This window comes from Podarcis melisellensis (genome assembly GCF_964234715.1).
Source record: "Podarcis melisellensis genome assembly, chromosome: 9".
NCBI lineage: Eukaryota > Metazoa > Chordata > Lepidosauria > Squamata > Lacertidae > Podarcis > Podarcis melisellensis.
This window is the reverse complement of record NC_138541.1, coordinates 71,378,597-71,509,658: the sequence shown is the minus strand read 5'-3', so window position 1 is coordinate 71,509,658 and position 131,062 is coordinate 71,378,597. Positions and strand designations below refer to the sequence as shown.

At 44.6% G+C, this 131,062-nt stretch overlaps 3 protein-coding genes across 7 annotated transcripts; 2 read left to right on the top strand and 1 right to left on the bottom strand.

Moving 5' to 3' along the window:
- Positions 1-9,903: 9,903 nt before the first annotated feature.
- Positions 9,904-37,453, top strand: LAP3 (leucine aminopeptidase 3). Of its 3 annotated transcripts, none has more exons than XM_081925666.1 (13): positions 9,904-10,064; positions 17,309-17,424; positions 17,600-17,654; positions 22,017-22,122; positions 23,531-23,690; positions 24,819-24,983; positions 27,862-28,020; positions 28,946-29,070; positions 31,250-31,338; positions 32,815-32,917; positions 34,172-34,251; positions 35,374-35,483; positions 36,911-37,453. In XM_081925666.1, the coding sequence occupies exons 1-13, from the start codon at positions 9,951-9,953 to the stop codon at positions 37,110-37,112; spliced, it is 1,584 nt and encodes a 527-aa protein (XP_081781792.1). In that variant the 5' UTR covers positions 9,904-9,950; the 3' UTR covers positions 37,113-37,453. The 3 variants fall into 3 exon arrangements, with proteins under 3 accessions (XP_081781792.1, XP_081781793.1, XP_081781794.1); XM_081925667.1 differs by lacking the exon at positions 9,904-10,064 and adding an exon at positions 10,123-10,218; XM_081925668.1 differs by lacking the exon at positions 9,904-10,064 and adding an exon at positions 12,894-13,007.
- A 2,023-nt stretch (positions 37,454-39,476) lies between these two features.
- On the top strand, positions 39,477-47,317 carry MED28 (mediator complex subunit 28). Its single transcript, XM_081925802.1, has 4 exons — positions 39,477-39,688; positions 43,010-43,076; positions 44,021-44,133; positions 45,630-47,317. Exons 1-4 carry the CDS (start codon positions 39,506-39,508, stop codon positions 45,825-45,827), a joined length of 561 nt encoding a protein of 186 aa, XP_081781928.1. The 5' UTR covers positions 39,477-39,505; the 3' UTR covers positions 45,828-47,317.
- Positions 47,318-47,718: 401 nt separating this feature from the next.
- On the bottom strand, positions 47,719-116,770 carry FAM184B (family with sequence similarity 184 member B). 3 transcript variants are annotated; one of them, XM_081925560.1, is made up of 18 exons: positions 116,033-116,770; positions 86,110-86,856; positions 80,222-80,357; positions 79,778-79,914; positions 78,549-78,749; positions 70,904-71,014; positions 69,606-69,707; positions 64,867-64,979; positions 64,611-64,743; positions 62,799-63,011; positions 61,469-61,622; positions 59,661-59,761; positions 57,467-57,651; positions 54,614-54,760; positions 54,355-54,472; positions 52,573-52,680; positions 50,475-50,677; positions 47,719-48,769 (listed from the first exon to the last, which is right to left on the bottom strand). In XM_081925560.1, the coding sequence occupies exons 1-18, from the start codon at positions 116,171-116,173 to the stop codon at positions 48,679-48,681; spliced, it is 3,141 nt and encodes a 1,046-aa protein (XP_081781686.1). In that variant the 5' UTR covers positions 116,174-116,770; the 3' UTR covers positions 47,719-48,678. The 3 variants fall into 3 exon arrangements, with proteins under 3 accessions (XP_081781686.1, XP_081781685.1, XP_081781687.1); XM_081925559.1 differs by having other exon boundaries at positions 50,475-50,680; positions 116,033-116,768; XM_081925561.1 differs by lacking the exons at positions 69,606-69,707; positions 70,904-71,014 and having other exon boundaries at positions 50,475-50,680.
- Positions 116,771-131,062: the final 14,292 nt, after the last annotated feature.

Sequence of the window (131,062 nt, the reverse complement as noted above, 5' to 3'; positions counted from 1 at the left end):
TGTTTTTGCCATTTATTTTGCGTTTTTGAGGCTTTTTCGGTTAACTTGTTTTTGTGACTGTGTGGAACCCAGTTCAGCTACTGATGGATTGTGTGACTGCGGAAATGGATAAAAGCCCCCCATCCAAACTATGACTATCATCAGTGCAGGTAAGTGAAAAAAATAATTTTAATTTTTTTCATCTACAACACTGTCTTACTATTTTATAGTACATTGACTATTGCTCTCATTTTATTGATCACTAGTCTTGTTAGATAATAAAATTCATGTTAAATTGCTGTTTTAGGATTGTTTTTAAAAGCCTGGAACGGATTAATCCGTTTTGCATTACTTTCTATGGGAAAGAGCTCCTTGGTTTTGGAATGCTTTGGTTTTGGAACAGACTTCCGGAACAGATGAAGTTTGAGAACCAAGGTAGCACTGTGATCCCACTCCAGTGGCAGCAACACTGGAGGGAAAACTAGGCTAGATGTGGTGCAGCAATAAAACTGCTACCACCTTTGCAAAGCTAAGCAGGGTCCGACATGCTTTCAAATTGGATGGGGAGACCATGTGTTGAGATTCTTGAATTGCAGGAAGTCCTACAGGGTCCATTCCGGCTGTACAATTCTGTGATTCTGTTGTTCAGTGGTTCTACGTGGGATCTCCCTGACAATTAGGTTCACAGTCTGCAGGTTCTCCTAGATCCAGCTTGGTCTCTGGAGGCCAAAATAGCCTATGGAACCCGGAGGGCTAAGGCTGGTGCAGCTGTGGCCCCACAGGCAGTATGGGCACAGTTATCTGTGCCCTGGTAGCATCCAGGATTGGTTATGGCAATACCTTTGAAGACACCTTGGATACTCCAGTCAAAATACATCCGCTGGCTTACTCTGGGAATAGGTGTACGTTTCTGTTGGGGATAATTCAGACTGAAATTCCCAGGTGTCAAAAAAAGTTATTTACGCTGCCACTACTGTGGCCCATGTTTTGTTAGCCCAAAAATGGAAAATGGGCGAGGTCCCAACCAAAGACTGGCAACTTGAGTTGACTGAATATACACAACTTGCAGACTTAACATATAGAATAAGAGAACAAGGAGAACATATGTTTAAAGAAGGGTGGAAAACGTTTATTGCACATATGGGAAATAACTGTGTACAGCTGAAAATGCTGGCAGCATTAAGATAAATGCAACAGTGTAAGTAAGTTTTGATGGATGCAATAATGGAATACTGAATGGTATAGTTTTGGTAAAATATGCAGGAATCTATGATATGTAAATATGCTTGCTTTTAATGCCCTGCATAGTTTTGGACCTAGGTACCTCAAATAATATATGTTTCCATACAAATGTGTCCATATATTGTGGTAATAAACAAGCCCAGCCCTATCATTAGGCAGAGTGAGACAACCACCTCAGTCCATAAATGCTGGGAAACACTGGAGACAGCTTAGTCCCCTGGCTGGTACCCCTTTCATTGGTCCTGAGGACTGCCTTGCATTTGCATATCTAGCCTGTTTCCTTGGGTATTGAAATAAGATTCAGCTGCCAACCCAATCAGTTTCCATACATGGAATTGGAAGTGGTGCCGTTCAGGGCCGTCCCAAGACATTTTGGCACCTGAGGTGAACTGCAAGATGGTGCCGGCCCTGCCAGGGAAGAAGGGAGGAGTGAGAATCTACACTGGGAACAAGAAGGGAATAAAGATCTACATTGGGAAGGAGGAGAGGAGGGCAACCAGCTGATTGCAAAACCACCTACAGAATTAACACATATGTGAATACCTTAAAAGAAGTACAGTGGGGGGGAGTATTTGATCCCCTGCTAAATTTGCCTGTTTGCCCTCTGATGAAGAAATGACCAGTCCATAATTTTAATGGTAAGTTGATTGTAGCTGTGAGAAACAGAATAACAACAGGAAAACCCCCAGAAACCCAGAAGACAAAAGTCAGAGGTTGATGTGCATTATAATGAGTGAAATAAGTATTTGATTTCCCTATCAACCAGCCAGATGTCAGGCTACCTAGTATCTTCACTGTATGTAATGAGCTGAGAGTAGAAGGACCTTCTGTAAGGGAGAGGTCTTACTGTTTTTATATTGTGTTTATCTTTTTTTGTACACCACCCTGGGACATAGCTGTCAACTTACAGATTTGAAAATAAGGGACCAGCAGCCTCAAAAATAAGGGATCAGCAGCCAAAATAAGGGATTTTCCGGGCACAGATATGTTCAACTTCTGAGCCCCTCCAAGCCAAAGGCAGAAAGCCCAGCCAGCAGCCAAACGAAGCCTGAAGCCTCAAGGGAAACCACCATCACCTCTCCGCTGGGAAGCGCTGAGCAAAGGCGAGTCCCCAAGCAACGCAGCCGATTTGATCAGCACAAGGAATGCAAGCTCCACCCCCCAGTTGTTCTTAGACTTCTTACTGGGTGAGCAATGCAGCCAAGCAACACAGTTGGAGCCTCCCTCCTCCCTGGCCGGCAGGGAGGGAGGGAGAGGAGCTGCTTCCTTTGAAACCTGGGAAATTTAAGGGACATCATCAATGCGGGACACAGCGCTGGGATAAGGGACTGTCCCGCCAAATAAGGGATGCTTGACAGCTATGCCCTGGGAACAATTTGACAGAAGGGGAGCATGAGAAAGAGAAGGAAAGAAAGTTTAGGCATCTTTAGAAAGCTAAGATAGTCAAGGCATCTAATGAACTGGGGACGCCACACCCCAAAATGGAGGGGGGTGGAGCTGTCAGTGTAGGGTCCAAAATTGTGTATCCCCAACCCAATCCCTCCACAGGGGTGACACACTCAGATTTGATCCTTGCTCCTGAAACATTTGATTGCAATGAATATGAATTCTAATATTTTCCGATACTTATTGCTGCAATCCTATACACACTTAGCTGCAATCCTAACCCCACCGAGGACTGCATTCAATGGGACTGAATTCTGAGTAGACATGGTTAGGATTGCACTGTTAGTGGATTAATAAAACACTAAACAAGGCCCATTATCATTTTAATTAGTACCTGAAACTAGAACCTAAAAAGTTCACCTGACTTTAGTTGCTGCTTTTCAGGTCACTGAAGATGGGTCCCATTGTCACTGCAGAAGCAATTGATCTATTACTCCACATCTCTGGTGCTTGGTTAAATTACCCTGACCTGTCATAAACAGAGCTTAACTGTTTAACATTAAACATGCAGTCAGAGCACAAGAGCATTATCATTCTCATGGTGAATAGCAAGTACTGTACACTCTTCAAAATCTAACGCTTTTATATCATCTGAACAGATGGAACATCTTCCAAGGAAGGAATTTCCCATTAATCTTGAATGGAAAATCGTCATAGCCTTTCTGGGTCCTGCCACATTTACACAACCCAAAACTCAATGTTGTTTTCTTTTCCATGTCAGTATTTCCGCACCTGGTGAAGAAGTTGAACACAGCTCTCCACGTGGCAATTATCCTTTTCCTCTGTGTGGCGTTTTCTTTTGCTCTGGTCAGTTTGGCATTCTGCATATTCAACATAGTTAAAGTTCCCTATCGGGCTATTAAAGGCCCAGCTGGAATCGCCTTGTGGAACATCCTTGCAGGTAAAATGTCTGATGGTACCCACCTTTTCCTTTTGCTAGATTAAGGGTTTGCTTTCCATTATCTCTGCATGTCATTAAATGCTCTTAGGGAAATTTCCATTGGCGTCTTTGGGTATGTGTTGTCTGGACAAGAGGAGACTGAGAGGAGATAGGATAGCCATCTGCAAACATCTAAAGGGCTGTTACGGGGAAGATGGAGAAAGCTTGTTTTCTCCCATTCCAGAGGGTAAGACCTTTCAAGTTACAAAAAAGAAGATTCAGACTAAACATCAGAAATAACTTTATGTTGGCAAGAGCTGTTTGACAGTGGACCAGACTCCCTCGGAAGGTACTAGACCATGGGTAGGCCAACTAAGGCCTGGGGGACGGATCCGGCCCAATCGCCTTCTAAATCCAGCCTGTGGACGGTCTGGGAATCAGCGTGTTTTTTCATGAGTAGAATGTGTCCTTTTATTTAAAATACATCTCTGGGTTATTTATGGGGCCTGCCTGGTGTTTTTACATGAGTAGAATGTGTGCTTTTATTTAAAATGCATCTCTGGGTTATTTGTGGGGCATAGGAATTCGTTCATTTTTATTTTATTTTCAAAATATAGTCCGGCCCCCCACAAGGTCTGAGGGACAGTGGACCGGCCCCCTGCTGAAAAAGTTTGCTGACCCCTGTGCTAGAGTCTCCTTCCTTGGAGGATTTTAAGCATGGAGCAAAGTGACTCTACAATTCTCTGTTTCTAAAATATTTTGCGTTTCAGTGTATTAATGCCTATGTGTTTTGAATTGTCTTGCAGGTGGCTTTGCAGTGCTGGGTGTGACTAGCTTCATGGCTGCCGTCAAACTCCACAATCTGACAGAAAGGATTGCCAATTTCCAGGAAAACGTCTTCCAGTTTGTCATCCTGGAAGAACAGTATGAGCACTCTTTTTGGCTTTGCGTGGCAAGCGCCATCATTCACGGTGTGAACTTGCTGCTAGTTGCCATCAGCACAATTCATTTCCCTAAGCGGAAGACAAAGACAGAAGAAGCAAATGTTGCAGCCGAAGACATCATGTACTGAATACCTAACTGGTGGGCCCACCGCTTGGCTGGCCCCAAGCTTAAGACTTGCATTATCTGTTTATCTGCACTATGTGAAAGAAGGGTATAACACCACAGTGTGGAGGAAGTGCAGCGAGAGCCACAAGTTGGTTGGTTCATGCAAATGCTGAGACCAAAATGCCTCTGGAGGGTCCACCAAGCCAAGAAGAAGACCATTCCCACATTCCATTAAACTCCTGGGAAGCTTGAGTCTTTCCCACGCTGGGTCAAAATTCCCCAGGAGGCCAGCACAAAACAAGAATACCCCTTTCCATTCTCTCACTTGGACCTTGCCCATAGAACTCCAAAACCCTACAGCCTACCTGAGGAGGACGTTTGCCTTGGGTACAGTGCTGTGCAATGGGTAATTTATGCCTGGACTCACTTAAAGGTAATTTAAAAGCACATACCACCTCAGAATGTGGGTGTGACATTTTTCTGAATGCTCCCAGCCTAAAAATCCTTATGTGCAAAGTTAACATGGCAGGAGAAGGGCTGTGCAGAGATCTTTCTCCCTTGACCACCTGGCTTCCTACATAATTTTTGATGTGGGGAAGCACTTAGGGTGAATGGGGTGCTGCCCCACCAACCCTAGTTGGCCCTCAGTGTACTACCAACTGCCTGTCTTCCTTCCTTCTGACCAGTCCAGGGGGTGGGACGCATGTGGCATTTAAAAAATAATAATAAAAGGGGGCGGGGTTCCAGGCAAAATAACTTTGGCAATCCCACCTGCTGTTGACGATATGCAATTTTGGCTTTTGGCACAATCACCGGAATGCAAATTGTGGGCTTACTGGGAGCATATTCTCATGTGATACCATCCTGTGGTTTGTGCCAGAAGCTTCTTCTGAAGATTCAGACGGAGATTTGAGCAGACTCTCGCTGATGGTGGTTGTTTCTCTGCAGGCTGTTTTGCTATCCTATACTGTACAAAAATCATTACAGGCCCGGCACACAGATACTAGTCACATCGTACTGTATGACATGTGGGGAGGGCAATTGCGATTTGTCTGAGAGTTTTCCCACCCCCTTTTTCTGCTGCCCAGAAGTGAATGGAGTCAAGAAAAAGCGCCGTAATTGATGTGTGTGACACATTTCACAAGTCCCAGGCTCTGATAGTACAAGGGGTTTTTTTGCTCCGTAGAAGTGAATGGAGCAAAAGCCTCAATTCACTTGAATGAAGCCAGGTTTTAAAAAGACTGCAATGGAGGGGAAATGTACATACAGTATGACAAAGCACACCAGATATATTGTTCCAAAGGCGAGCAGGGGTGAATTGTGTGTTTCCAGTTATCTTGGTCCTCCTGGGTTTCTACAGCTCCAAGCAGTGGATTTTTGGTTGGTATGGTATGGTATGAGAAAACATATTACCAGAATACTTGCACATTACCAGAATATTCAGCCAACAAAGCTTTGGCCATGGTGATTTTAAGGTGGGTGTGGTCTGTTGGTGTTACTTGATCTCTCAGCAGAACCAGCAATTAACATAAAATTCATTGTAAAATCTGTTTCAGAGAGGATTATTTCAAAATGGACTAGTAATGGCATGGTTTTTTAAAGATTGTTTGCAATTCTAAATATGCAGCACAAATTGGAAGGAAAAGACCTTTACTGCTTTTTTAAAAAATGGAAACACTGTATTTGGGCATCTGAGTAACTTAACTTCCACTGTTAAAAATTAGTATGTAAATATAGTGGATACAACATTTCTATAAAGACTATGAGACTGTTTTTAATTACCGGTAACTGCAAAAATAGGGCTGCTCAACAATTTCCCAAAGAAAAGCATAACTTTTCTGTCCGGATTTTCACTTTTTGAAATATGGCAACTATGCAAAAATGGAAAATGCTTCCAGGATTCAAGAGGAAAAACTTTCAACACGTCTGAAAATAATTTGGAAAGCCTTTGTCCATTCTGAGAACAAAAGTATTAACTGAAGAGAAAAAGCTTTAGAAGCAAAATTTGTTACCAAAAGGGGGATTAGCATACCCATTATTCCAAGAAGTTGGAATTTCCAGGGTAGTCTTTTTCAGTAGCGGATTCCTTGTGATGTGAGAGAGCACTTCCAGTATTATTGTATTAGCTGTTTATTTACAAAAAATACATACACTACTTAGTAGAAGAAAACAGACTTGTACAACAGACAGCACAACTGCTAATCCTTATGTTCCTAATGAATACTTGCACCCCAATGCAGTTTAAATTATCTATTCCAAATTGAAATTACCTTTTGATTGTCTCTCTGTCCTTTCTTCTCCCCCTGCCCCACAGCGTGACATTCTCAGGCCTGTAGATTCCAGACCATTAAGAACCACCCAAAGCTCCTGTTGGCTCTACAAGCAGAACCATCATGCTTGATAAAGGTGACCACTGACCATTAGGTCCAGTCACGGACGACTCTGGGGTTGCAGCGCTCATCTCGTTTTATTGGCCGAGGGAGCCGGCGTACGGTTTCTGGGTCATGTAGCCAGCATGACTAAGCCGCTTTTGGCGAACCAGAACAGTGTGCGGAAACACCGTTTACCTTCCCGCTGGAGCGGTACCTATTTATCTACTTGCACTTTGATGTGCTTTTGAACTGCTAGGTTGGCAGGAGCAGGGGCCGAACAACGGGAGCTCACCCCGTCGAGGGGATTCGAACCGCCGACCTTCTGATCGGCAAGCCCTAGGCTCTGTGGTTTAACCCACAGCTCCCCCCCATGTCCCTATGTCATGCTTGATATTCTTCCTTATTGACCTACCGTAACTCATAACAACATAAAGAGATGATGGCCATTTTGAGAACTATAGTATACCATTGTGGCAGAGACAGATCTGTGTACCAGGGAAGTCCCCAGGTGACAATTTGCTTTTGCCGAAGACTCACTGGGTAAGTGTTTGAAAATCCCCCCACGGCCCCACCCCTGAACCTGCAATGTGAGAATAATGATACGGACATACCTTATGGAATGTTATGGCAGAATGCCTTGAGGAGAGTGACATATATTACTGGCAGAGCTAGTTCCTACACCATTCCAGTGTGATGGGTGATGCTCCTGCTGGAACTACAGAACTGTCTCTACCTAGCAGTTCTCTAAATATTGCAAGACAGCAGTATGGGAAGTTGCCTTGGAGGCCTGACTCTGAACCCATAGTAGTATTGTGGTATTCGTGTCAGTGGCAAAACCTTCAGAAAGCAGCTTCAGTAATGGATACCTTCAATTAAATGTGCGCCATCAAGGAAGTGGAATATTTGTGACCACACTACAAATTCGCCTGCGTTTGAACAAGCAGAAAATGGTGGGTTTGCAGTACGGTGTGTAATAAACAAAAATCTGCCCTTATTCCCTTATGGGGAAGACAAGAGCCCTTATAGAGTCCTTTGTAGGTTCTCCATCGGTCGGAGAAAATAACAGAGGCCAACCAGAGAATATTGAGAAGCAAAGCAGCTAGTAAGCCTGATTTTTATTGAAACTATTGCAACAGGGTGCTCCCCTCACACGTAGGAAAGGAGGAGGACCCCAAACAAAGGTGTACCCGCCCTTATATAGCCTTTTTAAATTGCCTGCCCTGGAGTCCAAGACTACCCCCAGAAACATCATACTTATATCACAGAAAGGACAGTCTACAACAGAAATCTGAGTGCGTTGTTTATCTCCTGTCTGGCAGGTTACCTGCTAATGCTTACTTGATTGGATACCCTGGGGAGCCTGGCCAGTCTTTTGTAATGACAAATACTTAGTTCCTGAGCCAGGTCACAGGCTCACCCTGTTCATACACAGACATACCCTTAAGACAGGATTTGTGAAGGAAAAGACAATTGGGAGGCTTTTCCATTTTCCTTTGGCCTTGCAGAGAAATATTTGAGGTCAATTTGGGAGGGACAAAAGGGTTTCAGGACTTTTTCTGTGGGGTTTCAGACATGTAGTTTATATATGCAGTTATAAACATTTATCATACACACACACACATGCCCTTAATTTTTTTATTTCAGGTGCCACACCATTTATAGTGTGGCTGATCAGGTGTGCAATGGGCAGGAAAGGTTTGGGATTTTGGGATACCATCCTTGTGCAGATTTTGACAAATATTCACATGTCCATTTAAACTACTTGATCATTAATCACTTGGTTACTCAACACTTGATAGTTCCTAGCTGATTGTGTGAACTGCCTTTAAGTGACACCCAAACAAGATGTTTACAGGGATGACAAGGCTGCCATGTCTACCAGCCAATGTCACTCTGAAAATGTCCTCATCACCGAGTTAAAGACTCTCAGGATGTGAAACACCTTTCCCTACCACCCTGCCATTTGGAAACCTCTGCCACTGCCACTTAAAGTTGATGGGAGCTATGCAGAAATGGTGAAACTTACCAGAAGAATAAGAAATCAAGATAACAAACTTTTTTTTTAAATTATAAAAGAATGGAAATGGTTTATTGAATATTTACAGATAAATTGTAAACAGATAAAAACATTGGCAGGATTATTGTAATGACCAGCAGTTTCATAAGATTATTTAAAGATGATGAATACAGTGGTACCTCAGGTTACATATGCTTCAGGTTACATACACTTCAGGTTACAGACTCTGCTAACCCAGAAATATTGCCTTGGGTTAAGAACTTTGATTCAGGATGAGAACAGAAATCGTGCAGGGGCGGCACAGCAGCAGCAGGAGGCCCCATTAGCTAAAGTGGTGCTTCAGGTTAAGATTTAAGAACAGTTTCAGGTTAAGAACAGACCTCTAGAACGAATTAAGTTCTTAACCCGAGGTACCACTGTAAATGAATAATGAAATGAAAAGATGAATAAATGAGCAAATTATTTTGGATATGCAGAAGATATTAAAAATAAATTTAAGGAACCACAGAAAGAGGGGGAAGGAAGTCAGTGTCAAGATTATTGTAAAACTAGTGAGATGTATAAACCTGAAAAGGATTTTTAAAAAATTAAAAGGGGGAAAAAAGGTTGATGGGAGCTAGATCAACCAACGCGCCACGAATTGGACTGGCTACTAATTGGTGCATGTTTTTTTTTATTTCCCCTCTTTACGCGGAGGGAAAGTTGCCTCTTTTTATTTTTATCATCATCACGATTTATTAAATGCGTATACCGCCCTCCAGACCAAGATCTCCGGGCGGTTCACAGCGATACAGTACATAGGAATACAGAGACAAAGCGGCGCATCGGTGAAAGAGCCAGCGGCGCGCCCGGCCCAGGGGAGGCGCGCGCGGAGGAATGCGCAGCCCGCGGAGCCGCTCTCCTCGAGGCGGGCCTTCCTCCTCGCTGCGGCCCCGTGATCGCTGCTGGACGGCGGGGGGTGACCATGCTGCTGGCGCCGCTGCTGGCGAGCGGGCGGCTCCTCCTGGTCCGCGGCAAGGAGCTCCGCGTCCCGGCGGCCACCTTGTCCTCGGGCGCCCGGCGCGCCAGGAAACAGCAGGTAGCGAGCCTCGGGCGCCCCGGGGAGATGCGGGGGGAGCTGGTGGGTGCCGGGGAAGGAGGGGAAAGCGGGCATGCCGGGAGCAGCAAGGGAGGGACTAAGCGAAGGGCGGAGAAGCATGGCGGAGCAGCGGCCGGCTGGCGACAGGAGAAAGGTCTTGGCGCGCAACGCGGGGGTAGCGTGCGTCTTTGCGCGCGTCTTTGCGCGCTTGGGGTGGGGAAGGTCGGCTGGGGCGCGGGGTTGCTGGCGCAGCAAATGCTGGGCTTGCCCCGGTGGGGCGCCTTTGGCCTGCCAGGCATGAGAAGGAAGCGGCTTTATGGGCCAGAAACTGCGCTTCCGTGGAATCCTAGCATGGTATAGTTGGAGGCTCATGTAGTCCAGCCCCTTGCGCTGCAAGAATTTTGCATGCCAGAAATAACCCCTGCCTCCTATTAGTTGAATTAAATAGCTGCTCCTTCTCACGGGAAAAAAGATACTCTGCACATGGCCAAAGACACTAGGGAAGAGGCAGTGCCTGTCCTTGGCTTGTCTTTGCATCCTAACCAGGAACCGTGGTTTGTAAGAAATTCCAGTAGTCTGTTAAGCAAGGCAGCTTCAGAGTTCACAGGTTGCAACTGGTAGGTTTTGAAATGGACTACTAGAGCAGGGCTGGGGGACCTGTCACCTGCCAGGTGTTAGACTAAGGATACCAGATTTTTTTCCAAAGAATCTGGGGACAATTTAAAAAAAAAGGGGGGGAATATTAAAAAAAGAAGAAGTAATATCTTCCCTTTTGTGGTCTCCTCTGTCACATGGCCTCCCTCTGGGTGCCATCCTGCTCTCTTGGAGCGCTAGCCGCCATGGAGTAGGCATGGGTCGGGCCTGGGCTCGGCCACGTGTCCTTGCCCTCCCGGTGTTCTCCTACCTCTCCTCAGTGGTGGCGATGTGGCAAGGTTGGGGCTCCCCTTTTTTTTCTCCTTCCTCTTTCTCTCTCTTTCTTCTCCTCCTCCCTGCATCGGCTCTGGGGTTTTTACTGGCCTTGGAGCACCACTGGGCAGTCAACCGGGTGGCCGGGTGCTTTCTCTCCTGGCTCGATTTGGGTCGCGGTGGGGGGGGGGGTCAGCGGTTCCCTCAGCTGACGCGCCAGGCGTTCCCGGTTCCCCTGTGGCAGTGGCAGTCTCAGCAGCCCAGAGCCAGCCTGGTAGCGCAGTTGGCTCTGGCTGGCTTTAGGAGCTGCTCGCTGCCGTGGCGCCCGCCATTTTGCCTCACCGAAAGTCCCCATATGATGTGTCTTGTGCCGTTGAACCAATCACGCAACATTCATCCCCTACTAATAAATATACAACACTTAAAATAAAAATCCGGGGACATTAAATGAAATCCGGGGACGGATTTTTGTCCCGGGACAGATTTGTAAATCCGGGGACTGTCCCCGGGAAACAGGGACGATGTGTTGGACGGCACCTCCCATCACATGAGACACGGTGGAAGTCGTACTGCAGAAACATCGATAACGGCCACAGACAGGTTCCCCACAGTTTATTTTGAAATTTAAATCATAATTCCAGGTTCACACATAAAGACAACTTGGGAATCGGGGCAAGTAACATTGAACCCCAGACCTGACTGCGTGGGAGGAGGTTAGGGTGAACTGTGCAAGTCTGCTGTCTCCATTTTGTTTCTGTGGGTAGTGCTAACCTTGGTTTTAGCATTTTGTGTGACTGTGGCAACCCAAACAGAGGGTTGTATCCATTGCATATGTGGAACAATTTCTGTGAGCCCAGCTGAACTCCCCTTTATGCCCTAAGTACCTCTGAAATGAATGGGGAAATAAGGCTCTCAATGGCTCCATGTCACAGTGGATATATATTACTTCCATTGTACTTCTAAATGTCAGTTACTGAGGATCATGCATGCTATTCTGCTCATTCCCACTTTGTGGGCTTCACATAGGCTGGTGTGATCCAGCTGGGCACTTGCGTTTTTATGTAATAAAGGCCATTCAGTAGCTACAGAGGGGCTTTTGTGTCTTAGGTCTCTGTAACATGAGCAGTATCCTGTGGATCTACTGTGTCCTTGTCAGGAGCCAGAAACCTCTTGGAAATAATCCTGCTTGCTTTGTTCCATTTGGTTTGGGCCAACCTAAATTGAGATGAGGGACGCGGATGGCACTGTGGGTTAAACCACAGAGCCTAGGACTTGCCAATCAGAAGGTTGGCAGTTCGAATCCCAACCTAGCAGTTCAAAAGCATGTCAAAGTGCAAGTAGATAAATAGGTACCGCTCCAGCGGGAAGGTAAACGGCGTTTCCATGCTCTGCTCTGGTTCGCCAGAAGCGGCTTAGTCATGCTGGCCACATGACCCGGAAGCTGTACACTGGCTTCCTCGGCCAATAAAGCGAGATGAGCGCCACAACCCCAGAGTCGGCCACAACTGGACCTAATGGTCAGGGGTCCCTTTACCTTTACCTTAAATTGAGATGAGCAACAAGGTACAATCATACCTCGGGTTGAAGTAGCTTTGGGATAAGTATTTTCGGGTTGCGCGCTGCGGCGAACCGGAAGTAACGGAGTGCGTTACTTCCAGGGTTCACCGCATGCGCAGATGGTCAAAATGACGGCACGCGCAGGTGCGGGTTGCGTTCGCTTCTGGATGCGAATGGGGCTCCGGAACGGATCCTGTTCACATCCAGAAGTACCACTGTATATCAGAAACACAACACAAGGCTTTCACCTGCCTGTTTTTGGAAAGGAGCCCAATCTTCCCACAGACTTCCACCTCTTGGCCACACCCAGTCTTAAAGAGCTCCGTTTATAGTTAATGAAGTGGGCAGGACCTGTTAGGAGACGTTGCAGAGGCAGGGCTAAGATTCCCTCTTCTATAAAGGCTGCAGACTCTGCCGAGTGCGTAGCTTCAAATACAGCTGGCAGCGGATCAGCACGGCAGTGCCATGGGTGTAAATAAGGTGCGTGGTAAGGGGGGAATTGTGGAAAGTGTTCAGTTAGCTGGTTGATGGCATGTTTGCAGAGGGCTGGAGAGTGTGCAAACCATGTGCATTATGTCCGCGCTATGAATAGGAGTTTAATAATAATAATAATAATAATAATAATAATAATAATAATAATAATAATAATAATAATAATAATAATTTATTATTTGTACCCCGCCCATCTGGCTGGGTTTCCTCAGGCACTCTGGGCGGCTTCCAACAAAGATTAAAAATGTGCCTGCTTGTTTTAGATATTTTCCTGAAGCATTGCTCTTGTCAGAAAGCTGGCATTTTATGAGCTGGCTTAGGCAGAGATGCACTTTTATGGACATGGCCATCTAAAATTGTGTTTTTTAAGGTACCCAAAAGGCAGCTAAGGTTGAAATTGATCTAGTAATAAAAAGTGCTTAGTTGGAACACGGTCGTGCCTTTTTATTTTTATTTAGCTTGAAAAACATTGACTGAGAGAGTCTGGATACAGAATGAAGTGAAGGATGTGGAATGAGTGCTGGGTACACAGCGAAACAAGGATAAATTAAACCTTTTGTTCTGCAATTGCTTTCATTGTTTGTGGGCGCCTTGAGTTGGTCAAACTGGATATTACATTTCACCTGTTATAATTGCTCTCTATGTTTTACATACATTATAAAATGAAATAATAAAAAATGACAAAAAAGAATATTGGATATTACAGGGCAGTCTCTCTTCCCTTTCCCAGTATAATGATTTTTTTATTTAATTTTTTAAGCAAAAGCAATCTGGGCAGGGGGCAAGTTTGAGATGGAGAGTCTGCTTGCTTAAGCTATTTGTCTCTGTAAAATATTCAGTCCAAGGATGTGAAAAGCAGCTCAGGGAGTATGATTTTGGGGTTGTTCCTCTCCAGGCTGCTTTTCATATCTCCCCCATCCCAGACAGGGAAGAAAAGCAAGTTGAATTCAGATTTTGAGCTGAAAAAATATCGAGAAGGAAAAGCTCTTCCAGCTACTTGTCCTCTCTTCAGGTCTGTATCCTGCCTAGGCCATTTTGATTTCAGGATACAAAACCGAGAGGGAGGAAAGAATAATGAAAGGACCCCTTGTAACATCTAGTTTGGACTTAGGAATGCTGCTGAGGCAAGCTGAACAGCTGAAGGGAGAAACCGGGTCAGATCAGATGATATTTTCCCCTGTGAAGGGGGCAGGGTGGGCAAGATCATGTCTACTTTCCCAATGAGTGTGCCTGTCCTGCCAGGATGTCTGTGTCTAATGTTCAGTGTGCATCTTCCTGAACAGCGCAAAGAGTGTGGTACTTCAATTAGTTTGGATGTGTAGGTCAGTTCAGATGTGCAGATATACAGTGGTACCTCGGTTTACATACGCTTCAGGTTACAGACGCTCCAGGTTACAGACTCCGCTTACCCAGAAATAGTGCTTCAGGTTAAGAACTTTGCTTCTTCAGGATAAGAACAGAAATCATGCGGCGGCGGCGCAACGGCAGTGGGAGGCCCCATTAGCTAAAGTGCTGCTTCAGGTTAAGAACAGTTTCAGGTTAAGAACAGACCTCCGGAACGAATTAAGTACTTAACCCGAGGTACCACTGTATATGCCTTACAATTTCTCATCCTAAAGACTTCATATTGCTTTACACGTTATATGCAGACTACTTGACTACTTGCAGATTAGCATGTTCATTCCAGAATAAGCTTCGCACAAAGGTAGTTTTTCAGTGGTTCATTCATTGAAGTCGAGGTGTGTGCACAGACTGGTTTTCCAAAGCCCTTTAAGGCAAAGTGCAGCATTTAAAAGTTGACAAGTGGCTTTTCCTTGCTCAATAAATAACCAAGCGGACTTTGGTATCATTCTTCTCATCATCTTCCTTGGTTTTCCTAACTGGTTCTTCCACTCATTATTCCCCCCACCCCCTATACTTATCCATGAATTGCTAACTAGTTTAAACTTGTGCAGTTGCAAGCTGTGATATAGATCGCCCATCCAGTATTTGCCATGACACAGAATATTGCTACATAAGGAACAGTCTTTAGACCCAAAATGGGAACTTGCTATAGAAACTACACCAGCCTTTGGTAATAAATTAGTCAAATGGACCAATTAAAATCTGTCTCCCTGATGTTACAATATCCCATTTTACATTTCCGTTGAGTTTCGTTTTGCCTGCAGGTCTTGAGTTCAACAGGAGGCAGAATGTTTTATGTCCCAACTTGCGCAATGCTCTTACCTGATTTTCTCATGCTTGGCTCAATCTCTATTTTTTTTTTAAAAAAATATTTTTATTGGTTTTTGACATACAAAATTTATAAAACATACCACACAATTTATCACAAATACATTCTTATTGGACTTCCATCAGCACCTCTGACAATCCTCCGTCTTCTTACGCATTTCCTAACTTAATATTGCCGTCTCCACTTCTTACGCATTTCCTAACTTAATATTGCCTTTACATTTTTTACATTCTTAACATACCACGTCTCTTCCATTTTTGCAATATTTCTAATATTATTCCTCACAGAACTTCTTGCAAACCTACAAACGTCGTCTGGCCATCACAAATACTTTTCAAATAATCCTTAAATTTACTCCAGTCCTCGGTAAACTTCTGGTTCCGCCGGTTTCGGATCCTTCCCGTTAGTTTGTCAAGTTCCGCATAGTCCATTATTTTCATCCTCCATTCTTCCATCGTCGGTAATTCTTGCTTCCATTTTTGGGCCAATAGTATTCTTGTTGCTGTTACTGCATATAGAAAAACCTTACATTACTTTCTATTTATATCGTTTCCAACAATACCCAAGAGAAATGCTTCTGGTTTCTTTATAAATGTATATTTCAACATTTTTTTCAACTCATTATATATCATCTCCCAGAAGCATTTCACCTTTTTACATTCCCACCACATGTGATAAAATGTTCCCTCTTTTCCTTACATTTCCAACATTTATTACTGACTTTATACATTTTTGCTAACTTCACTGGTGTAATATACCATCTATACATCATTTTCATCACATTTTCTTTTAGTGCATTACATGCAGTAAATTTTAAGCCTTCCTTCCATAATTTTATCCAATCACTCAACTGTATATTATACCCAAAAATCTTTGGCCCAATGAATCATAAGCCGCCTTAATTCAGCCACATAACTACGACTTTTTCCTAATCATAGCCTTCTGCTATCTGTGCTCAAATCCAGATCACACCTCGAAAGGGACAACTTCAAAGAGTTTGCCGTCAGCAAACCCCACTTGCCAAGGAACAATCAGAAGTGTGGTTGAAGCCTTTGCAGGTGCATTACTCCCTGCCCCACACCTGGCTGTACATATGGCAGCAGGATGGAGTAGGTGGGCATGGTTAGGGGAAAACTGGCTCTTGGTCTTGCACGATGGAAGTTGCCCCCCACTGTTTTGCAGTCTAGCCCAGCCTTTCTCAACCTTGGGTCTCTAGAGGTCATTGTACTACAACTCCCATCATTCCTATCTACCATGGCCAATGGTCAGGGATGATGGGAGTTGTAGTTCAGGAACATCCAGGACCCGAAGGTTGAGAAAGGCTGGTCTTAGACTGTTTTCTGAATTGCTTTGTTCTGTTTCTGGGATGAGGAGCTTGTGACTCTCCCCTAATCACTGACCACCGCATAGCTGTCAACATTTCCACTTTTTAAAGGGGAATTCCCTTATTCCGAATAGGATTCCTCGCAAGAAAAGGGAAAGGTTGACAGCTGTGGACCATCAGTCAGGCTGGCTAGGTCCGGGGCTGTTGATACAGCATTATAGTCCATAGGGAAGTTTTTAATGTTTGATATTTTATCGCTTTTTTTGTTCTGTTGGGAGCTGCCCAGAGTGAAGGGGAAACCCAGCCAGATGGGCAGGGTATAATTACCGTATTTTTTGCTCTATAAGACGCACCAGACCATAAGATGCACCTAGTTTTTGGAGGAGGAAAACAAGAAAAAAAATATTCTGAATCTCAGAAGCCAGAACAGCAAGAGGGATCGCTGCACAGCGATCCCTCTTACTCTTCTGGCTTCTGGGATAGCTGTGCAGCCTGCATTCACTCCATAAGATCCACACACATTTCCCCTTACTTTTTAGGAGGGAAAAAGTGAGTTTTAGAGAGCAAAAAATACGGTAGTAGTTATTATTATTATTATTATTATTATTATTATTATTATTATTATTATTAAAAGCTCCTCCTTCACCACCCTGCAAACCCCTGGAGGTAATTTGCAGTTGCTTTGTAGGACAGCATCTAAAAAGTAACCCTCTTTTTCTTTTTCTTTTAAAGGGCCTTGTCCTAGGAGTCTTTGTCGGCAAGAAAGAAGAGGGGCCTGTCCAGTTTACCGAAGCAGGAGACGCTTTTGACAAAGTCGTGTCTGGGAAGCTCAGAGAGTTGCTGGCAATGTAGGTACCAAAACAGGTTCCCTTCTGTTTATTTGGCAGTCATGAAATAGCATGAGACCATCCAGGGATAAGCAAGCCTTGTACATAGCTGAGGAGCAGATACCTGCTTATAATGTGGGATAGCTCAGTCGGAAGACCATGAGACTCTTAATCTCGTGTTTGTTTTGTGTTCTAGTTCAGGACCTCCACTGAAGAAAGGAAAAACCCGCATCTTTCATGGTTTGCATCAGGTACGGATTTACTGTTTTCTTAAGTATGTTAACCTAACTTATGCCTCCAAAGCTGTTGTTTTAAAATAGCAATTCATTGAATATTTCAAAGTATTTCATTGCATTCAATGAGACTTATGAGTATCAGGTTGCAGTCAGCACTTTTTTTCAACTCCCCGACACTTTCCTATCTGAAAATTTTCTTTTATATGATCGTTCACGTGGTGTAAAAGTCACTTTTGGAATTCTAGTGGAAGCTAGTGGAAGTTTAGCACTAATTTCCATGTCAATTGCTTCCAGGGAAAAAATCCACTTGAAACCAAGTGAAGGGAAAACTCATATTAAGAAAGGGAAAATAAAAATCCCTTTTACTGATGAGTTTCCATTTACTTTGGTTTTGCTGTGCTCTCCATAAGTATGAAGGGAATGGCAGTGGCTTTGGTTAAACTGCCTTTCTGCTACATGAATAACTTGCAGTGTGCACTATTTTGCTAGTTATATGAGGCAAAAGGTGCAAAAGTAGACACTCGGATGATTGGAGTTCAATACTTGGGTAATACTTGCTTAAGCAAAGTATGGTGAAATAAGGAGTCACAATGGGCAGTTGTCTACAAGCTGATCATGCCGAGAGCATGCTGAAGGCTGCCTAATCAAAATGCACATGTGCTGGGAGCTGGAGTGATGTATGCAATGTGTCCTAAAATGTCGTGTATCCTTAAAATGCTATGATCGGATGCTTTGAATTCTTCCTGTCTTTGAGATGGCTATAACTGCAGTTCCTGTGTGTTGTGGTGTTATTTCCAGCAACACTCTCACCTTTTGTGATCACAAAATAAAGTCTTTCTTGACTTAACCATCTCTCTCTCTCTCTTTGGTGACTGACTTTAACCCAGAGAATTGTGGGAGTTTTGTTGTATTATTTTCCCCTGGTTTTCATGGCTAGTATATTCCATATCTTTCTAACTGACTTAATTGCTTCAAGAATGGTTGGAACTTTCAGATATTTTGATTCTAATACTGCTCACCCAACCAAAGGCTATATTATATGTACGGTTGTCCAACTCGGGAGATTAAGAACATCAGCAGGTCTCCAGTGTTTGCTACTTGTCAATAAATAAGCATGATGGTATCATTGCAGCTTTGCAGTTCCAAATTCACCTTTCTTAATTTGTAATTGCATTTTTCTGTAACGATCTTCTCAGTACATTTGAAACCCAAAGACATTTCTTAAAGATGGGGTTTCATGTCCCACATTCGCATGTCAAAACTAGGGGGCAGTATTGAGGCACACAGTTCTTTCATCCCATTCTCATGGTTGAACAGGGCAACAGAAGCACACCTGCCCAGGTAAGGTGGTGACTTGTCTGAAGACATGTGCTGCTGTGTCATGGGTATGAATGGAAATAAGCATGACATGGCAGTATAGCAGTCAAAAAGCCATAGCTCCACAATTCATCAGGTAAAAGGTAAAGGTAAAGGACTCCTGAGAGTTAAGTCCAGTCGCGAATGACTCTGGGGTTGCAGCGCTCATCTCGCTTTACTGGCCAAGGGAGCTGGTGTTTTGTCCACAGACAGTTTTTCCAGGTCTGTGGCCAGCATGACTAAGCTGCTTCTAGCGAAACCAGAGCAGCACATGGAAATGCTGTTTACCTTCCCACTGGAGCGGTACCTATTTATCTACTTGCACTTTTTGGCAAGCTTTTGAACTGCTAGGTTGGCAGGAGCTGGGACCGAACAACGAGAGCTCACCCTATTCGAACCGCCAACCTTCTGATCGGCAAGCCCAAGGCTCAGTGGTTTAGACCACAGCGCCACCCGCCAATGTTTGATACTTGTCAATAAATAAGCATGATGGTATCATTCCAGATTTGGACTTCCAAATCCATCTTTCTTAATTTGTAAGTGCATTTTTCTGCAGTGATCTTCGCAGTACATTTGGAACCCAAAGACATTTCCTAAAGGGGGTGTTTCATGGCTCACACTTGCATGACAAAATTTGGGGCAGTTTTCAGGCACACGTTTCTTTCCTCCCATTCTCATGGTTGTGGTGTAAAAGGAACATTAGAAATCGAGACGGAAGCACTAGCATTGTGACCAGGGAAACTGACACAATAATCCCTGTGCTAAAAGGCACCCAAAGGTCACCATACCATAGTAACACTGAGAAAGTGAAATCTCACCATTGCCTTTCCAGCAGCTATTGCTTTTTGATTCTTTGGAACCAACGGGATGCAGCCAAACTAGACAGGACTGAGGCAGGTCCATGTGCAGAGTGGGGTTTCCTGCTGAATCCTTATAAGGTGGCACTGAACCTAGGATGGGAAAAAGAGAATTAAAATCCCACCTTCATCCCAAACCATTTCAGGTTCAAACGGATGTGGGCAGTGGAAGAAAATAGTTCCTCCAGGCAGCCCATGCTGTGTTTTAAAATCTCCCCATCCCCACTTCATGGGGAATTAGCAGAACCTACTGGTGTTCATAGGGATGTGGGTGGCGCTGTGGGTTAAACCATAGAGCCTAGGACTTGTTGATCAGGAGGTCGGCGGTTCGAATACTCGCGACGGGGTGAGCTCCCATTGCTCGGTCCCTGTTCCTGCCAACCTAGCAGTTCGAAAGCATGTCAAAGTGCGAGTAGATAAATAGGTACCGCTCTGGCAGGAAGGTAAATGGCGTTTCCGTGCGCTGCTCTGGTTCGCCAGAAGTGGCTTAGTCATGTTGGCCACATGACCCCGGAAGCTGTACACCGACTCCCTCGGCCAATAAAGTGAGATGAGCGCCGCAACCCCAGAGTTGGGCACGACTGGACCTAATGGTCAGGGGTTCCTTTACCTTTACCTTACTGATGTTCATAGCTAGGTGCTCTCTGAGACTACCTCAAAAGTAAGGCTTCAGACATAGTAAAGGGCTCTTGGGTGCATGTGGTGGTTCAGAGATAAGAGCAGTTGAACAGTTATTGCTGAATTGGCAAGATAGGGACAATTAATGCTGAGTGAGCAAAAGAAAACTGGAATACTGAGATAATGAGGGTTTAAAAAAATAATGAAGAGGAACTTGGCCTGAATGTCACTGAAACCAGCGTTTATCTATTTATTCTGAGGTGTTCTACAGCTGCTAATCAGCATTTATGAGTAACATTATTATGATGCAATCTCCTTTAGAGTGAACCTGAGGTGCTTAGAGCAGCATTGGGGAATCTGTGGCCCTCCAGAGGTTGTTGGATTCCAGCTCCTCTCAGCTACAGCTGGCATGAATAATAGTGAGGAATGACGGGAGTTGTAGTTCAGTAACCTCTAGGGGGTCACAGGGTCAATAGTCCTGCACACATTGAAGACTAGATCTTTGGTGTGAACATAGAGCACTGCATAAAAGATTTGGAGCAAGTGTTTTCTTGGCAGCGAATGTGTAACAGACCCGCAGGATCTGCACCGAGTTCTCCTGAAGTCATTTTTAGGAATCCTGTGCTTGGTGCTAATCTTTTATATGTGACCCTTTGTGGTACCTTTCATCGTTGGGCTTACTGTCGTGCTTCTTATACATCAAATTGGGTGGATGTGTGTGTATATAAAAACAGTTTTTATGTCCTTCCCACTATTCCTTTTTGTCATTTTTGAAAGGGAAGAATCTTGCAAAGGGTTTCAGTTACTCATCTGTGCTGAGAGTTGCTTCAAGAGCCCAGTGGCGCAAGTTTAAGTAAATATCTAAAGAAAGGAAGTATGCATGGGTAATTTAAAAGTTTGGAAATCATGGCTGGTGCAAGATCATGTGATGTTTGTGTGTAGGAAAAAGTTTGGATGTGAAGAGTAGATTTGAGGTTGTTTGTGATCATGTGGCATGTTATACTTTGCAGTGTCCTGAATGTCTCTTGTTTCTTACCTCTTGTGATTTCCAGTTAAATGGCCGTGTCAGATTCTTCTTTTATAAAATGTGTATCTCCTTTATTCAAGGTAGTTCGTCATTCAAACAACACCTAAATGATACAGATGAAAAGAAAACTCGAATTTTAAAAAGCAGTTTCTTAAATATGCTGAGTGACATTTTCTTAAAAATTAAACAGGGAGGTGCTTTGTTGTGCTGCCTCAAAGTGACCACCTAAAAGCCAGGCCGGGGCTGATAGAAATTGAAGTCCAACATCTGGAACCCTACAGTTTCCTCCATCTCATCTCCAGGGACGGACTCTTAAGACGTTCAGATCCCTGTGGAGCCTTAAATATAAGCTTCCCATTAATTTCAGTTGAGCTTCTGCAAGGGAACATTAGTGTATTCTTGCACGCTAATAACGAAAAAGCAACACAAACGTATTTCAAAGTATTCTTCATAATTACAGGGTGTCGTTGGTTTTCCTGAAAGGATTAAATAAGTTTCTTTGCTGTTGGATTCCTGCAGGACTTTTCAAGCGTAGTTGTTGTTGGCTTGGGCAAGAAGGCAGTCGGAGTGAATGACCAAGAAAACTGGAATGAAGACAAAGAAAACATACGGGCAGCTGTTGCAGGTCAACTTTTTTTTTTCCTTTTCTTGTGAGTTGTTCTGTAATCTATTAAATGGGACGTGCTGCATTCTGAAGATACCTGCTGGTTTCAGAGCTCGTGCCTCTTACAGTTAGTGACCCAGGCTGCACTCCTGTACCTACTTGTTGTTTAGTCGTTTAGTCGTGTCCCACTCTTCGAGACCCCCTGGACCAGAGCACGCCAGGCACTCCTGTCTTCCTCTGCTGGTAGCTTCGAGAACACTGTCCAACCATCTCGTCCTCTGTCGTCCCCTTCTCCTTATGCCCTCCATCTTTCCCAACATCAGGGTCTTTTCCAGAGAGTCTTCTCTTCTCATGAGGTGGCCAAAGTATTGGAACCTCAGCTTCAGGATCTGTCCTTCCAGTGAGCACTCAGGGCTGATTTCCTTCAGAATGGATAGGTTTGATCTTCTTGCAGTCCATGGGACTCTCAAGAGTCTCCTCCAGCACCAGAATTCAAAAGCATCAATTCTTCGGCGATCAGCCTTCTTTATGGTCCAGCTCTCACTTCCATACATCACTACGGGGAAAACCACAGCTTTAACTATACGGACCTTTGTTGGCAAGGTGGTGTCTCTGCTTTTTACCTACTTACCCAAGGTTAAGTCCAATAGATTTCAGTAGGAATTACTTCTGGTTAGGCCTCTGCTGCAAATCAAAGCGTTCTCAGGCATTGCGTGCAGATGTGGCTTTTTAAAATGCCAAATAAGCATTATTATCACCCAAGGTACTAATAATGGCATGCGCTCAAAATAATGGCTGCAGACTTTGGCCTGTTGTAACTGCTCAGTCATCACTGGGCCACAGGCCAATTGTGGGTGAGGCACTCTCTCACTTTTGCTGAATTGCCTGCAGGTAGAAGTTGCTTGATAAATGTATCCGAAGTGCACTAATGGGCCATATATTAATAAACCAGCTTCTCCTTTGAGTTGCCTTAACTCGTGACATGAACTTTACCGAGTTGATTTGTAATACCGGATAGACAGAGCCTGATTAAATTTTTTAAATCTGCCCGTTCCCTTCCTTTCTCTTTTCCCCCACCCCCCTCCAGTCCTTAATGTTTCAAACGTGTATATTATTTTTCAGGCTTAGAATAAAAAATGTAAGCAATAACAAATCAAAGAGAGAAAGAAAGAAAAATCAGAATTTAACAAAAATAATTGATTATAGAGTGCAAGGGGGGAAAGGTAGAAATGAATATACAGAAGTCGAATTGCTGTGGAGGGAAGTAGAGGGTGGGTGATGGGTTTTATAATTAAGTGTATAATTATGCAAATGTTGTAATTTAGACATTATATTTTATGTGAGGGAATCATTGGGAATTTTGGTTATTATGTATATATGTTAAGTTTCAATAAAGATCTTTGAAAAACAAATAATAATTATTTTTCAGCTGGATGCAGGCAGGTTCAGGACTTGGAGGTCCCTTGTGTGGAAGTCGACCCTTGTGGCGATGCTCAGGCTGCGGCGGAAGGAGCTACCCTAGGACTCTATGAATACGATGAACTGAAGCAAAAAAAGAAGCCTGTGGTGGATGTTCAGCTCTACGGGAGGTGATTGGCTGAGAAATAACATTTGTATGGTGCCGGGATCCTCTTTCCCTTAAAAAGGGCTCATCACATGCTGAAAGAATATGTAAAGGGGGCTTGGGAGGGGAGAGACATGGATTAGCCCCATCTGCTGTTGGTGATGTCCACAACAGCCATGCCCCCTCCCAGTGGCGTAGCATGGGTTGTCAGCACTCGGGGCAAGGCAAGTAATTTGCACCCCCTAACCCGTGGATTTGCGCCCCCTAACCTATGGATTTGTGCCCCCTAACCCTAACCCCCAGATGTTGCGCCCGGTGCGGCCGGCCCCCCCTGCACCCCCCACACTACGCCACTGTCTCCTCCCCCAGTATGTGGGTTCTGTGTGTGTCGACAAAGGGGCAACCGTGCCCAGTCAGGCTGGCCTCTACATAAAGGAGTTGTATGTGCATATATTGGCATACTTATGGGCCTTCATCACATGCCAGCTTAATGCAGGGGGCACTGTGGGGGTTGCTGGTTCACACATTCTTTCATTGCATGGAGGGTGTAATCTGAACCCCCTTTTTTGAGTTCAAAAACAAAATGCCCGGGTCTTATTTGCAAAGACTTCCTTTTTATAGGAAGGTGAGGCATAGAGGGACGCGGGTGGCGCTGTGGGTTAAACCACAGAGCCTAGGACTTGCCGATCAGAAGGTCGGAGGTTCGAATCCCCACTAGGGGGTGAGCTCACGTTGTTCGGTCCCTGCTCCTGCCAACCTAGCAGTTCGAAAGCATGTCAAAGTGCAAGTAGATAAATAGGTACCACTTTGGCAGGAAGGTAAACGGCGTTTCCGTGCGCTGCTCTGGTTCGCCAGAAATGACTTAGTCATGCTGGCCACATGACCCGGCAGCTGTCTGTGGACAAACGCTGGCTCCCTCAGACTATAGAGCGAGATGAGTACTGCAACCCCAGAGTTGTTCGCAACTGGATTTAACTGTCAGGGGTCCTTTACCTTTATCTTTTAAGGCCTAGATAAATGAGATCTGTACGAGAAGTGAGAATCAAGCCTTCCAAATGAAAATGAATTTGCCAGTAGAAAGAGAGTCACTGATTTATGGCATTTCAGTTCTGTGATGATATTTTATTGATTATCCTCCTGTATTCCTGTTTAGCGATGGAGCTGAGGCCTGGCGGAAAGGCCTTATCTATGCCAAGGGACAGAACTTGGCCAGATCCCTCATGGAAGGTCCAGCCAACCACATCACGCCTACCCGATTTGCTGAAATTATTGAAAAGAAACTTAAAAGTGTCAGTAGCAATGCAACTGTCCATGTAAGGTAAGTTCAGTTGAAATAATTTTCTCACAGTGGCATGAGTGAGAACTCTTAGATTTGTGCCTGCTTTCAGTTGTTTGCTGTGATGTACTGATGGGCCAGCGCTGCTTCACAGATCTCTCCTTGGGTTATCTTTGCTGGTAGCATTAGGGAATTGGCGCAGGGGCGCCGACTTATAAAAAATATTGGGGGGCCCATACCGGGGTCCTGCCCCGGGAAGTTTTCTAAATTTTAGATGAAAATTAGTGAGTTTTAAAGTTTTTTAAAAGTATTTTAGAGTCATATGATCAACATTAGAACCCCAAAAACTTGACTCTCTATAACTCCACACTCCGGGAAACTCGACAAGCCTGAAACACTTTTTGGCTTTGAAAAAAGAAACAAAACATAAACACGCACGGTATTTTCGTAAAAAGCTAATTTAATTTACAGTAACAATTATGCTTATAGACTATTACAGAGCAGTGAATATATAGCTCTGAAAAGACTGAAATGATATTTAAATAAATCCTAAACTATCATTAAAAGAATAAAACTTAAAATATTGCTGTCGCACAGTAATAGCACTTTGATTAATAAGTGAAATAGCTAATTTAAGCTTACTTTGAATAAGGCTGAGGGTTCATTAAATAAAAATAATATCTAAAAGTTAATGCTTTAATACAGTTAATAAAGTTAATACAGTATGCCTAATACTGTATGTAAATACTGTAATACTGTATGTAAATAACGGGCTTTAATTGGGTCTTACACCCTAAAAATATTTAAGTATTTGAAAATAACTAATACAGTACTATAGTAATATAGAAATACAGTACTAAACTAGTACTAATATTTCGAAACTGAAAATTTAACATTCTGTATGTATTTAATTCTCTATTTTATAAAGATTTTTAATATCTGACAGTGAGTTTGGAGTAGCCCAATGCAAAAATCCTGAGGATCCATGTGAATCCATGCTTTGTAACCATGTTTTTGCACCACTGTGACCCTAGGCAACAGTGGGTGCGTGATTTTTTTGGTGCAAGATGTAGCTATGGACATGCTATGTGATCTGATGGTGAATTTGGGGTGACCCAATGCAAAGATCCTGAGGATCCATGTGGATCCGTGCTTTGTAACCACGTTTTTGCACCACTGTGACCCTAGGCAATAGTGGGTGCGTGATTTTTTTGGTGCAAGATGTAGCCATGAACATGCTATGTGATCTGATGGTGAATTTGGGGTGACCCAATGCAAAAATCCTGAGGATCCATGTGGATCCGTGCTTTGTAACCATGTTTTTGCACCATTGTGGCCCCAGGCCACAGTGGGTGCGTGATTTTTTTGGTGCAGGTTGTAGCCATGGACATGCTATCTGATGGTGAATTTGGGGTGACCCAGTTTAAAGATCCTGTGAATCCATGCTTTGTAACCACGTTTTTGCACCATTGCAGCCCCAGGCAACAGTGGGTGTGTGATTTTTTTGGTACAGACTGTAGCCATGGACATGTAATGTGATCTGATGGTAAATTTGGGGTGACCCAATGCAAAAATCCTGAGGATCCATGTGGATCCGTGCTTTGTCACCACGTTTTAAATGGGGAGGGAAGGAAAAACACAGAAGGGACAAGAAGCACAAGAGGGGTGTGCGGAGAAGCAGCTGGCTAAGAATGCAGGGGAGGAGTTTAACGGGGTGGGGGGGAGGAAAGGAAGGCAAAAGTCCCCCCCCCCCCAAGCCAGCCCTCTCTCTCTCTCTCCCACCTGCATGTTTTTCGGCTGCCTGCGAGTTAGAGAGGAGGAGGTGGTGGGCTGGAGCCTGCACGCAGTGTGACTAGGAAAGAATTAGAAGCAAGGACTCGATCCTTTCCTTAACCCTCTGCTTGCCAGGAGGGCAGGGGATTCCCTGCTCTTTGTTGAGTTTGAGCAAACGCAGCAACAGAAGCGGGTGGGCAGTAAGACCCTGAGGCAGAATGCAGGAAAGCAGCAGCTTCTGCCTTCCCTCCGACCGCCCGACCGCCCCGATCTTATTTTTGCCTGATTTTTGCCCCTGCGCTCCGGCTCCAGGGACCACACATTCGCTTAATAACACGCACAGACATTATAGAGCGAAATTTACGGTAATAATTTTCTTAAATTATTGGGGGGGCAGAGCCCCCCCAAACGAATTTTTGAGGGGGCTCGGGCCCCCTCAGGCCCCATGGAGTCGGCGCCTATGAATTGGCGTGTATTGGTCCTCCATTGGAAAAGGATAAATTTCCTCACTTCAGCTACAGTAGTCCAAAAAAGTTTGATGCAAACCACTGGGACCTGATAGCTGTTGTCAAGTTATCATTTTAAGCTTAAAAACCACAAATACTGCAGCAATTAAAATCCACCAACCTTCCAACTGCTATGAAGTCTTATGTAAATACATCTTTCTCTGCTTTTTGCTGTCTGGAAAGTCCTGGCTTTCAGTTCAGTTTTAGTGGTTCACCCAATCAAAGCAGAATTTTTGGGACGGTTCTTTACTAAATTGGCTCTAGGTGGTTTGCCAGAAGCTTCAAAAGGGCAACTGCCCATGTTACTTTTCCATCTATGTTTCTTCCCCTGCCTCTTTCCTTTCCTGCCCCAAGCTTGCTTATACAGAGAAGCTGCTTTTTTCATATACAGAACAGAACTGTATCCATCACCAGCTTCATTTAATGAGAAGGCTGTTTCGGTTTAACTTTTGTGGTCAAAAACCGCAGGAAAATCACTTTTAAAATGCCTTATAAACAGAATAGAGCAAAAGGTTAAGCTAGGTCTTTTGCATTGTAATTTTGCCCTATAATTTGGGCAATGCTGCGTTGCAGATAGATTGAGACTCTGCCGTTCAATTTGTGCCCTTTTGCAAACTGGGGGTGCTTTTGCATTGTTCCAGGGAGAAGTCCTGGATAGAAGAAAAAGAGATGGGATCGTTCTTGAGTGTTGCCAAAGGCTCTGATGAACCGCCTGTCTTTTTGGAGCTCCACTATAAGGGAAGTTGTGATGCCAGTGAACCTCCAGTGGTGTTTGTTGGGAAAGGAATTACTTTTGATAGGTAAGTATTGTGCATACCTTGGAAGCAAAATCTGAAAATCCAGATTATCTTTATTCTTTAGTCTATGTTATCTTTAGTCAAGAAGGAAAAGAAGCAAACTGAGAACTGCCTTTTCTCCAAAGTACACATATTTCACTTAGAGCTGTTGATTCATTTGCAGGGTTACTGGGTGATTAACCACCTTTAATGATTAATCAGTTAGGTTATTCAACATTACTTTGACCCAGTATTGGAAAAACTAGCATAGATTTTGGTTTTATTTATTATAATTATATCCCCATTCACACATGTTAATCGCTCAACCTGAAGCGGTGACTTGCATGTGTGAAAACAGAATTTTTTGTATCGCCTGGAAATCAATTCTTTATGTGCTGCCCTGAGAACTTCTGGCTTTTGTTGTATAGTTGAACACAGGCAGTTATCTAGTATCTGCTTCCAGATATTTCCTGCCAAGTTTGTGGACTCCATAGCACAGTGGGTAGCAGTAATCTGTGCCCTCGCATTCCTGAAAGGATCCAGCAGAGGCATCTGCCAATAGAAGGTGGGAGTTGGATTTTATTAATTCCTGCCCTCTTTGTGACCCCCACCAATCTGTTCCAGAGTCTTGGGGGACCCTTGGAACAGGAGAGGTGGTACAAGCAGCTGCAGGAGAAGGGGGGATTTGTGAAAACAGCTTCCCACCCTCCTTCCATTCACAGATGCCTCTGCTGGATTTGTAAATGGAGGGACACAGCTGCACACAACGCAATTCCATGTTTTCCATGGTTGTGCCTTTTTTGAAAGGGGAAAACGGTCATTTTCTAGCGAAGGTATATTTGGGCAAGATATGGGAAGGGAGGTGTTGGTAGTTGCAACCATTTGCGTTCAGAAACCGGAGCCATCCATTCACACCTGGTTGTGGCAATCTGTGACTGCTTCTTTCCAGTGGTGGCATTTCCATTAAGCCGTCTGCCAACATGGATGCCATGAGAGCCGATATGGGAGGAGCAGCCACCATCTGCTCTGCCATTGTGACAGCTGCGGAACTGAAGTTGCCCATTAATTTAATCGGTAAGTGGAATAGGAGGAGCGCCTGAAGAATGCATAAAAGGAGCCGGACACAGAAAGACCCATGGGGGTATTTGTGGGAATGTTTAGGGATGTGGGGGAGGATATATTGTCTAAGATATCCTATCCCAACTTGTCTTTACAAGTTCAACAAAATCAGCAGAATTAACATTCCCCCTTTTTAAAAACACATGCACAGCAGATAGCTTGCTCAGACTTGTTAGGAGTCTCTGTAAATATTTCCTGGTATTTTCGCCGTTTAATCCCTCCTAAAATAAAATGCTACGCAGTCTTCTGTAAAGTATAAAACGTTTACTCACAAGTAATCATCTGTTCACACAAAGGTTCCCAAAAGGCAGACTTGAAAGGTTAGAACATACAGTGGTACCTCGGGTTACATATGCTTCAGGTTACAGACTCCGCTAACCCAGAAATTGTACCTCGGGTTAAGAACTTTCCTTCAGGATGAGAACAGAAATTGTGCTCTGGCGGCACAGCAGCAGCAGGAGGCCCCATTAGCTAAAGTGGTGCTTCAGGTTAAGAACAGTTTGAGGTTAAGAACGTACCTCCGGAACGAATTAAGTACTTAACCCGAGGTACCACTGTAGTTTAAATGGGGCGACTGTCTCCTTATGAGAGAAAGCCCCCCTTTTCTTCTCTTGGCCTGGAGCCAAGGGTGCATCTTAGTAGTGCTGTTGTTAAGATGGCATTGATAGAGACAAGAGGGACAAGATGGCCGCCAGCCTGTGGTTCTGGTTGTAGCATCTTCTTGAGAGGTTGCGCCCATCTCAAGTTACACATAGGAAGTTTCATCTCAGTCCTGGAAAGGAGGAATTTCCAGCTGGAGGACTGAAATAACCTTCATGCCTACTCTAGCCATGTTGTGTTTGACTGCACCCGATTCTTACATCCCACAGTATTTCAGTAACACGCTTTCCAAACATGCCTTATATTGAGACGTGTGGTAGCTCCACCTAGCCCAGATTTTCTGCTCTGACTGGCAGTGTGACCCTCCAAGATCTTGGACAGAGAAGACATTCCCTGATCTGCTGTCTGGAGAGCCTAGGAGTTGAGCGTAGGACCTCACGCACACAAACAAAGCACGCATTGGCTGCTATGGTGCTTCCCTGAACCTTCCTGCAGCCTTGGTTTGCCCCAGGGCTGCTTGCTTGTACTCCAACCTCTCTGCAGTTTGTTGGGGTGCTGAGAGTTGTTCAGTGACCCCTGTTCCCCTCGCAAAGGTAGAGTTTCTAGAGTGGTTTAATGTGGAACTCTTGGAACTGTAGATCTTTGATGGGAATAGGAGACCCCATGCAACTCTCAGCTCCCTTAACAAACTGTGTTTCCCAGGATTCTTTAGGGGAAGAAGCCATGATGGTTTAAAGCGTCTTAAGTGCCTGGTACAGGTTGGGCCTTGGTTTCCAATAACTTGGCACCAAAGGTAAAACACATCTTCTAAATAAAATGTCAGTACAGTCGAACTTCTATTTACCACTGTCTCTTCTGATGGTCGTTCCAAGTCGCGACTGCGGCAAACCCGGAAGTAACCGGCGGGTTTGCCCTCATTCGCACATGCGCAGAAGCGGGCAATTGCCACCCGTGCCAGTGCACAATGGCGCCTCTCCCAACGACCCGTTTCGACCTCCGGAACGTATTATGGTCGCAAATGGAGGTTCCACTGTAGTAGAAAAGGTTTCATCAAAGCTTTGAGGTAAACCTTCAAAACAGAATTAAAGGTAAAGGGACCCCTAACCATTAGGTCCAGTCGTGACCGACTCTGGGGTTGCGGTGCTCATCTCGCTTTATTGGCCGAGGAAGCTGGCGTACAGCTTCCGGGTCATGTGGCCAGCATGACTAAGCCGCTTCTTGCGAACCAGAGCAGCGCACTGAAACACCGTTTACCTTCCCACCGGAGCGGTACCTATTTATCTACTTGCACTTTGACGTGCTTTCGAACTGCTAGGTGGGCAGGAGCAGGGACCGAGCAACGGGAGCTCACCCCGTCGCGGGGATTCAAACCGCCAACCTTCTGATCGGCAAGTCCTAGGCTCTGTGGTTTAACCCACAGTGCCACCCGCGTCCCATCAAAACAGGATTACTAAGCTTTTAATAACAAACACCAAATAATGTCGGAGTGTGATGTCAAATTGCAACAGCAGTTGACTTTTCCCCCCAATCTCAGGCTTGACACCCCTTTGTGAAAACATGCCCAGTGGGAAGGCCAACAAGCCTGGAGATGTCGTGAAGGCCATGAATGGGAAAACAATTCAGGTATGTTTTTAAGATGCTTGTGTAAGCAAAGGAGGTTTGAGCTGCGTTTGGACTGGCAGTATCGCATTAAGCTGAGCCAGACAATTAGTTTTTAATGCTCTCTTGTGCATTAAAAATTCAGCCCTTCCTGCAGCTGGAACTAGAGCACCAAGGAATGGGCTGGTTTCAACCCTTTCTCTCTGATGCGTTGGATTTCGTTTTAAAATTAGCAGTGAGTTTTTAGCGCAAGGGGATGCTGTGGAAGCAGTTGCACCCAATCGCATGCAGTCTAAATTGACTCTGTCCCCATTCGACCACCTTCCAAGGGCCCAGGCTAGGAGTCCTTAGGCAAACTATTATTGCTCAGCCTCCCCTCCTCTCTCCATTCACAGTGTGAGTAGAAAACAATAATGGTGCTGGCCAACTTTATAGGGCTGCTGTCAGATTGCTAAGAAAGTACAGTATGTGTGAGGAGTCTTGAACACTATAAAGGGCTATTGAAATGCTAAGCTATTGGCTGGTTAATTATTTTTTTATGGCATATATTATTTTTAATTAAATCGTCAAAACCAGAGGCCTTCTTATTGGGAATCACAGGATCGGCTATTCCTCCGAAGGCGAAATATATTTTTCTATATGCTACCATTTCCGCGAGGATTTTAATTGCGGGTAATTGGAAAAGTGATAAAACCCCTTCGAGGTCAGAATGGCTACAGGAGCTAGTAGAGTACGCAGAATTAGCCAAGTTAACTGAAAGAATGAAAGAGAAGTCCAAACAAGTATTTATTACAGGCTCTTAAAAACAACTGTGGAAGTCTAAACTCGGTCACTGCTTTTGAATAACCTCTGTAGTTGTACTAAGTAAGAAATAAAGATACAGGAGAAATGATATTTTACTGTAAAATGAATAGATAAAGGTAAAGGGAACCCTGACCATTAGGTCCAGAGTCGTGGCCGACTCTGGGGTTGTGGCGCTCATCTCGCTTTACTGGCCAAGGGAGCCGGCGTATAGCTTCTGGGTCATGTGGCTGCTTCTGCCAAACCAGAGCAGCGCACGGAAACACCGTTTACGTTCCCGCTGGAGCGGTACCTATTTATCTACTTGCACTTTGATGTGCTTTTGAACTGCTAGGTTGGCAGGAGCAGGGACCAAGCAACGGAAGCTCACTCCGTCACAGGGATTCGAACTGCCAACCTTCTGATCGGCAAGTCCTAGGCTCTGTGGTTTAACCCACAGCGCCACCCGCGTCCCTTCAAAATAAATAGATTTATGCAGAAAGTTAGTAGACTATAAATGAAGTATGGAGAAGACGGGAAGTCAATGAATTACAAGAAGATTTATTGTCAATTATATAAATTTATCTTTTTTGGTTAATGGTGTAATTTGTAACAAATGACGTAAATACTCTTTTTTGCATTTTGTTGGTGTGTAAGAACAAATAAAGCAAAAAATAATAATCATTCTCTTATTTTGGGGGGTGTTCCTCATCTTGAAAGGTTGACAACACAGATGCAGAAGGAAGGTTGGTTCTGGCGGATGCTCTTTGCTACGCACACAGTTTTAATCCACGAGCCATTGTAGATGCTGCTACATTAACAGGTACCTATTCTTATTTATTTCTTTGAAGTTTCTGGCTTCCACATTCAACTCCAGATGTGGAATAGCGTTGGGATAGTCCTCAGGCCATGCTAAACTAGTTTAGCGCTACATGTATGGTTTCAGCAAGCATGAAGTGTCCGTCACCCAAGCCTCTTCTGGGGAGGATAAAACTTAAACACAATGCAGAATTCCCCCAAAATAGACCAGAGTTAATTGTATTTCATCCAGCAGAGCTTTTACTGCTGCTGAAGGCAAATGAACATAATGGTCACAAATCCAGTACATTCAGGATTGGCACAGTCCATAAAAAAATCCAATTGCAGCACTTACAATGAAACTTAACAATACTTATAATAAGACTAAACCTTAACACTACAGCACACCAGAACAAAGAGATAGAAAAAGTGAGTGAGTGAAACCCAGGCTCCTTCTGGCCTGATTATTATACAGTAGTACCTCGGGTTGCATATGCTTCAGGTTACAGACGCTTCAGGTTACACACTCCTTTAACCCAGAAATAGTACCTTGGGTTAAGAACTTTGCTTCAGGATGAGAACAGAAATCGAGCTCCAGCAGCGCGGCGGCAGCAGGAGGCCCCATTAGCTAAAGTGGTGCTTCAGGTTAAGAACAGTTTCAGGTTAAGAATGGACCTCCAGAACAAATTAAGTACTTGACCCGAGGTACCACTGTAGTCAGCATGATCTTGACAGAAAGATAACAGAACCAGTTTAAAGCAGCTGTACTCAGCTTCCCAGAAGAAATAACCCAAACAAAAAGCTTCTGCCTGTTTCTTTCACACTTTCTGTAACCCTCTTGAATCAAGTAGAATGAGAAGCACATCAGATCAATACGAAGAAATGCAAACTGACAGTATCAGGCTCACATGCTCTGCTCTTCTCCCATGTAGCCAAGAGGATTTATGCCAAGTTGACTTTCTTCAACAAATCTTGACTTAGCATTACTCGCAGACCAAGAATCCTGGTTTAAAACAAAAGTTACTTAAACAAGCCAAGATTACAACCCATAATTCAGCGTGTTTGCAACTAAGCATTATTTGTTTTGAACTAGACTGTAGATAGGAATGCATTGCATCTTCAGGAACAAACCAAAGTCTGACACAATCCCGTGTGTAAGATTATGCCTTCTGTAGGTCATAGAAATGTGTTTAGAAGCAGAGAGCAGAGAGCAAAAGAGATTGTTGTCACTCCCTATGAAATGATGGGTTAATAACTTGATCTGTGCAATATTGTATAGGTGCCATGGATATCGCACTAGGATCTGCAGCGACTGGGGTTTTCACCAATTCACACCAGCTGTGGAACTATCTGTATGAGGTATGTTTGCAGCACAGATAAACAGATGTGAAGATGGCTACTAACTTAAAGGGCTTTAAAGAAAGGACCAGTGTTAAAACTTGGGTCTGCAGCTGTTGTTGAACTACAACTCCCATCATCTCTAGCCATCAGGACCAGTTGTCAGGGATGATGGTGGTTGTGCTCCAACAACAGCTGAAGGCCCAAGTTTGAGAAGAAACACTGTATTAGACCAATATTATTGGGAACCTGTCAACAACTGTTAACCACAAAAGCTGAAAAAATGGAACCTCCTGTTTGGAAGGTTATAAACCTCTTGTGAACTAGGTGTTGAGAGCAAGCTCCCAGCTTGTTTTAGCCATTCCCAGAGTGTTGTGCTAGATTAATCTTTTCCCCCCATTATGTTTTACTAAGTTTCAACATTCTAAACATGAACAATCAAAACACAATTTTGACTTTTCTGTTATTTTTATTGACTTCCCACCCCGTTTTCCATGGAGTTTTGTTTCTTTCCTTTGGCTACACGCTATCTTCTATCAACTAATTCATAACCACAATGTTATAATCTAATTACTTCTGTTGCTTATAGCTCAAACATGCTCACATCATACTATATTTCTTTAAATAGTAAAAAAAAAAAGGCATCCATTCTTCCACAAGGCACTCAATATTAGATTCTCTTAATTTTGCTGTTAATTTTGCCAGTTCTGCATAGTCTATTATCTTACTTATCCATTCTTCTTTGGTTGGAACTTCTTCCTTCCATTTTGTGCTAGATTAAATCTTTTACCTGATGCACAAGGCCATTCTAAAATGCTATGCAAGAACCTTATAATTGTGAAACATAATTATATAGCACTATAGTATTAATTACAGTTTTTAAGGATGTTTTGACACCATGCTCAGGTCTCTTTGATCCTGTCTCATTCATTGATGTCAGGGAGAAAATGGCAGTTAAAATCATTTTTAAATGTTGCTAAAAGTGTTTCTGTTTTTGCTGATGATTTTAATATTTCATTGTAAACTGCTTAGGTTTCATTACAACCAAGTAAGTGGTTTATGAACTTAAAGTGAAACAATCTTATCTGTTGAAGTTTTTCATGCTACTGACTTCCTTTACTCACAAGGCATTTACATTTGTAGGCTAGCATCTTGACAGGAGACCGTGTTTGGAGGATGCCTCTCTTTGAACATTATACAAAACAGATGACGGACTGTCAGCTTGCAGACATCAACAACCTTGGAAAATACAGGTAAAGCTAAAGGGACCCCTGACCATTAGGTCCAGTCGCGGACGACTCTGGGGTTGCAGCGCTCACCTTGCTTTATTGGCCGAGGGAGGCAGCATACATGTGGCCAGCATGACTAAGCCGCTTCTGGCAAACCAGAGCAGCACACGGAAATGCCGTTTCCCTTCCCGCTGGAGTGGTACCTATTTATCTACTTGCACTTTGAGGTGCTTTCGAACTGCTAGGTTGGCAGGAGCAGGGACCGAGCAACGGGAGCTCACCCCATCACGGGGATTCGAACCACCGACCTTCTGATCGGCAAGCCCTAGGCTCTGTGGTTTAGACCACAGCAACACCCATGTATGAAATATAGTCATCCAGTGTTGTTGCTGCTCCTACATTTAAACCACTCTTGCCAGTGCATACAATTTAGGAAGAAAAAGAGGAAGTGCATAAGGAGATGACTCTCTGGCTGACCTTCTATTCCACAGGTGAGGAACCTGTGGCTCTTTGGATGTTGGACTCCCAAGTTCCAACATCCCCAGCCAAACATGACCACGTGATCAGGAATGATGGGAGTTGTGCTCCAACAACATGTGAAGGGCCACCAGTTCCCCACGCTTGTTTTATTCCTGTTCAGACTGGGGGGAGAGTAATAACTCTCCGACTGGGTCATGGTTCATGTTGGAATGAATTGGTGAGCAGAGGCAATGCAGCTGACCCTTTGGAATTTGCTCAGTACAAGAAGAAATGTCACTACACACCAGAGTTAAGGAAGCTAACTGTGGTTTGATGTCTGAATTGAAAAAGGCTATACAGTTGTATCTTGGTTGCCAAATGCCTTGGAACTCGTACGGTTTGGCTCCTGAACGATCGAAAACCGGGAGTGTTCCGGTTTTCAAACTATTTTTGGAAGCTGAACGTCCGACGAGGCTTCTGATTGGCTGCAGGAGCTTCCTGCAGCCAATCGGAAGCCGTGCTTTGTTTTCCGAACATTTTGGAAGTTGAACGGACTTCTGGAAACGATTCCATTCGACTTCCAAGGTACAACTGTAACTTGCAATCAGCCAAGATTTTTTTTTTAAAAAAAGATGTTTGAGGTGGGTTTGTAAATCATGGCTTGTGTTAACTATGGCCTGGCATCGTGATAAACCATAGTTACAGCTATTAACTCTGCTTCCGGAGGCTACTGTACCATGAAGATGAGAGTGTACTTACAAAGTTGAGTGCTGAGAGGAGAAAATGAAAGCAGGCAAACCAGTTTTCCTTTTGCACTTTTGGAAGCACAAGTTATGCTTTGAATTTGAAACTATTGCTGGTGCAAACCATGGTCTGATGATATGTCTGAATTAAGCCTCCTTGGTGCTTTACAGTTTGGTTTATAATTCTTTACTCCTATAAGTAAACAGATAAAAGTAATCCACTCATATTTTATGTTTCTTTCCCATTAGATCTGGTGGTGCATGTACAGCTGCTGCATTCCTGAAAGAATTTGTGACCGCCCCTCATTGGGCTCACCTAGATATTGCAGGTGTGATGGGAAATAAAGATGAGATTCCCTACCTCCGTAAGGGCATGGCAGGACGGCCCACAAGGACTCTAGTAGAGTTTGTTGCTCGACTGAGTCAAGACAAGCAGGCATTCAGAAAATAGTTAGATGTGCAATTGTAGAACCTCCCAGCCTTACAATCAGTTTGAGTTAATTTCAAAACTGCTGAAGCAGTGTGTGTATTAATTAAAAAGAAAGGAAAAGAAAAATATCCACAACATGGATTTTTCAGCGTATTTCTAAATGCAATGATGAACTGTAAATTTATTTTGTTAAAAAAAACCCTTACTGAGCAAAGGATCTCTTATACTTCCCTTTTTTATGATAACAGACATATGAATATTCTGTTTAGACATTTAATATTGAAGGAGAGATCACTTTGAACTATCATGTTTTGCAACTTCAATGGAAACTAAAATTGTCACAATAAATATCTATTTGAAAACATCTTGTTCTTCATACATTGGGAAGTGGGTTTTGGGGAGGATGTGTTTATAGGTGTTATAGAATACATGGGGGGTGGGGAGGAAAGACCTGTAGCGAGAATTTGTATCGGCATCCCTCCCAAATCAGAACCAATTCCAAAAGGCACTGCCTTTTCCAGTAACAGGTAAAGGTAAAGGGACCCCTGACCATTAGTTCCAGTCGTGGCCGACTCTGGGGTTGCGGTGCTCATCTCACTTTATTGGCCGAGGGAGCCGGCGTACAGCTTCCGGGTCATGTGGCCAGCATGACTAAGCTGCTTCTGGCGAACCAGAACAGCGCACAGAAACGCCGTTTACCTTCCCGCCGGAAGGTATTTATCTCCTTGCACTTTGACGTGCTTTCAAACTGCTAGGTTGGCAGGAGCTGGGACTGAGCAACAGGAGCTCACCCTGCTGCGGGGATTCGAAAAGCCAGCCTTCTGATCGGCAAGTCCTAGGCTCTGTGGTTTAACCCACAGCGCCACCCGCCATCCAAGTAAAATTGGATTCCAGGATTCACAAGACATCTTTAATAGATTTCCGTAAGATACAGAGGGGAAACTGGTAGAGGACATGCTTTGTCTGCAGGTGGTTCCAGAATCCCTGGCACTTCGGCAAAAAACCCCTCTGTTAATGGAGCTAAAAAATGCCTCTCTACCCAAGAATTTGGAGAGTAGCTTGCTAATCTGAACAAACAGTACTTGTCTAGAAGGGCCAAGGATCTGAGCTTGAATAAAACACTTTAATACACTAGTTCAACACTGGCAGAGTGGGCGCTTCTATTTTCTCAACCAAAGATTCTTCTTTCCTCTGATCTCTAAATGGTTTGCATGTATCTACCTCATGAGTAAATCCTGTTGCCAGAAGCACCTGCTTTTCTCTTGCTTGGTAAGGTATTGCAGCAGTCCAAGATAAAACACACCTAGTAGCTACAACTTTTGCCATTGAGCTCACAGTCAAATACTTCCATATCTGCATCGTAACATGAATTGGCAGCCTGGCTCAGATCAGATATTATTTAATCTATGGACAAAGTGATGCACAATGTTGCATAAAGCCCCAAACTGCCAACTAGAAGAGTTTGGAAGAGTTTGGATTTGATATCCCGCCTTCCACTCCCTTTAAGGAGTCTCAAAGCGGCTAACATTCTCCTTTCCCTTCCTGCCCCACAACAAACACTCTGTGAGGTGAGAGGGGCTGAGAGACTTCAAAGAAGCGTGACTGGCCCAAGGTCACCCAGCAGCTGCAGGTGGAGGAGCGGAGACGCGGAGACGCAACTAGCTGCAACTCTCCGAGAAAGTGATTTTGGAACTGTGATGGTGGCTTTCACTGAAAATAAACTAGCTGCAGGGATAGAGACGAAAGCAAACTGCGTACTGGAAACATACTCTTATCATTACTCAGCGCTTTTAAGGAAGCGAACATATGCATGGAATTAAAAATGGACCCATTCATCACTGAAAAAAATATGGATGGGATTTAAAATATGGATACTTGAAAGCTACTTGTAAGCCTGCCTTAGGACCAATTAAAATTATAATTATACTCTGTCATTCCCCCTCGCAGTGACTTATGGATAAAATAAGAACATAGCTAAAACATGGGTAAAGACCACACCAATTGCAAAGAACAATATAAGCATGAATGGAAATAAATATATATGGATTTAACTCTATGTTTGTTTATTTTTTAATGATTAGCTAAACCATGGGTAAAAACCACACCAATCACAAAAAAACAATATAAGTATGAAAATAAATATATATAGATTTAATTCTATTAATGTTTAATTTTTTAAAATGATCTCTGGTTTTTTTATATATGTGTGTATAAAACATTATAGATAATATATACTGTATGACAGTAATATATAAATGATTTATATAGGCGTAAATAATTATGGATACTAAGTAACAGTCCAAATGCCAAGGCTCCAAAGCCCCGCCCCTCCGCTTACGTCACCGGCCCCGAGCGTCACCGCATTCCCCACTCGCGCCTGCGCACTGGCTGCTTCCGGCCTGAGCTCCGTTGCCATGGCGGCCAGCCTGAGCGGAATGTTCGGGAACCAGGGCCCGGTCCCCCCTCCGCCGCCGCCGCCGCCTCCTCCGCCCGTGGCCCCCGGTGTGTCGGGGCCAGCCGGCCTCCTCCCGCCGAACCCCGCGGGCCCGCGGAACCCCAACAGCACCCTCGTGGACGAGCTGGAGGCGTCTTTCGAGGTAGGCCGCGGCGGGAGGTACCATGATTGTAAGGAGAGGAGGGGGGGATGAACGAAAGTGAGCGGGAGAGGGCCGTTGCCGGGTCCCTCCCTCGGACGGGGAGCTCTTTGAACAGGAGTCCTGCCTAACCATAGAGACGAGGACAATGGTAAACAGAGCTTGTCTTTACTTCCGGTTCCTGTTTCAACAATTTCCCCCCCCCCCTTTTAATACGGAAATGTTGTTTAGCCATTTAGTCATATCCGACTCTTCGTGACCCCATGGACCAGAGCACGCCAGGCCCTCCTGTCTTCCACTGCCTTCCGCAATTTGGTCAAACCTATGTTGGTAGCTTCGAGAACACTACCCAACCATCCTGTTCTCTGCTGTCCCCTTCTCCTTGTGCCCTCCATCTTTCCCAACATCAGGGTCTTTTCCAGGGAGTCTTCTCTTCTCATGAGGTGGCCAAAGTATTGGAGCCTCAGCTTCACAATCTGTCCTTCCAGTGAGCACTCAGGGCTGATTTCCTCCAGAATGGATAGGTTTGATCTTCTTGCAGTCTATGGGACTCTCAAGAGTCTCCTCCAGCACCAGAATTCAAAAGCATCAATTCTTCTTTATGGTCCAGTTCTCACTTCCATACATCACTACTGGGAAAACCATAGCTTTAACTATACGGACCTTTGTAGACAAGGTGATGTCTCTGCTTTTTAAGATGCTGTCTAGGTTTGTCATTCCTTTTAAAAATAAATAAATTATTAAGAGTTTAAAGATTACAGAAAAAAAGAAAAAGAATTAAACAATACAATACAGAAACAAAAACACTACATATACATAACAAAACAAAACAAAAACAATTAAAAAACACATCCAATACTTTCAATATCTTCTCTTTCGTTTACTTGTTTCAGCGACCTCCTCGCACCTCCCTTTTTTGTATTCCACTTCAATTAACTGTTTCAGCAAATCCTTTCCATCTTCCTCAGTTTTCTGTCCTATAATTTATCTTAACACATTCTGACCTTATTTTTCCCTTTAATCCATTAACAATCTATTTTTACTTAATTCTTTATAACATTTCTGCTAAAGCCATATAACTTCATCCCAACATCTTTCTAACATTCATTGGTTTGTCATTGCTTTTCTCCCAAGAAGCAAGCGTCTTTTAATTTCGGGGCTGTTGTCACCATCTGCAGGGATCATGGAGCTCAAGAAAGTAAAATCTCTCACTGCCTCCATTTCTTCCCCTTCTATTTGCCAGGAGGTGATGGGACATAGACTTTCAAAAACTGTAGACTTGGACATGTCCTGTGTGCAGAGCAGCTTTCGGGCTCACATTGGAGGATTTCCCCCCCCCCTTGTCGAATCCCAAGAGCCAGAAGGGGATCTTGCCCGTGCAAATCGTAAAAACGCTCTTTCTAGCTCAGGTCTTGCATGCCTTTTCTAATTCAGGCCTCATTAATGACTGACATTATACATTTTAAGGATGTACGTTGTTATTGTTGCACATTTTAGTTTTTGATTATTATTTTTAAATTGGGTTTTATAAACAAGAATAATGGTATACAGATAAGTAGACCAAGTTTTCTCATGTCATTTGTATATCACAAAAATAGCATAATAAGTGTGGGAAAATATCCACAACATATGTTTCATTATTAGTGGTCAGTGTATAAGTTCTTCGTTCATGAATTGGTTTAAACAGTTAGGAAGAAGAAGAAAAAGGGGGAAGTGCTCTGCCAAAGCAAACACGTGATCTCTTCATATTGTGTGTCGCTTGATGGCGGCTCTGCAGTGTTAACTACTTTCTGGTGGGACAGCTGTTCTGGCCTGTTGCTGCCAAAACAACCAGCTATCTTAGCAGCACCTTGAAAGATCAGTATACTTGTGATGGCCTATGCTTTTGGGGAAAAGGGTCCACTTCAGAACAGAATAATGTTTGTTAGTCTTGAAGCAGTGTTTCTTAAAATTGGGTCCCCAGCTATTGTTGGTCTACAACTCCTAGCATCCTGGACCACTGGTCCTGCCACCTAAGGATGATGGGAGTTGTAGTCCAACAACAGCTGGGGACCCTAGTTTGAGAAACACTGCAAGGCACCACAAGACCCTTATATGTAATCACACCCTGTTAACTTTTCAGGTTTGGAGGCGAGGCTGCGGCTCCTTTGGACTCCTAGCCAAAAATCCTCCATGCACGCACATTTGCAAAGCTAAGCGGGGGCTGTTTGGGTTCCATATTGGATTGAGGACCGCTTGTTGAGATTTCCACACTGCAGGGGATTGGACTAGATGACCCTTGGGGTGCCTTTCAGTGTAGTCAAAAATGAGAAAAGGCATCATTGCTTGCAACACAGCCTGGATTTTTGGATGACTTTTAAAGTCCCTGCTTGCCCCTATTCCTATTGACAGAGAGTGACATTGATCTGAGATCTGCTGCTTTGCGCTGGGAAGTTGTCAAACCAGTTTTGGACTGGAAGTGGCCAGAAGGATCATAGTAGTGGAGTGTGTTTCTAGACTCTAGCATTTGTTTCTTCAGTGGAGCAGCCCTCCCTCTGGGGCAGGCACTGCCAAACGTGGCCCTCCAGCTGTTTTGGGACTACAATTCCCATCATCCCTGAGTTGTAGTCCTAAACAGCTGGAGGGCCAAGTTTGGCCATGCCTGCTCTATAGCCTTTAACAAGAAGTGTGCTCTTGCCTATCAGATATTTATTGTATCCAGTCCTGCTTGGTTGCTAAAACCAAAAGTGTTTATATGGTTATACAGTGGTACCTCAGTTTACAAACTTAATCTGGAAGTCCGTTCTTAAACTGAAACCGTTCTTAAACCGAGGCACACTTTCCCTAATGAAGCCTCCCGTCGCCGGTGCCCTTCCACCATTCGGCTTCCGTTCTTAGACCAAGGTAAAGTTCGCAAACTGGGACACTACTTCTGGTTTTGCAGAGTTCGTAAGCCGAATAGTTGTAAACAGGGCTGTTCTTAAACCGAGGTACCACTGTAGTATCTATTAGCCCTGAAGATTCAGTTGGATCTCGCAATACTACATTTCATGGCCCCTTCCCCCCCCCCCCCATTCACCATTCCCTCCTTTCTATATACAAGATACTGGAGGAGTTATGTCATTAAGACAGATATAAATCTCTGTCGGTCGAGGAGAAAGATGTTTCATTTATTGGCATGTGAAATAAAAGCCCACAAGTTTTTCCTAGAAAGCAAAAACGCATTTGATGGTTCAGCATTGCTCATGGGAAACAAGAGGAAGCTGTATACCCGTAACGGCATGTACACTGTGAACGTCCTTCTGTTTCTAGTAATTGCTTATATATATTTCTCTATTTATCTAGGCTTGCTTTGCTTCTCTCGTGAGTCAAGATTATGTCAATGGTACAGACCAGGAAGAAATTAGAACTGGTAAGCCTGTACCTCCATCTTCATTGTAACTTAGATTTTATTTTATTTTGCTGCTTTAGTTTTTATCTCTTGTTGCTTTTTATGATGTTGCTTGGTTAAATGGTTTTTAAATTGTAAACTTTTTTGAGAGTCCTCTGGACTAATCCAACCAATTATTAATTGCTTAAGGTAAAATAAATTAGATTATGCGAAATCAGTAGGGCTGGAAAGTTGTTCACTCAGTGTTTCCCAAACCGTTGGTAGCTAGACCACATCTGGTGCTTCCAATTAGAAGCATATTTTACTTGGGCACATTTTACTGATTATCTTACAGGAGGGCTCCATCAGGGAATCCTGTTGCATATTTATTATTGCCCTTGGGATGATGCTCATACTTACATATTGACATTCTGAGGGACATAGATTGGCAGATGCATCTGATATGCATTGGCTTAAGTTTTCAAGATGTTGTTTAGTCCTCTTTGTGATACAGATGGTGTTACTGTGCACTTAAACTCCATTACTTGAATTCTATAGAGGTAAAACTTCTTATGCATGTGGTAAAATCACACATGTGATTTCTATTCAAAAACTGAAGGATTATTTTTCTCTCATCCGAATTTTTGTTTTAATTACCTTTTTCACATGACTCTTTTGTTCAAATGGTTATATTTTTAGCAGACTATGTATACAACATGCAAAATCAAGGTTCCTATGAATTCTTTATCAGCCCACTGCCTGACTTTGAACATTCTGTTTTTTCCCTTTTAAAAAAAAGATTGTTAAACTCTGAACTACTTTATACAAACCTCATTTTTGCAAGTTTTTAAGAATGCAGTAATTTTAGCCAAAAAAATTCACTTTGCTCGTATCACAGCCTGGTTGGTAACTGGTTTGTAAAGTTATGAATGTTCAATTTTCCTGTGGAATAACTTTAAAATCTTGTTGCTCTCTCTGTGTATTAGGCGTTGACCAGTGTATCCAGAAATTTTTAGATGTCGCACGGCAAACAGAATGCTTTTTCTTACAAAAAAGGCTGCAGCTATGTGTCCAGAAACCAGAGCAAGTAATTAAAGAGGTACGTGCTGGGTTTTCCTCTAGGCTTGAACATGACAGCTTAATCTATACACAGAGGTAGGACAAAGTAAGCAGATATATGTTGACTGAAACTTTGGTCTTTGATTCATTCATTTAGTTCAGTCTTAAATGGATAAAAATAATTTAATAAATACAATGGAGTTAAATCCACATAGGGACGCGGGTGGCGCTGTTAAACCACAGAGCCTAGGACTTGCCGATCAGAAGGTCGGCGGTTCTTATCCCCGCAACGGAATGAGTTCCCATTGTTCAGTCCCTGCTCCTGCCAACCTGGCAGTTCGAAAGCATGTCAAAGTGCAAGTAGATAAATAGGTACCACTGCAGTGGGAAGGTAAACGGCGTTTCCGTGCACTGCTCTGGTTCACCAGAAGCAGCTTAGTCATGCTGGCCACATGACCCGGAAGCTGTACACCAGCTCCCTCGGCCAATAAAGCGAGATGAGCGCCACAACCCCAGAGTCGGCCACGACTGGACCTAATGGTCAGGGGTCCCTTTACCTTTGAATCCACATACAGTTTACTTGGCCAGTAACAGACAGATGAAGGTTTTTTTCCTGTCCAAACAATCTCATAACTGTATGTGTTCAGATTAGTGCAGCACAATCCTGACCATGGTTTCCACAGCAGTAAGTCCTGTTGAATTCAGTGGGCTTACTCTCAGGTATGTGGGGTTAGGAGTGCCGTTTTAGGGAACATTTGCCTTGTGTAGTAGTTTTATAACTGCTGGGGGAAACTAATCAACTGCAAAATTTGCAGAAAACCTTGGTTAGAGCATGTTGAAAATTTGTCGTTGGGCCTCCTTCCTGAGGAGCATAATTTTAACCCTGTGACCACACTAAAGCAATTTATGTTTTAATCAACTTTTAGCAGGCAGGCGCTGCTTTAAAGTTGCAAGGTATGCATTCCAATATAGTTCATCATAGTTCTTGATGGTAACTAAGAAAAGGACAAATGTTCATTTTGTGTGGAGAGTTAAGTGTAATTGCTGAGCAGCTGAGCTGAGCACCAAGAATGCCCATGGTCCCCATTTTGCCTCTGCCATGGTCTCAATGTTGTAAAGATAACTGCAGGAATATGGGCAAAGTACACTAAATACTGGATGTTGGAAAACACTGCCTTGCTCCAAGCACTCGTCCTTTATGTGTCTTGTCATCCTTCCCTTTTTCAGAGCTTTGTCCAAAGGTTGAAAGTCTGTTTCAGAGTCATTAAAAGCACACTTAAATAGTAACTCATACAGAGGAAGAGATTGACACTTATCAAAAGCCCTGTAAGAAATGCATTGTCCAGAGAGGGAAACAGATGTTACCTTTCTATTGAAACTTGCATCGTATGAATATTTAAAAAGAATATAACCTCTTGTGACAACAGAAAGGATAGCTTGCTGTGAGAATTATTTCTTCAGTTGCATAGGAACAGATCTTACATAAAAGAGATTCCTTGTTGCTAGTAATTTCCTGTGTACCTGTCTCTCCTGTAGGATGTTTCAGAGCTGAGAAATGAACTGCAGAGGAAGGAAGCGCTAATTCAGAAGCACTTGGGTAAACTGCGACACTGGCAGCAGGTTCTGGAAGACATCAATGTCCAGCACAAAAAGCCTGCTGAAATGCCTCAAGGATCCTTGGCGTATCTAGAGCAGGCGTCGGCTAACATTCCTGCACCGCTCAAGCAAACGTGAACAACGCAATGGACTTCCTATTGTCTGTGCGGTGCAACTTCATATGGATATTATTTAGAAGCGGAACAAAATGATGATAAAGCCATTTGCCCTTTCAGGGCTCAGAATGGGGGCTTGGTTTAGGTTTTGTACTTTGATTAATCACCTGCCCCAACAAATTACATATGGAGCAGACTCAAAGCAAGCATATCTCTGAGCTGTTAAAATGCTTTCTGCTGAAGAAACGACAAATAGGTGTTTTTGAGCTCTCACGTGGGTAGTTTTGTCGTAGTAATGAATAAGTGTCTTTTTATTTTTAAAACCCCCAAACTTCACAGGTAGTGTGCCATGTGCCCAAAATATAGTGGCTGATCTGTGGAACAAAATATTGGCTGAAATTCAGAGGGTTACTTCAGGCATGCAGTTTGGGGCTAGTGCTTTTGAAATTTGCATTGGTGGTCAGTGGGGAAGGGGAAGGGGCTCTGCTGAAAACGGTAGCTGAGCCTTTGGATGTGCTCAAAATAGCCTTTTGGGTCGCTGCTCTTGGTCCTAGGGTTTTTCTTTCTGCTACTGCCTCTTTTCATGGTATAAGAAATTCAACAAAGGGCTCTACAGCACGTAATCTTATTTTTTATTTTCCTTCTGCCTAAGGGAAGAGAACCAGAGTGGCCACTTTATTATTATTATTTTATTTTACAACCTCAATTGCTTTCTTAATGCCTGCCATCACAGCTTCCTACGTATTTTTCTTTTGTGTCTCAAGCCATGTCTTTTCCTTTTGTCCCTGGAAGCATGTTGCTCTAAATTATCTCTTCAAAACAGCATCAGCGTTGCTGTTCAAGGTTCCTGTTTTATAATGGAAGAACAGAAAATACTCATGACATGTATGTAGCTAGGCACAATTTCTTTAATTCCATGGATCTGACTATAAATCAAAAACTACTTTCTCTAGTTTGAATCAACAAAATGATAATAAACCACACATGGGGGAAAAATAGTGTACTTAGTTTTATTTTGATAGCATCACCAAATGAGTTTTAGGTAATGTTCATTTTTAATTTTGATCACGTAACAGTAAGTTTGTTTTATATATACAAAGCACCCTCGTCTTATTTTATTCAGAAAATTGTTTGGCTTTCTTTCAAGTACACTGTTTTGCTTCAGACATTTCCCAAAGATTCTGGTTCCAAATGGGTTTGGCAATCTGACATAGTATATTGACATTGCTGGCTGAAATTTAAGGTGTTCTTGAATTTGCTTCTTGAAAACTGAACAGTTTGAACACTAACACTTGGCTTTTATGCTGTATGTATTTAAATGCGACAGTCCAAATAATGCAGATGTTCTGAAGTTAGCTTGATTTAATGTTAAGGTAAAGACAATAGAAGAACACTATTTCCTAACCGAGGAAAAACATGTTTTGTAATCTGTCGCTAATGGCCACAGATGCACCATGAAATATTAGCATCCAAAGAACCATAAAGCTGTTGGTGGATAAGCCTTTGGCCTGATCCAACTGGACCCTTCATATATTCTTATGATATAGAGATACAGTCATACCTCGTGTTGCGTCCGCTTCACGTTGCGTATTTTCGTGTTACGTCCTGCAGCAACCCGGAAGTACCAGAACAGGTTACTTCTGGGTTTTGCCGCTCGCATCTGCACAGAAGCGCCAAATCATGCCGTGCACCTCCGCAGACGCAGTGCTTTGAGTTGCAGGCATTTCACGTTGCGGCCGGATCCCGTCCGTAACACGAGGTACCACTGTCCTTGTGTTTCTCAGCTTTCTGGCAAACTGCTTTTGGCACAAAGATGTTTTCAGAAGCAGTTCATTACATGGTATTAGGGTGGGTACAAGACAATCATTTTTAAAAAATAAAAAGCAAGCATATAAAATGAGGAGCAGACCAAGAGTCTGGTGGTTGTTTTAAATAAGTAACCGCCGTAGCCAGTTGACTATATTGTAAAAGGGATAATGCAGAGGTGTAGCAGGGGACGGAACACTTACCGCGGGGCCGGGCCTGCAGTGTGCCTGAGCCACGCATCTCCCCTGGGAATGAAGCAGTGGGCTTGGGCGCCCGCAGGCTCCACACTGCCCGAAACGGCAGTGTGGGGCTTGCGTCTCTCCGCCGCCTCCCAGGCCCCTGAGTGGCTAGCTACACCGCTGGGATAAGGCTTCTGTCTCTGAGGTATGAAGTAGGGTAGCATTAAGTTTCCAGCATCGTGACCCTGGTAGGCTGCGCTGCATCTGTGACATTGTCCTCAATTCCTAATAGAGCAGAAGAACATTCTTTGGAGTTGGATATCCCTGCTATTTCAGACTGGAACGAATATGGAGCTAAAAAACCCCCCATCAGAATAGAAACTAAAGTGTGCCGTCACCAAAAGCACAATTTTCAGTGTCACCGTGCATTTGGTATAAATGCAAATACATATAATTTAACTTCTAGTCCTATGTTGCTTTCTTTGTTTACTGTGCTACCTAAATGTGTTTTAGTGTTTCGGGTTGTAATTCTTTTATAAGCTGCCCTGGGAATCCTATTGAACTGAAGCTGATTAGAAATAAAATATTAAGAGGGGTCTTAAATTAACATAAATAAAATAGTATATACATGAACATTGGTCATCCATGTAAAAAGCACTTATTTATTTATGGTAATGTTTCAACCATATGTTTGTTTGTTTGTTTGTTTGTTTTAAAAAAGCATGTTAATTTCTTGCTGTGTCAAATCAAATTTAATGGTTCTCTCACTAACAAACCTCAGAGTTTATGGTCCTTGTGTTATCTTGCTTATCTTATTCTGCAAAGCACTATATAAATAATTAACATCAACAGTACTATCCGTGTAGGATATTCTATAAATAGTTTCTCTCAGAAAGAGAAGTATTTCGTAAACCACTCCTGATGGCGAGGGTCCGGTTTCTGAGCATCTTTGGGTTCTGATGTTTCATTACTTTGCAGCCTGAAGAGAAGAAAAATACAAATAAAGATATGAGTTGGAAGATACAAGTAATCAGAGGTAGCACTAACTGGTACTCTGTGTAACTGGCATTACTATGTAATATTGCCCGTGAACTGGAAATCACTTGGAAGAGAGAAGTTTGCATTTTGAGTCCTGGCCACAGTCATGAGTGGAAGAAGAAATGGCTGCAGAGGGCAAGATTCTTCCCTCTATTCCGAAACAACTCTCTACACCTAACTGCCAGTTGCCCTGGGACTGCAGAATCAGAACGGAAGTGTATGCCGGGCACATCTCTTGACAAGAGAGCTGTTTTTAAAAATGAACACCGACACAATATTGTTGCAATCTTGTAAGCCAATTTAGGGACCGTACAATCAAAAGGCAAGGCAACTCATCAAAATACATGTATAAACAAGGAATGGAAGATGATATTCCACAAAGCAGTCCAGCTCCACCAGGTTCGCTTTGGCTTGAAGTTCAAGCTACTGTACGTTGAAATATTCCAGAGAGCAAATCCCGTGAAATGAAGAAGGTACACTGAATGTTCAGCTTGTCTTCAAAAATGACGCAAGAAAGACGTGAGGTTTTACTAAAGCAGCTTTAATATAATCTGTTTTCTGTCAGCAACTTCTTACTCACTGACGTCTTTATTTGAATTTTGTATTCTCAAAATATGTAATATATCTGTGCGTACAGCAGGAGCTAAGAAATAAATTCTGCCACATCAAACCACTATCTCCGTCAGAAAAATCTTATACCAGGAATTATCTTGATCTAAAACTCCACCACTAATGGTTCCCAAATATTGCATAGGTTGTAATCTTGCTACCTCCTATTTGTTAAAAGATACTGCTGTTTGCATAGGCCTTAAGTTACACTTAAGAGTTACACTCTTGTCTATATTGACTTCCACTGATTGCAGGAAGTCTACTCTAAGCAGGGCATAATTGCTTGTGCCCATTACTCTATACAGGGCACATAATATAAAACACCCATAAAGGTCAGTCCTAGCACTTCAGAGCTTGCTTGAGTCTCTAGGAAGTTGCTATGGGGAGTTATGGGGAGAAAGACCCAAACTCCCAACGCTCAAGCAAACCTTGTGTGGTTTGGGGACGGTAGCCATTAAACAGGTTCCAAACAAGCCTATTTTGCTGGCAAACATGTCTTTCTACATAAGCTGACAAATTTAGTGACTGTTTCCTTTATTCCTGTTTACTCTCTCAACATCGTTTCTATTCTTCCCCAAAATTCTGGAGCTCCACTTGGTATTCAGCAACAGATTCTAGGCACTACTGAACTCATTTTACAGGAAGTAACATTTTTGATCTTGTCCACACGACTCATTTTAGAGAGCATAGAATCTTAAGAGTTGGAAGGGACCCAAGGGCCATCTAGTCCCCCTGCGATGCAGGAATCTCAGCTAAAGCATCCATGACAGATAGCCACCCAACCTCTGCTTAAATATCTCCAAGGAAGGGGAGTCCACAACCTCCCCAGGGAGCTGGTTCTACTGTTGGAACAGATCAGAATGATGTTTTGTTATTGATGAAGTCTAAGAATACTTTGGTTAAATGAACACTAGTGACTCAGAAGTAAATACCAGTGGGTTCAATAGGGCTTTACTTCCAGGAGGAATGGTACAGGATTGTAGCTTCGTTATACAGGATCACAGCTTTCTCCCCGTAGGTACAGACTGATGACTTACCTTGGGGCTGGCTTGGTCTCCAAGACTTGTACTGATGGATAGCACACTCTGACACAGCCAGGATTCTGATCCAAACTTGTAGATTTTGTAATCTGAGGTGGATTTCTCTTAGGCCTCAAGTCACCACTCAGAAAGCTTTTTGCATAGGAAGCTAAATTCGGAACGCTGACAATGCGGCTGGGAGCTTCATTCATTTTCTTCTTCTGCTTCATGAGGAGAACAGAATTGCGTATCTCATTATTATTAATATTTAATACCATGAATTAATATATTGCCCTATACCCAGAGGTCTCAGGGCAGTTCGCAGAATAAAACAAAAATATAAAACCACAAGCAAAATAAAAACAACAACAACCCAATAACAACCCCCCCCCAAGAAAACCCCCACATTTTAAAAGGGCATAGGATGTCAATCAAGTCAACCAGAGGCCTGGTTAAAAAAGAATGTTTTTGCCTGCACCTAAAGTGTATAATGAAGGCGCCAGGCAAACTTCCCTGGGGAGAGCATTCCACATGCAGGGAGCCACTGCAGAAAAGGCCCTGTTCTCGTGTTGCCACCCTCCAGACCTCTTGAGGAGAAGGCACACAAAGAAGGGCCTCAGAAGATTATCTCAGCGTCTGGGTAGGTTCATATGAAAAGAGGCAGTCCTTGAGGTATTGCGGTCCTAAGCTGTTTAAGGCTTTATAGGGCAAAACCAGCACTTTGAATTGGGCCCAGAAACTAATTGGTAGTGCAGTTGGACCAGGACTGGTGTAATATGCCCAAACCGCCTTGCTCTGGTGAGCAACCTGGCTGCTGAATAGCTAGTATTTCTAAACTGTCTTCAGAAACAGCCCTTGTTTCCTTGTACCTTCTGCTTTCTTGTCATTGAATATTATTAAAATAGGTTGTGCCCTCTCCCCAAACCCACCTTCTCTGCTCAGAATGTAATAACGTTCAAGCACATGCGTTCTTCAGCAATATTTACAACAGCCCAAGAAAGTAGGTCAGTTTTATCATTCCCCATACAGCAGATGTGAGATTAAGGCTGGGAAGCTTGCCAAAGACTACCTCATGAGTTCATGGCTGAGGGAAGATTGGATTTGGGGACTTCCCAGCTGACAGTAATTATTGGTTTCAACAATATGGAGACAGAGGCCTGATATTGTAAAATAATGAGTTGCATGCAACTCATTAATGTCAGTGTCCATTAATGTCAGGTCCATTAATGTCAGTGGCTCTACTCAGAGTAAAACTTCATTTACTAACAACCCACAATGTGTATCATTCTTTATTGCCTGGCATTAGGCATATGTTGTTGTTTAGTCATTTAGTCGTGTCCGACTCTTCGTGACCCCATGGACCAGAGCACACCAGGCACTCCTGTCTTCCACTGCCTCCCGCAGTTTGGTCAAACTTATGCTGGTAGCTTTGAGAACACTGTCCAACCATCTCGTCCTCTGTCGTCCCCTTCTCCTTGTGCCCTCCATCTTTCCCAACATCAGGGTCTTTCCAGGGAGTCTTCTCTTCTCATGAGGTGGCCAAAGTATTGGAATCTCAGCTTCAGGATCTGTCCTTCCAGTGAGCACTCAGGGCTGATTTCCTTAAGAATGGATAGGTTTGATCTTCTTGCAGTCCATGGGACTCTCAAGAGTCTCCTCCAGCACCATAATTCAAAAGCATCAATTCTTCGGCAATCAGCCTTCTTTATGCTCCAGCTCTCACTTCCATACATCACTACTGGGAAAACCATAGCTTTAACTATACGGACCTTTGTTGGCAAGGTGATGTCTCTGCTTTTTAAGATGCTGTCTAGGTTTGTCATTGCTTTCCTCCCAAGAAGCAGGCATCTTTTAATTTCGTGACTGTTTTCACCATTAGGCATATACCATAGCAAAATATGGCTATGAATCCATAACTATTAGTTGCACCCAATCTAATCACTCCATGAAGGAAAGAGATCTGTGCTCAGAAAACAGGCAGCTGGCTGCAGCTCTATGCAATTAATATCCAATGCTACTCGAACTCATTGTCTGTTGATTTCAAGGGAAAGTATCACCCATGGCCTTTAATATTATCTAGGGATTTAATCATTTAATAGACTTTTGTTTGTATTACCTTTGCAATAGGAGTCAAACACGTAGTGGGGTTTGTGTTAAAAGAAAATGACCGGTTGCGACATGGTTCTGTACTGGCCAAAAGTGAATGTTGAAGTTTGCTTCCGTCCTGTCAAGGAAAAAACATGTGCTGGTTATATAGATCATCGGCTTCAATATTATTTTAGAGCACTTAAATCAAAACCCCTGAAGAAGTCTGAACTGAAAAATGCACACAGTCTTAAATGATTAATCGTGTCCTCCCTTAAAGAGGGCATGTGTTGAGGTGAGACCTGGAAACCAAACCCTGTGTTGTGGGTGGGTATGTTTGGATAGCCACAACATTCGGTTGGTAGGTCCCTTGATGCAGGGTTCAATCAGGCCAATGGGATGCAGGCTAAACGGATCAAGGGACCTATATATACCTATGCACATGACCCAGAGCTTCCTCTTTTGGTGCATGCATCGGAACAACCGCCCACCTCTCCCTATATTAAGGGCTGTGCACTTGACCTTGCTATGCCGTCGTGTGTCGTCTATCGTTGGGACAGGGGCATGGCAGGAATTTTCCCCACTTGGCTGATTGGCTGGTGCCATTTGGGTTTCACCTGCCGCGTAGCAAATCGTCACCACTTGTAAGGTTGCGGATAGGCTCTGGTTTAGGTGATAGGGATGGGAGAATGCTCTCGCCATCCCTATGTGAAGGGTATTCTGTTAAAGGAATCCAGGGACTCGATGGTTTGGTCAACCCTTGTGAGGGGGTTGTGCCCGTGCCTGAGTCCAGGGGGACATTTGGGTGGCAGAGATAGCCTGTTCCCGGCTTTCTGCCTATCCAGGTGTTCACCCTAAGCTGACCTATGCTGGAACCCTGGTTCAGCACTTCCTGCAACGGTGTAGGGAGCTAGTTGAACCAGAGCCTATGCAACCGCTCACTTGCTGTAATCAAAGTTGTGGCCTAAATTCTGCCAAAAACCAAACTAAAATTTGAGTCTTGTGTGAATTTATTTAAGGGGGAGGTTTAAAGGTCTGAAAACGCAATCCTGAATGAGAGTGGGGCCTGTTGCACAGGGGTTAACAGAGAAGATCTATTCCTTCTCTCCTTCCCCCACTTTTCCATCATTCCTTTGGGCAAGAGTAACTTCTGGAGTGAAGAAGGAGGCAACTGGGTGGATGGGTATACAGGAAGTGTACACTGTATGAGTGGGATGGTGCAAAATGGGACCAGCTGAGCCCTTTGTCAATTCTTCCTATAGGAGGATGGCTCATGCCTGAAATTAATATAATTAAGTTGGGGGTGGAAGACGGAAATAGTGTTATTCTGAAACTGGAAAAGTTTTAACACCTGTGGGGATTCCTCCCTCTCACTTCTCCTAATAGCTCTAAAAAATTAAGATTGTTGTGTTGTTTGCAAGCAGGGCATTCAAAGTAATGTAAAGTTGTTATGTAAAGGAAGTGAATAAAACATATCCAAAGTGTTAAGTTGTGGGTGAACATATCAGACGACACAGTGATTCTTCAAACAGCTCTTGTATATTCACAGGCCAGAATAGAACTGAACTGAAGGGTTCAGTCAGCCTGCTTATATAGAGCTCCAGTACAATGTAACTGCAAAATTTTTCTAAAACTATCCAATCACTGAACGTCACTTTTGATCCCTTATTTGCATAAATATCTACAGTATCCCCATGCTGGCCCATGGTGAGAAATTCAGTACATAACACAAAGCAATACCTTTCATCACAACCTTTTGGAAAATAGCTGCTTTATAGCATGTACTGTGAGTATTTTCTGGATAAAATCTTACCATTAATTCCTTGATCATCTCTTCTTTTTCATGTAATTTATCCCGCAGGCAGCCTATAAGATGTAGGTCTTCCAGCCTAGGCTCCCTCTTTCGCTCCCTCTCTTCTAATTCTTTAAGTCTGTGTCAATTACAGGATGAAAAGCACTTGAGGAAGATCGCAGAACGCAAACACAAAGTTACATATTATCAAAAATACCATATATTAACATCTTCACTAGTCCAACACATATTGCACACTTATGCACGTAGAGCCACATACTGGTTTTCCAAGGAGACAATCTTCGCATGAAGTAGGCCATGTGAACTACTGAAATCAGACATCATGCTTTGAATCTCCTTGCGGTGTTCTTGTTCCAAGACGTCAATTTCCCTTTTATGTTTGATTTTAAGGTCCTCTTCCAATAACCTTAAATGGGGATATCAAAATGTATAATAAAAATAAATATCGAGGACACAATTGTTCAACTTGCTTTAGTGGCTTGAAAATGAAATATGAAACATTCCATAGATCAATTGAGATTTCATGAAGTATGATTGACATTTCATTTCACAGCTTAACTATGCAATGAAATGTTCAGGCAGCAGCACATTGTGCGTGTGGGGAAAAGGCTCTTCGTTTGGAGAAGGGGAACTGAGCGTTAGCTCAGCAATGCTTCTCTACTGCTGCAGTCACACTGGCTGTGGGTGATCTACACAAAGAAAACTGCCAAGACGGAGTGAATCTTTGAAAACTAGAGTGTTGTGAAGGAAAGTAGAAACACATTTGCTTCCTTCTTCCTGTTCTTCCACATCTCACTTCATATCATGTTTGAATATAGGCTTGGAGTGGCTCATGGGAAGTGATTCATAAAATAAACAATAGGTCTTGTTTCAAATGTATAATAATAATAATAATAATAATAATAATAATAATAATAATAATAATAATATACTTAGACCCCACCGATCTGGCTGGGTTTCCCCAGCCACCCTGGGCAGCTTCCAACAGGAGATTAAAAATACATTAAAACATCAGTCATTAAAAACTTTCCTAAACAGGGCTGCCTTCAGATGTCTTCTAAATGTCAGATAGTTGTTTATTTCTTTTTTCTTTTAAAAATATTTTTATTAACAATTTCAACATACAAACTATCTAAAAATATCAAATTCATTATTATTTTTCCCTTACCCCCCCTTAAACCCTCCCCCCGATACTTCCCTCAGCTCCTCTCTCTGATTTCTCAGCACATATTATTCTCTGTATGTTATAAAATTAGACATATCCTTATATTATCTATCTATCATGCTATTAACCAATAAATTTGTGTATGTTTATTCAAACCCTGCCAAGGAGTCCAGTTCATTTTGTTGTCTTTTTAGGTAATTTGTAAAAAGCTCCCATTCTTCCTGAAAGTCACAGTTGTCCTTGTCCCACAGTTTGTATGTCAATTTAGCCAGTTCTGCATAACTCATCAGTTTTTCTTGCCACTGTTCTTTCATTGGGATTTCCTCATTCTTCCACTGATTGTTGTTTATTTCTTTGACATCTCTCCCTCACCCAGGAAAAGTCTCTGCACCGGGGCTTGTCAATCTCCCTGGTGAATTTTCTTATTGGACAAAATATGGCAAACTGGAGATACTGCTAAGTAGGAAAGAGGAGGCAGGTGCTCACACTTTCTGTTCCCTCTGCACCGCTATCACATCTGAATTGCATCAAGAGTGAATATAAACATTGGCCTCTATTGATCCCATCAACATTTCCAGATGTTTGATACAAAGGGAGATCCAAAAAACCTGTTTGATATACACCAGCAGTGAGTGTCCGGATGGCTGACTGGGAGCAGGTGCCAGGACCACATAACACTAAAAGATCTACATTAGCTCCTAGTACATTTACAAGCAGAATGTGTTGTTGCCAACCTTGAAAGCCCTCAATGGCATCTCTGCCCCCATCGTTCTGCCCGGACACAGAGGTCCATCTCCGAGGGCCTTCTGGTGGTTCCCTCCCTGCGAGAAGCGAGGTTACAGGGAACCAGGCAGAGGGCCTTCTCGGTAGTGGCACCCATGCTGTGGAACGCCCTCCCATCAGATGTCAAGGAGATGATCAGTAGACTGTTGGGTACCTGGTGGGCGGGGCTTGTGTGTTCTGCTCTGGAATAAGCCCATCCCCTTCAGTTAAGAAGGACCAATTGCCATTTCTTTTCTTGCCTCAGACTTGCCTCACGTTGTTGTATTTTGTTTCTCCTATTATGTTATTTCGTTACAGTCTTCTTTGTCATTAAAACTTGGTTTACATTTACATGAGCCACTTATTTTTCTCAAAAAAAAAAAAAAAAAAAACAACTCTGCTGAGGAAAGGTGTGGAATATCTAAACTTGTGTGAGTCAGGGGATAGTCCCAGTTTGCCAGGAGGACTGATTTTGTTAACTTAGTGGAAAAGTAAGAAATCAAGGTAACAATCTTTTTATAAAAGAATGGAAATGGTTTATGGAATATTTACAAATAAATTGTAAACGGATAAGAACATTGGCAGGATTACTGTAATAACCTGCAGTTTTATAAGAGTATATATTTGAAGTAGATGAATAAATGAGCAAATTAAGTTAATTTGGATATGCAGAAAATATTAAAAATAAATTTAAGGAACCGCAGAAAAAGGGGGAAGGAAGGCAATGTTTGAAATGTTTAAATGATTGTAATGTTATTGAAATGTATAAAATTGAAAATCATAAAAAATTGTTAATCATCCCCCCATATCCACAACAGGGCCTTCTCAGTAGTGGCACCTGCCCCATGGAACACCCTCCCATCGGATGTCAAAGAGAGAGACAATTATACAACTTTCTGTAGACATCTGAAGGCAGCCCTGTTTTGGGAAGCATTTAATATTTGCTGTTTTGGGTGGGGTACAAGAAATAAATTACTACTGCTGCTACTACTATTGGTGTGATAGGCCAAAGTCTTACCTCATTCCACACAAAGGACTTTCAGCTAGGCCTAAGGCCAAATAGTCCTACTCCCACTCTTCTAATGTCCTACCTCAACAATGGTGGTTGGGGACTAGATAGTATTCCTGAAATTTAGGGGGTGGATTGGGCCCTAGGGTGAAAATGGCAAAATATTAGTGGCAAACCTTCTTTGTTGGCTCTCCTTTTCTTGAAGCTGTGCAGACGTTTGTTTCTGTCGTTCCACTTCTACAGTCAGAAGATCCATTGTGTCCTTAAGAAGGACATTCTCATTTTTGAGCCCAGAATTTTCATGCTGACATTTTTCCAGTTCATCTTTAAGAGACTTCATCTGATTCTGGCAATTTTCTTCCTAAGAAAAATAGCAAAAAACCTCAGGTTTGCACATTATGGATGTGGACGATACTATTCCATTTAGAAAATGCAGAAAAGGATAAAGATCTGTTTCAGGGGTCTTTTGCTGAGTAACAGAAAATAGCTGCGCATGTCTATTCAACATGCAGCTGTATGAAATTCCACGATGCCAGAGATTGCATCTCTAAATCAGGGGTAGCCATGGTGTCCTCTACATATGCTGTTGGTCTACATCTGCTATCATCCCTGGCCCCTGGTCATACTGATGGGAGTTGTAGCTAAGAAACATACAGTGGGCACGACATTGGCTACCCCTGCTTTAAATTATCAGGTATATTCAATGATTCCACAGCAGTGCAGAAAAGGGTGTGGTAATGGACACAGAAGTCCGCTTCCTGAGAATTTGAGCTTTCATTTAGCAAAAAAAGCAGACGGTTAGCCTTTATGGAAGCGATGGTCAGGCTTGAAAATGTGGCTGCAGGGAATCGCTGGCAAAATCCTTTTAGAGCTGCTACACGAAATTTCTAGTGCTTAGTGATCTCTATGGCTTGTTGACTCTCTCACACAGTGGCAGCACCAGAAAAATATATCTAGGGGAGCACATAAGGGGCAAAGTATACTTCTAGGAGGGACGCGGGTAGTGCTGTGGGTTAAACCACAGAGCCTAGGACTTGCCGATCAGAACATCGGCGGTTTGAATCCCCGCGACGGGGTGAGCTCCCGTTGCTCGGTCCCTGCTCCTGCCAACCCAGCAGTTCGAAAGCACAAAGTGCAAGTAGATAAATAGGTACCGCTCCGACGGGAAGGTAAACGGCGTTTCTGTGTGCTGCTCTGGTTCGCCAGAAGCAGCTTAGTCATGCTGGCCACATGACCCGGAAGCTGTACGTCGGCTCCCTCGGCCAATAAAGCGAGATGAGCACCGAAACCCCAGAGTTGTTCATGACTGGACCTCATGGTCAGGGGTCCCTTTACCTTTTTATACTTCTAGGGGGTGATATGTGTGCCACATGTTAAGATATTTGAGAGAAATCTAGCAGTATATGTTAATGACAGGAGCCCAGCAATGGGGGTGAAAGGGAAGGCAGGCATGTTTGGGGGAGATGTGCTCCCTGCTCTCCATGGTGTTGGCTATGCCTGAATACCCAAACACCCCCAAAAAGCACTATGTAAAATAGCAAAAGAGATCCCACAAATTTGTTTCAATTGCATAATGTATACAGGCTATAATATATCTGGATTACCAGTGGTTTTTATGGATGGTTTTTTATGATTTTATTGTCTCAAACTATGCCAATAAAGGCTGAATGAATAAAGGCTAGAGAATTCTGCTGATTGTTTTAACACAAGTGCATGTGGAAACAATCCCAAAGTACTGTCAACAGCGGCAAGCTTATTCTAATACACAGTAAATATAAAGTACACTGGTGGGCTTTTGAACTGAGAACTCTGTACCAAAAACAAACAAACAGTAGAAGCCATTTAAAATCTTAATCAGGATTTGTTGCAACTGATCAAGAGTAGATTATTTGTGGCATCTGGTCAATAGTAGACAGTGGCGTAGCGTGGGGGGTGCAGGGGGGGCCGGCCGCACCGGGTGCAACATCTGAGGGTTAGGGTTAGGGGGCGCAAATCCACGGGTTAAGGGGCGCAAATCCACGGGTTAAGGGGTGCAAATCCACGGGTTAAGGGGCGCAAATCCACGGGTTAAGGGGCGCAAATCCACGGGTTAGGGGGCGCAAATCCACGGGTTAGGGGGCGCAAATCCACGGGTTAAGGGGCGCAAATCCATGGGTTAGGGGGCGCAAATCCACGGGTTAAGGGGCGCAAATCCACGGGTTAGGGGGCGCAAATCCACGGGTTAAGGGGCGCAAATCCACGGGTTAAGGGGCGCAAATCCACGGGTTAGGGGACGCAAATCCACGGGTTAGGGGGCACAAATTACTTGCCTTGCCCCGGGTGCTGACAACCCACGCTACGCCACTGATAGTAGAGAAATAAGAAGTTTACCTGCTGCCTCTTCACAGTCATCATAGCCTTCAGTTCCTCTTGGAGACCTTCCTTTTCTTTATTCTTTATCTGTTGCTCAGACAGCTCCCTTCTCAGAGATTCTAGAAACAAACGCAAACATGTGAAAAAAAATGCAGGAAAGCTCTTCTGAAACAGGGAGAAGCTTTTAGGTACTAGTATCCTAGTAAGTGCTAAATGGACACCAAAGGAGCAGAGAACAATGTTATGTACACATGTGCATGTGTACATAGAATCATAGAATTGGAGAGTTGGAAGGAATCCCAAGGATCATCTAGTCTAACTCCCTGCAATGCAGCAACACGTGGCGCAGTTTAGTGAACCCAGGCGGATATGTGCATCCAAACACACCTCTGTATCGATGCTGGCTGAGTGAAGCTTGTTTCTGCACATAGATCTCTCTTTCTGCATCAGGACAATTACTGTATTTTTCGCTCCATAAGACGCACCTAGTTTTTAGAGCAAGAAAAATATATATTCTGCGCAGAGCTTTTCTTGCTTTAAACCCTTCCGTCCCTCCTCCCGCTTCACTGAGAAGCCAGCAGAGCAAGGTGCGCAGCTCTCGCTGAAGCCAGCAGAACAAGAGCGATAGCTGCGTAGAGCCTCTTCTGCGGGCTTCCCAGCAAAGCGGGATGAGGGACGGAAGGGTGCCCTTACAAGGGAGTGGTGAGCAGAGCCTGTATGCATCCCAGATGCGAATGCAGGCAGGAGGCTCTGCTCAGCGCTCCCTTTAAAGAGCCGTGCGGAGTGTGTGTGCAGCTCTTGGGGGTTTTCCGCAAGGTGGGAGAAGGGACTGACAGGCTGCCCTTCTCCTTCCTCGGGGAAAAGCCCCCAAGAGCCACACACACGCTCCACGCGGCTCTTGAAAGGGAGCGCTGAGCAGAGCCTCCCGCCTGCATTCGCTCCATAAGATGCACACACATTTCCCCTTACTTTTCAGGAGGGAAAAAGTGCTTCTTATGGAGCCAAAAATACGGTATATTAGGGCTGCACCAATTATTATTATTATTGGGGGGGAGGTAATTCTACTAAACAACAGCTGCCCTTTAGAGGATAAGCCTTTTCTCCAAAGTCACTGGGCTTCCTTGAGGCTACTTGTTTGCTGTACAATTGTCATCCCTCCCTCTCTTGCCAACAGGGAGATAACCCGCCTGCCGCACATCACACTGCAAACCCGCTCCTGAAAACTGGTGGTTGCCACTTGCAAAAGGAGGCAACGCATTTGCATTCTTGTTCACGTGGCCCCGAAAGGTGGCTGAAATGGAGAAGAGGGCTTTTCTGCATGAACAGAAGATTTTGTAACAGGAAAAAACCTCCAATTCCGACGATTTATTGACTTGCCTAGTTGAAGTTATTATTCACAGACAATTGGCATTTAAAACAACAACAGCAGCTTTATCAGAGAATCGTTCTGGGGCCTATTCTCACAAGCACTTGAACATATTGTGTGTAAAACTTGCCCAAGGTGCTACTTGATCCATAGTAAGCAGCCACTTCCAACAAGTTCCACATGGAAACTTTGGCAACTGTTATGTGTTAAGAAGAAGAAGAAGAAGTGGGGAAATGGATGCTTCCTAGCATGGCAGAGAGCCAAACCTTCCACATGGCAATAGGTGGAAGTGGCAGCTTTCCACGGATCAGGTACCATCATGGGCAGGTTTCATTAGTCCATTAATTTCAGTGGGTCTACTCTGAGTAAAACTTAGTTGAATACAACCCAAGGGAAACAATCGAGTGACTAATTGTCAAGTGCCCTAGTCATTACTAAAGTGACTTCTTTAATGTTGTACCTATCAGCAGTGACTGTGGCTTTTGTATCCTCTCGAGTTTGCTCTCCAACTCTTCTCTCGCCTTCTCTTCCAATGCCTCCATTTCCAGGCTGTGTGACTGCTGTTGGATATTGAAGCCGTCGTTATATTTCTGCTTCCAGGACTCCTCTGCTTCCTGCAAACAAGGAAAAATTCAAGCCTTTAAACTCCTGTTGTAAGTGGGAGTGTTGACTGATCATGGAGTTTTAGCGATAGAATGTTTAAATTCGAACTCTGTTGGCTCAATCCTTTTGGTTCTCAAGTTTACCCAAATAACCCAAGTCTGTTCTAGTTTACTCTTCTTTAACGGTTGTGGATTTCTGTTTTCAGATTAATAGTCTTACAGCCCTTGATTTGGAGAGAGTCAGATGGATTTGATTTGACGCCATTGATTCAATCCTGAGTTGCTGAGAGAGGATTTGCTCCACAGACCTCTCAGCCTTTTAACAGTGGTTAAGATCAGACCCAACCATGTCTGCACTAGCCTTCTCTTGCACTGGTTAGTTAGGAGGAGATTGGTCTGGAGAAACCAGGAAAGAACAATAAGGCAGCAATCCTCCATCCATTTACTTAAGAGCAAGCCCCAGTGATTTCCACAGCATTGAGAGTAGACAAGTAAAGGAATACACTGTAAACCATCCAAATCTCTCAGAGCCAAATTCTTTTGTTTGTCACTTGCTTTCATGTCCATCTCTATTCAAGAACACAACTGCCATGCCCAGAAGCTGGGGGAACATTTATCTGCTGTGACTTTGATCCTCAAATGGTTAAGGCTCAGAATAAAGGAAAATACCGTATTTTTCACTCTATAAGACACACTTTTTCCCTCCTAAAAAGTAAGGGGAAATGTGTGTGCGTCTTATGGAGTGAATGCAGGCTGCGCGGCTATCCCAGAAGCCAGAAAAGCGAGAGGGGTCGCTGCGCAGCGCTCCCTTTTGCTGTTCTAGATTCTGGCTTAGCCTCTCTGTCCCTTCCCCCACCTCCTGGAAAAGCCCCCAAGAACCGCACGCCCTTTAAAGAGCCGCGCGGAGTGCGTGTATGGCTCTTGGGGGCTTTTCCCCGAGGAGGGAGAAGGGCAGCCCATCAGTGACAGGCTGCCATTCTCCCTCCTTGGGGAAAAGCCCCCAAGAGCTACACACACGCTCCATGCGGCTCGTGAAAGGGAGCGATGAGCAGAGCCTGGGATGCATACAGGCTCTGCTCAGTGCTCCCTTTAAAGAATATTTTTTTTCTTGCATTTCCCTTCTAAAAACTAGGTGCCTCTTATGGAGCAAAAAATACGGTAAATCAGCACTGCCAGTACAAATCTAACCTCAAGTTCTTGATTTTTGCTTTTCTCCAGGAGATTTATGGCTCTTTGGTGAGACACCTCCAGCTGCACTTTAATATCTTGGCTTTGCTTAATGGTGTCCTGAAGATCTTGCAGAAGCTTTTCTCTTTCCTTGCTGGACAGTAGCTCCTGTTCTTCGAGGGCTTCCCTGAAAGCATTGGCTTGCTGTTCTAAAGCTTCCTTCAGCTGCACAACCTTCAAATATTAGAATCCAGCAAGACACAGTCATTAACCACAGCAGTTACCTCCCATCACAAGCCCATTCAGAGAACAACTTTTTCAAAAGAAAATATCCTTTATTATTCTTTGAAAATGTATTCTCAGGTAAACTAGACTTACTTGCTTCTACCAATCTTAAAAGGTAAAGGAACCCCTGACCATTAGGTCCAGTCGTTGCCGACTCTGGGGTTACGGCACTCATCTTGCTTTATTGGCCGAGGGAGCCGGCGTACAGCTTCCAGGTCATGTGGCCAGCATGACTAAGCCGCTTCTGGTGAACCAGAGCAGCGCAGCCCTTCCGAAACCTCGCAAGATCTCGCTGGAACCCATCCCTCCAAAACATGCCAGCACTCACAAAGTTTGCCATGGACAACCTGGCTCCATAGGCTGAGGAACCCAACAAGAGACCTGTTGTACATGGGCCTGTGTTTAATATCAGCATGTTGTTTTACGGATAAAATTGGGTTTTTGCTTAGGTAATGGGACCCCTGAGCATTAAGTCCAGTTGCAGACGACTCTGGGGTTGTGGCACTCATCTCGCTTTACTGGCCGAGGGAGCCGATGTTTGTCCGCAGACAGCTTCCGGGTCATGTGGCCAGCATGACTAAGCCGCTTCTGGCGAACTAGAGCAGCGCACGGAAATGCCATTTACCTTCTCGCTGGAGTGGTACCTATTTATCTCCTTACACTTTTACGTGCCTTTGAACTGCTAGGTTGGCAGGAGCTGGGACCAAGCAACTGGAGCTCACCCCGTCGTGGGGATTCAAACTGCTAACCTTTTGATTGGCAAGCCCTAGGCTCTGTGGTTTAGACCACAGTGCCACCCGTTACATGACTTACATGACTTTAATTCAACATAACCTTCAGGCCAGTGAAAACTAGCTGCTTGGAAGAAATTATTGTTGGTCACTGGGAGTGCATAGCCTGTTGCCCCAGTTGATGTCTGGGTCAAAAAGCAGTTTTAAGAAATAATGGTTTTTAACTGTCATTCCTATGCTCTCAATGAAGTATTCTGATGAAAGCCAGCTAAGTTTTATTTATAGCATCTAAATTCTCCATTCTTATGCCTATGTGTTTTCAAACTTTCTGAACTCCAATAAAACACATCCCTTTTCCCAACTGTGTTCAGCTCTCCACATAGCAACGAAATTTTCTCTCCATGAGCAAAAGAGATCTCTGCTTGGAGCATCCCCCCGTAGCCAAAATGGAGAGCTGCTTGCCACGTTCTTATGCTCCATGGATCCTGCCTATTCTACAAGGAGCTTGGGGCAATGTATTAGATCTTATTCCATTTTTGTCCTCGCAAAAGCTCTAGATGTAAGTTCAGCTGAAAGCTGATGAGTCATCATTTGCAGCTGATCTCAGATCTGACAAGGGTCTTTCTTTAACTTGTAGAGGCAGACTTCTATGTGCGACACAATTATAGCGCGGCTGAAGGCACAGGGCTTTCGGTCCCATGGCTGAGGTTTACTGTCATTTCTATATGCACTGGGCTGAGTTTTACATATGTAGCTGGCCTGCTGTTCAAAGGAATGCATTTGTCATGAAAGAGCAATACAGAATTCGCCACTGTACTTGAGCTTGCAATTCTGTCTTTTGGTAGTACCATTCCTCTTGCAAAGCTTGTATTTCTTTGGCCTTCTCCTTCTGGAAACTGGCGACGGTATACCTGACTTCTCTTTTTTTTGGTGCACCTCCAGAGTCCAGCCTTGAAGAAAGAGTATTTGTTGCATTAAGAAATGAATACCAGTATCTTCCGACACAATAATTACCAGACTTGAAATCTACAGTCTTTAGGGTGGATTAGGGCTGCCCCCCCAAAAAAAAATACCTTGGCTTTTCTTCATTTTTGGCACCAGAAGGAGCTGCTGGCTGTTCTCTGCCTTTTGCTCTCTCTTTATGCTGTTTGGCGATGTCTTTCTGTTTTACAAATGCGTCCTGCGACTAAACAATAAATGCCAAGATAAAGCTTCAGTTAGGATGTTATCATTCATACTAAGCCTTCTCTCCCAAGTTTTTCAAATAGAGTGAAATAAATTGTTCCCCCTCTCATTACTACACACCCTCCCCCCATTACCATTTCCCCTCTCAGAACGTATGTGGGGAGGGGGAATATTCTCAAAGTACTAGGTTGACGTTTCAAAGGCAGTGTAGCCAGTTAATAATAATAATAATAATAATAATAATAATAATAATTTATTTATATCCTGCCCTCCCCAGCCAAAGCTGGGCTCAGAGCGGCTAACAACAATAAAAGTAGCACAGCATTCTAAAATCAATTCATTTTAAAATCAATTCAAAATCAAATTAATGGCAACCATTGGGCCAGAGTTCTGTGAGGATTACCAAAGGAGGGGGTCAGACTGTGCCTTGGCCAAAGGCCTGGTGGAACAGCTATGTCTTGCTGACACCCCACAGACCAGAATAAAAATGACAGCAACCACCTGACTTGTCAGACATACATGGGCTGACAGAGTCAAATGCAGTTTCCTTAATTTAGTCAGGAACATAGCCAAATATTTAGCTTAAAATTACACTGGAAAGGAGTAGGGGAATCATGAACACAAACTAAACACGTAAGTCATCTGAGCCAACATTAGCCATCCAATTTCAACCGTTTTGTTGAAAACAATTTTCATTTTTGTTGGGCTGGAGAGACTCACGGATACTTTCACTCAGTGCTATTTTTCTAGAAAAAGAGGTGCCAGAACTCACCACGAATGCTTCCCTTGTTCTCTTATAATGGCAATGATGCCCACCTGAGAAGTGTCAGAACTGAGTTCCAGTAAGTTCCAGCTTTGAAAAGCCCTGCTTTTACTATGGTATCCATGCCCAGGATACTAAATCACTTATCACAGGAAACAGAATGGGAAGCCCCAGAGACCTGCTTCTTAAGGCTTTGGGGCATGTACCGTCAAGTTAACCTGTAAGCTCAGGGAAGCTATCCAACCCAACTGAGCAAATTTCAGGCAGCCATCTGTTGACATACCCTTTTCAGACCACGGACCCATCTTTATCGAGTACAGACATCATAGGACCACACTCAATTTTGATGCCCCTAAGTAAGTTGATGTCAGGAGCTGGGCAGAGGAGGAGGAGTGGTGGAGACTGCCTCTCCATTCTGACCCTTTGGGTGGGGGTGGGGAGAAGGAGAGGAAGACAGTATAGTGTTATGTACTGAGTTGAATAGGATTCAGAATGCAGCAGTCTGATTGGTCCTAGAACAATAGGATTCAGAATGCAACAGTCTGATTGGTCCTAGAACAATAAGATTCAGAATGCAGCAGTCTGATTGGTCCTAGAACAATAGGATTCAGAATGCAGCAGTCTGATTGGTCCTAGAACAATAGGATTCAGAATGCAACAGTCTGATTGGTCCACAGTTGCCACCCAATGCAGCTCCAGGTGGAAGTGAATCCGCAACCCGATTAGCCTACAGGAGAATCCAGGAATTAGCCAATCACATGGGGCCCATTGCGTAAATAATGTAAATAAAGCAAATAAAGCAGACATTCTGGGGGAACTTCCATTCCTCCTCACCACTATGAGCTGAATAAAGAGCATGAAATCCACTCTTGACTCTGGGTATATTTCATATAGATTTACAACAGTGGTTTGCGGGTGGTCACAGCTCAGAGGCAGATAAAAGGGAAAGTTGGGAAACAATGGGAGAGGAGGAGCAGGCAGAGCCGGAACTGCAGCTGGCTGACATGTTGTCGCTAGAAAGCACCCCAGACCCACCATCTCCCAGAACCCGGCGAGCCTTAAAAGTAAAGAGCTCAATGACAGAGGGCACTTAGCAGCACCCGTAGAGGAGATGACGATGACAAATGAGGAAGTGGGAGATAAGAGGGGTGGAGATTCACTCAGGACAACGCCACTATCCCAGAGGCTAGGTTCTATAGCCTCTCCCTGTAAAGTTTGAAATAAAAAAGGACAGCGAGAAACTTTTCCTTGTCTTTAAACTTCTCTGGGCAACCATGACATTCTATATTGGTATGCTATCACCATAAAACTTTTATTCACTTGTTCATAAATATTATAATTGCAACAGCAGTGAGATTGTTGCCAGACATCCATAGCAAGCATATTACTATTGGTCTTGGCTAAATTTCCCAGACTAAGCAAGGTTATCCAAGCCACTGTGATTTATTTATTTATTTGAAAACCTATAACCTGCTGTTTCATAAAATACAAGGAGGAGGCTTACAGCAATAAAACCAGTCCGTAAATATCCATAAAATATAATTTAATACACCAATAAAACATGCTCATTTGGACATCTCCAGTAGTCTGAGGGTACTCCTGGATCTATCACTGTTGACTGAGGTGGGCTGGAAGTGCCTCCGACCAACTTTCAGTTGCTAAGACAGTGACTGGAGTTCTGCAAAGTGGAGCTTCTCTTGGGCTTAATCTGGCAGCTGCAGCCAAATGCAGCAACCAGGATCTTGACCAGGGCACCCCACCGACACCAGAGAACACCTCAGCTGTGGGAGCTGCATTGGCTGACAATATGCTACCATGGACAGTTCAGGTTTCTGGGTTCAGCATTTAAAGCCCTAGTCAACTTGGGATCAACTAAAGGTAAAGGGACCCCTGACCATTAGGTCCAGTTGTGGCCGACTCTGGGGTTGTGGCACTCATCTCGCTTCATTGGCTGAGGGAGCCGGTGTACAGCTTCCGGGTCATGTGGCCAGCATGACTAAGCTGCTTCTGACGAACCAGAGCAGCACACGGAAATGCCGTTTACCTTCCCGCCGGAGTGGTACCTATTTATCTACTTGCACTTCGTGCTTTTGAACTGCTAGGTTGGCAGGAGCAGGGACCGAGCAACGGGAGCTCACCCCGTCGCGGGGATTCAAACCGCCAACCTTCTGATCAGCAAGTCCTAGGCTCCGTGGTTTAACCCACAGCACGATCCCTGCCCGGCATTTTTTTCTTCTTCCCCTGTTTGGAGCCACTGTGCAAAAGGCGATATAGAAATAAGCTGCATGTATAAATAAAGCAATGGAACAAATCAATAAAAGGAAAGATGGTATTTCCTTTTCACTGGCAGTCCCAATTCTGATCACGCAAGAGAAAAACAAACAAATCCAGAGAGGCAGGGGGGCTTATTTCCTTTCAAAATTAGCCTAGAAAGCTGCTGATAGTTGTTACCCTCCTCTGTGTGTGTAGGTGTGAAGCACATAAATGTTAATGCACCCCCTGGGTGTCTCTCCTCCTCCTGAGCTCTGATAATGAAGTGAGCGGAAGTTGCACAGAATAACTTTAAAGCAAAATGTTAGGGATTAACAGTTCGCATTTCCCTCGTTTAAAGGGAAAAAGGCTTTCATCTCAGATCATGCAAATAAAACATTTATAGAGAATACTGAGCATCTGAACTCCAGTTGTGCTTTTGTAGGTTAAGAAGGTACCAGGGGAGGAATCAATGATTGAAAATACTCTGAATGCCAACAGAAAGATCAAATTAGCTGGGTACAAATTAACTGAGCAAGCTCAGCTAAGCCTGGAGGCAGGCAGTGTTAGAGAAATAGCTGCTTGTGGTGCATTTACTCATTTCAATTTTGTCTCTGGTAAATTGGCTTTGCAGGTTTTTATATGGTTTCAAAAACTTGCAAAGCCTGTTTGACCAGAGGTCTCTGCTTAAAAAGCAGATACATCACCTTGCCAACAAAGGTCTGTATAGTTAAAGCTATGGTTTTCCCAGTAGTGATGTATGGAAGTGAGAGCTGGACCATAAAGAAGGCTGATCGCCGAAGAATTGATGCTTTTGAATTATGGTGCTGGAGGAGACTCTTGAGAGTCCCATGGACTGCAAGAAGATCAAACCTATCTATTTTTAAGGAAATCAGCCCTGAGTGCTCATTGGAAGGACAGATCCTGAACGATCGACCAGGAGGGAGGGAACATGCCAGTCGGGCATGTGTCTCTGCCAGGGTCCTACTTGAGTGTAGGCTGAACTCCTGACAATAGGTGCAAAGCCTTATTTAGCAGTTTCTTATTGATAAAGCAAAACTCCCAAGTTCCAACCTGGCAATGAAATGGTGCTGATAAATGCAATGGTGGTGATAAGTACGATTCAACCAGACTGAAACTACCTATCTCCCTTTGCTTTCTGAATAGCAAAGCAGTGTTATTTCACTCACACAACAAGAGAAGCCATTAATTACAGCTTCTCCCTCCCTTGCAAAAGGAAACAGAAGCTGACATTTAATTACCCCAAGAGGGTACTCAGGTGACAATAATCCCCTTGTTGGAATCAACAGGAATGCAGGAAAAAACAGGTTGAACTGGCAAACAATAAACTTGTAATTGAAGTTACCATAGACCTTATAGAATTAATGTGTGAGTGACGATTATGCGAGAATCTTTGCCATTGTAAGAGCACTGCAGGATAGTGTATTGCCAAATTCGTGCTGTGTGGAACCTCCATTCTGATTCCTATTAATTACAGAAAGCAATACTGTGGAAATGCTAACAGGCACTAGTATGGAAGCAATTTAGGTTACAATATGAAGTCAGAAAAAGCCGGCTTGGCCCTTTAATGACCAACAAATGTCCACCCCTTACCTCCTGTTGCCGCTCATGAGTTTTTCTGGCATTAGATTTAAGAAATTCTGCATATTTGGGGATGTCTCGGTTTTGCCTGATGAAATTCTCTAGCCTTAAAACCTAAATGAGCAAGATAAAAAAAAAGGCACATAACATGGGGAACATACACTGATGCAACATCTGCTTATCTGATATAATCCTAATTGTTCCAGATGAGGCCCAGTTCACCTCTCATTATGAGCAGGGCAAGCCTTCAAGAGAGGATGCTTTTTATAGTGGAATCCTAACCATATCTACTCAGAAGTAATGCCCACTGATTTTAATGGGGCTTAAGAAGTAAAGGTAAAGGGGCCCCTGACCATTAGGTCCAGTTGTGGCCGACTCTGGGGATGCGGCACTCATCTCGCTTTATTGGCTGAGGGAGCCAACGTACAGCTTCCGGGTCGTGTGGCCAGCATGACTAAGCCACTTCTGGTGAACCAGAGAAGCACGCAGAAACGCCGTTTACCTTCCCGCCGGAGCGGTACCTATTTATCTACTACAGAGCAATGGGAACTCACCTCATCGCGGGGATTCGAACCGCCGACCTTCTGATCGGCAAGTCCTAGGCTCTGTGGTTTAACCCGCAGCGCCACCCACGTCCCTTTTAATGGGGCTTACTGCCAGCTAAATAGGACTGCAGCCTGAAATAATGAACATACACATTAGGTGTGATGCCAAAATTTGGGCTAGTAAAAGCATACCCTCCTGTCCCTTTGTTGCCCAGTCAATAAACCATGGGAGAATCTCCCCTTATCTCCTCCCTATCCTCTCCCTGATGCACGCTCTGTTTATGTCAAGGCTTGGTTGCCACAAGCAAAAAACAATATAAAATTTGATTTTTGCATGGAATTCACGTATGATTGGCTGAGAATTGGTGACAAATGCAGTTCATTTGCCTGGATTGTTCTCCAACCTTCATGGGAGATAAACGGTCAGATTTTTGTACCTCTGATCATTTTAATAGCAAGAAATAAAACCTCCCAGCCATAAAGTTTTAAAATATACTGGGCAGATGATGCCTTGGAGAGAGCAAACCATTATTCTCTGGATCATATACTGCACAGAGTTGCTGGTACTATTACAGAACCTAGTCATTCTATCAATGAGGACCCTATTTAAATGATGATCAGCGTAGTCATGTTTTTCAGGCTATAGTTTCAGGCTATAGTCCTGTGAAGTCCTTCTTGAAGAATAAGTTGAAGCTTATGAATCCCAGGTAGGAAGAAAAACTAAAATGGCTTGCATGATCACAGATGGATTTATGCTTTACACACCTCCAGAGAACAGTCTTCCAGCTTTCCATTTATTGCTTCTTTTTCATTTTGCAGCTGTCTTATCTCATTCTCGTATTTCTTTTTTAATTCCTCTATCTGTATCTGAACCTCCTAAAATTGAAAAATCAAGCGATTGTCATATTTGAGCAATATACAGCAAAACAATGCGTAGAGGCACAGGGAGAAATATTTAACATGTAAAACACACACTCAAAACAGATACACCGAACCCAAAGGAACGAATAACACTTTTCTCATTTCTCAAATCTGGCATGTGGGAGACCATTAAAAGTATCTGAAATATCCCCATCTTCGCAAGAACACTCCGTCTTCTCAAAGGTGTGTGTGCATTAAGGGACTTTGGAGGGGTGGCTATATTTTTAGATTTTTTGTGTGTGGCTGCCACCTACCACTCCAAGAATGCCCCGGGGAATGATGCTATACCATGACTTCTCAATGCTAAGAAATAACCTTGAATAAATTAAATAAAATCAGCTGCTGCTGCGGTAAAAACTGACAGGTTTGGGGGAAGGCTAGGCCAGGTGCAGTTTAGGAGCAGCTGCATTCTTGGGAACAAATTTCTCAACCTAAGGATATTAGTACACTCCCACTTTCACATTCTACAGCATTTCATAGTGTTGCATTTAATAAGATTGCAATCCCTCTTATTAGGGAGCAAACCCCACTGAACTTGCTGGGACTTACATCTGAGTAAACATGCATAAGATTTAGATTTGTCTAGTAAAAGGTAAAGGGACCCCTGACCATTAGGTCCAGTCGTGGCCGACTCTGGGGTTGCGGCGCTCATCTCACTTTATTGGCCGAGGGAGCCGGCATACAGCTTCTGGGTCATGTGGCCAGCATGACTAAGCCGCTTCTGGCGAACCAGAGCAGTGCACAGAAATGCCATTTACCTTCCCGCTGGAGTGTTACCTATTTATCTACTTGCACTTTGACATGCTTTCGAACTGCTAGGTGGGCAGGAACAGGGACCAAGCAACGGGAGCTCACCCCGTCGTGGGGATTTGAACCGCCGAACCTCTGATTGGCAAGTCCTAGGCTCTGTGGTTTAACCCACAGCGCCACCCGCGCCCCTATAGATTTGTCTAGACAAGTCATCAAAAAGAAGAAAATGAGAAATGCACCAGAACTGTTTTCTCTGAATCATTGAGCTCCCATCCGCCCTGAGTAAAACCATTCATACATAGATGAGTATAATTAGGCTTGCCAAGTTGCAACTTCAAATAGAAGCCTGTACTTTTAACAGGTCAGACTGGTATGTTCTGTAGCAGTGCCCATGCCATAGCATTTGATCTGTAGAAAAAGAAAACTCAAGGTTCAAGACTGGCTAAAAACCAGGCCACCTTCTGGTTTGGAAGTCAATTCCTTTATTCTTCTATCTGGGAGAGTTCTTCGCACTTTCCCAGTGTGACACAAAAAACTGCAGTTCTCACTTGCCCAGTATACCTGAAGGAGCGTCTCCAGCCCCATCGTTCAGCCTGGACACTGAGGTCCAGCTCCGAGGGCCTTCTGGCGGTTCCCTCCCCGAGAGAAGTGAAGTTACAGGGCCTTCTCGGTGGTGGCGCCCGCCCCGTGGAACGCCCTCCCATCAGATGTCAAGGAAATAAACAACTATCTGACTTTTAGAGGACATCTGAAGGCAGCCCTGTTTAGGGAAGTTTTTAATGTTTGATAGTTTATTGTGTTTGTAATATTCTGTTGGGAGCCGCCCAGGGTAGCTGGGGAAACTATTATTATTATTAATCATCATCATCACCCAGTCATTCAAGAGTTGATGGGAAGTTCTCCTGCATAAGGTTCCACTGAACTGAGCTGAGCAGAGCTGAGCACGGGGTGTGTGAAGTGCTAGAGAGGCAGGCACACATGCCCCCATGTGACGCTCAATGCTTGTCCTACCCCTCCGATTTTCTGGACATACTGCTAAGATGTGTATAATACCCAAAGCCAACAAGTATCATAAAGGTAAAGGTAAAGGGACCCCTGACCATTAGGTCCAGTCGTGACCGACTCTGGAGTTGCGGCGCTCATCTCGCTTTATTGGCCAAGGGAGCCGGCGTACAGCTTCCGGGTCATGTGGCCAGCATGACTAAACCGCTTCTGGCAAACCAGAGCAGCGCACAGAAACACCGTTTACCTTCCTGCCGGAGTGGTACCTATTTATCTACTTGCACTTTGACGTGCTTTCGAACTGCTAGGTTGGCAGGAGCTGGGACCGAGCAACGGGAGCTCACCCTGTTGCGGGGATTCGAACCGCCAACCTTCTGATCAGCAAGTCCTAGGCTCTGTGGTTTAACCCACAGCACCACCCGCGTCCCAAACAAGTACCATGCTACCACACAAATCAGTTATTTAAACTTCTGAGCCCTGAGCTGAATGCCTAGCTCACAGAGTCCTTTGGGAAGCTGCAAAAGCTGAGAGCTCATTTACAGTGGAAAGGGCTGAATGTTCATCTTGTATGAATTGCTTTAGGATATCCCTATTTAGCATACTAGTGAACTTACTCTTCCTGCTTGAACCAACTTGCTGACGGAATACAATATTTCAGCCTGATCTTGAAAGACTATGAATTGGGGAGGGAAGTGGGGAGTGCCGATGACAAGGGCTTCGTCCCTAGTGGAGACCAATAAATTTCAAAGCAGAGCAGTTTAAGATGATTCAGAGCAACCAAGCAAGGCTCTAAGACGTACTGAGCAGAAGCAATAAAAAGGAGAGCCATAACACCCGCAAAGGGAATAAGTGATGAGAAAATTTAGATTTAATCTGAGGATAGCTGCAGTAAGCAACATTTCAAAGTAAGAAATGGGTTTCTTCCCCTAAAAAAACAAAGGTTCCTATTCAGCTAGAAATAATTTGCTCTTGACATTCCTGGATAAAACACAAAGATTCTTATACATAAAACTACCAGGGCTAGAAAACACACAAAAACAACTAAGGATGTCTCCAATATCAGAAGCCGAGATTAGGGAAACAATCTCATATATGGCAAATGGTAAAGCACCTGGGCTAGACTGCTTTCCAGTGGAATCGTATAAAACATATTATCTAAGTGACAGGAGATCAATATATCAGTTAGATGATGAGATCTTTGGAGAAGGAATCAGCTCAACACTATTTAACCAGGCTTATATTACTGTTATTCCAAAATCTGGCAAGGACCTAATACAATGTGCCAACAATCGCCCAATTTCTTTGATAAACATTGATACAAAAATCTTAACAACGATATTGGCAAATAGACTGCAAAGAGCAAAATCAACTATTATTAAAAATGACCAAACAGGGTTTATATAGACAAGACAAGCTGCAGATAACATCAGACTGGTAGTGGAATTGATACATTTAAACAGGAAAGGTGAAGATTTAGCTATACAGTGGTACCTCTGGTTGCGAACGGGATCCGTTCCGGAGGCCCGTTCGCAACATGAAAAGAGTGCAACCTGAAGTGCTGTATCTGCACTGGTGTGCGGCATGATTTGGCGCTTATGTGCATGCGTGAGTGGCAAAACCTGGAAGTAACCCTTTCCGGTACTTCCAGGTCGCTGCGGGACGTAACCTGAAAGAACGTAACATGAAGCAAACGTAACATGTGGTATGACTGTACCAGGGGTAGGCAAACTAAGGCCCGGGGGCCGGATACAGCCCAATCGCCTTCTCGATCCGGCCTACGGACGGTCCGGGAATCAACGTGTTTTTACATGAGAAGAATGTGTCCTTTTATTTAAAATGCATCTCTGGGTTATTTGTGGAGCCTGCCTGGTGTTTTTACATGAGTAGAATGTGTCCTTTTATTTAAAATGCATCTCTGGGTTATTTGTGGAGCCTACCTGGTGTTTTTACATGTGTAGAATGTGTCCTTTGATTTAAAATGCATCCATCTCTGGGTTATTTGTGGGGCATAGGAATTCGTACTCCCCCCCCCTCCAAAATATAGTCCAGCCCCCCATAAGGTCTGAGGAACGGTGGACCGGCCCACAGCTGAAAAAGGTTGCTGACCCCCAAGTTATACTATCTCTAGATGGAGGGAGCAGGCAGGAGTAGACAGCAAACCAGCCCAGAGATCATTTGCTCCATTGCCTGAAAATCTTAGGCTGCTGAGACACAGCCTACCTGAATTTCCAAGGTCATTTGCCTAATACAGTGGTGCCTCGCAAGATGAAAAGAATCCGTTCTGTGAGTCTTTTCGTCTAGCGGTTTTTTCGTCTTGCGAAGCAAGCCCATTAGTGGCTTAGCGGATTAGCGCTATTAGCGGCTTAGCGGCTAAGCGGCTAAGCGATTTAGCGGCTTAGAAAAAGGGGGGGGGGAGGAAAAAAACCCCGCAGGAGTTCATCTTGCGAAGCAAGCCCATAGGAAATTCGTTTTGCGAAGCACCTCCAAAACGGAAAACTCTTTCGTCTAGCGAGCTTTCCGTCTTGCGAGGCATTTGTCTTGCAGAGTACCACTGTAGTCCCATCAGTTGACAAGATAGCTCAGTTGCGGAATGTGGTATGGATAATGCCAAGGTTGCAGGTTTGATCCCCGTAAGGGACATATTCCTGAATTGCAGGGAGTTGGACTAGATCAGGCATAGGCAAACTCGGCCCTCCAGATGTTTTGGGACTACAATTCCCATCATCCCTGACCACTGGTCCTGTTAGCTAGGGATGATGGGAGTTGTAGTCCCAAAACATCTGGAGGGCTGAGCTTGCCTGTGCCTGGACCCTCAGAGTTCATTCCAACTCTACAATTCTATTATTCTAGTTAGCAGAGGAGACTCTTGAGAGTCCCATGGACTGCAAGAAGATCAAACCGATCCATTCTTAAGGAAATCAGCCCTGAGTGCTCACTGGAAGGACAGGTCGTGAAGCTGAGGCTCCAAGACTTTGGCCACCTCATGAGAAGAGAAGACTCCCTGGAAAAGACCCTGATGTTGGGATAGATGGAGGGCACAAGGAGAAGGGGATGACAGAGAATGAGACGGTTGGACAGTGTCTTCGAAGCTACAAACATGAGTTTGACCAAACTGCGGGAGGCAGTGGAAGACAGGAGTGCCTGGCGTTCTCTGGTCCATGGATTCATGAAGAGTCGGACACGACTAAACAACAACAACAAGTCAGCAAACCCCAAGCGGAAGCCAGAAAGACCCAGCCAAGGGAAAAACCCCCAAAGCCAAATATCAGTACAAGTTTGTAAAAAAACAACAAAAACCCTATGGCGTGTAAGGCGCAGAAAGCCGTTATGGATTCTTGAGACAAATCCACAGCTGGACTTGTGGTAGGGCAGACTTTGATTAATGGCTAGTCCGTGTTCCAATGCACGTGAAAGCAGAATATTGCCCAGACTGACACTTCCCTCTGTGTGATTAATTTCTGTAGCCACCGGGTGCTGGAGAAAGCCCATGGCTTCAGTTAAAGCACGCTGCAAACTCCTACCTAGCATTTCTGCATGAACGTTGTAGTTACCAGGGCAACCAGTTTGGAATAAGTGGGAAGAAAGTCAACCTGGCTGGCTGGGAATGAACTATGGATATAGGCATCAGCTCAATTTGATCACAGTTTGCAGCTGGTTGGCCAGAGATTTCTGCACAGTTGGACAACAATCTTGCAGAGGCATATGTAGAGAGAGACCAGGGCTACAGTACAACTTTCCACTATTACTTATGTATTGTACATGTATTGAACTCACAAAAGAAAAGAAAAATGCCATTCCAACACAGAAAGCTCTACATCAGGTAAGACCAAGATTTCTAAATCCCCTCCGACAAAACCACCACCAGCATCAGTATTACTAGGTAGGAAAAGCTTCTGGATATATAAAGTGGGTTTGCCTGTTGGTGAACCAAGAAGAGGGAGCTGACAAGCCAAATCTCTGTGGGGACCACTAAAACAGCCCATCCAACACTCTGACTAATTTCATTTTCAATAATGATGATGATTTGTTAACCCCAGGCACTCGGGCGGCTTCCAACATATATAAAATATTAACACTTAAAAACCTCCCTATACAATTGCTGCCTTCATATGTCTTCTAAAGGTTGGATAGTTACTTATCTCTCTTTCAAGAACTAGGAGACACTTTTGGTGGGGAATATATTCAATTCTTCATGAGTTTCTACTTCTTCTTATGGCTTGGTCCCCATGGCAGATGACAATAACAGATTTAAAGATTCAGGGAGTGGGCCCCACAGAAAGAAATATGCATAACATTTGTGTACGCCAAAATATAGACATAGGTAAGGTAAAGGGACCCCTGACCATTAGGTCCAGTCGTGGCCGACTCTGGGGTTGCGGCGCTCATCTTGCTTTATTGGCCGAGGGAGCCGGCGTACAGCTTCTGGGTCATGTGGCCAGCATGACTAAGCCGCTTCTGGCCAACCAGAGCAGCACATGGAAACGCCGTTTACCTTCCCACTGGAGCGGTACCTATTTAACTACTTGCACTTTGCGTGCTTTCAAACTGCTAGGTGGGCAGGAGCAGGGACAGAGCAATGGGAGCTCACCCCATCGCGGGGATTCGAACCGCCAACCTTCTGATCGGCAAGTCCTAGACTCTGTGGTTTAACCCACAGCACCACCAAAATATAGACATATATAGATTTAAAACTTAAATGTCACCAGCCAACTCATTTCCCATTCAAATCTCTCCAGACCAATTTTTCAATTACTTTGCATCCCACTTCAGATCATCCCCAATTAGTTTCCCAGCAGATCTTTCTCCCAATCAATTACATGCATTCCCCATCAATTTCCCATTTTAATTACCCCCAATAACCTCCACGTGTCTTAAATTCACTTATTTCCCCAAATAAACAGCATATTCAGTAACCCAGATCATCTTTCAATTCAGGTCCTGTCCCCCCTCCATTTATTACCTATCTGGGACCACTTAGGACACTCAAGCCAGGAAGGGGGCCTGTGAATTAGGGCAAGCCAGGGCTGGCCCAAGACATTTTGCCACCTGAGGCAAACCACAAAATGGTGTCCCCTCTTCTCCATAGAAGAAGTAGTGAGTGAAGATCTACATCAGGAACAAGAGGGGAATAAATATCTACATTGGGATTTTCTGCTCTTGGGGATCCTGCTGCCTGAGGCAGTCGCCTCACCTTGCCCCATGCATGGGCCGGCCCTGTGGCAAGCCTCTCTTGCTGCTTATGCTGAAGAGGAAGGAGCTAAAGAACCCTTTGCCCCATCCAAGGGCAAGTCAGTGCTGCCACTTCCTCGCTTCAAGATAGGATTCTTGTTTTGAAAAACAAGCCAGGAGGATCATACCAGGCTTGAAAAAGCAAGGACCCTAAAACCTCTAGTTTGGAGCACACATTTCCAATCTGCATTGTTTGTTGTGGCAGCGATTACATTAATCACTGCACTGTCATGACGAGAAGCACGGGCGAGCAACAGCAATGCCGGGAATACAAGAATCCTGTCAAGGCTAAGCTAACCTTCCTTCCTTCCTCTTTTGCAAAAGCTTTCATTTCATAGGCAAACATCAGCTCAGCTCCTTTTTTTAGAAAAGAAAAACACAGCAATAAAACCCTCGTTGTGATTTAAAGCTCCCTGTCTAGGAAGAACAATTTAAATGATGTCACCATGACTAAAGAGATTTAAAGGAACAGATGAATCACAGCGCACTATTAATAGAACAATCCCACCTTGTGCAGTTTTTTTCTCTCGGCGTCCATGGAGGCTTGGGCTGATTTGATTTCCAGGCTGTGCTTCTTCACAAGGTCTTCCAGACCTTTCACCAGCTGTGCTTTCAAACGAATCTTCTCCTCGCCTTGCTCGTGTTTGGCTTTGCGGAACTCGTCCCTCTGCTGCGGCTTAACGGCGTCTTTTTCCAAACCTTCCGTTACCTGGAGTGACAAAGCGCAGCCACATCAATTAAAGTGACCACAGAGAAAAGGGTTAACTCAAGGAATAAAGCAAATGCACACATATAAATGCAAGCTATGCAGGTAAACATTTATCAACATAGGGGAGGCTATTGAAGACAGGCAATTAAATAAGAGACACTACAACTAAATCAAGAGGTCTTTCATTCTCTTTTAAAGCATACATTGGGGTGAGATTGGAATACAGTGGTACCTTGGGTTACATACGCTTCAGGTTACGGACTCCGCTAACCCAGAAAAATTACCTCGGGTTAAGAACTTTGCTTCAGGATGAGAACAGAAATTGTGCTCTGGTGGCGCAGCAGCAGCAGGAGGCCCCATTAGCTAAAGTGTATTTTAATATTTTGTTGGAAGCCGCCCAGAGTGGCTGGGAAAACCCAACCAGATGGGCGGGGTATAAATAATAAATTCTTATTCTTATTCTTATTATTCCACAAACAGGGAGCCACTGCAGAAAAGGCCCGTTCTTGTCATGAATTGGGTATGAAAAAGGGTTGTTGGGCCCTTTTGCAGACCAGCTCCAATGAACCATTAGCAATTTACCTGGAAATGGAAGGAACGGCTTCCAGTTAACTTAGTCTGTCTGAAATATACTCAGAGTCGAGAGTTGATTTCATGCTCTTTATTCAGCTCATAGTGGTGAGGAGGAATGGAAGTTCCCCCAGAATGTCTGCTTTATATACATTATTTACACAATGGGCTCCACGTGATTGGTTAATTCTGGGATTCTCCTGTAGGCCAATCAGGTTGCGGATTCGCTTCCACCTGGAGCTGGATTGGGTGGCTTCTGTGGACCAATCAGACTGCTACATTCTGGATCCTATCATTCTAGGACCAATCAGACTGCTGCATTCTGAATCCTATTGTTCTAGGACCAATCAGATTGCTGCATTTTGGATCCTATTCAGCTCAGTACATAACACTATCAAACTGCATCATCATGTAGAACTTCATCTACATAAAGTAGGAGAGATGTGAAGGATATGCACCTGAACGTCTCTACAGTCCTGCTTGCCTTGGCTCTGTTTGGTGGACGCTGCTTGCTGAAGAGGTAAGATCTGATTCTTTAGTTCCTCCGCTTCGCTCCTGGTCTTGCTTTGGGAGTTCTGCACCGTTTCCATTGCTTCTGTAAATGTGAAAAATGCCATGTGATGTGCTGAGATTTTCATGTGCACGATGAAGAGGATGAATGCATTTAAAAGAGTGTTGCATTCACATAGCTCATTACAGGGCTTTTGCTGTGAGACCTGTAAGGTGAGGCCAGTATTACTATTCTCATATTGCAGTTGGGGCAGAAGCAGGGAGGGCAGTAGCATACATAACAAACCTACATACAAAATTCAAAGCTGGGGTCATATTTGAACTGGGAATTTCCAAGTTCACGTTCATAAATGTTCCGCTTCTGCATCTCCCTGCACGGAAGCAAGTCCTACCTGTTTTATGCAGTATTTCATTTTCTTGCAACAGAAGCCTCTCTTTGGCAATAATCAGCTCCTCCTCCAGTGCTTTTGTGAGACTTTTTGCCTCCTTAGTCGTTTGATGAGCCTCCTTGAGCCGAATTTCCAGGTCCTGTAAATGTGCCACACAATTACAAACTTAAGACTGCTGTTTTTGCTTTAAAAATAATAATTTCCATTATCTGGAAGCACCCCAGTTGTCAATGTATTACTTTCCCTCTTGATAATGAACCATTTGCACTTTCTGTTCAGGGCAGCAGCCCACAAGATTTCTCGTCTTGGAATATGGCGGTGGATTTGGTAGGAACTATTACCCTAATCAGGGATGCAGGTGGCGCTGTGGGTTAAACCACAGAGCCTAGGGCTTGCCGATCAGAAGGTCGCGGTTCAAATCCCCGCAATGGGGTGAGCTCCTGTTGTTTGGTCCCTGCTCCTGCCAACCTAGCAGTTCAAAAGCACAAAATGCAAGTAGATAAATAGGTACCATTCCGGCGGGAAGGTAAATGGTGTTTCCGTGCGCTGCTCTGGTTCGCCAGAAGCGGCTTAGTCATGCTGGCCACATGACCCGGAAGCTGTATGCCGGCTCCCTCCGCCAATAAAGTGAGATGAGTGCCACAACCCCAGAGTTGGTCACGACTGGACCTAATGGTCAGGAGTCCCTTTAAAGGTACCCATGACAGGTCCAGTCGCGGACGACTCTGGGGTTGCGCGCTCATCTCACTTTATAGGCCGAGGGAGCCGGCATTTGTCCGCAGACAGCTTCCAGGTCATGTGGCCAGCATGACTAGGCTGCTTCTGGCAAACTAGAGCAGCACACAGAAACACCGTTTATCTTCCCCGCTGGAGTGGTACCTATTTATCTACTTGCACTTTGATTTTTTCAAACTGCTAGACTGGCAGGAGCAGGGACCGAGCAACGGGAGCTCACCCCATCGCACGGATTCGAACCACTGACCTTCTGATCGGCAAGCCCTAGGCTCTGTGGTTTAGACCACAGCGCCACCCGTGTCCCTTCAGGGTTCGCTTTACCTTTGCCTTTATTACTCTAATCAATTGTAAAAGGGCTTATGTGATGAGAGCAGCGATTTGCTCACAAGCTCCACCCTTTCAATGCTTCAGTCCCACCCCTCTCCACCTGCCGAAGAGTAACGGTCTGGAGGGGTGTGTGTGTGCAAAACCAGCTAAATTTCCACAAGCTAAATGGTGCGTTTCCCTGTGGGTGCTTGCTTGATCTGTGCAAGTCCTGTAGGATTTTGCCCTGACAAGTGTGATGCATCCAACCTCTCTCACACACATTACAAAGAAGTATTGCAGATACACAGACAGGCAGACAGAGTCAAGCTAGATGTGAAGGCTAATACGTTTAACATTCAGGTACTCGTCTTCTTTTTAAAGTGGCTTATAATTATTGGGATTGCAGCACGAGTAATGTGGGAACTTAACACTTTCCTCCATAGCTGCAGTCCAGGCAAAAAAGGTAAAAGGTAAAGGACCCCTGGACGGTTAAGTCCAGTCAAAGGTGACTATGGGGTTGCGGTGCTCATCTCGCTTTCAGGCCACAGACAGCTTTCCAGGTTATGTGGCCAGCATCACTAATCTGCTTCTGGCACAATGGAACACCGTGACAGAAACCAGAGCACGCGGAAATGCCGTTTACCTTCCCACCACAGCGGTACCTATTTATCTACTTGCACTGGCGTGATTTCGAACTGCTAGGTTGGCAGGAGCTGGGACAGAGCAACGGGAGCTCACTCCATCGCAGGGATTCGAACCGCCGACCTTCTGATCGGCAAACCCAAGAGGTTCAGTGCTATAGACCACAGTGCCATCCTTTACCTTTTACCAGGCAAAAGCCCTCACTGCAGTTGGTATTTGGTTTAGGGCAAAATCCGGCACAGACAGATTCCGTCCCAATGCTTTCTGGTGGTCCCCACTTCACAGCTGATCACTTGGGAGCCATCAACAACCAACATCATCTGTCTCTGTGTTTTAGCATCATGATAAGTAATACGATAAGTAGAACACTTAGCATCTGTAGAGCACTTTAGAGTGCTCCAAGGTGGTTTCCTGAAATTTTCTCAGCAAGCCTTACCAGTGGCATAGCGTGGGGGGTGCAGGGGGGGCCGGCCGCACCGGGCGCAACATCGGGGGGGGGCGCTCGCACTTGCAGCTTTCTGCCCCCTGCTAAAATCCATGGGTTAGGGGGCGCAAATAACTTGCCTTGCCCTGGGTGCTAACAACCCACGCTACACCACTGAGCCTTACCATCTTTACAAGGTAGGCTGGTATCGTTATGCCTATTTTGCAGGGAAAGGTGCTAGGGTAATATGGCTTGCCAAAGCCATTGAGTGAATTTTAAGCAGATATGAGTTTTGAATCAGGGGTTTTCTAGCTGCCACTCTTAGCCACTCAATACATCAGCTTAGCAATTAATAATAATTATTCATTTGCAACAAGAATGTGCCTTTCAGTCACCTTTCTCTAACAACTTCATATTCACATGAAGGAAAACACATCCGGAAAATCGTGGAAATGTCTCAGTCCTCTCTATATAACTTTGCCTTAAGAATTAATTAATGATCCCAAGAAACACCCCTTTCATTTCATCCTTTCATCCTACGTAAATTTCTGGGGGAACAAAATCTCATGCTACTGAAAGAAGTTTCTGCCAACTGAGAATTCTGCCCTGAGCAAAATAAGCTTTCATAAGAAATCAAAAGAAGCTTCCATGATAAATGTGTAAAGTATGTTCCTTTTGTTCGCGTTGTCCAAATTTTTTTCTGGAGAATGGCTGCTTTCTTTTGACACTCCGTGTTAGCTTGTGAGTTGGAATAAAATAAGAAGTTTCTAGTTATTTCAGTTGTGTAGTGTTATTTTCCACTATTGGAAAGCTAGCTGTTGGGACAGATATTTCTAGCATAGTCAGTTCTCTGCAAGATTTATTCAATCAATAACAAATACATACGGCACACCTTTCAAGGGGGGGGGGCAGTGTGTGCTGTGTTCCCTGATAGTACAAAGCCTTCACTTGGCTAAATCGCAAATGCCTAAAGCAACCTGCACATGTATAGACACAATTAGCACGTGTGCAATTTATGTTTTTGTATTGTAGGTTTTAAATTCCCAAGAATACCGCCTTGAAATCCATTTGTTGATGAAGATATGGTTGATTAATTAGTAATAAACGAGAAAAATGTCAATGGCAATGGCAACTGGGTTGTGCGCCTGCGAGGAAGAAAATAAAAGGATGAGTGCCACTTAGATGGCTTTTAAAGCAGATGACACAAATCCATTAAACTGTTCCCATTCCATCAGCCCCAGCCAGCATGTGTCATGCCTCGAGGCTGATGGCAGCTGGAAGGCTGCATTAAAATATGATTCAAGTGGGCAAGAAGAATATAACCCTGTGGTTTTGCACAGGCCCAGCCTCTAATTTAAAACCAGACCCTGAGCCACCAGGCATGCCGTATCACCACTCGAGAGATCTGGAGTCCAGCTGAGTGCTGCTTGTGGTGTGCTAACCCCATGGATAGCGAATGAGGTCCTGATGAAACAAAAACAGGTAGTGCCCAGCACCACATCATTTAAATCGAGCCCGTAAAGCTTTGCAGGTGGAAAAGAATGTAGATTCCCATCCATTTTTCAAACCCCACTTACTACAAGCTCATGCGCCCAGCCAGTGCCAAACTACACATTACTCTTAATGTGCAGCTTGTAGTTACCGTCTTTTTCGCTCTGTAAGATGCACCTTTTCCCTCCTAAAAAGTAAGGGGAAATGTGTGTGCGTCTTATGGGGTGAATGCAGGCTTCACACGGCTATCCCAGAAGCCAAAACAGCAAGAGGGATTGCTGCTTTCACTGCGCAGCGATCCCTCTTGCTGTTCTGGCTTCTGGGATTCAGAATATTTTTTTTCTTGTTTTCCTCCTCCACAAACTAGGTGCGTCTTATGGTCTGATGCATCTTGTAGAGCGAAAAATACGGTAACTCTTCTTTGAAAACAAACGAGCTTTTATCAATAGGTGTGACAGAAATGCAACATGTAGGCTTACTTCTTCCCTCCACAGCATGATCAGATGAAAATTCCAGTCCCCATCCTAATTTGGCTACAATTCTTAGGAAAAAACCTTCCCATTGGCACCAGTAGGAATCCCCCCCCATGTCATTCTAGCTGCATAGGGGATTACTGATTCCAATAACTCCGGAGAGGGATGAGATAAACCTGCCTTCCCCTTGTGCCGCGTTTCCTGTAAAGGTTGTCCAATTTGGCATGCCAATAATTGCTAAGAGTAAAAAAGGGAGAGGCAATTACAAGTTACACACATTAAAACGTAGCTTGGCTGCACTTTCTAATCTAGCAGAGAAGCTGTCCTGGTTCGGCTCCCAACTCCTCGTGCTACAACAGTCATAGATGAAGAAGATGAATGGGATAGCAAAGAGTAGGAGCTTACAGCTTTTCCTTCCATCCATCTCCTGCCCCCTGCCTGCCCATTGCCTCTGATGGACAAACTGAGGTCCAGCCTCCTGTTACCTCACACTGACCACAGGAGAGAACATGCCCCTCACAATCCAGAAGACGCGTTTAGGATGGAGGCAGCCATGGACAGCAATGGGTTCCAGGGGACCCCATTCTGCTGCTCCCCTGGCTGTGTGCTTACCCAACAGCAGCAAACTGTTGCTACAAGCTGCTGTTTTTAATTTCCCACAATGCCTTGGGATGCCCAGTGGGGCACTTGTGAGGCATTAAAATGGCGGCTCTCAGTCACCCACTGCAAAGGGCACTGGATGGGTGCCAGTTCTGATGGATCCTGATGGTATGACGAAACCCAAAGGTGTCAGGTGCCGCCACGGGAATTGGCTCTGCGTTGCCACCTTAGCTCAGCTCCATCAGTTTTCTTTTGGTGGGGGAGAGAACTTTTAAAAAACTGCCCCCTTCAGAAAGGGAAATCAAAGCTCAGGTTAAGACAACCAGTGTTATGAACGGTGTACAAGCTTTGCCTTTGCTATACAGTGGCACCTTGGGCTACATACGCTTCAGGTTACATATGCTTCAGGTTACAGACTCCGCTAACCCAGAAATATTACCTCGGGTTAAGAACTTTGCTTTAGGATAAGAACAGAAATTGTGCTCCGGTAGCACAGCGGCAGCAGGAGGCCCCATTAGCTAAAGTGGTGCTTCAGGTGAAGAACAGTTTCAGGTTAAGAACAGACCTCCAGAACGAATTAATTTCTTAACCCGAGGTACCACTGTATTGGTCTCCTCAAATGTAGTATTTTATATATATTTTCCCTAAACGGCAGCCATTTGCTTTGAATGGCTCTGGTGAGAGCTACACACAGCCCCCTCATGAATTTTCGCTGTTGGCCATTCTTGGCTGCCAGGAACTCGTTTCATAGATTTAGAAGCATGCTGATGACTTGACGACTCAAGGTGCAAAGCAATAAAAAGCTTTGTCACTTGCTCTAGCGTTGGAGAAAGACTATGCAGCAGGGTGGCACTGTGGGTAAAACCTCAGCGCCTAGGGCTTGCCGATCGCATGGTCGGCAGTTCGAATCCCTGCAGCGGGGTGAGCTCCCGTAATTCGGTCCCAGCTCCTGCCCACCTAGCAGTTCGAAAGCACCCCTAAGTGCAAGTAGATAAATAGGTACCGCTTTATAGCGGGAAGGTAAACGGCATTTCCATGTGCTGCGCTGGTGCTGGCTCACCAGAGCAGCTTCGTCATGCTGGCCACATGACCCGGAAGTGTCTCCAGACAGCGCTGGCCCCCGGCCTCTTAAGTGAGATGGGCGCACAACCCTAGAGTCGGACACGACTGGCCCGTATGGGCAGGGGTACCTTTACCTTTACCTAGTGTTATGGTCCTACCTGCATCTTCTCCTTCTGCTTCTGGCAACACTTATTCATTTCACAGATTCGCTGGCCTTTTGCCACCAGGTCAGCCTCCAGTTTCTTCACCTGCTGCTGGGAGGCAGCTTCTCGGGCCTCGTAATTTTTCCTCTGCTCCAGTTCCCTTTGCTGCCATTCTTTGTATGAATCGGCCAGGGACTGCTGCATGGTCTTTCTCCAAGTTTCTTTCTCCCTCTCGTGGGAGGCTTGGAGCTGCCTGACTTTCTCGGCAAATTCACTGGCGAGTTTCTGGTTCTCCCACTTGAGGTGTGCTGCCTGTGTTTCCACGCCGGCCATTTCGCTTAACTCCTCCTTGCAATCCAGCATGTCTCCTGCAAATGCCCAATGTTTGTTGACAAGCTCATTGGATTCCTCACTTGAAGACTGGATTCCATTTTCGAAGCTGAGCTTCGAGTGTGCCATCTGCTTGGGGAGGACCACCTTCTCATCTACTGGATTGTCCTCTCTTTGTGGCTCCCTCTGCCTTTTGCACATGGTGAATTCTGAAGGTACCACCTCTTTCAGCCTCCTGTGTTTTTCCAAAGTTTCTTCGAGGGTCTGGATGTGCTTCTGGAGCGCCTCTGCTTCCTCCACTTTGCTTTCGTACTGGAGGAGAGTTTCCCTTGTCTCATCGAGGATGTGCTGAACCTCTTCTTGGTGGGCCTCTTTGAGAGCTTGGATGCTGGCCTCATACTCATCGTTTTTAGTGTTCAAGGCATAGATCACCTATGTACACAAAAGGAAAGAACAACGTAATGTCATACGTGTGGAGGAAAAACTTAAACACATAGAAGAGTTCCCAAAAATAGACCAGAGGCAAGAGTACTTCATGCAGCAGAGCTTTACTTGTGCTGTAGGCGAATGAGCGTAGTGATCACAAAGCCAAAAACATTCAGGATTGGCACAGTCCATAAAAATCCAGTTGTAGCACTTACAAAAACTTACAAACTTATAACAAGACTAAACCTTAACACTATGTACAGAACACCACACCAGAAGGGGGGGGGGGAGGAGAGAGAGAGAGAGAGAGAGAGAGAGAGAGAGAGAGAGAGAGAGAGAGAGACCCAGGCTCCTTCTGGCCTATATTTATGGTCAGCATGGCCTTAATTGGAAGGGATAAGAGAACCAGTTCAAACCAGCTTCCCAAAAGGTATAACCCAAACAGTCATGAAGCTTCTACCTGCTTCTCTCACACAGAGAAACTTCTAGTAGCTTCTAGAATCCTCTTGTATTAATCAGAATAGGAAAAATCTCCACACATTAGATCAATACTTTCTGCACCAAGAAATGCAAACTGACACATAATAGGGAGGGGGGTGACCTGTTAATATATTATAGTGAAGGTTCCATGGTTTTACTTCTAAGTAGTCCTGAGCACACTTGACTGGGAGCAACCTCTACTCAACCAAATTTATCTTTATTTATTTTAAAAAGTGTTTAGATACTGTCCTCTCATAAAGTATCAAGATAGTATACAGCTGTGACATTAACATATGAGAGTGCTGGAGGTGAAATAGTTAAACAGGTTACCCAATCAGAACCCAGGGGTGGAGTCAGAGGGACTATAAAACCAGCTCTGGGAGGGGTGAAGGGAGAGAGTTCATTGGGGGTTGGTTGGTGTGGGAGTGAATTGGGATAGAGTCTGTGGGTAGGTAGAGTTAGTGTAGCGAAAGAAGCTGAGTCAGGAACAGTTAGGAGCTAGGCAGACAAGTAGATATCTGAGAGGTGGTTTAGTGAGTGAGAGCAGGTAGCGGAAGTTATAGGTCTGGATAGGCACCCCATGATTGTAACTGCCCGATACCGTTTATGAAACCACCTGCTTGTTAAACTGCAATAAATAAACAGAAGTTTATGTTCCAATTTAACCCTGACTGGACTCAGTATTGTCCCAGGTAGGGCTTGGGTGGTGGCAGTGAGAAATAAAGTGGTGACACAGGGATTAATAGACGGTGAATGTCCGGACCCTGTGTGATTGCCACAACAGCAATATAGAAGCATTTTGTTGTTCGAATGATGGAATGCACAGTTGCGTAGGCCTGTTTGCATTTTAAAAATCTTGAAGAGATGCCTGAAAGTCTAAAGGATGTCAAATCTCTGCTAGAAGAGTTGTCTGCAGCACAGGGTTGGTGCCACTAAATTTCTGGTCCAAGCCAGTTGGGCCTCTCTACTGTGTGGGGATTGGATTTACTTCCAACAAAACATGGTTTGCATTGCAGTTTATGCATTTTTTAAAAGTTCAGGGACACTTGTGTGCCCCAAGCGGAGACAACGGAAGGGATTAATAGGCAAAAAGGGCAAGGGCCACTAGTAAAGATTGGGAATGGGGGTGGGGAGCAAATGAGATGTTTCTAATGAATGCTCAGAGGCAAAACCATTTAAGCTTTTTCTTCAAATGTATGTGGCAGATTACTTCCTTCTGGTTATGTGTAAGGCATGGAAATAGGGACCAGAATAATAGCCAGCCATACCCCCACAAAGATTAACCACAGTGTGGGGACACTGAAAATTTAGCAAGCTTAAGCTGTTGGTTCTGCCAAGCCATGAGAATGATGCCATTCCTCTGTTTTCACAGATTTCTCATCAGTGACACAGACGTTACAGATGGCTATAGGGTCCTACACAGTGCTTTTTTCCCTTTAAAAATGTTTAGGGGTACTCTCATTTTCCTACTCCTATTGAAATGCTGCCCCTCAGTGAGGCCAAACCTAGATCCACAAAATGTTTAGGGGTGTGCATACTCCTGTGTCCCGTCCCCCCCAAAAAAAGCACTGGTCCTACTCACCTGCATCAAGCACACATAAATTTATTTGGGGCGGCGTTTGAAATTAGCTGGGCCTTTTGCGTCTTTTCCTGCCGCACTACCCACACCAAACATCTGATTAGCCCAGCAGCACAGTGGTAAAAAGTGCGTCTTTTTTGCTGTTGTGTGCATCAGGTGTTTGGTGGGGTAGAGAAGTAGGCAAAAGAAGCATCATTTGTTCCCCTGATACCCTGAAGACCCCCCCCCCCCCGATTCTCCCAGCAGCATTTTTTTCCTCTGCAGGGCTGCATGGTCTGGTAGAAGGGAAAAATCCCCACCCCCAAAAAATCCCCACTAACACTGCTACAGGAATAGGGCTGGCCAATATCTGGTTTTCAACATCACAATATATCACCAGCCTAAATATCACGATACGTCGTGAAATATATCTGCGGCGGGGAGGGCCTTGCTGGGTCTCCTCACGGCGGCAGAGGGTCCCGCTATAACTCCCCGCAGTGGCAGAGGGTGAGTCACAATTCCTTGCAGCAGCAGAAGGCCTTGCCATGCCTCACCACAGAGGAGAAGGGCGCACTGCGCTTCCCCCCAGCAGCAGAAGGCTTTGTTGTGCCTTCCCGCGGTGGCAGAGGGTCCTGCTGTACCTCCCTGCAATGGCGGAGGGTGAACCGCGCTTCCCTGCAGCATCAGAGGGCCTTGGCAAGGCTCCCTGTGGTGGTAAAGGTAAAGGGACCCCTGACCATTAGGTCCAGTCGCGGACGACTCTGGGGTTGCGGCGCTCATCTCGCTTTATTGGCTGAGGGAGCCGGTGTACAGCTTCCGGGTCATGTGGCCAGCATGACTAAGCCGCTTCTGGCGAACCAGAGCAGTGCACAGAAACGCCGTTTACCTTCCCGCTGGAGCGGTACCTATTTATCTACAGTGGTGCCTCGCAAGACGAAATTAATTCGTTCCGCAAGTCTTTTCGTCTTGCGAGTTTTTCGTCTTGCGAAGCACGGTTTCCCATAGGAATGCATTAAAAATCAATTAATGCGTTCCTATGGAAACCGCCTTCAGACCAGGTCCGGGGACAGTCTGTCCCCCGACCTCTTCTGAAGGCTGGCGGGGGGCAAAAGTCTTTGCTCCCCCCTGCCTGCCTTCAAAAGCCGTCCGGGGGCTTTTAAATCGCTCCGGACAGTCCCGGGGCGATTTAAAAGCCCCTGGTTAGGCAGGCAGGGGGGACAAAGACTTTTGCCCCCCACCCACCTTCGGAAGAGGTCCTGGACCTCTTCCAAAGGCGGGCGGGGGACAAAAGTCTTTGCTCCCCCCTGCCTGCCTTTCCGGGAGAGCGGGAAGGCAGCGCTGCCTTTTCCGCTCTCCCGGTTAGGCAGGCAGGGGGGAGCAAAGACTTTTGCCCCCCGCCAGCCTTCAGAAGAGGTCCTGGACCTCTTCTGAAGGCTGGCGGGGGGCAAATGTCTTTGCTCCCCCCCGCCTGCCTTCAAAAGCCGTCCGGGGGCTTTTAAATCGCCCCGGACAGTCCCGGGGCGATTTAAAAGCCCCCGGTTAGGCAGGCAGGGGGGACAAAGACTTTTGCCCCCCGCCCGCCTTCAGAAGAGGTCCTGGACCTCTTCTGAAGGCTGGCGGGGGGCAAAAGTCTTTGCTCCCCCCCGCCTGCCTTCAAAAGCCGTCCGGGATAGCGGGAAGCGCTTCCCTGCTATCCCGGACCGCTTTTAAAATGCTGGCGGTGGGGAGCAAAGCCTTTCGGCCCCCGCCAGCCTTCCTGGACCTCTTCTGAAGTCCGGAGGGGGGGGGAAGGCTTTGCTCCCCACCGCCAGCATTTAAAAGAGGTCCCCGGAGATTTCCCTATGGGCTTTCGTCTTGCGAAGCAAGCCCATAGGGAAAATCGTCTAGCGAAGCATCGCAAAAACCGAAAAACCCTTTCGTCTTGCGGGTTTTTCGTCTTGCGAGGCATTCGTCTTGCGGGGCACCACTGTACTTGCACTTTGATGTGCTTTCTTTTTTAAAATAATAATAATAATATTTATTACTTTTAAAACTTACAAGAAAGAAAAAAGAAGAAAGAAGACGAGAAGAAAAAACAAAAGAAAGAAAAACAAAGACAATACAATACAATATAAACAGTACAAAACACAACCTTAACACACTAAATTAAACAAAACAAAACAACATTTAAAAAAAACATACATCATACCATTTCATTACTCTATCTTTCATTCCCTTGTTTCATCGACCTCCTCTCACCTCCCTTTTTGTATTCCACTTCTGTTAATTGTTTCAGCAATTCCTTTCCATCTTTCTCTATTTTTTGTCATATAGATATCTTAACATATTTTTAACCTTATTTTCCATTATTGCTAAAATACTTATTTATGCTTAACTCCTTATAACATTTCTACTAAAGCCATAAAATTTCATTCCAACAATTTTTCTGCTGGAGCGGTACCTATTTATCTACTTGCACTTTGATGTGCTTTCGAACTGCTAGGTTGGCAGGAGCAGCGACCGAGCAACGGGAGCTCACCCTGTCACGGGGATTCGAACCACCGGCCTTCTGATCGGCAAGTCCTAGGCTCTGTGGTTTAACCCACAGCACCACCTGTGTTGGTAGAGAGCATTAAATGTAAGGAAGTAGTGTGGTGGTGGCCCAAAGGGCCACAATAAATATGATAATGTGAACCCCTATAAATCCTTGAGTGTGCTTCTAATAGAGAAGTTATGATAACCTGTTGCTTTATGAAACTGATGGTTTTGCATGTTGCCGCCACCACCCACTGGTGCAGAAGTACAGCTCATATGTGAATCCCAAAGATACAGCTCATAAGCTGGAGCATAAGTTGCTACATGGTGCAAACGGCTACATGTAACACAGGTTCCCAACATGCATACTAACACAATGTAACAAGCAGTGGGAATCAGAGCTGAATCAACAGAAATGGCTAACGCTTATTGCGCATGTGTATTAAACAAGAAATGAGGTAATGATGTACATGATTAGTGAAAATTGAAATCCTTTGTTTGAAATGTTATAAATACTACTGCCCTTGAGCGGGGTTGCAGTTTTGCAAAAAGATTTGACTGTAACCAGTTGCTTTGCAATAAACAACAATGGACTCTTAACTCCTCTTGTCTCTGAGTTTTATTGGCTTAAACTCAGAAGATAAGCCATTTTTGGCTTACAACATTAGCAGAGCTACCCCCTGGGACGCTGTCAAGTCTCAACCTTTTGTTCACCAGTACAGTGGTACCTCGGGTTAAGTACTTAATTCGTTCTGGAGGTCCATTCTTAACCTGAAACCGTTCTTAACCTGAAGCACCACTTTAGCTAATGGGGCCTCCCGCTGCCACCACACAATTTCTGTTCTCATCCTGAAGCAAAGTTCTTAACCCAGGGAACTATTTCTGGGTTAGCGGAGTCTGTAACCTGAAGCGTCTGTAACCTGAGGTACCACTGTATACTGCCTTGTTGAAACACTTATCACAATGCTATTTCAACAATATGGCAATTAATCGCATAGCCCTACAGAGGAGCAGACCCTGCTTGTGCATTCTCTTCTCTGCAGGACAAACAAATGGGATGAATGAAGTTTAATGCATTGCAGGAGGTTAGTCTAGATAACCCTCGGGATACCTTCCACCTCTACAATTCTATGAATTAAACAGGCTGGCTCAATATATATAGCCATGCATGTAGGTCCCATTACTTATTTATTTGTAAAAGTAGTTATATGCTATATCAAACAATATGGGAGCAACGTGAAAAATAAATAAATGAAACACTATTAAAAGCAGGACAGATAAATTATGAAAAATGAGTGGCTATTAAATAATAAAAAAACCACATTAGAGAGTCTGCAGGCAGTTGAGGAAGATGCATGAAGTTTAAGAATGATCCAAAATCCTGCTGTCTACAACCTGCAACAGCTAAGTCTATCCGTGCAAACGGCTTAATATTACTTGACTTGAATACGCAAGAAAAACGACAGCCTCCAGGAGTATTGAGGCCAAGCCGGTTATGCACACAAGCACACACCAAGACCGCACATCAAGAGATAGTGGTGAAAATTATCTGTCTCCTCTCCTTGAAGCCATTTCCCCTTCTCCTTTCCCTTCCAGGCATCAACGATGGTTTTCATATTGCCTATGGACCGATGTGGGTGGCGCTGTGGGTTAAACCACAGAGCCTAGGACTTGCCGGTCAGAAGGTCGGCGGTTTGAATCCCCATGACGGGGTGAGCTCCCGTTGCTCAGTCCCTGCTCCTGCCAACTTAGCAGTTCAAAAGCACGTCAAAGTGCAAATAGATAAATTGGTACTGCTCCGGCGGGAAGGTAACCGGCATTTCCGTGTGCTGCTCTGGTTCGCCAGAAGCGGCTTAGTCATGCTGGCCACATGACCCGGAAGCTGTACGCCGGCTCCCTTGGCCAATAAAGCGAGATGAGCGCCGCAACCCCAGAGTTGGCCACGACTGGACCTAATGGTTAGGAGTCCCTTTACCTTTTTATGCACTGATGCAAATCATGGCCGAGCGCTTGTCCACACTTCTGCTCAGGCTGCATCTAAAAAGCACGCTTTCTAGGCAGGGGTCCAAGAGGTTTTCCCCTTTCCGAGGGAAAACCTCTTTAGCAGTAGATTGGAACAAATGGTATTCTCTGAATTGCCGTTTGCTCTGACTGAATGCTCAAGAGCAGTTTTCCCCGGGGAAGGGGGAAGCAACAGAAGAAGAGGAAAGGTGGATAAGCCCTGAGCTGAGGGAGGAAGACAAAAACACATCTGAAAAGTCTCTGCATGCAGAGCAAGAGATGTCCACACTAGGACTGGGCAATATATTGATATATCGTCCAAAACCGGTTTGAAGTCTATATCGCAATATCAGTTTCATAATTTTTGACCTGGCAATATATTGCAAATCATGATGTATGTATGTGTATGCTATGCAAAATCACAATGAGGGGGAAACTGTGAAACCAGCCAATGTCTCTACATAGCTCCATCCTTCTTTCAGACATCGTGATATATCACAATGTTTAGCTGGTGATATATTGCGATGCAGGAAACCAGATATTGCCTGGTCCTAGTCCACACATGCCTTCCTAAAGGGGGCACATGCCATAGAAGGCTTTTGACACACCAGTCAGGAAACCAAATAAAAACTTTATCTTTCTCAAATGAGAACAGAACAGAGACAGGAATAATACACATAATGATACACAATGCGCACATGGGCAGAAGTGAGATAATGGAAGGGGTACATGGGAGTTGAGCAGAATTTCTGGAATTACCCATAAGACGGCTCAAGAGTCATGGGGCAGCTGCTGAAACCGGGCTGTGCACCCTCTGGGGTTGGGTGGTTGATGCTAAGTGGTGTTGCTGCAGTTAAGATTCCACATGGCTGCTGTCCATTAAGCAAACAGCATCAAAATAAAAGCCAGGCACATGCTCACTGCTTGGTGATATTTGAAGACTGCAGTCTTAAAAATAACAGGAGTATCCGTGCTGTGTCTGAGAACATTCCAGATAAATATGCAACAGCAAAACATATTCTGGGAACTGAGCAAACAAACACCCTAAAGCTATATTGGTTGTTAAGACACTCCTATGAGGGAGTTTCATATTACTTCTTGTGATTTCTATGTACAGTGGTACCTCTGGTTACGTACTTAATTCGTTCCGGAGGTCTGTTCTTGACCTGAAACTGTTCTTAACCTGAAGCACCACTTTAGCTTATGGGCCTCCTGCTGCTGCCGCACCGCCGGAGCACGATTTCTGTTCTCATCCTGAAGCAAAGTTCTTAACCCGAGGTACTATTTCTGGGTTAGCGGAGTCTGTAACCTGAGGCGTATGTAACCCGAGGCACCACTGTAATATCAACTCTTCTCTTTTCTTTTTAGCCAGAGAAAACGGTCTTCCATAATCCTTCCTCCTGGAGGAGCGCTAATGAACCCAGATGTTGCTCAATTATTCAACGACTGCTGTCAAATTGGCGGAAACGGAATTAAATAATTCTGCATGTTGCCAATTAGTAGCAATGGTTCAGATCCTGGGCAGGGGTGCTCTTGTTTAGAAAGGGACAAGAAGCCATTTCATCTGAAGGATGAGATTACTTGGGAAGAAAGCTCATGGGGTCACACTCCAGCAGTGGCCGGGCCAGATCCGTAGGGGATGGGGCCAAGTCAGTGTCCCTCCCCAACCTGTTCAGCTCAGCTGAGAAGGGGGATATTTTCATCCCTAGTCGCAGGGCAGCGAGATTTAAAGCAGGATGAAAGCCTATCTCTCACTCAGATGATCCATAACAATATGGTGAATAGTAGTGAGGGCCTGACTTCTGGGTTTAAAGCTTCTTGCCCCACACACCATCAGATCAGCTGAGAAGCAGTCAGCTGTTTTCTTCCAGTTTGTGCTTACTGGGTTGGGAAGGTTTAAACCTGTCTGCCCAGTGGGCTGTGCTGGCGATGACATTGTGCCCTCCCTGCCCCTCAGTCAATGCAACCTGCCCTTCACTGAACACTTCCTGTCGTTTCTGCACCAGAAGCACAGCGATGGGAAATGGCTGCACCAGCCGAATTTCCCATACACATTCTTATTATTTATTCTGTCAAAAAAAAAAAAAAAATTAGAAGTGCAGTTTGCTAGCACAGAGGCAGAAATGATAGCATCTATTCCTTGAAGCCGAGGAATGAGTCCCCTGAGCTGGGGTTCATGAGTTCACTTCATTTTTAACATTAAAAACAACTTGGAGAAACGGATCCTGCTTTTACTGTCTTTTGTTCTCTCGCTGCTGTCTCAATTCTGGTTTTTTTACTGTGTTGTAAAATGTGTCCTTCACTGGTTTGTCATCTTTTGTCTGTCTGGATCTGTTCTAGAAGCCTCTCTGCTCAGGCACACAAGAAGGGATCTGTTGGTTTTAAGAATTATCTCCAGGATGAAACCAAGGCAGTCCACAAACCCACTCAGTTGAATGCAACTCATAAATCATATACTAGATCGTGACGTGAGAACTTTACTGCTTTCCTAGTCCTAGGCATCAACAATACAGAGGTACCTCTGGTTCAGAACTTAATTCGTTCTGGAGGTCCGTTCTTAACCTGAAACTGTTCTTAACATGAGGTACCACTTTAGCTAATCGGGCCTCCCGCTGCCGCTGCTGCGTGGTTTCTGTTCTCATCCTGAAGCAAAGTTCTTAACTCGAGGTACTATTTCTGGGTTAGCGGAGTCTGTAACCTGAAGAGTATGTAACCTGAAGCATATGTAACCCGAGGTACCACTGTACATGACTCCTGAGCCGTGTTTAGCTCGCTAGTCCGCAAGATGTGTTGGACTTGACTGAGAATCGGGTAGGATGTACGTTCTGGATGCACTCATCCTACTTGTTTGTCTGGTTCCCCCATACTGTCTCATTCATCCATCCCCCTTGTTTCAGAATGTACAAACCACTTCCCAACAAATGTTTCCACAGCAGTATTCAATAAAGATACCAAAAAACCCCAAAATGCTAATAGAAATAAATATATACCGTATTTTTCGCCCTATAGGACGCACTTTTTCCCCTCCAAAAATGAAGGGGAAATGTGTGTGTGTCCTATGGGGCGAATGCAGGCTTCAGGAAGCTCTCTGCAAGCCTTGGGAGCCCGCGGGAGTTCCCGTCGGGCTCCTTAGGCTTGCGGATAGCAGCCTGCATCTCAAAACCAGGCCCCGGGCTTCAGTTCCCCGACCTGGTTTGGAGTCTGGCGGCAGGGAGAAGCGCGCTTCTCCCTGCTGCCAGCCTCACAAGCTCGGGGGACAGCGGGGGGGACAGCCTCACAAGCTCGGGGGACAGCCATCCCGCTCTTCCCCGACCTGGTTTGGGCTTCAGGCAGATATCCGCATGGCGTGGGAGCACGGCGGGAAGTTGCGCCTGTCTCCCAAGGCTTGTGGAGAGCTGCCTGTTCTGGCGGCTGGGGTCAGGGGAAGCTCGGGCTTCCTCCGCCCCAGCCCCGCGCCTGGGGGGGGATTTTTTTTTTCTTTATTTCCCCCACCCAAAACTAGGTGCGTCCTATGGACCCGTGCGCCCTATGGGGAGAAAAATACGGAATGCAGCCAATATAAAAACAAATCTTTAAAACACCACATTATACAAACACAGTGGTGTTATAGACTTAAGGGGGAATTGCCCAAACCCTAGAAATTAATAAATGCTAGGATTTGGGGATATAGATTTAAGTACAAGCCAGTGCCGGAGCGCATGTTTCCGGTGCCTGGCGCAAATGCGCAGGGCGCATCCCCAAGGGGGGGCAGGGCACAGAGGGAGCCCATTGTCCCTCACCGCAGCCCAACTTCACATGCCGGAGCCTGCCTGATGGGAGCCTGTTGTGGGGGCACATGGTAGCACCCCCTCCCCCAAATGTGCCCGGGGTGACAGCCCCTAATCCCCGCTATGCCACTGGTATACGCCACTGGAAACCAGCCTGACTGGCTTAGTGAAGAGCAAACCTGTTAACATGGCAAAAGGTGTTGAAAGGCCATTGAGGAGGAATCCTTTGGCCTGGGGAGTCAGATGTTACCAAGGTGATGGGGTGTGTGTTTGAGGGGACAGAAAAAGGGCATTTTAAAGGAAGGGTCCTGGGAAGGAGAAGCAGGAGGAAGAGCTGAGATCCATTTTGGGGGAAGCTGGTGGCAAGTCCCTCTTGAAACGACCATGCTGTAAGATCTGTAGTCCCTCTATGCAGACTGAAGGTGTAAATAGGTGAATAAACCATATTTCGTGACAGTCTCCTCCGTGTATTCCATTCTCCAAAGGGAGACAGACCCTGTGTGGGTGCCTGGGACCCCATGGCTCTTGCTACTGCTCGGCAGAGAGAGGGGCAGGCACCTGACAATTGTAACATGACACATTATCAAATGGCAAAGTCACACTTCAGGGCAGGCTCTGATGCTATGGCTGGCTCTTTTGAGCATCACCATATACCTGGAAATACAGCGGTACCTCTGGATGCGAATGGGATCCGTTCCGGAGCCCCGTTCACATCCTGAATAGAATGTAAGATGTGACTGTGTGTCTGCGCGTGTCACATTTTGTCGCTTCTGCGCATGTGCATGACATCATTTTTAGCATCTGTGCATGCATGAGCGGCAAAACCTGGAAGTAACGTGCTCCATTACTTCTGGGTCACTGCGGAGAGTAACTAGAAAACTGAAGCACATTTAACCTGAGGTATGACTGTATAAGTGGGATGCGGGTGGCGCTGTGGGTTAAACCACAGAGCCTAAGACTTGTTGATCAAAAGGTCGGCAGTTTAAATCCCCGCGACGGGGTGAGCTCCTGTTGCTCGATCCCTGCTCCTGCCAACCTAGCAGTTTGAAAGCATGCCAAAAAGTGCAAGTAGATAAATAGGTACCACTCCGGTGGGAAGGTGAATGGCGTTTCCGTGCACTGCTCTGGTTCGCCTAGAAGCAGCTTAGTCATGCTGGCCACATGACCTGGAAGCTTTAAGCCGGCTCCCTCAGCCAATAAAGCGAGATGAGCGCCGCAACCCCAGAGTCGGCCACGACTGGACCTAATGGTCAGGGGTCCCTTTACCTTATGACTGTATAAAGAAAATGAGGATAATAATATGAGGAAAGGGCTGGTCAGATACTGGACCTTATCTAGGGAAAATCCAGCAAGTAAAAAAACAACAACAATCCCATGTGCAGATTAAAATCCTGCCTAGAAGCACCCAGCACTGATAGATCTGAATCTTCCTGAATTCTCACATGCAAAGGCACACACACTTTTAAAGTCTTTGGTGAGGCTGTTCATTCCCTGCTGCTAAATCGTGTACTAAGAGTTATGTGTTCGTCTTGGCAGCATAAAGTATGCAGTGGATGGGGCTGGGCAGAGAGATGTTAAGTGATTCTTGGAGAAATGTCCTGATTTATGTTTGTTGTTCCTGTCCCATTAGTCTTGCAGGAATCTGCCGTCAGCACTAAAAGAGCTGCTCCAGCAGCCAGACTCATTAACTGTGTAAAAGGTGTCATGAGAAGGTGTGAGGAAGGATAGAAAATAGAGGAGAAAACCCAAAGAATGAGAAAGCTTTCTGGAAGGCAGCAGGCAGAGATCTATCTCATTTATACCGAACCTTTCTCTCCAGATATGTATATGGAAAATAGCTAACAGGAACTAACAGCAGGACAAACATGCATGAGTAGTAATCAACATATAACAAAGAGATTAATAGAAATTTAAGGGAAACATCTAGATTACAGGTGTCATTTTTGTATGTGTTGTAATTTTTGTATGTGTATGTGTGTGTAAACATTTATACTATCCTTTTCTGACTTTTTAAAAACAAAAACATTTGTTTGCTTGGAAATAATCCCCACTGAGTAACTGGATTGCAGTCATTTATATACCAAGGAGACTCTTGAGAGTCCCATGGACTGCAAGAAGATCAAACCTCTCCATTCTGAAGGAAATCAGCCCTGAGTGCTCACTGGAAGGACAGATCCTGAAGCTGAGGCTCCAATACTTTGGCCACCTCATGAGAAGAGAAGACTCCCTGGAAAAGACCCTGATGTTGGGAAAGATGGAGGGCACAAGGAGAAGGGGACGACAGAGGACGAGATGGTTGGACAATGTTCTTGAAGCTACAAATGTGAGTCTGACCAAACTGCGGGAGGCAGTAGATGATAGGAGGGCCTGGCGTGCTCTGGTCCAGGGGGTCACAAAGAGTCGGACACCACTAAACAACAACAACATATACCATTTACCCAGAAGTCATATTGAACTTAATGGGGCTTACCTCTGAGTATACAGTGGTACCTCTGATTGCGGATGGGATCTGTTCTGGAGCTCCAGTCAGATCCCAAGGTTTCTGCAACCAGAGGGACAGCTTCTGCACATGCGTGCGTGGTGGTAGAGCACTTCTGTGCATGTGCGTGGGGCAAAACCCGGAAAAATACTTCCAGGTTTGCCACCTACGTATCCTGAAGGATACGTACAGTAACCGGAAGTGAAAGCAAGTAGAGGTACCACTGTATATTTCATGGACTCATAGAATTGGAGAGTTGGAAGGGACCACAAATATCATCTAATCCAACCACTTCTAATGCAGGAATCTTTTGGCCAACGTGGGAATGTGCTGTTAGTTTTTATTGTATTTTATTGTTTTAAAATCCATCTTCAAAGCTGAATGTAGAAATGTAGGATGGAAATACTCGTATTTGTAATGCATAAATACAGTGGTACCTCAGGTTAAGAACTTAATTCATTCTGGAGGTCCGTTCTTAACCTGAAACTGTTCTTAACCTGAGGTACCACTTTAGCTAATGGAGCCTCCCGCTGCGGCCGCCACCACGCAATTTCTGTTCTCATCCTGAAGCAAAGTTCTTAACCAGAGGTACTATTTCTGGGTTAGCAGAGTCTGTAACCTAAAGCGTCTGTAACCTGAGGTACCACTGTACCTGGTGGGAAACGGGATCGCTTTCGATCTGACCTGAACAACTTCTGATTATGCACCATGTCAAATGCAGCCCACTGGCCATGTCAAGTAAGTAACTCAGCTCCTGGAAGTCACAAACCTCCTGGTCTTGCTACCTGTAACCACGTGGATTTTCTTGACCTCGAGATGAGTCAATGAGGAAAGCTTCATCTACTGAATATCTGCCTACATGCTCAGACTGCTCTTAAAGGCGCAGTCCATAATCATAGTCCACAGTGGTTGGTGTTCATTTACTAGCTTGGCAGCAATTACACAAATTCACATTAAAGCTTTATAAATAATTGTCAGGGAACTGCCATCAGTACTGGAGGGAGAGTGCAAAAGCCAGAGGGATTCCAGAGAGCGTCCAGGGATCGGCAGAAGCAGCCCATCTTCTGGGGAAGAGAATCAGCGTAGCACCAGTGGAGAAGGGGGGCAGGTGGGGGAAGTGGCGAGGCGGTCCCATGACTCCTTGCCTGGGACCAGCGGGGAGAGTAGGGGTCCTCCGCTGCCCACACCCTCCTTGTGCAGAAGGCTTTCGCGCAGAGAGAGTAGGAGGAGACTAGGCGTCAAAGAGCTTCTTTGCTGGAAGAAGTTTAAGAAACGCCCACTCACGGATTCTGCCAGCGACTGAGTCAGCCACGGATGAGCGGCGGTCCGGACAGAAAAAGTTCACTTTGGCAGCCCAGCCAGGTGTTTGCACCCAGCCAGGGAGATAGGTGCCTGCTTACGCACGAGCAACCCCTTAGAAACCATTACAATAATCTTAAAACTTCTGCAGATTCCATATGTTTTCCCTGCTTGTTCTGGATTTATATAGATGCAGTAAAACATTTTCAGCCTTCCAAAATGTAACTGTTATCTTGAGTTTTCTGTTGCCAGTGCCTGGATTGTTCTTTAAATATAGTTGGAGAAACTGGAGGTCAGATGCCAGCTTTGGGGGGGGGGTGTCCTTTTATAAAAATGACATACTCTAGTTAAAAGCAACAACCTAATTTCACCTTTTCTCTTTTTTTAGCCATTACTGGATTTTTCTTTCTTTCTTTTTTTCACCCCACTTATCTAAGATTACATGGCCTGGCATTCCTGAGATGCACAAAGCTCAGGTTTTACTTCCTACATTGTTCTACTGGTCACACAAGGGGATAATCACAAAAGGAATGAAAAGTAGGGCAACAGATTGTCTGTCCTGTGAAATATATAGATGCACTAAACCAGGGGTCAGCAAACTTTTTCAGCAGGGGGCCGGTCCACTGTCCCTCATACCTTGTTGAGGGCTGGACTATATTTTTTTTTTGGGGGGGGGAATGAACGAATTCCTATGCCCCACAAATAACCCAGAAAGGCATTTTAAAGAAAAGGACACATTCTACTCATGTAAAAACGCGCTTATTCCCGGACCGTCTGTGGGCCGGATTTAGAAGGCAATTGGGCCAGATTTGGCCCCCGGGCCTTAGTTTGCCTACCCATGCACTAAACCTCAGTGGACTGCCCATTTAAGGGATAGTGAAGTCAATATGGGTGGAAGTGGAAGCAGATTTTACCAGTGATATCAGGAAGGTTTGCTTAGCTAGCCCAGAGATGGAAAGAATAAGAGAGTCCCGCTGGTAAGTGGTCCCTATTTATCTACTTGCACCCGAAGGTGCATATTGAATGAAAATCTAACCCTCCTCCTTCAGTCAGCGGAGTTAAAGCTTATTCGCTCCGCTATTGTGACAGGCAATTCAGTAGATGCGATTATGGAACGCTTTAAATTACTTTTGGAAAGACTGAAATCCCATTTAACAACAGTGATACATAGCTCCGCTACAAAGAGGGCAAAGGACGGAGCTAGCTGGTTTGACCTGGAGTGCAGGCAAACAAGGAGACAAACGAGAACAGCCTACCAGAGATATAGGAAATCAGGGACTGCCATCCTACTTAATGCTTATATTTATCTGAGACGGTCTTACAAACAATTATTAAGGAGAAAGAAATTGGAAGCTGAACGAGCCGCATGGCAAAGTTTGGTTAAGGCATCGCACGAGAAAGATACTACTTGCTTTTGGCGAACCATATCTGGTCTACTGGACCAGGAGCGCACTAATTCCATCTGTACAGTGGAATCAATGGAGTGGTTGCGCCATTTTCAATCTTTGTTCTATGACCAGGAAGCCCAACACTACAAACTATGCATCCAATTGGAGGACCTACCTCATTGGCCACCAGTAACTGTAAAGGAAGTTGAGAACTTAATCGCACAATTAAAGAACAATAAGGCCCCAGGGAATGATTACATCCCTGCCGAACTTCTGAAGTCCAACATTGGCTGGTGGGCCCCCCTGCTGGCGTCTCTATTTTCTTGGATTGACTCAACGGGTTTACTCCCAGATGGTTGGACAGAGGCAATAGTTATTCCAATCTATAAAAAAGGACCTATGCCAGACCCGGCGAGTTATAGACCAATCAGCCTTCTGCCTATACCCAGCAAACTATATGCCAAACATCTTTATATTAAGCTAACTAGCTGGCTGGAAACTGAAGCTATTCTAGCGGAAGAGCAAGCGGGTTTCAGGCAAGGCAGATCCACCATAGACCATTGCTTCACCCTAGCCTATTTAATTGACAAATATGCCAAAAAATCCCGTGGGGTGCTATACGCAGCCTTTATCGATCTAAAGGCTGCTTTCGACTCAATTCCACGTGCAAGACTCTGGGATAAATTGAGCACATCAAGTATAGACAAAAGACTATTATTTCTGATCAGCTGTTTATATAAAGACACGGTGCTGTATGTAAGAACTTCGTTAAATGGCCAGTTCCTGTCAGCAAGGGGGTCAAGCAAGGTTGCATCCTGGCCCCAGTTCTATTCAACTTTTACATCAATGATATGGTTAACTGTTTGTCATCTCCGGACTTCCATGCCCCCAAACTGGCTGACAAATCAATATCAGTGCTTTTGTATGCTGATGATGCGATACTCCTATCCCGAACAAGAATAGGCTTAAATAGGCTCATAGGTGAATTTTCAGCATACTGTAGGAGAGAGCAACTGGCAATAAACTATCAGAAAACCAAAATCATGGTTTTTGCAAGGAAATGCAGACAGTACAGCTGGAGGATGGATAACCAGACAATTGAACAGGTTAAAGCCTTCAAATATCTGAGTATCGTTTTCCAGTCGACCGGGTCCTGGGATGTCCATCAAAAATATGTCAAAGAAAAAGCAACTCAAAGTATTAAGATGCTGTCCCGCTTCTTTTACACGAAGGGGGGCAGATACATCCCAGCAGCCTTTGAAGTTTTTCAAGCAAAACCTCTGGCGCAGTTACTGTATGGGGCACAAATCTGGACGGGGAACCACTGCTCCAGTCTTGAAACTGTTCAGTCTAAATTCCTAAGGCAGATATTCGGCGTCCCCTCCTGTGTTCCAAACGCAGCATTACGACTCGAGGCCTGCCTTCCATCTGTAGAAACTCAGACCTGGCAAAGAACACTCAACTACTGGCTTCGTCTTAATCTAAATCCACCCGGTCTACTGCCTCTAGTAATGCAAGACCCTCACAAAAGCAAGTGGTTCAAAACTGTGCATCAAAAACTCCTTACATGCGGTCTGCATTCGCAGTCCCTACTATCAATGGGCCTCATTAAAGCAAAGAGTCTAATAGGCCAGCGCCTGAAAGACATTGAACGGCAAAACAACCTGACTATCTTAAAGAAACTGTGCCCATGGTATACCTACTTTCCCCCTTCCCATTTTGACTTTCCAGCTTCATATTTGTTTAAATTAACCATCCCAAAATACAGACGTGCCTTTACATTGGCTAGATGGGATGTTCTTCCTTCTGCCGTACTCGAAGGTCGTTACCAAAAGACTCCATTTGAAAAACGACTCTGCCCATGTGGAGATGGTAACACGGCAACAGTGTCCCACGTCCTCCTATCCTGCCCCCTTTACAAAGACCTAAGGAATGAGATTATTACTCCACTCATTCTCTCCAACCCCGGCCGTTCACAAGACATTACACTGTTTTTTCTCTTATCTGATACGGATAGTCAGATAACAGAGAAGGTCGCGAGGTACATCGAGAGAGCTGTGAAATTGAGGGCCACCATCTGAGTGACAGACTTGTTCATCTGACGGACCTCCTTCTGCTTGTTCTTATCTTCCTTTTATTCTTATTTTATTTTTAATTTTTGTATAGCTGTGGCCTGTTGGCTTTGCTAATAAAGTTTTGATTGATTGAATAAGAGAGTCCCTAACAGAGAGGAATGGCAAGCTAAACTGATGACACTATGCCAAAATGGCAAAGCTGACTGGAAAGCTCAGAAAAAATGGGAATTTTTTTAAAAAGCAGCGTACAGAAATGCCGTTTACCTTCCCGCTTGAGTGGTACCTATTTATCTACTTGCACTTTGACGTGCTTTCGAACTGCTAGGTTGGCAGGAGCTGGGACCGAGCAATGGGAGCTCACCCCGTCGCGGGAAGTCGGACTGCTGACCTTCTGATCGGCAAGTCCTAGGCTCTGTGGTTTAACCCACAGCGCCACCTGCATCTTTTACTACCAAACTAGAGGTTAAACTAACCCCTTCCCAGCCCCGGAAGGAGCGCAGGCAGCATTCACACAACACACCTAAACACTGCAGCGAATACACTAACATGTCACTACACACAGTTTGGAAAGCTGTGCTATCCTTTTTGCTGAACCTCTCATCAACCTTTGTGACGGAGGTATGCCATAGACACCCATGGGGAGGTCAGATGAAAAAAGAGGATTGTGTTCTACACTGAAATAGGTTGTGTAGAAGAAGGAATTCTATGCAACTTTTCTATACAAGTAAAGGCGGAGGCGCTCTCATCATCCTGTCACTCAGAGCGCATCATCGTTGAGTGGGGATTTGAACATGAGCCAATCTAGTCCAACACTCCCTTTCCTTTCTGCCTCTTGTTGTAGGAAGAAACCATTAATGAGGATACTCACAGGAAGGTGATGAAGGGCTGATACAACTCTGGGGTTGCAGCGCTCACCTTGCTTTATTGGTCGAGGGAGCTGGCGTTTGTCCACAGACAGCTTTCGGGTCATGTGGCCAGCATGACTAAGCTGCTTCTGGCGAACCAGAGCCGCACACGGAAATGCCATTTACCTTCCTGCCGCAGTGGTACCTATTTATCTACTGGCACTTTGATGTACTTTCGAACTGCTAGGTGGGCAGGAGAAGGGACTGAACAACAGGAGCTCACCCCGTCGCGGGGATTCAAACCGCCGACCTTCTGTTCAGCAAGTCCTAGGCTTTGTGGTTTAACCCACAGCACTACCTGTGGCCCTTATGGCTGATGTTAGAGGCAGGGAAAGGAAGATCTCCAAGGTAGAGACAGCAGTATTCCGGATATGTCCAAGAAATTCCGAGCATATGGCAACCCTAGTCTTAGAGTACAAAAACAGAAGTCTCTCTGCTGATCTTTCTAAAAGAAGATTCTGTCTCACATATCTTGGTGACACTTCAGCTTTTAGTGTTCTTGTGCTCAAAACTGAAATGACAAAATTTAATTCTCTATTTCCTGTATAATTAACTGAACAAAAGTGGTCCACGAAGCAAAGCAGAAATGTATCGGATACCATAAACCTGATTTATAAGGGTAACTGAAAGCTCTAAGTGTAATTGCAGGAGGCTTTCGAAAGATCAATATACTACAATATAGTAAATGATGTGAAAGCACTTTTGGAGGATCCTAGAAGAGAACAAATACCAGATGATTTCCTATTTACAGTATTTTTACTCATCCCTTTAGTCAGAACAAAAGAATTCTTAGAGAAGCTCTCAAACCTTTTTGTATGATGAACTAAACATGTATTGATAATCATTTGTTGTCCTACACACCAGCAAAATAAATATGTGGAAATTTAAGGTTTGGGAGATGGACATGTTAACTTCACTGAAAGTTCAGTTTGAAGAGGAAATGGCTGATTAGAATTAGCTCCATAAAAGAGGCAACTGAAATATTTTGCATTATTTTTTGTTCTAAAGAATAAGTAACCCCATTCCAAGGAATCCGGACAGTTAACAATACAGAACAATCATTAATTAGAGAAACTGTAACTAATTTAAAGCACTGGAAATGAAGTTTTTACAGTGCTCTTTCAATAGTGTTAATTGATTATTGTTTTTATTGTTCTGTTGTATATCTTACTGTTTTAATTTACACTGTAAACTGCTCTCAGCTAAACATTATGAAGTGGCGTTTAAATTTATTAAGTAAATAAAACTTGGCATACTTCTGGACTGTCTTTTTTGGGTGAGATTCAATCACATATTGGCAAATTTAGATTGCTGCTTTCAGGGACATATTATTAAATACTGCGTCTTGATGAGTTTTCTCCCAAACAAGATTTGATCTGAATTGGAAAAAATAATGGCCTAGTTGCATTTTAAGCCAGCGTTGCGTACGCAGCCCATGTGTGGAAATAATTGTGGCCTTGGAAGGCAATCCTGCATTATACTGACCATAGCTGTCAACTTTTCCCTTTTCTTGCGAGGAATCCTATTCGGAATAAGGAATTTCCCTTTAAAAAGGGGAAACGTTGACAGCTATGATACTGACAGACCTGGAAATAACATTCAGTGAGATAAGCAAATTGTGTTTTCAAATAAATAGGCTTAGGATGTAAGGGCATGGATACTTAAAAGATGGATTTGCACAACAAATGGAAGAACTTGTCATTTTTGCGATTATTCTAGACCAAAGGAAAATCAAAAATGCAAATGATGCGCGGCTTGGTTTTCTATGTTTATGACCTAAACTCACCAAGTGTTATGCAACGGAGATTAGTCGTGATCTGTGGTCCTTGGTGCACTTTGCCGAATTGGGGTGCCAAGCTTTTCAAGTGCAGCATGCAAAGTTTGACACGCAACTTCCTCTAACCACAATAAAAACCGATAATCTCATTTTCCATGTACTGGTTTCTCTAATGGGTCCATAAATTATGTATTCCAAAGAATCAAGGAAATTCAGAGCTCAGGAGAAAGGCAAAGATAACTTGCTTTTGAGATTCCGTTCATCTAGGAAACGCACAGCCTGCTGCTTCAAGCTTCATTAGCTCCCTTATTTCTCTGCTCCTCCTTCAAAACAGCTGCACGCGCAGAGACTTCTGCTGCTAGGCCCTGTCCGTGCATGGATATTGCCAGCACACTTGTCTTCTCCCCAATCTTTGCCTGCTCTGTGTCTCTGTCTCCGCTTTCTGACACCTTCCTCTGCTACCGTATTTTTTGCTCTATAGGACACACTTTTCCCCCTCCAAAAATTAAGGGGGAATTGTGTGTGCATCCTATGGAGCGAATGCAGGCTCCTTGGCTTCAGCAATAGCAACGCGAAGCCTCCGAAGCGCAGAGGGAGCGCTCCCTCCGCGCTCCGGAGGCTTTGCATTGCTATCGCTGAAGCCTGGAGAGCGAGAGGGGTCGGTGCGCACCGACCCCTCTCGCTCTCCAGGCTTCAGGGATAGCCGCCTGAAGGGTTCCTTTTGCTGAAGCCGGGAGAGCAAGACTCTCCTGGCATTAGCAGAGAAGGGAGAGCTGCACAGCGCCCCTTCAGCCAAGCGGGAGAAGAAATGGAAGGGGCTCCGTTTCTCCTGCCGCTTCGCTGAAGGGGCGCTGAGCAAAGAGGGGGAGAATTTTTTTCCTTGTTCTCCCCCTCTAAAACAAGGTGCGTCCTATGGTTGGGTGCGTCCTATAGAGCGAAAAATACAGTATTTACTCAGGGTCAAAACAGGTGTAGCATGAAACGTGTGAATGCATGGAAGGTGTCTTGTCTTGGACTTGTAGTGTTGGGTTTAACCCTCTGTGCCACCCACCATGTTCTGCATTGGGTCAACCACCAACATCTCTCCCTCTCTGGAGGCACCAGTGATCTGCTGTGCTGGGAAGCTGGGAGAGCGATGGCGCCCACCTGTGCTTCCTCACGGCCACTACTGTGATGACACATGGGTTATTGGACTGGGATTGTGTGGGACGTATCATCACTGAAGCAGTAAAATACAACATTTCCTGTTGCCCAGAGTGGACACACAGGGGAATGTTGCTCCAGACATGGAGGACTTCCTTTCATTCCTGCTCTGGAGCCTCCGCCCCCCTGTGTGTGGCCAGGTAGATGGGCGTGACCCTGGCAGACCCTATAAAAGGGCTAGTCACGCAGCCATCTTTTTCTTTTGCCATCCTCCTCTCTGCTGGCTCTTAGCCAGCAGCACGTGGCTCATCCTTACAGAGGATGGAAGTCACAGGGTAGAAAGTCTAAGGCCCGGCTCAGGCTTCTTTTCTCTACAAATGAAACTGTAACCGCAAGATTAAAGCCTACCTTCAGAATACAGTGGTAAAAGGTAAAGGTAAAAAGACCCCTGACCATTAGGTCCAGTCGTGGCCGACTCTGGGGTTACGGTGCTCATCTCGCTTTATTGGCCGAGGGAGCCGGTTTACAGCTTCCGGGTCATGTGGCCAGCATGACTAAGCCGCTTCTGGCGCCCCAGAGCAGCGCCCAGAAACGCCATTTACTTTCCCGCCGGAGCGGTACCTATTTATCTACTTGCACTTTGACATGCTTCACCACTCACACATGCGCACAAGCGCCAAATCGTGCCACGCACCTGCGCAGATACGGTGCTTCAGGTTGCGCTCTTTTCCTGTTGCGAATGGGCCTCCGGAACAGATCCCGTTCGCAACCAGAGGTACCACTGTAATTTCTTGGAGCTGCCCTGGTCCTGAAATCTGCCCTGGAGTAGGTTAAAAATTCCACAGACTGAAGAACATCCAGGAATATCCTGGTCCATGCTTCTGTGGGACCTTCTGCTGCCTCAGGGAGGCCCAGCAAGGCCCTCCACCATCACAGATATATAACATGATATATCAAGATATTTAGCCGGTAATATATCGTGAGGTTGAAAACGGGCTATTGCCCAGCCCCAATTACCACTATTGATTATATTGTACTACTGCACTGATAGCTTTACGTGTTAACCAGCTTATTCCTGAAAATTGCAGGGTGTGTGTCTGTGTGTATGCGCATTTCCTTTAGAAGTTTTAGCTTTCCTTGCTTGCTGACAACAGTTATGTGTTTTGGCAGTTGGACAGATGGTTGTTCACAGAAGGTGGCACAGTTCTACTGAATGAGTCTTGGGCAGATGGAGGTATAGGAAAAGCAGACAAGGGAAAGGAGATCTAAATTGGGGTGGGGATTGCGATACTGCAAATTAATTAATAAAGCTGCAAGCATGAGGAGCACCTGTCTCCCAAAACACACCTGCCTGGAAGTGCCACTAGGTACAGTGGTACCTCGGGTTAAGAACTTAAGTCGTTCCAGAGGTCCGTTCTTAACCTGAAACTGTTCTTAACCTGAAGCACCACTTTAGCTAATGGGGCCTCCTGCTGCTGCTGCACCGCCGCTGCACGATTTCTGTTCTCATCCTGAAGCAAATAGTACCCGAGGTACTATTTCTGGATTAGCGGAGTCTGTAACCTGAAGCATCTGTAACCTGAGGTACCACTGTATTATGGGCAGGGAGCTCTGGTGAAGAAGAAGAAGAAGAAGAAGAAGAAGAAGAAGAAGAAGAAGAAGAAGAAGAAGAAGAAGAAGAAGAAGAAGAATAGTAGTAGTAGTAGTAGTAGTTTGGATTTGATATCCTGCTTTATCACTACCCTAAGGAGTCTCAAAACGGCTAAAATTCTCCTTTCCCTTCCTCCCCCACAACAAACACTCTGTGAGGTGAGTGAGGCTGAGAGACTTCAGAGAAGTGTGACTAGCCCAAGGTTACCTAGCAGCTGCATGTGGAAGAGCGGGGAATCGAACCCAGTTCACCAGATTATGAGTCCCCCGCTCTTAACCACTACACCACACTGGCTTATTTTACACATTTCCTACTCTCTTCCCAGGTGCCCTGCTTAGCAGTTTGCTGGCTTTTGATATTTGCACTTGAGGATGGGCCAAAGAGACAGAAGAGGGATTCTGTTAGTCTCACACACCGTACAGTAGTCTCCTTGCCTGAGCATGGGACTTACTGTTTCAGGGCAGTTCAACATCCATGCTGTTCAACTAAGCTACGTTTTACTGCCGGTGCAACCTTTCTTACTAATGTATGGAAAAGCACATGAACCTGACCTTTGGAGTGTTTGTAAGTAAACCCATCTTTTAACTTATCAAATCTGTGGTCTTTTCCTTTGCTGGGGGGGAAAGGAAACTTTGGAAGGAGCTTGGAAGGGCATATTCTAAAGGTCTAACAACCTATATTTCCATGCTTTGCTTTGATGCATATTTTGTGGGTTTTAAATTTCTGCTGGAGTTCTCTCACCAAAGACTTCTTGCCCAAAACTTGGAACTTGGCATCCAGGAATTATGCTTTCTATACTTCCCATCACCTCCTGGCAAATAGAAGGGGAAGAAATGGAGGCAGTGAGAGATCTTACTTTCTTGGGCTCCATGAACACTGCAGATGGTGACAGCAGTCACGAAATTAAAAGACGCCTGCTTCTTGGGAGAAAAGCAATGACAAACCTATACAGCATCTTAAAAAGTAAAGACATCACCTTGCCAACAAAGGTCCGTATAGTTAAAGCTATGGTTTTCCCAGTAGTGATGTATGGAAGTGAGAGCTGGACCATAAAGAAGGCTGATCGCCGAAGAATGGATGCTTTTGAATTATGGTGCTGGAGGAGACTCTTGAGAGTCCCATAGACTGCAAGAAGTACAAACCTATCCATTCTGAAGGAAATCAGCCCTGAGTGCTCACTGGAAGGACAGATCGTGAAGCTGAGGCTCCAATACTTTGGACACCTCATGAGAAGAGAAGACTCCCTGGAAAAGACCCTGATGTTGGGAAAGATGGAGGGCACAAGGAGAAGGGGACGACAGAGGACGAGATGGTTGGACAGTGTTCTCGAAGCTACCAGCATGAGTCTGACCAAACTGCGGGAGGCAGTGGAAGACAGGAGTGCCTGGCGTGCTCTGGTCCATGGGGTCACAAAGAGTTGGACACGACTAAATGACTAAACAACAACATACTTCGTTTTGCACCAGCACCATGTCGACAAAGAAATTTTATCACATGGGAAATCTCAGAAAGGTGAAGGTAAAAAAATGCTGCAATGAAGAGTTTCGATTACTCTGGAATAATTTGTGGTGGGCATGGCATTGCTGTTTCAAATGTGACTGCCTTTCTATGTGTGGTTGCTGCTGTTGTTCCCTTTAAAGCAGCTGTGGTCGTGAAGAGGGCTCTAATTTGGATCAGGGCAAGGGTGCCCTAACTGCCTCAGCCCTACTCAGCCTTCAGTGCCAAGATTTTGTCCCTCCATAACAACAACAAAATATGACTTTAGCTAAACTTATACACACACTCATCCTGATGGAAGCATTGAGTTAGGCTATCTGCTTGCAAACTCGCGTTATAGTCTGGTGAACGAGACACCAGGATGCAGGTTTATAATGAAATTAATACTTCACCCGGCCAATCTGACATCTTTTAAAATATCCTATCAGTAGTTATTAATAGCTGTCACTGATCCTGTGTGACATTTCTGATTACAGCCTTCCTCCCCTGGAATCTCAGAGGCCTTTACATATATTCTAGCAAAAAGCCTAGCAGGTGGGTTTTTTACAGAGGGAAGGCTTGCATATTGCAAGGATCCTACAAAGTACATCGCAGTTCTGCGCAACCTACATAGAAGGACACATTGCCTTCCTTTTGGGGATCTCTCTCAGCAGGTATCCAGCCCATCAAGTATCAGGGAAGCATGACCCAGAAAACTGTGGACAAATGCTGGCTCCCTTGGCCAGCAAAGCGAGATGAGCGCCACAACCCCAGAGTCATTTGCAACTGGACTTAACTGTCAGGGGTCCTTTACCTTTAAAGGTCCAGTCATGGCCGACTCTGGGGTTGCGGCACTCATCTCGCTTTATTCAGCTTCCAGCTCATGTGGCCAGCATGACTAAGATGCTTCTGGTGAACCAGAGCAGCGCACGGAAACGCCGTTTACCTTCCCGCCAGAGTGGTACCTATTTATCTACTTGCACTTTGACGTGCTTTCAAACAGCTAGGTGGGCAGGAGCAGGGACCGAGCAATGGGAGCTCACCCCGTTGTGGGGATTCAAACTGCCAACCTTCTGGTCAGCAAGTCCTAGGCTCTGTGGTTTAACCCACAGCACCACCCGTGTTCCTTTACCTTTAGTTTAACCACAGCATGTGGTGAAAGGGCTACATGGTGGTCAAAAGGCCACACTCTCTAGGCACTTTCTAGCTCTGTGTTTTAAAGCACCACATCCAGCTGCTTCCCTTAGAACGGTGATGTGTTCTTTACAGACCTATAAACTTTAACTAACCGTGTATTTGGCCATTTAGCTCATGTTTCCTGTAGAATCAAGGTTTATTCATGTGTGAAGTTTGTGCATCCATGCATATAGATGGAACTATTACAAAACACATACTTGGTCTTCTGAAAACGTATAAAAACTCACTCGTGTATACATTTCTACGTACTGTGTATTATCCATGCACAAAACACATGGTTTGTCATTATTAAGGCATGAGTGGAAATCACAAACAGCAGATCGCAGAAGTATGCGATGTTCACATCCCTGAGCCGTAAGCATCTAAATAGGTTTGGTGTTTTCGCTTTTGCATATTCATGACAAAATCTAAACTTAAGAATAGAGTTGCTTGTGTAGAAAGTGGAATCTCCATTTTTGAGTGCGCACACATAAAAGCCTCCTGGAAATTACAGGTCACATACTACCTACAGACCATCAATAGAAAAAAGCTCCTTTTAAAACTGATCACAAGCAGCTAAATTATATGTTGTGTGTAATTAAATGTTGTAGAACATAACTGAAAAGCTTCCTATGTTCCATCAATTGCAGAGTATGGGATATGGGGGAAAGTAGCTAAGCAGGTATGAATATCAAAATGCCTACAAAAGTGTAACACATTTTTTTGGCCCATTTCTAGCACACCCAGACCAAAATGTGTACAGTCGTACCTTGGTTTTCAAACAGCTTAGTTCTCTAACGTTTTGGCTCCTGAATGCCGCAAACCCAGAAGTGACTGTTCCAGTTTGCAAACTATTTTTGGAAGCCGAACGTCCGACGGGGCTTCCGTGGCTTCTGATTGGCTGCAGGACCTTCCTGCAGCCAATCAGAAGCTGCTCTTTGGTTTCCAAATGTTTTGGAAGTCAAACAGACTTCCAGAACAGATTCCGTTCGACTTCCAAGATACAACTGTATTCAGTAAGGAGGTCAGAGCTATGTGGCATATAAAAACACTTGCTACAAGGTTGCTGTTAGCAAGATTGTGTATCCATAGCTGAATTAATTGACAAGTATGTTTCATTTTCTACTGAGATGAAGGGACAAGGTTTCAATGGCACCCATGTGGGATTTTTGGAGAGGAGATGGTATGGGATGAAAAGGTCAAACCACTCTTCCTTCATGCTGAAATCCTGATATTCATCCTCACAAATGCTATTTCTATTAAAATGCAAGAAGCCCAAGGGAATCTCAAATGGTAAATGTATCCTTTAGTCTGGTTCACTGAGCAGTTGAATTTCACTTACGGGAGTTAGAACCTACAAGTAAGCGTAGAATTAAAGGATAGGCTGACAAAATATTTCAAATGTGCTGATCTTGTTCAGTTCCATATTCAGGCAGAAACTACCACCCACAAACCAGATCTATTAAGTTTATTAGCATGAACTATAATCAAGCAATATTATCCTAAGCAGAAACAGGAAGGCTAAGCATTTATTTTTTTAAAAAAATTGGAAAGTACCGTAGATAAATTTGAGGGGCAGTGCAAAAAGAAAGAAAGATAGAAAACACATTTTTTTTTTACAACTGATATATTAATTATACTTTACATTGAGCTAGGAAACAAATAAAATGATTCGAGAGAGGAAGGCTATCCACTATAATATACTATAATATACTATATTAACTAAATGTCCAGTAAAAAAACCGAATGACACAAATGTCTTGCAAGAAGTGCAACATATTAAAATGGTAGCATCTCCTTCAGGACACTCCCAAATCCCTGTGTTAAAATAGCATATTTTATTCACATAGGGTGAGGCAATTTATGTATTTAGTGGTATCTATGCCCAGGACCAACTCCTCTCCACCAAGAACCAGAACTGTTGCTGTGGAGATGACAAGATCTCACCGCTCAGAATCCTGCTCAGAATCTATTGTGCAAAATCGAAATGAAACCGAAACACCGAGAGAAAACCCTGATATTTTCAATTCTCAAGTTTTCTTCTCCACCACCGCAAGATTCACTTCTTGATGTGCTTTACTGTGTTAGGCTGCAAGCATTGGGCCAATAAGAAGGTACAGCTGCATCACTCTGCCTGTCCTGCTGCCCTCACCAAGCCTCTGAGAAAGCTCGCTGCTATCATCTGCCACCAGGGCCGGTCCAAGACATTTGGGCACTTGAGGCAACAACCCCCAAAATGGTGCCCCCTCCCTGCCAGGGAGAAAGGGATGAGTAAATCTCTACATTAGGCATTAGTGGACAAGAAAGACTGATGTTGGGATCTGCTGCCCCAGGGGTCCTGCCGCCTGAAGCGGTCACCTCACCGGGCCCCTTGGGTGGGCCAGCCCTGTGGCCACCTTGAAAACCTACTCCGTTGCTGCACCCTGGAACAGAATACAGTGGTACCTCAGGTTAAGAACTTAATTCGTTCTAGAGGTCTGTTCTTAACCAGAAACTGTTCTTAACCTGAAGCACCACTTTAGCTAATGGGGCCTCCTGCTGCCACTGTGCCGCCGCTGCATGATTTCTGTTCTCATCTTAAAGCAAAGTTCTTAACCTGAGATACTATTTCTGGGTTAGCAGAGTCTGTAACCTGAAGTGTATGTAACCCGAGGTACCACTGTACAAGACGCAGCTGAGCAGCATTCCAGTACAGTGGTACCTCAGGTTACATACGCTTCAGGTTACAGACTCCGCTAACTGAGAAATATTACCTCGGATTAAGTACTTTGCTTCAGGATGAGAACAGAAATCAGGCTCCGGGAGCGAAACAGCAGCAGGAGGCTCCATTAGCTAAAGTGGTGCTTCAGGTTAAGAACGGACCTCCGGAACGAATTAAGTTCTTAACCCGAGGTACCACTGTATTTCTATTAAACATTCTATTTCCTCATTTGCGCCCTTATCCCGACTGAAAGGACAAGTTCTCCGTTCTCTCCACGACAGCTACAGGTTTGCAGGCAACATCCAATATTAGCACTGCAAAAAATAGAGAGAGCAAAACTTCCCTGGCGGTTTGTTGAAGATCGACTCCACCACGTCGTTAAAAACAGGGCTAATTTCACCATGCAGCCTGCAGCCAGCGCTGGCTGCTGTTTTCCCCCCATTGTTTTAAATCGCTAGACTAGAGAGGATGGAGGCGGTCAGGCGTCAGAGACGGCCGATCTTTTCCATCCCAAGAGGGAAATCACAATACTCTGGGAGAGAGTTTGGGGAGGGTACCCCTGGGGTCATCTGTCCAACCCACTGCCATGCAAAGATCCCTCTCTGTCTCTCGAACCCACGACCCTGCGATGGAGAGTCTCGCGCTCTCCCGACGGAAACGAAAGTTTCTAGGCGTTTCCCTTCGTTGGGAGATGAAAAGCACGCGTAAACTTCTCCTTGCCTGCAGCAGCAGCTGCCAGCAACCCTCAGCACCCACCCACACCCCATATTGTATTGTATTTATTTATTTTACCTTGGTGAGCTGGGCGATCTTCTTGCACATTTTCACCTGCAGGTCCGGGTCGCTTTCCTCCGACGCGCTGCGCGCAGGACGCGCTCCCGGAGCCCCGTTGCAAGTCCGGGGCTGGGGGATTTGGCTGGCGCCGGAAGCCATCGGGGAAAAATATCTCCGCGTGCTGCGACCGCCTTGTCGTGCCCCCCCCCCCACTGCCTTCCCTCTCTAGCTAGAAAATAGAAGAAACACGGGGAGCCCTCAATTTCCAATTGCGCCTCGCATGCCGGCTAAGCTTCCCTGCTGCGCCCGATCCACAACACAAGGAAGCCGCGCGCAAGGAGAAGGCGAGCACCCCACGCGCGCGCGCCCACTCCTCCGCCCGTTGATCATGGCCCTCCCCTCTCGGCGAAGGGATCGGCCTCCGCCCCCGAGAGATGAGACCACGCGGGCGGGATGCTGCGCATTCCCTGGCGGAGACGCCAGAGCCGCTTGCCCGCCCCCGGAGAAGAAGGAGCGAAAAAAGGATGCAGCCGCGCCGGATTAAACCTGGGAGAGAGTGAGTTTGTCTGGCGCAGCGTCCCGCTTCGACGGTGACCGGGCGGAGACGTCCAGGGCGAGCCAGGATCCTGCCCACCCCGCTTGGGTTCCCAGCAGCACCTCTTCTTCAACGCCTCCGCGCGCCGAGGTTGCCTACGGCTCGGTGATGCACTCGCCTTTTCTGCCTCCTCGGAAGCTCCTGCGCAACTTCTGGCAGCAAATGATCCCATCACTTTAATAGCGCAGGGGAGAGACACTTTCAGCAGCAGGCAAGCCAAAATGCAGCCAAATGAGACTTTGGGTTTGGGGCTTGGCTACCAATTGGTGGATGGGACGCGGGTGGCGCTGTGGGTCACAGAGCCTAGGACTTGCCGATCAGAAGGTCGGCGGTTCGAATCCCCACGACGGGGTGAGCTCCCGTTGCTCAGACCCAGCTCCTGCCAACCTAGCAGTTTGAAAGCACGTCAAGGTGCAAGTAGATAAATAGGTACCGCTCCGGCAGGAGCTGTACACCGGCTCCCTCGGCCAATAAAGCGAGATGAGTGCCACAACCCCAGAGTTGGTCACAACTGGACCTAATGGCCAGGGGTCCCTTTACCTTTACCTTTACCAATTGGTGGTATTCAGGACAATACAGGGGAGTGGGTCGTGCTGTGGTCTAAACCACTGAGCCTCTTAGGCTTGCTGATTGGAAGGTTGGCAGTTCAAATCCCCGCGACAGAGTGAGCTCCCGTTGTTTAGCTCCTGCCAAACTAGCAGTTCGAAAGCACGCCCGTGCAAGTAGATAAATAGGCACCGCTGCAGCGGGAAGGTAAACGGCATTTGTGTGCACTCTGGCTTCCGCCACGGTGTTCTGTTGTGCCAGAACTGGTCTAGTCTTTCTGGGCACATGACCTGGAAAGCTGTCTGTGGGCAAATGCCGGCTCCCTCAGCCTGCAGCAAGATGGAACACCACATTCCATAGTCGCCTTTGAATGGACCCAGGGGTCCTTTACCGCCTCCTCCGCAACACCTTGCAGGGTGCCGTTACAGCCTCGCAGGCTGCTACCTGCCATGAGGACTCACAGGCCACCACCGCCAGGCCTTGCAGGTTGTTGCTGCTACTGCCAACACATACTGCAGTTATGGCAAGCTGTTTCTGCCACTACTGCTTCTGCATCCTAGCAGGCTTCTGCCTGGCAGTCCCAGATTATTTGTATTCACTATGACTTATCGCCGTCCTTTGGATTGTCCTGAACACCACCTTTTGGTAAAGGTAAAGGTAAAGGGACCCCTGACCATTAGGTCCAGTCGTGACTGACTCTGGGGTTGCGGTGCTCATCTCGCTTTATTGGCCGAGGGAGCCGGTGTATTGCTTCCGGGTCATGTGGCCAACATGACTAAGCTGCTTCTGGCAAAGCAGAACAGCGCATGGAAACGCCGTTTACCTTCCCGCCGGAGTGGTACCTAATTATCTACTTGCACCTTGACGTGCTTTCGAACTGCTAGGTTGGCAGGAGCAGGGACCGAGCAACGGGAGCTCACCCCGTCGCGGGGATTTGAACCGCTGACCTTCTGATCGGCAAGTCCTTGGCTCTGTGGTTTAACCCACAGTGCCACCCGCATCCCTTACCATTTGGTAGCCAAGCCCAAAACCAAAGTCCTGTTTCGATGCGTTTTGGCTTGCCTGCTGATGAAACTGAGTGTGTGATGATTGATAATATTGTCATTTATCCATTTTAGACCCCCAAGTAGTAGCAGTTGCCAGGACATTGTCCTGTTCACCTCTGTATAGTTCCATCCTGATTTCAGACATTCTGATAGATTGCAATATTTAGCTGGTGATAACATTGTAGTGTATAGCTGGTGAGTTACCGCGATGTTGAAACCCAGATATCGCCTAGGCCTTACACACATTGTGATGCACGATATATTGCCAGCTCAAATATTATGAATCAGTTATCATGATATGAACTTCAAATGGGTGTTGGACGATATATTGATATATTGCCCAGCCCTAGTTAGAAGCATAGAATTGTGGTGTTGGAAGGGACCCTGAGGTCATCTAGTCCAGCCTCCTGCAATGCAGCAGTCTTTTACTCGAACCCACAACCAACTGAGCTACCCTAGAAATGAATGTTGCTTAGAAAAAGAGAGAAGGTTGCACGTGTTTGAGAATTTAACATTTTAAAAATAAAAATGCCAACTGTCTTTTTAAGCAAAAAGCGCTTTATTTATTTTGGAGGCGGGGTGGATTTTCCACAATAAGGAACTCAGGTGTGCAGGAAAAATATCAAGACTGGAGGATGTGAAGGTTAATGCTCATGCATCACTTTTGTCTGCAATTGTTCAGCAGTCAATGGATTCCAACAGAAGTCCCAATGGAAAATGGGCTGTCCAATCCATGGCTGCCACATTGTCAAGTTCTTACCCGCATCGTGGATGGTTGCAGTCCCATGCGCATCTACGTGGGCAATCTACTGCAGTGACCTCTGTAGAACCTATTCCCACTGTACACACAAAGGATTGGGTGGCATAGTGGCTGACCTGTACACCCACGCACCCACCTCATGCAAATTTTCTCAGAAATAGTTTCCGAGTTATTGAACACATGCTGTAGTAAATGTGCACAGAACGTCAACTTCAAAGGAAGTTTTACCTGTCCCATGTTGCAGAAATAACGAGAAAATTGGTCAGTGGGGTGGGTAAAGGTAAAGAGACCCCTGACCGTTAGGTCCAGTCGCAGACGACTCGGGGGTTGCGGTGCTCATCTCACTTTATTGGCCAAGGGAGCCTGTGTACAGCTTCCGGGTCATGTGGCCAGCATGACTAAGCCGCTTCTGGCGAACCAGAGCAGCGCACGGAAAAGCAGGGTGGGTAAGTGGATCTAATGCCTAGCTGGAACCCTGTATAATAGAGGAGTGATTTAGCCTTTCAAACAATATAAATTTCAAGCAAAAAATGATTGGGCATATGACACGCCCCTCCCCACTTGGGAGGAAGTGTTGCTCAATAGTACACATTTTCCAGGTGTTGCTCAAATAATGGCACCTTGGATCACATGAGGATTTTGGTCTTTCATGTTTAGCAAATCAGAGGTACGACTGAGAAGTGGTGAACTGCTTTGCAATAAATAATAGCACAGCCTTGCAAATGCCCATGATAATTGCTATCCCACAACACTTTTGTAAGCCTGCCTACATGCATGTATAATAGTCACTATGAATTTCCCCTATCCTCTTCCCCGCTGGTGACCAAATGAATGCCAGTTTATAAGTCGGAAACAATATTTCAATTATTTTTATGCAGTTATACCATAGTAACCATTTATATTATTTTCTAAAATGAAGTCCAAAACTATTGTTACAAGTTTTGAGGGGGTCAGTCTGGATGATGTCCTGAGTTCCTTCCAATCAAAATAGAAACTGAATAAAACAAGGAACCACCTTTTCAAACAGAATTAACTTTTAGCCAGTGAGCAGTGTGAGTGGCCTCTTGGTCTCTAATGTCTAGCGCCCTTGTTGCTTTCACAGTGTGTTGTATTCTTAATTTACTGTTATTAGATGCCCCTGAGAATGACTTTTTGCTGAAATATGATGGGCAGTGCATTTGAATCCATAAACCATCCCTCTGGCAGTTGGGGGCTTCCTTGCCTTTTGAATCTCTGGCCAAATTAGTTCTTCCCTTCCCACTTTATTCCTGTTTGATTTGGTTTACAGCTTCACACCTCAGCTCTTTTAACCATTACAACATTTTCCTCCAAATATTTATCAATCTCCAAATATTTACACCCCAGTGCTGAGTAACTGACCTCTGCATACTTTGAATGACCAGGGAGGGTTTTATTTCAGAGCACATAGCCCCATATAGTTCTGCTTTTTGGCTTTGCCTGTATTTGACAGTGTTCTGTGAATGCAATCTAAAATATTATTTAAAACTTGTAAGGTTGTAGTTTGTAGTGATACTCCCACACCACTCTGTCCTTGGCTAGATTTACTCACTCACTGTGGGCTGTAAAATGCATTAATTCTTGCAAAACTACGTGAAATCCAAACTGGATCCTAATTCGCTTCTTCAATGGGAAGCCAGGTGATGACAAGATCCAGAGTTTATTTTGAATACAAAGGAGACTTCTGCTGCTGCTGCATGCATCTGCAACAGTGGAAAGAATAAATATAGCAGATAACCAGAGTCGAAGGAATGTTGGCAGCAGTTTGCCATATCTTAGTATCAGAGGCACATATACATTCCTGAAAATTATGGCTCAATAATGGTAATGGAAACCCAGTTTGATTAAAGAGTAGAAAATTACATTTCATAAAGCTTCCCATTAACTGATTAACATTAGGACAGGCGTAAAGCTACCACTGTTCCATGAGTAATTTAAAAAATGTTAAGATGGGAAGGGTGGAGAAATAATGAAAGGGAGACTGGCAAAGGAGGCGTAAGAAAGAGGTAAGCTGCAGGGAGGAAGTAAGAAAATTCTGGGAGTTTTTGACAGAGAGGTCACTCCTAAGAGATTAACAGAGCGTGTGGGGAGTGTTTGCATCTCAGCCCCTCAATGAGAGGGGGAGTGAAGGGGGAAATAGTTTACTGTGGTGGCAGTTTGGTTCAGCTGTTCCTGAGATTACATACTCTGATAACTGGACATTTGTGGTATAAGTGTAGGATGAGCGTGGTGTGGGGGTATTGGCATCATGTTGCAAGTTATTTCTGGGAGGGGAAGTTGCAACATGGTGAATGGCAGGGATCAGAAAAACCGGGGTGGGGTGGGGGTGGGGTGGTAGCTGCAGGCCATTCTCTCTACTGATCCAAATTTGCAAGTGACTGGTGGCTACAGAGGCTGCAAGCCTGCTGGTGCTGGTGCTCAACGCCAGGTCAGTACATAATACGACCAACCAAACCCACGATTTAATTGCAGGTGAGGAAGCTGGCTTGCATAACTGAGACCTGGGTGGGTGAATTTGGTGGCACCTCCCTTTCATTGCCCAGTAACATAGCTGTCAACTTTTCCCTTTTTTAAAGGGAAATTCCCTTATTCCGAATAGGATTTCTCGCAAGAAAAGGGAAAAGTTGACAGCTATGCCCAGTAAGGACTTTAAAAAGGAAAAAAGACCCCTGACCATTAGGTCCAGTCGTGGCCGACTCTGGGGTTGCGGCGCTCATCGCGCTTTATTGCGTAAAGGTCACAGCCCAAACTGTATCTGCCTGGGTTTGCATATTTGTGTCAATAAAAGGAGGCTCCACAGAGCTGGCCGGCAGCTTGCTTGCAGCTCACCTGCATTATCAATTCCTACCTCATGTCCGTCACTTCATCCTATTGTGCCAGAAGTGGTTTAGTCATGCTGGCCACATGACCCAGAAAGCTGTCTGTGGACAAATGCTGGATGCCTCGGCCTGAAAGCGAGATGAGCGCTGTAACCCCATAATCACCTTTGACCATCCAGGGGTCCTTTACCTTTTTTTCCCTTCCTTATCAGCTTGTAGTCACAGGAGCTTTTTTCACTGATGTTTGTCTGCTGAAATACAAGAGCCCCATCTGCACAGAACTACAATAGTTTTGAAGGCGCACTTGTTTACACAAGCATTTGCTCAGTCTCCTGACCCACCTTTCCTGCTTTAATTGCTATGTTCTTTTTAATGGGAATGTTTTATTGCATATTTTAATCACAGAAGTTTACATTTTGCTTGTTTAATCATGTATTTTAATTATGGTGTATTTTGTTGTTATTCTGTATTTTAACAATGTTGTGCCATTGGTTTTATGTTTTTGTAAACTGCTTAGGAGCCATCTGGGTATTAGTGGTATATACATTAATTAGTTAATTAAAGGTAAAGGGACCCCTGACCGTTAGGTCCAGTCGCGGATGACTCTGGGGTTGCGGTGCTCATCTCGCTTTATTGGCCGAGGGAGCCGGCGTATAGCTTCCGGGTCATGTGGCCAACATGACTAAGCGACTTCTGGTGAACCAAAGCAGCGCATGGAAATGCCGTTTACCTTCCCGCCAGAGCGGTACCTATTTATCTACTTGCACTTTGACATGCTTTTGAACTGCTAGGTTGGCAGGAGCAGGGACCGAGCAACGAGAGCTCAACCTGTTGCTGGGATTCGAACCACCGACCTTCTGATCGGCAAGCCGTAGGCTCAGTGGTTTAGACCACAGCGCCACCCACGTCACAATTAGTTACTGTAGTTAGTTAAAATAATATATGCATAGATTTGTACTTTTGATAGGAAGTTTGCCACAAAGCAATGATACTTATTTCATGTGATCCAAACATGCCTGATTGAGAGCTCTTAACATAGCATAAATATTATTTGTGCGTGTATGTAATTTGCCTGGATTGCTTCCTAATGCATATATGAACAGTCCATTTGGAAATGCTATATCTAAAAAAAGAAGGGAAAAAAAGAGCACACCAGGAGATATATTGCAGTATTTGGGAAGCCTGGCTTTGATCCACAGCTATTTTGTCTACCGACTCTACCTGACTAATTAAGAGGTCAGCAAACACTACTTTCTAGTAGGCAGGGCACTGGATGCAAATCTTCTGAAGACACTCTAATCAATGCTTCTTGAAGGCGGCAGCCAAGGAGTTGACTGATCAATTGAAACTAGGAGTATATACAGGGAACTTCCTGCATTCCCCCATCCAGGTCTGTGTGGGGAGAATCCTGGGGCATGTTAACCAACATATGTTTGCAGTGGTGAACAGCATAAAATCAACAATAATATCACATTCGTTACACATCACAAATCAGTAGATTGGCTTGATATGTCGACATAGCAGGATTGCCCCTCAGCGAAATTGGGAACATTGGGGTCTAGCGGATATTCAAGAGTGGCTCGGTTTTTTCCCTGCAGGCAGGCCAGCACCAGTGGGAGAAGCCGGTCCACCCATGAGGCAAAGTGAGGCAACCACCTCAGGTGGCGGGATCCACAGGAGAAGCACAGGAGCTCCTTCCCTGACTAAATCGCTTCTGGTGCAACAGAACACCATGACAGAAACCGGAGCGCATGGAAACGCTGTTTACCTTCCCACCACAGTGGTACCTATTGATCTACTTGCACTGGTGTGCTTTCGAACTGCTAGGTTGGCAGAAGCTGGCACAGACCAACGGGAGCTCACTCCGTCAAGTGGATTCGAACCGCTGACCTTCCGATTGGCAAGCCCAAGAGGCTCAGTGGTTTAGACCAGTGTTTCCCAACCTTGGGCCTCCAGCTGTTTTTGAACTACAACTCCCATCATTCCCTGACTAGCAAGACCATTGGCAAGGGATGATGGGAATTGTAGTCCAAAAACAGCTGGAGGCCCAAGGTTGGGAAACACTGGTTTAGACCACACCACAGCTCCACCCGCTACCCTTGTGTATATATGTAAATGACCTGAATTGTGGGATTTTGTATAATTCTTCAGGATTTGTAGACACTTGGATTAATGGTGTGGAATTCAATGGAACTTCACATTTTGCATGTGTTTTGACAACAGCTAGTTACAAAAAAATAAGTATGTGCATGACATGCCATATACTTCCTTCCCTTTTATGATATATAAAGAAAAGCAAGTTGAATTGCTTTCTTTAAGTGTTTTTCTTTACGCATTAAAGGCAGTTCTGCATATAGCCAAATCTTTCAGTTCTGCGACACACAAATAATAGTGGTGTTTTGACCACAGGAGCAATGCAAATCTGTAACTTGATTGTCCCCTAGTGGCTAGTTCTTAAAATATGTTTGAAATACATTCACTCAAAGCTTAGAATCTTTTCCACATAAGAAAATGGACTGGCACAGCATCTAATGCACGATCATCTTGTTCTCTTGCTTTGCTTTCATTCTGAATTTCAGTTAGGTGGTGACAGAAGCATTTTCACTGAGTGTTAATATATTACAGTTGGAGCAGGAGACACACAACACAGAATACCTGAAATTGGATTTGACATGTCTTGTCTGACGTGCATAGGATTGCACTGTAAGCATGCCTAGGATTTGTGCAGCACTTAAATGTTACTAAACTGGTAGCTGGGTATCTCTCCTGCATTAGTCCGTTTGGAATGAGGGTGTCAACAACACTATCACATGTAATAAACAGTCACATATTCCAGGCACAAGGCATGTCATTTTAGGAAGTGAAACTAATTACTTCACTGGGGAGTCTTAAAAATATTATTTCTGTCACTGGACAACTTTTAGCTTGGTAAGTCTACATCTGATGAAGAAGCACATAAACTGCTTTCGGTAAATGAAACTATTTTAAATTTATCTTCTGAAAATGTCATGTAATGCTAAATAATAATAATGATAAATAAAAATATTCATTTATAATACAACTGCAAGTACTTGAGAGGTGGTTGTTGTTATAAGTGCAGCCTGTTTACTTAGAAGCAAATCCTCAACATTCAATGGGGCTTGTCTTTCAGACACATGTGGTCAAAATGTGATAAAGATCCCAACACCCTCACAATCCCACTTGGCAGGGACATGGAAAAGGGCCTTCTCGGTGGTGGCTGCTTCCAGACTCTTCAATTCCCTCTATGGAGAAGCTGGACTGGCTCCTTCCTTGCTGTCCTTCCACTGGCAGGTGAAGGACCTTGTTCCAACAGATTTTTGGGAAGTGGCTGCTTTGAATGACAGGGCTGGTGCCGTGCTGTTTTTATTGTCATCATTTGTATGTTTTAAACAGATTTTATAGGTGTGTAACATTTTAATTCTCTTAATGCTCAACTGTTAACATTTTTTAACGTTTTTGTTTTTTCTTATCTGTAATTGCCTTGAGTCCTGTCAAGGGAAAAAGGCAGAGTATAAATAAATATATCATATGGATAAAAATCCTAGTTCGTGTGTGATTAAGGGCAGAGGAGGATTAAATAATAATAATAATAATAATATTTTAAAAAATTATACCCCACCCTTCCCAGTTTAAAAACCAGGCTCAGGGTGGCTAACAGCAAATATAAAACACTGATTAAAATGCAACTTAGAAACAGCATAAAACAGCATTAAACACAACATAAAATGCAGCATTAATATCAATAAAATTCAAAAATGCAGGGGTTATTTTGGAAACAAACAAACAAAAAAACAACAACCCAGTCTGTAGATATCAAATGATCACCAGGGCTAACTGGCCAAGTTGGTCCTACTAGGGCCAGTAAGGGAAGAATTTAAATGTGGGGTCCCAGAAAGGGTTTCTTCATAGAAGAGCAAAGGGAAAAGGGAATAGAGAATCAGGCTAATTCAAAGTGAAGGCCAGGCAGAATAGCTCTGTCTTACAGGCCCTGCGGAAGGAGATCAAGTCCTGCAGGGCCCTAGTCTCGTGGGACAGAGCATTCCACCAGGTCGGAGCCATCACTGAAAAAGCCCTGGCCCTGGTGGAGGATAGTCTGGCTTCCTTAGGGCCTGGGACCTTTAAGCTATTATTATTCATTATTATACAAAAATGAAGATCATGGCCACTGGTCCCATCACCTCCTGGCAAATAGAAAGGGAAGAAATGGAGGCAGTGAGAGATTTTACTTTCTTGGGCTCCATGATCACTGCAGATGGTGACAGCAGTGACATTAAAATTAAAAAGATTAAAATTAAAATTAAAAGACGCCTGCTTCTTGGGAGAAAAGCAATGACAAACCTAGACAGCATCTTAAAAAGTAGAGACATCACCTTGCTAACAAAGGTCCGTATAGTTAAAGCTCTGGTTTTCCCAGTAGTGATGTATGGAAGTGAGACCTGGATCATAAAGAAGGCTGATCGCCGAAGAATTGATGCTTTTGAATTATGGTGCTGGAGGAGACTCTTGAGAGTCCTATGGACTGCAAAAGAAGATCAAACCTCTCCATTCTGAAGGAAATCAGCCCTGAGTGCCCACTGGAGACTTCCGGGTTAGCGCCATCGGCAATGGCGGAATTCCTCTGACTCAGAGGAACCCGCTCCGCCAAAATCGGGTCTTGCCGCTGCGGCGAAGGTGGAGACCCTTCAAAAGTCCCAGGCGGAGGAAGCCTGGGAACATGGGATTCAGCTCACACCAAGAGCGCCCCCCCTACTCACACGGAAACCCCTTTTCGGGGCTTCCGAAGTGACGCGGAGTGAGTGGCGCGGTGTCTCGAATCGACCGCTATTTTCACGGAGTGAAGCCGCACAGCCGTTGCCGGAGAGCACTGACTTCTTTTTGTGGACATTCAGATTTCAAACAACCCGTGAGTAGTACGGAAATTGGATTTTAAAAAAACACTTTTAAATTTGGCACGATCGGGGAAGGTCCAAACAGGAAGTCCGCCTCCCCTTTCTGTAAATAATTTAAAGCAAAGGACCTGTCAACTAAGGTCGTGGAGAGAGGTTTTTTTTTCTGTAAAGGACTTTAATTCTACGGATTGACACCATAAGAAATTTTATTTGGAAGCAGGGGAGCCTGCAGGAAAGGAACTGAATTTGGGAAATGATGTGCCGCCGCCCCCCCGGACCCGGGAGTGGTCCGTGAGAGCCCATTGATGAAGTATAGAACAATTTGACAGCTGTCAAACTAGCTGTCAAGACGCAAAAAGAGGACTTTGTTTCTGTTGCCTACATTTGTTGCAAGCTTGTTATTGAAAAGAAGGAGGGACTGTTACAATTTAACTGGACTTTTGGATCTGTGCTGAAAGGACTAAAAAGTAACTTAAATTCCCCTAGAGGGAGTTTGAGGATATTGCAGAGAATGGCTGTTGGAGAGGAACTGAATAGGGCATTCTTTCTCTTGGGAAAGTTGCAAGCTCAAATTGATGTTTTGACTACAAATGTTACAACTTTGGACACAAGAGTGAATACCATCATTGAACCTGATAAGAACTAGGCACAGGAATTTTATTCAATTGAACAAACAGGGAAATTTGAGAAGGAGAACCATGTTGTCTTTGAAGAGAAGAGGGAGCTGTAACCCTGCAGATGCGAAAGGAGAGCTGCAACTTGAGGCCTGATATGATGAAAACAAAGGGAAATAAATTTTTGAAGATGGAAGCTTGGCTTTTTTGAAAAAATCCCTAAGCCCCGGGGTCACAATTTCAGCAAAAATCTGACTTTTGCCAATTCACTCAACAATGGTGCCAAACGCTTGCAAATGCTTCCCTGAAAGTGTTGGCATTCGAAACAGATGGCTTTTTTATCACAGGACAAGAAATCAGCCCTCAACAACTTAACTGGCGGAAAAAGATTTATTTGAAAAAATCCCTAAGCCTCGGGGTCACAATTTCAGAAAAATCTGACTTTTGCTAATTCACTCAAAAATGGTGCTGAACGCCTGCAAATGCTCCCCTGAATGGTTTGGCAGTCGAAACAGAAAGATTTTTATCACAGGACAAGAAATCAGCCCTCAAGAACTTACCCGGCGGAAAAAGATTTTTTTGAAAAAATCCCTAAGCCCCGAGGTCACAATTTCAGCAAAAATATGACTTTCGTTAATTAAATCAAATATGGTGCCGAACGGTTGCAAATGCTCCCCTGAAAGGTTTGGCAGTCGAAACAGAAGGCTTTTTATCACAGGAAAAGAAATCAGCCCTCGACAACTTAACCGGCAGAAAAAGATGTTTTTGAAAATATCCCTAAGCCCCGGGGTCACAATATCAGCAAAAATCTGACTTTTGCCAAATCACTCAAAAATGGTGCTGAACGCTTGCAAATGCTCCCCTGAAAGGTTTGGTAGTCGAAACAGAAGGCTTTTTATCAAAGGACAGGAAATCATCCCTCAACAACTTAACTGACGGAAAAAGATTTTTTTGAAAAAATCCCTAAGCCTCGGGGTCACAATTTCAGCAAAAATCTGACTTTTGCCAATTCACTCAAAAATGGTGCTGAACGCTTGCAAATGTTCCCCTGAATGGTTTGGCAGTCGAAACAGAAAGCTTTTTATCACAGGTCAAGAAATCAGGCCTCAAGAACTTAACCGGCGGGAAAATATTTTTTTGAAAAAATCCCTAAGCCCCGGGGTCACAGTTTCAGCAAAAATATGACTTTTCCCAATTCACTGAACAATGGTGCCAAACGCTTGCAAATGCTTCCCTGAAAGTTTTGGCAGTCGAAACAGATGGCTTTTTATCACAGGACAAGAAATCAGCCGTGAAAAACCTAACCGGCGGACAAAGATTTTTTTGAAAAAATCCCTAAGCCCCGGGGTCACAATTTCAGCAAAAATCTGACTTTCGGGAATTCAGTCAAATATGGTGCCGAACGGGTGCAAGTGCTCCCCTAAAGGTTTGGCAGTCGAAACAGAAGGCTTTTTATCACAGGACAAGAAATCAGCCCTGAAAAACTTAACCGGCGGAAAAAGATTGTTTGAAAAAATCCCTAAGCCCCGGGGTCACAATTTCAGCAAACATCTGACTTTTGCCAATTCACTCAAAAATGGTGCCAAACGATTGCTAATGCTCCCCTGAAAGTTTTGGCAGTCAAAACAGAAGCCTTCTTATCACTCGAGAAGAAATCAGCCCTGAAAAACTTAACCGCCGGAAAAAGATTTTTTGAAAAAATCCCTAAGCCCCGGGGTCACAATTTCAGCAAAAATCTGACTTTTGCCAATTCACTCAAAAATGGTGCCAAACACTTGCAAATGCTTCCCTGAAAGTTTTGGCAGTCGAAACAGATGGCTTTTTATCACAGGACAAGAAATCAGCCGTGAAAAACATAACCGGCGGACAAAGATTTTTTTGAAAAAATCCCTAAGCTCCGGGGTCACAATTTCAGCAAAAATCTGACTTTCGGGAATTCAGTCAAATATGGTGCCGAACGGGTGCAAGTGCTCCCCTAAAGGTTTGGCAGTCGAAACAGAAGGCTTTTTATAACAGGACAAGAAATCAGCCCTGAAAAACTTAACCGGCGGAAAAAGATTTTTTTGAAAAAATCCCTCAGCCCCGGGGTCACAATTTCAGCAAAAATCTGACTTTCGGGAATTCAGTCAAATATGGTGCCGAACGGGTGCAAGTGCTCCCCTGAAAGGTTTGGCAGTCGAAACAGAAGGCTTTTTATCACAGGACAAGAAATCAGCCCTGAAAAACTTAACCGGCGGAAAAAGTTTTTTTTGGAAAAAATCCCTAAGTCCCGGGGTCACAATGTCAGCAAAAATCTGACTTTTCCCAATTCACTCAAAAATGGTGCCAATCCCTTGCAAATGCTCCCCTGAAAGTTTTGGCAGTCGAAACAGATGGCTTTTTATCAGAGGACAAGAAATGAGTCCTGAAAAACTTAACCAGCGGAAAATGTTTTTTTTGAAAAAATCCCTCAGCCCCGGGGTCACAATTTCAGCAAAAATCTGAATTTCGGGAATTCAGTCAAATATGGTGCCGAACGGGTGCAAGTGCTCCCCTGAAAGGTTTGGCAGTCGAAACAGAAGGCTTTTAATCACCGGACAAGAAATCAGCCCTGAAAAACTTAACTGGCGGAAAAAGATTTTTTGAACAAATCCTTAAGCCCTGGGGTCACATTTTCAGCAAAAATCTGACTTTTGCCAATTCACTCAAAAATGGTGCCAAACGTTTGCAAATGCTCCCCTGAATGTTTTGGCAGTAGAAACAGAAGCCTTATTATCACTGGAGAAGAAATGAGCCCTAAACAACTTAACTGGCGGAAAAAGATTTTTTTGAAAAAATCCCTAAGCCCCGGCGTCACAATTTCAGCAAAAATCTGACATTTGCCAATTCACTCAAAAATGGTGCCAAACCCTTGCAAATGCTCCCCTGAAAGTTTTGGCAGTCGAAACAGATGGCTTTTTATCACAGGACAAGAAATGAGTCCTGAAAAACTTAACCAGCGGAAAAAGTTTTTTTTGAAAAAATCCCTAAGCCCTGGGGTCACAATTCCAGCAAAAATCTGACTTTCGGGAATTCAGTCAAATATGGTGCCAAACGGGTGCAAGTGCTCCCCTGAAAGGTTTGGCTGTCGAAACAGAAGGCTTTTTATCACAGGACAAGATATCAGCCCTGAAAAACTTAACCGGCGGAAAAAGATGTTTTGAAAATATCCCTAAGCCCCGGGGTCACATTTTCAGCCAAAATCTGACTTTTGCCAATTCATTCAAAAATGGTGCCAAATGTTTGCAAATGCTCCCCTGAAAGTTTTGGCAGTCGAAACAGAAGGCTTTTTATCACAGGACAAGAAATCAGCCCTGAAAAACTTAACCGGCGGAAAAAGATTTTTTGAAAAAATCTCTGATCCCCGGGGTCACAATTTCAGCAAAAATCTGACTTTCGGGATGTGGGAGGAGAAAGGCTGGAAGGAGCAGCTCTCCAGCATTATGAAAATACTTGCTGCCTCATTGTGTCTTCTTTGTATGCTATGCTAAGCACCACTTGACTGGCTGTCTCCAACAAGTGGTGCCCTCTCTGAGGCTCAATTAAAAGAAGAGGAAAACTTAACAGAAAGGAGGCTGACTGAAGAAAGCAGTTGAGACGGACTTCAAAGGCTAAATAAAGGAAGCAGTGCGACGCTGACTTCAAACTTCAAAGGAAACTGTAAGAGGCTTCTCGATCATCGACTCATCGCGCCCGGAAAGGGTTACACAGCGCTGAATTCA

Bases quoted from the DNA above. Each gene is read 5' to 3' on its own strand.
- MED28 (XM_081925802.1), top strand. From the start codon at position 39,506: ATGGCGGCCAGCCTGAGCGGAATGTTCGGGAACCAGGGCCCGGTCCCC. The intron at 39,689-43,009 runs GTAGGCCGCGGC...CTATTTATCTAG, and splicing joins AGCTGGAGGCGTCTTTCGAG to GCTTGCTTTGCTTCTCTCGT. The intron at 44,134-45,629 runs GTACGTGCTGGG...TCTCTCCTGTAG, and splicing joins CAGAGCAAGTAATTAAAGAG to GATGTTTCAGAGCTGAGAAA.
- LAP3 (XM_081925666.1), top strand. From the start codon at position 9,951: ATGCTGCTGGCGCCGCTGCTGGCGAGCGGGCGGCTCCTCCTGGTCCGC. The intron at 32,918-34,171 runs GTACCTATTCTT...AATATTGTATAG, and splicing joins AGATGCTGCTACATTAACAG to GTGCCATGGATATCGCACTA. The intron at 35,484-36,910 runs GTAAAGCTAAAG...CTTTCCCATTAG, and splicing joins AACAACCTTGGAAAATACAG to ATCTGGTGGTGCATGTACAG.
- FAM184B (XM_081925559.1), bottom strand. From the start codon at position 116,173: ATGGCTTCCGGCGCCAGCCAAATCCCCCAGCCCCGGACTTGCAACGGG. The intron at 64,980-69,605 runs GTAAGGGGTGGA...TTTATTGTTTAG, and splicing joins CTCATGAGCGGCAACAGGAG to TCGCAGGACGCATTTGTAAA. The intron at 52,681-54,354 runs GTAAGATTTTAT...TTTCCTTGACAG, and splicing joins AGATGATCAAGGAATTAATG to GACGGAAGCAAACTTCAACA.